The sequence below is a fragment of the Scardinius erythrophthalmus genome, assembly GCF_964197995.2.
Source record: "Scardinius erythrophthalmus genome assembly, chromosome: 9".
In the NCBI taxonomy this organism is placed as follows: Eukaryota; Metazoa; Chordata; class Actinopteri; order Cypriniformes; family Leuciscidae; genus Scardinius; species Scardinius erythrophthalmus.
In genome coordinates, this window is record NC_138229.1 from 32,477,163 (window position 1) to 32,621,341 (window position 144,179).

The following is a 144,179-nucleotide window of genomic DNA, read 5'->3' on the forward strand; positions in this document are numbered from 1 at the left end:
AAAGCTCTGTGCATCTCATATTGACGCTAAAGGGTGCCATGTGCGTTCGATGTAGACGAAATGTCAAAAGCGTCAGTATATGACGCCCTAGGATGAGAATGCATTGGAATATTAATCTAAGACCATGTCCTGTTCAATGATGTATAGTATTATGTTTATTCACAAGCTACAATTGTGGTATATTAGTGCAGGTTTCAAATAAATTAAATTTGATGAGTGTTGTCACAGACCAAAAGAGTTTACTTATTGAATGAATTGCTTGCCGGCCTGTTATTGTGGATGTATTGACTTTTCATTTTTGTTTTAAAATTTCATTTTAGATACACGTTATATTTATACACACCCAGAACAAGTATTATGAATGTTTAGAAAAAGTGACATGAAGGTTAGGATGATCACAGAGGGATGTGCATTAATACCTCACCATGAGACTTATGGCTGGGTATAAAAGTGAAAAGTGATTAATAATGCAGGGCTTTTCATAGTGTGTGGAGATCCCTTCCAGATGTTGACTAGAACTGTGATACTTACTCAGAGCCAGTTATCTGAGCTATGCTGATGAGGATGATTATGGCTCCCTGATTGAAGAAGACACTGGGAGAATAGCAGTATGTTCTATGTAACACTTGTTTGCTCTAACAGTGAAGCATGTTTTATCATCCTTCCCTCTCAGCACAGGAGAATTCATCATATGCCACATTACACAGTGCTGTGATGAGGTTAAATTAAAGAAACTCAGTGACTTTACAGAGGATGTCTATAAAATATACATGCAGTATATGTTTTGAGAATATGGAAAGTGAGTTATAGAGAGTGACATATTTAAATTATGAACTTTCTGCCAAACAGCCCATCAAAACAAGGCTGAGTAGCCAGTATCAGGTCAGCTTTAAACTTCGGACCAATAAGGTCATCTGCAAATAGCAACTAGAACTCTTTAAGAAACTTTCACCCTGTGAAGAGGAGCTCCCTAGATACTGTATGCCACAGTATAGGGAATATTTCCTTCTGGCCAGCAGGAACGTTGTGTGGAGCCTCATAGCCACTTTATGAGAAGCTTATACTGGGTCAGTTTATTTTATTTTGAGGGAAAAAGTACGGTTAGTGTTGACGATGCCCTGAAAGGGGAGTTTTGTTTATTTTAACATCCTGATCATATGTGCGTTGTGAGTATTTGCTGCACGTTTTTGTATTCGGTTGCACAGAACGTCTCGGTTACGGATGTAACCCTCGTTCCCTGAGTGGGAACGGAGACGTTACGTCGGATGACGACGATTGGGGTTTCGCTTAGAAGCCTATCACCTTCGAGTATATAAAACGAGCCAATGGCAATGAAATGCCATGGGTCTGCGGAATTTGCATAGCGTAACTCCGCCCGCCGCAGGGGGTATATAAGGAAGTACGCTGCACAATGCAGACATGCCTTCGCTGAGGAGCCGAGACTGGCCCCAGGCGTTTTTCAGCGGTACAGCGGAAGTGGCAGGAAGACGTAACGTCTCCGTTCCCACTCAGGGAACGAGGGTTACATCCGTAACCGAGACGTTCCCTTTCGTGGTCACTCCGAGTTACGTCGGATGACGACGATTGGGGTTCCAGTCTAATCACGCCACCTCGGCTGTCTTCCAGTGCCCTGCGTAAGTCTGAGCTCCCTGTTGTGAGACTAGCACGAACGAAGGAGTCCTACTTAACACAGGGATACCAAGGTACACTGGGAAGCATATCTCCAGAGAGAAATATGCAATCATGCCCAGCCATTGATGGGGGGGACTTAGAATACACATATGACCCAGAGGGATGCATATGGAGAATCACTGGGGAGTCCAGCCGCAGGTGGAATTTTAAACCCCAGGGTTGGCAAGGTGGCTTGCCAAGGGAAAGACACACGCTCACAAGGAGACTTACAGTGGAATACACATGTGGGGGTCGCCCAGAGGGGGGACCATGCACATGGAGGCACCTAGTCAAGCGCAAAAGCTGCGTTATGGCAGATTGGCATAACTCAGGCGTTGACGTCACCAGTGCTGGAGGAAACTCAGAGCTTATCAGACTCACCTGAGAAGAAAATCGCACGTATCCCGTCCGTGGAGAGGAATGGCGAGCAAGCGAAGACACCTGAGCAGAATCTAGCACCGGCTGGTTGAAGCGAGTACATGAGAAGAAACTGGCTCTACGCGGAGATTATAGAATCTCGCGAATGTGTTGGGTGTCGCCCAGCCTGCAGCTCTACAAATGTCTGTTAGCGAGGCGCCATGCGCTAGAGCCCAAGAGGAAGCGACACTACGTGTGGAGTGGGCTTTCACACCAAGGGGGCACAGACGACCTTGCTGCTGGTATGCCAAAGCAATGGTATCCACTATCCAGTGAGATAACCTTTGCTTTGAGAGAGCCTTTCCCTTCAGCTTCCCACCATGACAGACAAAGAGCTGGACTGAGGTCCTGAAACACCGCGTTCTGACTACGTAAGCACGGAGGGCGCGTACTGGACAGAGCAGTGCCAAGGCTGGGTCTGCCTCCTCCAAGGGCAGCGCTTGCAGGTTCACTACCTGGTCTCGAAAGGGTGTGGTAGGAACCTTGGGCACATATCCAAGCCGGGGTCTCAGGATCACGTGAGAGTCAGCCGGCCCGAATTCCAGGCACGCTTCGTCAACCGAAAATGCCTGCAGGTCCCCTACCCTCTTGATGGAGGCCAATGCAACCAGGAGCGCTGTCTTCATTGACAGGAACTTAAGCTCCACTGATTGCAAAGGCTCAAAGGGAGCACTCTGCAGGGCAGTTAGAACCACTGAGAGGTCCCAAGAGGGAACGAGGGGAGGACGAGGAGGATTTAGTCTCCTCGCTCCCCTCAGGAACCTGACGATCAGGTCGTGCTTTCCCAGAGACTTACCTTCAACTGCTTCGTGACGTGCGGCAATGGCGGCAACATACACTTTCAGGGTGGAGGGAGACAGCCTTCGCTCCAACCCTTCTTGCAGGAAGGAAAGCACGACACTGATCGGGCATTTCGTGGGTTCTTGATGTTTAGAAGAACACCAGTTGACGAAGAGGTTCCACTTCAACGCATAGGCATGTCTCGTGGACGATGCTCTAGCGGAAGTGATGGTAGCCACCACCGCAGGTGGTAGGGTACTCAAACCTGCCTCGTCCCGTCCAGGAGCCACACGTGGAGGTTCCAAAGATCGGGACGAGGGTGCCATAAGGTGCCCCGTCCCTGAGAAAGGAGGTCCTTCCTCAGAGGAATTGGCCAGGGAGGTGCTGTCGCGAGGAGTACTAGTTCGGAGAACCAGGTCCGGTTGGGCCAATACGGGGCAACCAAAATGACCTGCTCCTCGTCCTCCCTGATCTTGCGCAAGGTCTGCGCAAGAAGGCTCACTGGGGAAACGCATACTTGCGTAGGCCCCGCGGCCAGCTGTGCGCCAGTGCATCCGTGCCGAGCGTGCCCTCGGTCAGGGAATAAAACAGGTCGCAATGGGACGAGTCGTGGGAGGCAAACAGGTCTACCTGTGCGTCGCCGAACTGATCCCAAATCAGCTGAACCGTCCGGGGATGGAGTCGCCATTCTCCAGCGAGAGGCCGAACTCGAGACAGCTCGTCGGCCGCCTGGTTCAGGTGTCCCGGGATATAAATGGCTCGAAGCGACCTCAGATGCTTCTGACTCCATATGAGGAGGTGGCGAGCGAGTTGCGACATACGGCGGGAGCGTAGACCACCTTGATGGTTGATGTACGCTACTGTTGCGGTATTGTCTGATCGGACTAGTACGTGCTGACCCCTGAGCAGCGCATGGAAGCGGTGCAGGGCGAGACGTACAGCCAGCAACTCGAGGCAATTGACATGCCAAAGGCGCTGGGGTCCTGTCCAGGAGCCCGCGGCAGCATGACCATTGCACATGGCGCCCCAGCCCGTGTTGGAGGCATCTGTTGATACAACAACATGCCGGGAAACTCGTTCTAAGGGCACTCCGGCCCGTAGAAAACTGAGGTTCGCCCACGGGGTGAAGGTCTGACGGCAGGCTGGAGTCACTGGGACTTGGAGCGTGCCGTGTTGCCATGCCCACCTCGGGACTCGATCGCGAAGCCAAAGCTGAAGCGGTCTCATATGAAGCAATCCCAGCGGCGTTACTGCGGCTGCGGATGCCATATGCCCCAGGAGCCTCTGAAAAAGTTTCAGTGGAACCGCACTCTTGCCCTCGAACTGACGAAGACAAGTCAGCAGTGACTGCGCGCGCTCGCTCGTAAGCTGCGCGCACATGGCGACCGAGTCGATCTCCATACCGAGAAAAGAGATCCTCTGCACGGGGCAGAGTTTGCTCTTCTCCCAGTTGACCCGAAGGCCCAGACGGACTAGGTGCCGGAGCACTAGGTCCCTGTGTTCGCAAACCTGGTCTCGAGAGTGAGCTAGGATCAGCCAGTCGTCGAGATAGTTCAGGATGCGAACCCCGTGTTCCCGGAGGGGAACAAGGGCTGCCTCGACGACCTTCGTAAAGACGCGAGGAGACAGGGCTAGTCCGAAAGGGAGAACCGCGTACTGGTATGCCTGCCCCTCGAAAGCAAACCGTAGAAACGGTCTGTGTCGAGGTAAAATGGAGACATGGAAGTAGGCGTCCTTCAGGTCGATCGCTGCAAACCAATCCTGCGGCCGCACACACTGGAGGATGTGTTTGGCCGTTAGCATCTTGAACGGCAGCCTGTGAAGGGAGCGGTTCAAGACGCGCAGGTCGAGGATTGGCCGTAACCCACCGGACTTCTTGGGTACAATGAAGTAAGGGCTGTAGAAGCCGGACTTCATTTCGGCTGGAGGGACAATCTCGATCGCACCCTTCGCCAGTAGGGTGGCGACCTCCGCTCTCATGACAGGGGCATTGCCACCGACCATAGTGAAGCGGACTCCCCTGAAGCGGGGAGGAGATCTCGCGAACTGAATCGCGTAGCCGAGCCTGATGGTTCTCGCGACCCAGCGGGACAGTCTGGGAAGCTCTAGCCAGGCCTCCAGAAAGTGCACCAGCGGGGTCATACGAACCACAGACGTACCGTCGGTGGGGCAGCGAGGCGGAATGACCGGCACCGGCGAGGGTGGCATAGCGGCCCTGTGCGGGGGCACGGTCATTAACCGCGTCCTGCCAGAGGAGGCCAGGGGAGGGCGCGCGTCCCACGGGGGCGTGCTCTGGCAGGGGTCTGGCGACAGAGGGGGATGAGAGGAGCGTGGCCCGTGGGCGGCGCGTGCTGTCATCCCGCACCTCTGGGACAGAGGAGGGCGGCAGTGGCGGGACCCGAGGGTGGCGCGCACTGCGGCCCTCGGACTCTGTCGGCTCAGGGTTGGGGAATTCAATTCTGTCTTCAACCACATCAAAGTACTGCTCGTCGTTGGACGAGCAGCGGGGAGTGGAGAACAAAAGATTCTCCCCCGGCCCTCCACCGGGGGAAGGAGTGGCCCTGCTACCAGCTCCTGGGACAGAATTGAAGCCAACCCTGAGCAGCCCGTCTCAGGAGCGCCGCTTGGCCTGGCGTTTAGCGGGCGGCGGGGCTGGAGAGGGCTGTGGCGCCTGCCTGCGGCTCCCACCACAGCGCGGCCCGGGTGAAGGTTGCTGCTGGGGCCGTGCGGGAGGGGCGGCCGCGGGAGGGCGCCCTCGGCGGCGAGCAGGCTGAGGATTCTGTGCCGACGGCTGAGCAGCGGAGCGTCGGGGCAGAATATGCTTAATAGCCTCAGTCTGCTTCTGGGCGGTCGAGAACTGTCTGGCAAAATCCTCGACGGCACCGCCGAAAAGGCCGGCCTGGGATATGGGAGCGTCAAGCAGACGAGTCCGGTCGGGCTCACACATATCAGCCAGGTTCAGCCAGAGATGTCTCTCCTGGACCACAGCTGTGGACATCACCAAACCCAGGGAGCGCGCGGTCACCTTCGTCGCTCGGAGAGCGAGGTCGGCGGCGGCGCGCAGCTCATCAACGAGCCCTGGGTCTGTCCTGCCCTCGTGCATGTCACGAAGCATCTGGGCCTGGTAGACCTACAGGATGGCCATGGCATGCAAAGAGGCAGCTGCCTGTCCCGCCGCACTGTAAGACTTCGCCACGAGAGTGGACGAGAATCCACAGGCTTTGGACGGGTGCTTAGGATCACCACGTGATGAAGCGCCTGCCGGACACAGCTGCATCGCGACAGAACGTTCAACCGTGGGAATCCCAGTGTACCCACAAGCATCAGCTCTATCGAGGGGAGGAAAGGCGGAGAAAGCCGACGAACGATCGCGGGAAGACATGGGAGCCTTCCAGGACCGCGTGACTTCCTCATGCACTTCCGGGAAGAATGGTATTGGGGTTGGGCGGCGACGAATGTCAGCGGCCGCTCCCAAAAACCAATCATCCAGCCGCGAGCGCACTGGATCGGGCGGCGGGGACCACTCGAGCCCAATGGCCGCGGCTGCCCGGGAAAGCATGGCAGTCAGCTCGGGATCAGACTCGGGCAATGCTGGCACGCCCGAGGGCGGCAACACAGCCGAATCCTCACTTCCCGAGGACTCATACCCACCTTGTGATGCAGTGATCGACATTGCATCCTCCTGTGGAACGCGAAACGAAACGCGCGGGGCTTCCGTAGAGAGACCGGTGGTTTCGGTTTGCACGCTCGCGGGTACCAATGCTGAAGAGGGGCGTGTGGACCGTGGACGTATCGGCGGTTTGTCCCACACAGATACCCTCAGGTCACCCTGGCCACCAGCCGAAGTACAGCCTCTCGGGGAGACCGTAGATCGGGGTGTGGATGAGGGGACTCTCGCTCTGATGAGCTCATTGAGTCTCGACCGCAGCATGGAGATGGTCATGTTCCCGCAATGAGAACATGAGTCATCCACAAACGCTGCTTCAGCGTGATCAACGCCCAAACACGCTAAGCAGAGATTGTGCCCATCAGGAGAAAATACATCGCGACCACAACCAGAAGTGCACGGGCGAGACATCTTTAAAAAGACGTGCCACATGCAATGCTCTTTTTGTGAGAGGAAACTCCGCGGATGTTGAAGCGAACAGGGAGAAATCACACTGTCAGATCACTGACAAGATCAGCAGGGAAGTGTGCACTCGCTGAAATCGCCGTCACACCAACACCGGAGAGCTCGCTCGTCTCGAAGGTAAGAGAAGACTAACTCAGAATCTTTGGCTTGCAGGAGTGGAGAAGTTCTCGGCTCCGAAGCGAAAGCATGTCTGCATTGTGCAGCGTACTTCCTTATATACCCCCTGCGGCGGGCGGAGTTACGCTATGCAAATTCCGCAGACCCATGGCATTTCATTGCCATTGGCTCGTTTTATATACTCGAAGGTGATAGGCTTCTAAGCGAAACCCCAATCGTCGTCATCCGACGTAACTCGGAGTGACCACGAAAGGGAACTGTTATTTCCTACCATGGACGGAATTTTCCTTCTCACACAACGCTTCCCTACCATTAACAAGATTTTCCGGCAAGATGTAGGGCATGTTATGCATCTTCTGACAGAGTACAGAATCTCTGGATCCAAAAACAAGCGAAGCTGCAGAAACATGCGATAGAATCATTGCTTCTGCACATTTAATATAATGCGATCATCAAACATTCGATAATGTTTTATTAACAAAGTTCGGGAGGAGCACGTTCAAATAATCAAGCAATCAATCAATCAATCAATCAACTCATCAAACAATTACCATGTCTACCCTATCAGCATGAGAGGAAGCATATATATTCACTCTGTCAACTCACCTAACTTCCTTGACAGTTTCAGCATCCCTCTACCACCCCGACTCCTCACTCTTGGCTTGTTCTTTCACAGCCAGGAATACGGGGGGAGTACTCTGGGTTCGGGCTAAATACCGAGCCCGGAGCCCTCTCTTTCACAGCTTACTGTTCAAAATGTAGTTTTTTATTATTTTTATTAAAACACCCACATTCAAGTGTAGATTAAAAAAAGAAGTTTTTCTTCAAAAAAAAAAAAAAGAGTCTCAGATGCATTTATCCAGATCTCCAAAGCAAGTTAATATACATTCAAGGTTTTATCAATTTGAGTGTTCCCTGGGAATTGAACCCATGACTTCAGTGTTGCTTCTTGCACCAAGTTCAATCGTTTGAGCTTCAGGAATTTCACTTATGTAAAGCAGGCTAGTAATGATTACATTTTCGCTCTAGTTTTAGACCAAGTTATGCAAGACAGTAAATGGCTGGGAATTTAAATAATCACTTGTATTCATTAGAAAAAGCTGGAGCTGTCTCTGATAAGATATAATGTATTTTGTATATTGCTAATGCAACATCCTGTTGTGAACACAGCACATCAGCTTTCTGTATATTCTGACTTAATTCTTGCATAGCCAGAAGGTCTGGACTCCATTGCAGGGGCGTAATTTGTGGGGGGCTTGGGGGGGAGATACCCCCCCTCCCCCGGTTGAAAATAGACCCAAACTTCAACCCCCCCAATGTTCAAACCAAATCTACGCCCTTGCTCCATTGCAGCTTTCATTGGCCAAGGACCGCCCAAGAGTAAGTCAGACCGACATGTAAAGCAACCACAGTTAGTTTTGATCAACATCATGTTTAGAGAAATGAAAATGTAAAGTCAATACATCCACAAAAACAAGCTGGTGAGCAATTCATTCAAGAACATTTAATGTGATTATAAATATACTCCAGTTGGTTTAAAATGCTGCAGCAAGTGCTTTCTAGATCCAAGAAATATGTTCATATCAGCCCAATTTTATTTTGCCTCTCCCAGACTGTTGCCAAACCTATATCTGCCACACAGTAATTGATACTTACCATGATAATAATCCAATCTGTAAAGCTACTTTAAAAATGTGAGTTGTGAAAAGCACTATACTGTCACGGTTTATAGATTCGCTGTCTCTTTTCTTGTCTCGTGTTTATGTGTGTGTGTGTGTGTTCATGTGGGCGTGGCCACTGTTCGCGGCCGCTGATCCGCACGCCAGCTGCAACTGATCAGTGTACCCTATTTAGTCTCTCTGTTGTTGCCTTGTCTTTGTCAGATCGTTGTGGATGTTCCCGCTTGTGTTTCCCTGCCTGTCTCCTGTGTCCTTTGTGATCTCCGCATTCAGCACTCCCGGTTTGTCACGTCGCCGTCTTCCGGATCTCCGCTCCCGAACCATCATCATCATTATCATCATCATCATCATCATCATCATCATCATCATCATCATCATCATCATCATCATCTCTTCTCCGGAGAGATCGGGTTGTCCTCAGTGCCCCTGTGCTGCCAAGGGCTTAACTGGACTTTGCACACCACCACGATCCCAGCATCTGATCTACTCTCAATAAAGAGATTTTGTATTTGCTATTGAATCTTCTGGTTTTCATTACAGAACGATCTGACCAATATGTATTCAACAAATGCACCAGAACTGAATGAGTTCTTGTCCCGAAGCATTTCCAGAATGGATCAACAAGAGGAAAACCTGGCCGTCACGGAACGAGCGGTGCAAGCCTTGGTAGCACAGGTGTCCGACTCCTGAATTATATTCCGGTGAGCCAAACTATTGTGGGGCATTTTTGACGAAATGTTCAATGTTTTTCTCCCTTCAACCACAAGACTTTCTGCACGGAGGAATCTACGGTGGCCTTTGTGCTGACCTTACTTTCAGGACGGGCGGCTTTGTGGGGAACGGCGGTGTGGGAGAACCAACATCAATGCTGTTCCTCATTCCAGACACTTTACGACAAAATGAGACGGGTGTTCGACCAAGCAGTTGCAGGACGGGAGGCAGCACGTCAACTCGCTGACCTTCGTCAAGGTAATCGATCAGTATCGGATTACTCGATTGACTGCCGAGTGCCACTGGAACGAGGAAGTGCAGTGGGACATGTTCCTGCATGGGTTGGCTGACCGCATCCAGAAAGAGATCTTCACCCTGGACCTGCCTAAACGACTCGACAGACTCATTGATTTGGCACTGAGAGTGGATACTCCCTTACATCGATTGGAATAGCAGACCAAAACAACTCTGCTTCCTGGTAGCATTGAGAGCCCTCAGGCCAGCGGCTGTGATGCGGTCAGCCCTATTTTTGATCACGAGCCCATGCAGGTGGGTAGAGCTCGGCTTTCCCGGGAGGAGAGAGAGCGTCGTAGAACACCTGCCCAGTAAAAGAAAGAGCTCGTCAGTAAACGGGAGGCTACGTTCGGGCGGGATCTCCATGGGCAAGAACTCATCCTCTATTCTCCTTCCGGTAAGACTGCTTTGGACAACCCGGTCATACCACTGTCAAGCTCTTCTGGACTCGGGAGGTAACTTTATGGATATTACACTAGCTCAAAGACTCAGGATACCTATCACTTATCTCAAGGATCATATTTCAGTCAGCGCACTCAACGGACAAGTACTCCCTGACATTACACTCACCACTCACCCTCTGACACTCATCACATCCGTCAATCTTACGGAACAAATAACATTTCTCCTGGACTCACCCCTGGCTCCCATCGTCCTCGGTCATCCCTGGCTAGTACAACACAGTCCTAGGGTTGACTGGGGACACAATTCTGTTTCATCTTGGAGCACTCAATGTTATGCGTCTTGTCTTATGTCTGCCTGTTCATCTGTGTCTAGTTCTGTTTTTCAGAAGGAGGCGGTGAATCTATCTAACGTGCCCACTGAGTACCTTGACCTGGAGGAAGTGTTCAGTAAGTCCCGTGCTGCTTCTCTACCTCTGCATCGTCCCTATGACTGTGCTATAGATTTACTCTCCGGTAAGTCTCCGCCTAAGGGCAAGCTTTACTCACTTTCTGTTCCGGAAAGGGAGGCCATGGAGAAATATATTTCTGATACTCTAGCTTCCAGATTCATCCGTCCTTCCTCTTCTCCAGCGGGGCCGGGGTTCTTTTTTGTAGGTAAGAAGGATGGTTCTCTGCGACCTTGTATTGATTACCGAGAACTGAACAACATCACGGTAAAGAATAATTATCCTTTGTCGTTGATGTCTTTAGCTTTCGAGAGGTTGCAGGGAGCATATCATTTGGTTAGCATCAGGAAGGGAGATGAATGGAAAACCGCGTTCAACACCCCCAGGGGCCATTTTGAATATTTGGTTATTTGGTCCAACTCCCCAGCGGTTTTCCAGGCACTTGTCAATGACGTGTTGAGAGACATGGTTGACCAATTGATATATGTCTACCTGGATGACATACTGATTTTTTCTTCTTCTCTCCAGGAACACGTTCAACACGTCAGACGAGTGCTTCAGAGGTTGCTAGAGAATGGGCTTTTTGTCAAGGCGGAGAAATGCGCTTTTCATGCACAGTCTATTCCTTTCCTTGGTTACATCATCTCTTCTGAGGGAGTGCGTATGGATCCTGACAAGGTTAAGGCTGTGATAGATTGGCCAAGTCCGGATTCCCGTAAGGCCCTACAGCAGTTTCTGGGGTTCGCCAATTTCTATCGGCGTTTCATTCGCAACTTCAGAAGGGTCGGGGGTACCTTTTTATCGTTTGGACTGATCACAAGAACCTTGAATATATTAGATCTGCTAAAAGACTCAACTCCAGGCAGGCTTGATGGGCACTTTTTTTCGGATGTTTTGACTTTTCTCTCTCGTACCGCCCGGGTTCCAAGAACATCAAACCCGATTCTTTATCTCGCATTTTTGATCCATCCGAACACCCGGTTACTCCCGAGTGCATTTTACCCGAGAAAGTAGTTATCTCCACACTCACAAGGGCGGTCGAATCGAAGGTCAAGACGGCCTTAGAAGGGGTAACGCCTCCGCCCGGTTGCCACCGAGTTGATTGTTTGTACCGGAGGAGTTACGGTCCGAAGTTATACGATGGGGTCATTGCTCCAACGTGGCCTGTCATCCAGGAGTAAACCGCACCAGCTGTTTAGTAAAGCAACGATTCTGGTGGCCATTAATGGCTCGCGACATTCACAGTTTTGTTTTGGCTTGCTCGGTTTGCGCCATTGGTAAGACGTCTTACCGACCTCCTGATGGGTTACTCCAACCGCTGTCTGTCCCTTCGAGACCCTGGTCCCACATTGCGCTAGATTTTGTCACCGCCCTCCCGTCCTCTATTGGCAAACCGAGCGAGTCAGTCAGTCAGTCAAGACGATGTTTGGTGTCCAAGAACCCTTCATCCTGGAGCCAACAACTTTCTATGATATTTCTATGAGTACGCACATAACTCGTTACCAGTGTCATCCACGGGCCTTTCTCCGTTTGAGTGTAGTCTAGGGTACCAGCCACCAATTTTTCAGAGTCTGAAATCCAAAGTTGCGGTCCCCTCTGCTCACGCCTCCGTCCGGAGGTGCCATCGCACATGGACCAGAGCCCGCAAGACTCTGAGAGTCTTATCTTTGCCTTATCTTTGTCAGATCGTTGTGGATGTTCCCGCTTGTGTTTCCCTGCCTGTCTCCTGTGTCCTTTGTGATCTCCGCGTTCAGCACTCCCGGTTCGTCACGTCACCGTCTTCTGGATCTCCGCTCCCGAACCATCATCATCATCATCATCATCATCATCATCTCTCCTCCAGAGAGATCGGGTTGTCCTCAGCGTCCCTGTGCTGCCAAGGGCTTAACTGGACTTTGCACACCACCACGATCCCAGCATCTGATCTACTCTCAATACAGAGATTTTGTATTTGTAATTGAATCTTCTGGTTTTCATTACATATACAAATAAACCTGACTTGACCTGACTTGATTTGTGTATTCTGATATGATATGAGCAAAAGTTTAACGCAGCATGAAAATGTTGCAGTTATGATGCAGTAACTGATGCACTGGCCAAATGTTTAAAAAAATGACTAGTCAGTAGCTAGCAGAGAACAACTGAATAGGCATTTTTTATTATTATTATTATTATTATTGTGGCTTTGCAGACAACTGCTGTCTGAGGATGTGTTTGATACTACTCTACTACGACCACCGGTTTGTGGAAGCAATCTTTGTCTTCACAATACTGCAGTGTAATAATGGCTACAACTATATCTAGAAGACATCAGGGAGAAAAAATAGAGCTACGTATGATCTTTTTTGGTAAAAACAGATTGAGGGAGTAAGAGAGAAAGAGTGAAAAGGAGATATATAGCCTACGGAAGCAAAAAGACATTAGTAATGGCATTTCATGGTCGTTTTCTCAGTGGAGACTGAGAAACACTGTGCCTCTTCAAAATTGAGAAAACTCAACCATAGTATACAATATAAAATGAAATGGTGTAGAGCTAATTGTTATAAAGACACACTGTCCAAGAGCAACATCAGCTAAAGAATAAAGTTTCAGACGAAGGAATTATCTTTTGATTAATTTGTCATGAGCTCATTATGTTTGAATGTGAGGAAAGTCCATGCCTTCAACCCAGTCGTATGCCGATTTATAACTGTTTTTACGTTTTAGCCAAATGGTGGCTAATTCGTTTGAAGTGTACAATCTCATTCTTATGTTTTCATAAGATCTGCTTATGCCCCAGTTTACGATTCACATTGTACAAATTCATAAGAAATCACCACTTCATAAAATACAGTAGTTGGTGCTTACATTGCACTATGATCGGTTCATTAACAATATCTTCCCCAAATGCTTGCAATCAGTTCACAAATTGTTTTGAATGGATCAGTTTGATGGGGCATGCACAAACACATACTGTACATCACAGCTTTCAGTCACAGCTGAATAAAAATGAACTTGAAATTATTTGCACATATTTTTTAAAATGTGTGGTGAAGGCAAAAGTTGAAAGAACAGCTTTCATTGAACTGCATACAGATTGAACAAAATGAGTTTATTAGCTTTATTATAGTTTAACAACTTATACTGGACATCTGGTACATGTACAATTAATGCATATCTGTCTGATATTGATCTTTCTTCTGTTGGTTCTTGGTCCATTCTGGGAATGTAGCCAAGTGTCTCTGCAAAACAGCCCGTTCCTCCTTAGCTGAGATACACTGTACCATTGTCTACATGTTCTGTATCAGTTCTGTGTTTCTTGCGCTCTTATTTGTTCTTTGTTCTATCAGGTCAACGTGTTCCGAGGTGCCATAGGTCTCAATTCTCAGGGAAAGGCAATTACTAATGAGAGTTTTTGGCATTCTGTAAAGATTCAGCGTTAGAATGCTTTCTGTGATTCGAAAATCTGAAAGATGCAACTTCTTATTAAACTTACTTTCTCTCTATAAAAAGAAGATAAAAAGGAAAAGAAAAGAAAAAAAGACATTACATTGAGCTGTTTGATGTTAAAATTACTCTTTTACCTTGTCTCGATTAAGGATTCTACACCACAGACAGTAATTACACCTTTCAGATGAGCGTGTCATCATCAGTAGGACAAATTATTATTCTGCTATACGACAGAATCAAAATAACATGTGTCACATAAATACATGAGTATGGCTGAATTCTCCCTTTAGTGGTTCTGGCATGCATAATATCAGTCATATATGAAGGAGCATATTACATGTCTATCACCTTCACTTATTTCTGAATCTGCTTAGCTGAGACCACATGCTATTAAGTTTAAAAATGAGAACAAAACAGAAAAGGACTTTAATTTGCACTTCAGCTCCTTTACCTGCAGACACTAGGTTTTTTTTTTTTTTTTTTTTTTTTTTTTGAGCTGGAGGCTTTTATTTTTAGCCTGACAGAAAATATCAGTCTGTATCTACAAGGTGATTATGTAAAACTATGTAAAGCAGAATTGTATGTCTCTATCATGATAATTTTGTGCTTGAATTGGTCTATAGTTTTTTTACAATCACTAGGAGGACGCATTTCTCAAGGTAATTTTTCAAAACTCTTCACACAGTTCTCCCAACCAACTTTCTAATTGGCACAGCAGTTCATTTCACATTCAAAATGCAATAAAATGACTGTAAGCAATTCAGTTATTAAGGAATTCAGTCTTACTACCTTCATGTTTTTGTGAGTCCACAGTCAGCACAGCCCCATCTGCTATTCAGGCAACATGCCTCTCCAAAACCTCACTGAGGGCAGTAAGAACTGAGAGCAGACAGCACATAATAACAAGCCATTCAAACATGACACATTCATGCTTTCATAAAACAGAAAGGTGCAGCACAAAAGAATGGAACTGAATGCAGGAGTCGGATTTTAATCACTCAAAATGGTTGTCTGATATTTGTACATAGACCAATAGTTAAGAAATAGTGCAGATGGAATGCAAGAACACATCAATTGTGAACGGCCTCCAGCTCCACCACGAGTGTACAGTATTGACAAAATGGATTGTAAAATGGATTCCTGTAGACTGTTGACCATTAGTATGATTAATAATCTAGATATAAAACATATATATATATATATATATATATATATATATATATATATATATATATATATATATATATATATATATATATATATATATATGTATATGTGTGTGTGATAATTGGGATTAATTTGATAAATAACATGACATACAGTATATGTGGATGCAGGTTATTATGAAAACTTATGTTCCAATGTCATTTTAAAAATCTAAAGATCTCTGGTACAAATTAAAAAAGAAGGAATATTGGTGACACTTAAATTTGGTGGTCCACTTTAGACATTCTAATTATATGTAACTTTGCAACTACATGTCAACTGGCAGTCATTATTCCAGTCAGTATTAGAATATTCTCTGCTTATAGTTTTTTTTCTTTTCTGTTTTTTTTTTTTTTTATTTTTCCTTTACAATCTCTAGGACACATTTCTTGATACTTGGTTCACTTTTTCAAAACTCTTGAGCACAAACTTTTGTGCTTTAGCAAAACATGCATTCAATAATGACATATTTCAATTTACATGAATTATTTTCTTAGACACAAATACGACCAAAACTCTATGTACCAACAGGCCAATTTGCATGTTTACATAGCTACTTTTTACAAAAATGTTTTCAAAGCCAAAATGTTCAAAACACAACACAAAAATGAATAAGACAGCAATTTGCTACATTTCTGAAATATATTCTGAATATTTATATATATATATATATATATATATATATATATATATATATATATATATATATATATATATATATATATATATATATATATCTATCAAAACAATTCTTGAAACAATTAGATGTTGCTGTGTTGAGTCTTTTTTCATGTCACTCATTACCTATACAAAAGAGGAAATAAAGTAGGAATAATTTTGTACACTAATGTAAACAGGCACCTTGTAACATACTGCAGTGAATTATAAACAATAGAGAATTGTCATTTTTGTTTTGTACAGAAATTTTACAAAAGAAAACATTGCAAAATTCTAACTGTTGTTAGTGTTTTTAGGTTGTTGTTTTATGAGTGACAAAGTGTATTTGTTGGGTGCAAACCAACAATCATCGAAATAGAGTATAGCCAAATATTAAATCGAAATAAGCATACATTCCGTCCAACTGAGGTATTATCTAAATATCCAAATTTTAATAACGGGTGCTTATTTAACAAAAGGCAAGTAAAACGGTCAGGGTTACATTTTAGACACACACACACACACACCTCTGAATGGATAGAAAAATCCTCGGGACTTGTTACCACATCACTCGCAAGTCGCAACCTGCATTGGTGAACAAGGCCGAAGTCCACCATTCTCCAGTTCTCCAAAAATGCTTGCTACACACACAAAGTTTAGATGTGTCCATGGTTGATGGCCAACCAACTGCCTGCAGCCAGAGTCTAGCCCTGGCAGCATCGCAGGGAAAGATGCACTGGAACTTTTGCACCATGAAAACAAACACTTGCGTCCCATGATTGCCTCTCTCATCTACTACGCGATATCACAGTTTGACATGTCTGTCATTGGAAAGATCCACGTGGTGTCATGAATAATCAAGAGACAGTCTTCTCATTGGATAAGAAAATTCAGCCTCATGAATAATTATGAGACACCGATGAGTCAAAGTACTACAGTCTGTGATATGGACACGATGAAGATTTTAAACCCGGAAGACGAAAATAGCGGAAAAAAAACCTAAACATTTCCCCCTACTACCATTTTCCCCCTACTATTCAATCTAACAGATGCTAACATCGTCTTCAATGGTGTTCGACACACATACATATGTTAAAATCTCAGAAAATGTGGTTTAGGATTTCATGACCCTTTAAGAGCAAATTTACATTACATATGATCTTAACCTTCAAAACTGAACAACAGTTAAGAATTGTAAACGATTTTCAACACTCAAAAGTTTTGTTGTAAACTGTTTTATTGGTTTACCTTTCTCAGTTTTAATACTCTGTTTATTAGGACTCTGTGACATTCCCAGAAGGGATTTAGGAAGAAAAGAAAAGGGGAGGAAAAAACAATGCGTTTCATTGAGGATTTTTATCACAGAGTCCATTTATCACTAAGACAGACTGTACTAAATCTTTGCCAGCGGTGAATACAACCAATATAAAACATGCTTATGTCTTGTTTCAGGCACCTCCTTCCTCTTATCATTTTACTGAATGTTAGCTTATCCCTATTATAAGGAATGGACAATGAATGCCTGCAATTGACAGGAAACATATTCAGTGAACAGGATAAGTGAATCCAGTTAAAAATTGTATTCAACACACAGCGTGGAGCAGGTGAGTAATAATAACTGAAATAGTTTGTGGGTGTTTATATGATGATAATGAAAAATAAAGTCCTTTTTCTTACTGAAGGCTGATGGAGAGCTGGCAGATGAAGCACACACCTCAGTCGACTGGCATTGGAGCAATGAACAGGTAAGTATAGCAGGTGAATACAAGAGGCCCTATTTTAATGATCTAAGCGCATGGTCTAAAGTGCATGGCGCAAGTGAACTTTTGCTAGTTTAACGACGGGAAAAATGGTTGGCGCACACGGCGCATGTCTAAAAGGGTCTCTATTCTCTTAATGAGTAATGGTTGTGTTTTGTGCGTAACGTGCAATAAACCAATCAGAGTGTCATATCCCATTCCCTTTAGAAGCCAGTTGTGCTCGCGCAGTGGCGGATTCGTTATTTACATGGCGGAATTTGCAAGCGGAAAGGCTGATCGCAATCAGCGATCCAGAGAGGAAATGGATCTGGATCGAGGTTAAAGTGCAAGCAGACCATCTACGGGACAAAGTCTATGCGCGTTGTGCACCCGCCTATAAGCACACATTACAAACGTGCTCTTTAAATAACAAAAAAAAATATTGCGCCATTGACTTTAGACCAGGTTTTTGTTGGTCAATGGTGCAATCTATTTCAGTTGCCTTAAAAATAGCAACGCTCCAACAATGCGCCTGAACACAGCTTGTTTTCATACCAGAACGCCCATGGACGCACAAATGGGCGCAAATGCATTTGCTATTTAAACAACGTGGCGCAGGACGGGAAAATGATAACTGCGTCAGGCTGGAACTAGCAAAAAACACTTGCGTCACGCCTGCCGCTGCATTGCACCGGTTGTGTGATGGGGCCCAAAGGAATTAAACACAAGGATATACTTGGAGTTGTTGCAGGGAACTTGGAATCTGGTGGAGATCACATAGAGTTGGATCCTTGTCCTTATTCAAAGCCAGACAAAGACTGAATTGAGGTGTTTGCTTATAAGTGGTGACTGATGAGGTGAGTAACAATTGACAGGTTCTGTTGATTAGTACTCCAGCGACAGGGATCGTTGTGTGGTGGTAAGAGAGCCTGGTGATCCAATTATAGTAATGAATTTGGGAATTGATTAGTTCAGACTTGTAAGTGCTCCTATATGGGAAAGGGAAATCCTAGAGATAGTGGCTGCGTGTGAAATTGCATACCCAGCAAACACAGAACGTTGGCACAACGTAGCCAACCTTCTAACAACGTTTTATCAACATGGCCAAAAGGTTGCTATAAATACGTTGTGTGGTGAAGGTTGTTACAGCGTTGTCACAATGTTGACATTAAACCACCATTCAGGGCCATTGCTTAAGGTTGTGCCAACGATGTCTGGACAACCACTGGACTACATAATGTACTCGTCACTGCCCTGAAGCGTGAAAATCAGCCTTTTAAATTCCAACCACCTGTTGGGCTCATTGTGTTCTCATTCATCATCAAGCAAGGATACGTGAGTAGGCTATTGCGTTTAGCCTACCTCAGCTATCAAACACAACCTACAACTTTAATTTCTAATGTGATTAATGTAGCATATCGCTCGCACTGTTTAGTTTTTCGTTCGATTTTTCCGCTATTTGTTTTTGTGTTGTTTGGTCTGTTGTGAGCACATGGCTGTCATGTTATTTCCTTGTGCCATGTGCTCTCCTGTCTATTGTCTAGCCCCTCCCATCTTGTTATCCGATTATTGGCTAATTTGTCCCACCTGCCCTTCTCGTTACCCTCCTTTGTTTGTTCCCCTATTTAGCCTCCCTGTGTTTGTAGTCCTGTGCTGGTTTGTCCTAGTTGCTTGTTCCTGGTGTTTCCTTCCCGTTTTGCAATCTGAGTTTTTGAGTTTGTACCTTGTCTGCCGGTTAATAAATTTCCTCTGCATTTGAATCCTCGTCTCACATTCATCCATTCCGTGACACAGCGACGTTGCCATAGCAGAAATACAACGTGCCAGAGACGTTGCCACAACGTAAATGTGTTTGCTGGGTACTTCCCTACCATATACAGTAGTAGATAAATGACAGTATGTGAAAAAAGAAGTATGTCCGAATTCACAGTACTCATAAAAGAGTAGGCAAAAAGTACCCAGATGATCTACTTCATCCAGTGAGATTCTGAAGTGTGCATACGGTGGACACTTAACTGTCCCATGAGGCCACAGGACAAGATTTATGAATGACAGTGAAGCAATAAATGATGCTGGAACTATACATGATATGTAGTACGTTCGTGTTACATTCATACTACACAGAACATACTGTTTTAGTGGTCGTGAAGTAATTACTTATTCAAAATAAGTACCTACTCGAGAGTATGCGATTTGGGACGCAGCCAGTGTGTTTGTGACTTCGCCATTGCTCGTCTGGGCACATAGACTCCAAACAGCTCTGATGGTATTTGTCTTTTGTGAAACCAATTTTATGCTTCAAGATGCTGCGACTGATGCTAGCAATCACTGCAACTGATTCTGTCTAATAGTGTCTTGTCCTTCATAAAAAAGACATTTGATGAAGACATGCTTTGAAGTGTTTAGACCTAAACCGGAACCGTCATGCAAATCAGGAGAAAAACAAGGCTTCTAGAGAGATGACATCATTTGGTAAACCATAAATTCCTCATTTGCCTGCTGACTGTTTATTTACTTCGTTTGAGGATTTATTAGTATTATTATTATTTTATGAAATGGCAAATTTACTAAAGTTGAATCATCTTCTGGTTTGGAGCAGTTTGAAGTTAACTTCAAAGCATAAGTTCATTTCTTAGGTCCATAAAAACAGAAAGTCTGCAAGAAACTTTTGCTTGACAAACAGTTTACACACTGCCGTCATCTTCACATTTAAGGGATGACTGAAGCTCACTATATTTTTGCCTGTTGACAGAAGCCAGAGGTTCTGGAAGACCAAAAAAAAAAAAAAAAAAAAAAAAAAAGAATGTGCCACGCTGCTTTCAAAAGACCTTTATTGATCAAACTGTGTTTGCAATCTAACTGAAAAATGTAAAATGTAACAACTTTGGATTGAGATTTTCACACTTTACAAAGATAAATATTGTACATTTCGAATCGTATAAAACTAAACAATCAAATGATTCACTTCACAAAGGTCATAGAAGTCTGTTTTCAACCTCTATATGCCATTGTGGACAAGTGATGTTTGGAATTTTATAAATTAATAATGTGAATTTTTTTTTTTTACATATTCCTTTCATATTATTATTAATTGACAAGGTAGAATTAAAAAAAAAAAAATAACAGTCTAAAGCAAAAGTAGATGATTCACAGAATTTGCACTTGATTTGCAGGTCCTTCACATCTCTTTACCTGCCTGTAGTCCTTTATATGTTTATTGAGATACTACTGTTGTGGGGAAAAAAAAATACTACTGTAACTGTGCAGTTATCTGCATTATTCTGATATTTGTTATCACTGCATTATTGTATCAAACATAAAGCAAATGCAACTCCAGCATCTCTGGGTGCATGAACAGAAACTCAGGTCATGCACAACTAATTAAGTTCATTTATATAAACCATACACTGAGCACAAATAAGCAAAGCTGATTAAAATGCTTAAAGGAGCTTTTAAAAACATCTTTGTCATAAAATATTACAGAGCCTTGAAATTATGTTCTGCTCATCTAGAACATCTTACATTTCAGATGCGAGTTTCTAAATGGAATGTGTTTGGAGAGCGTGACTAATTTAATGTTAATTGAATGATAAAGCTGGAATTCTGCACACGCACACACGCATGCACGCACACACACACACACACACACACACACACACACACCCACACACACACACACACACACACACACACACACACACACACACACACACACACACACACACACACACACACACACACAAAGAGTCAATTATAATAACTTCTAGTCAAAAATACAGAAGACGCTTCCAACGTGGAGAACTAATATATTGTAGGCTATAATAAATTGCTAGAGACCAGATTTGGATTTAGACCATTTCTTGTAGATGTTTACATCAATATTTTAATGTAAAAAAAAATCATAAAAATAACATACGGAAAAGTGAAGTATACTTAAAAATAATGTATGGGTTTGCAACAGTAAAGTTAAATGTCCTAACACAATAGTGTCAATTTTCTTTTCCTTTTTCCTCTCTGTTTGGTCTAAAGAGCATCTAGCTTATGTCATGTAAATCATATAATGTAATTTGTACAATGTAAAAAAATAATAAAATAAATACATAAACATACATTAGCAAATATTTATAGGCTTTCCAGCTGTCCCAATATCTTTAGACTTATTCATAAATATAATATAATTATAATTAGCCTTGAACATTGACCATAAAAAAAAAAAACATGATTACATTCATTGTATATAGGCCACACAGGTTTAAAAGCCATTGGGGGGAAATCAACAAACCCAACTTCCCTCTTTTTTGTTTTAAAAAACAATACATGTAGAAAAACCATTTTGTTTCAATACCATTCAAAAAATGTACAAGTTGTACATTGTTACAAATATCAGTTTTTTTTTCTTCTTCTTTTTTTCAGGCCATTACAAAAAACAAAACAAAACAAAAAATCTTTTCGAAGAGACGTTTAAGAGCTGTTGTTTACTGTACTCAGAATAGTCTCTTTTTTTTTTCTCAGCAGATCTTTTGGACAGGTCTACAAAAATAGTAATATCAACATCTGCAGAATCTGAAAGAAAATTTGAAACTGCTAGCTACATATTACTACTTGAATTAGGGGTGTCGCAATATACCGGTATTGACGATAATCGTGATATTCAAAGCATGAAATATCGACATCGTGTTAATTTAGAGCAATACAATATACCGGTATTGGCGATATTGGCGTTTTCTAGACGCAGCGCTCATCCGCGCCCGCGCAGCTAGAGTGAAACACTCTGTCCACACCCGAAAAAAGAAAGCTCGCCAGTAGAACAGAGTTCTTCGGCTTCAAAGAAAACAGCACCTTAAAGGTGGTCGCACACCGGATGAGAAGCGCAGCGCCACGTCTTTTTAAAATACGAACACATTCTGTATGAGTGTACACACACCGGACGAGAAGCAAAGCGCGGTTCTATTCGGCGTCTGTCCGCGGCGCCCAGCAACGGCTCAGGACCTTGTTCAAAATCCTGCCGCGACACAGAGCGCAGAAAAAAAGTGTTGAGATGACAGACTCAGCAACTATTGTATTTAATTGTACAGTATAATCGTAACATAGTACAGACATTCTCTCAATTCCATAATGTCCTTAAACATAATGATATTGCTGGCCATAAACTGAGAAAGTGCGTGTCCGGTGTGCGATGAACCTCGAGTTGTCATAGACGCGACGCGGCTATTATTTTACTAGTCATCATGGAATGGGAAACGTGACATTAACTGTTAACAGGGGGTTTCTGTGTTCATATATTTAATAAGGGGTGATTATTAAAATTAAGAACCCCGTTTTCTTTACTCATATTATTTTTGTAGCCTATTTGTATTTGCACTTGATTTTTTTATTCAAATCTGCTATCTGCATGACTTTACTGGTGCCAGTGCAACAACAGGTTTAAGAGCTTTTCAGTTCTTCAGGAAACCTTCAGACAGTGTTTGGCTTCAGTTTGAAACTAGATAAACTTCACATGCTTGTCTTCCTTCACAAAAATTTGCCATAGATTGAGAACGCAAGAAGTAAAAATGCATGTGCCTTGTGTTTATCAGTATCCTGATGTTTGTTGGGTAAAAAAGAAAAACTATATAAACAAAGTAAAAATTAATTTGACTGATAACTACCCATCCCCCCCTCCCCCTCCTATAGATTCTATAGATATCGCGATATATCGATATCGTGAATTCTTTTGGCCACAATAACCGTGGTGTGAAAAATCTAACATCGTGACAGCCCTAACTTGAATATAACACCCTGTTGTTTGAATAGCAGACACGTATTAAACACAAATATAAACTCCACAAAATCAGCTTCCCTCAGGATTCTTTCCTTTTCTCGTTTTTCATAGTATTTATACGGCATATGCCTGAAAAATCCTGCAAATCTCACACTGCATTTCCCTCATTTTGTGTGAAAGGTTTATTCAAGTGTTGCCATTTTTGAAACAGAATAACTCTCAACCATTATAATGGGCCACAAGGGAGACCGCTGCAGGCCTGGCATTATCTGTTGATAGAGGCCCGTCCTCCACTGGGTTTGTCTTATTGGGGACTGCTGTGGGTTCCACTGAAGCCACCACAAAAGTAAAGTTGTCTGTGCGCCGTCCAGGCCGAAAAGGTTTAGTTGCCTTTGAAGAACTTTTCATACTGGAACCTCGCTGGGGTTTGTCACAGTTGAGAAGTGCTCTGAAACACCTGTAGAACTAACATAGATACACCCAAACAAACAAGTAAAGGGCATTAGAGAACAACAATGCTGAAATTCATTCATGCACTTATCAGTTTGCAGGAAACATACTGTACACATGAATCTTATGCTTTCATTTACATGTTCCCATGCACGTCAAATGTGCTTCACAAGTCGTAATTACTATGTTGTTGGAAAGAACATTCACAAAAAGTCCAAATAAATGCACGATAAAGTGGTCTATGGATCTTGACATAAATGGTAATAATACATTTCACACTTGCGGACGATTCTGGAATTTCGGTCCACTACATGTTAACTTCAGTCTGTATAAAACATTAGGGGTGTCACAATATATCGCAATGCAAAAATGCATCAATATGTATCGTGGATAGTGACAATATACTGCATATTAGTTGACCTAAAATAATAATTACTGTGTGAAAAATAAAAAAATAAATCAATAGCAAGTTTGAAAACGAGTTTTAATGTCAGTACTACATTAAACTACTATATATAATGATGAATATAATGTATAATAATGCAATGGGGGAATATTTGTGGGTCCAGATTCCAGTAAAAAGTGGCCTACATTATTGTAAATATATCTAGTCAATGACGGAGTGCAAGCATATTCGTTTAAAATAATTCTGTATTTTCAGCTTCAGAATCATCAATATTGTTATTCTGGTGTCACCATTGTCCTGTGAATTGGGTTACCAGCACCAAGTACAAGCCTCATTTACACCCACAATATAATATCAAATTTAGTACTTTAATTAACAGTACATTTTTTATTAATCTTTAATCATATGTCTTGGAGTATCGCAATAATATCGTATTGTGAGTTGAGTATCGTGATATGTATCGAATCGTGACATGAGGGTATCGTTTCACACCTAAAAAACATACAATATGTTTATTAATTTGTGTAAATATGCACTAACAACAAGGCGATGTAGCTGTTGTGGAAAAAACTAATAAAGAATAGCAGTCGAAGCAGAAATCGTGAAATCGCTCTCCCCTCCGTCATGTTTAAGGCGCGCCCAACTCGGAAATCGAAAGTTTCCCAGTAATATTTACGATAATCCTGATAGCACACAAAGGCAGCATAAGCTCTTAAAACTTTAAGCCTCTATAGTATTGTTGGTGTTATTATTTAAATGCAATACTAATCTTTTTCATTTGTGCTTTGTAATAAAGCAATACTTCCGAGAGCATCGTTTTCATAACTTTTAAACATTGTATCAAACACTACAGTAAGTTTGTGGTTTATGAATTTTTCTGATTCTCTCAATGGTTTGATTTTATATGACCTTGCAAATGAAAACATCCGCATTAATTTCAGTACCTGCACTTCATAAGAGTCACATACCACTAATGAGTCGGTCCCCCTGCTAGCAACGAAGAATAAGCCCATCAGCCATGGCTGGGCTTAGACTACAATTACAGCTCATTTAGGAATTCTGATTAGAAAAGGGCTCTTCTTTTATCCAAATATCCCCATTATCACAGCTGCCTTTCGCAAAGAGACTGATATCCTTTTCACATTCATCATCAGTACCATTTCTAAATGATATTGAAGTCTCCCCTAATCACATTTAACTTTTACCTCTAAACAGAACAATTATGCAATTTGCAACTGAATAATTGCTGATAATGTACACTGGCTCTATCATTTCCATGGCCGTAATTAAATGTCTGCGAGTAATATGAAATAATTGTGTCCGTTCCATTTAGAGTGGAGAAGAAAAGGAAAGAAGGAAAAAAGGGGTCATTGGGAAAGCAACAAAGGTAAATTACATTAATAGGCAGTGAAATCATAATAATAACTGGTCAGGCATAAAAAAGCACAAAGCCAGACGACATTTAATGGTGCTATATCAATGAATGATTCTGTTTTTATGTAACATAAATAATATATATACAATTATATATTACAACAAGAAGCCTGGAGAACATACTTATGAAATTTGAATTTTTCAACATTTACTAATATATTATGAAAATCCAAAGTTGTATTTGTTAACATTAGTAAATGCACTGTGAACTAACATGAGCAAACAATGAATGACTGTATTTTTATGAACTAAAAACTTTAGAACTTTAATAAATACTGTAACTTCCTCATTGTTAATTTGTGTTAGTTAATCCATTAACTAATGTTAACAAACTAAACTTTCTTGTAAAGTGCTACCGTAAAAACAAACATTTAAATGAAACCTTGAAAAGACACTGCCAGGTTTGTGATGTCACTTTCCTTAAGAAAACGTAGTGTACTTAGTATACGCTCTCTGTTAAGTATACTTATAGTCAACTACATTTCCTCAAGAAATAGAAAGGTGCGATGTTTACACATGATGACACAGTTCACTGTATACGTGTGTCATGGGTAGTCCAAGAAGAAGACGAAGAGAGTAGCAGTAGATCAAAATAGATAAGTCTTTTAATAAAACAACAGATGAGTCAAAGTAACAGTGGGATCTAATTAATGAGAAACCAATGAGACAAACTAGTGGTGGGAAACCAAAACTAAGCATAACTGTGACAACGTGATTAAGGACAATCCTGCTCTACCAGACAAGGGTATGAAAAGATTTAAACATCTAGTATTGCACTTCATTAGTAAGAAGGGCATGCACTTCGTTTTATGTACAAAGATAAAGCAATTTAAAATGTTTGGGGGGGAAAAGCCCCTGAAAAAAAAAAAAAAAAAAAAAAAAAAAAACTAAGAGAGCTTCTATCACCTTTCTGTGCTTGTAATCATTTAATGATCAACCTCTGTTGTTTTCTCTTTGTTGGGAAGAAGACTGACAGGTTGCTTGTTGTGCTAAAACATAGCAAGTCCAGTCCATTTATTTTTAAAGAGGAATGAGACATCACTGGTTCATAACATTTCTGATTGGGTCAGAGACTCTCACATGTATTTGGCTCTGGTCAGAAAAGCCAGAGGGTTGTTTCACACCACATGCGTGAGCAACAGCAGGCTTGTGATGTCCTTTCACACTGAGAGTGTTTCTGCTGCTCTGTATATGGAAATATGGAAGCCTGTTTCTACCAGAGAGTAAACTAAAAAAAAAAAAAAAGGGGAAGTGACTTTTATTCCTCACAATTTCAACTGTTTCTCGCAATATACATGTATTTCTTACTTAATACTTCATCTCACAATTTATTTATTTTTTACTCTGAGGCAAATGGGCTTTCATACAGAAAGTCAATCAACACGAAACGAAAATTGCAATCATCTTTCCTACTGTTACGTATATCAGAGTGAAACCAGGACTTGATTTTGTCCATCGAGACCTGATTGATTTTGTTGGATTGTTGTCATCTGCTAATTGCTGCAATTTCGTGTTAGTGACAGGTTGCAGGTGGACATATCGTCCGAGAAGAGAAGACGTTGAAAAGGGGGAGGGGAAGTTAATTATTTAAATTTAAAGTCCCCTTGTGGTGAAAATCAAGTTTTAATGTCTTTTATATGCCTATGTGGTGTTTTCAATGTGCTTTAAGACAAACCATGTGCAAATTCATAAGTCAACACCATTGCTGAGTATTTTCTCCTTAAAACTGTCTCAAAAATGCAGTGTTTCTGACATCACAAACTACCTTGTAACCAATCAGGTCAAAGTGTGATCGTCAATGAGTGGAAAGGTGTATTGGACATCGGCTGCGGGTGGATGTAACCGAGCAGCGAGAGTTGCTGGGGAGCAGCTGAAAACGGAGACGTGAAGTCGGACACTTTTTTCAATACTTTATATACTGCTTAATACAGCATCTTTTTGTTAGAATAAACACGAAACACACGTGATCGTTGTCATGCAGAGAATCTGGCCAATCGTGTAACAGCTGTGTCGTCATCAGAGCTCGTGAGCCGCTCTTGAGAGTCCTCCGACTGCTCTCTAATCGCTCTCGCGGTACTTTGATGCCATACGTCACAGTCATGTGGCATCGGCGCTGTCTCAAGTCGGACAGAATTTCTAACCGGCATGCAATGCTTCAATTCCGCCGATTGGTCTGCGCAGCGCTGTATCGAGTCGAACAAGCCTAATCTCTGAACTGGTGTGAGTGAGTGAGTTGAGGTGGGGTAATTTGCATATTCATAGAACCTACTAAATGTATACTAAATAAGGCAAGGGTGGAGTTACATTCAAGCTTTTTTAAGGCATGAAGTTTTTTTTTTCAAGGAAATAACGTTTAAATATGTCATTTTGGTGATCAAAAATGAGTTTAAAGGGATAAAATGAATGACTACAGGGGGACTTTAAGGATTATTTGGGCATATGCATATGATTATTGATATGATTATTATTTTATTCATAATTTCAGTGTGTTATTGACAAACAGGTTTTGTGGAGCATTTTTCCTAAGCTCAATGCTGAAACTACTGCTAGCATCACTCTGCTTACGCAAGCAGTATAAATGATGTAGCTTATAATTATGGTCAGTGAAATACACATTAGCTGCTTACATATGCGGTGTGGAAGAGACATGGCATTTTACTTTTTATATTTAAATTTCATATTTAGTATCCAGATAAAGAGTAGTTTCCATGGTCTTAAAGAAAAGACTATTGTAGACATAACATTACTAATTTATTTTTTCACCAGAATAATATGGCAAGAAAACAATCAAGCAAAAAAAAAAAAAAAAAAAAGATTTAATTTACACATGCAATTTTCTCTGCATGCTTAGATGAGTTATGAAATCTTCAATTTGCAATTTAATATAGCTTACAATACTTAATAAAATAAGTAAAGAGGACATAATATAGCTTTCCTCTCCAGCAACATAGCTGTTATCCACCATTTCATATGACAGCAATACTACTTAATTGGGTCTAATAAAATCTCAGATGTTGAGAACTATTCCACAACTGTGCAAAAGTGATAATGAATATTGATGGCTCACCACTTCCGCGAATATCATAAATGGAAGGCAAATGTAATGTCAGGAGCACAGTTTTGCAACATCAGACATTAACATTCATAATATGCATACTGTATATATCCCAGTATTCAAATAAATTCTGCTCTTCTTTGGTTTTATACTGAAGATTACAGTAATTTAACAGTTAGTGAAAACTATGTGAAAATCCATTGCTCAAGTTTCATATCTAACAGATGTTCGAGTCACAATCATCAAATATTATGGGAGAAAACACAGGGCCAGACTCACCGAAGATGTTCTGTTCCCGCATTCTCTGATGGACGTTGCTGGCCAAAAAATGTTACTTGTATCTGTACAGCATTTTTAGTCTTCAACTCGCCTCAACTCACAGTTTCCATAGTAACGGGCTGGGAGGAATTGAAGACTGAAAATGACATACAGGAGAATCTTTCCTCACCAACTGGAGTGTGATGTATATCCGGAAACATCACTCAATCCTTCATATTGATTTGTACCAAACAGAATTTGTATGACATGTAACACTGTGCAAGACTAACCCTTCATGCAAAAGAAAAAGAAAAAGTTTATATCCATCTTTGTGGTTTATTTTGAATGCAGATTATTTCTAAATGGATTTCTGCATCTTCAGTGACCCTCAAAACAATTCTACTGTAGAAGCTTGTTTCTCAAAAAAATTATATATATTTCTGAATAATTATCTGCAATTGATTGAATTTTAAGCAACAGTTGGTTTCGGCCTAGAACTTCCACCAGACTTAGCCACTGAATTAAAGTTCATGCATTACACTCTTACTTCCTCCCATATGTGGACTGCCCGCTGTGAACTCGCAAAATCCTTGACAGGCAGAAAGCTTCACAATAGCCTTCTGACTGGTTAAACCCAGTTTCCCACACTGAGGTTTAAGAGGAAACTACAGGGGGTTTGTGAGTTGATTTTAAAGCTAAAAATGTATTAACAATAAAGGACATTTATCAAAATATTTGATTTCTTTACCTGCATGTGACCATTAAACGATATAATATATCCATGAACATACGAATGTGCTGTTAAATTATTGAAATATTAAATTCATAAATAGTTTAGGTCAAATGGGTTAGACATAAAAGCTTGGGAATCCCTGGGCTGACAAAGAATCTGGCCATGGCCTGCAGACATGTTTCATTTGATTTATTTTGAATTATTAGGAGACAGCACACACAAGCTCTCTCGTTTTACTCCCTGTTCTCTGCTCATTTTCTGTTGGACAAGAACACATCAGTCAGTTGAGAATTGAGACTCGCTCTGACCATATCATTAAATTATATGAGTTAACGGTTGCTATCAGATGTCAAATTCACAACATTGAAACATTCAATATGATTTGAAAAAAAAAAAAAAACAGCTCAAAAGGATTCTATCAGACCGCTATGGGAGATATTTTTTTTTTTTTTAAAGAGGAATGGCATGTTTTTCTGAAATGTAATGTAAGATATAATGATTTGGAATGTAGTGAATTACACTACATTTGGAATTTGGAAGTTTTCCAAAATAAATACTTTAAAGTGTAGGGTCAGGGTTAGGGTTAATGGAGTAAAATATTAGTTACTGTCCACCATTTCACAGTATTAAGTCGTTTACAGAACAGTGGATATACAGTGTTGATGGATATTCGACATTAGAGTTGTCAAAAAGTACCGACTTCGGTACTGAAGTTTTAAAAATGTGACGATACCAGCATTTCCCTCTAGCATTTTGAGCGCTGTTGAATGGATTCTTAAACACTTTTGATTGGCCATTGTGTTGATGCGCTCAACATATATATGTCTGATTGGCCATTGTGATGACGCGCTCAACATATATGTCTACGATTGGCCATTGTATTGACATGCTCAACAAATATGTCTCTGATTGGCCATTGTGTTGACACACTCAACATATATGTCTGTGACTGGCCATTGTGTTGACGCGCTCAACATATATGTCTGTGACTGGCCATTGTGTTGACGCGCTCAACATATATGTCTCTGATTGGCCATTGTGATGACGTGCTAAACATATATGTCTACAATTGGTCATTGTGTTGACACACTCAACATATATGTCTGTGATTGGCTACAAAGATCAACAATGACATCTTTGACGCTCTTCGCCGAGCACTTACACAGGAGCGTTTAAAAGCAGGCATATATCAGCGGATTCCTAATGTCTGCTGATAGACTGATCTGCTTATAGACACCTGCTTTCAAACGCTCCCGTGTGTATCTGTTGAGCGCTCTGTGAAGAGCGTCAAAGACAACATGTTTTTGAAGCGTTGATCATTGTAGTCAATCACAGATATATATATTGAGCGTGTCAACACAATGGTCAATCAGAGACATATATGTTGAGTGTGTCAACACAATGGCCAATCACAGACGTATGTTGAGCATGTCAACACAATGGCCAATCACAAACATATATATTGGGCGCGTGAACACAATGGCCAATCAGAGACATATGTCGAGTGTGTCAACACAATGGCCAATCACAGACATATGTTGAGTGTGTCAACACAATGGCCAATCACAGACACATATGTTGAGCACGTCAACACAATGGCCAATCACAAACATATATGTTGGGCACGTGAAGACAATGGCCAATCACAAACATATATGTTGAGCGCGTGAACACAATGGCCAATCACAGACATATATGTTGAGCGTGTGAACACAATGGCCAATCACAGACATATATGTTGAGCGTGTGAACACAATGGCCAATCACAGACATGTCTGTTGAGCACATCAACACAATGGCCAATCCAAGAACTAGAGTTGTTCCGATTCCGATACCAGTATCGGAAATGCCGCCGATACCAATCAAAATGCTGGCATCGGTATCGGCGAGTACTTGTACCCATGTACTGATCCGATACCATTTTCTATAAACAATAACATTACCTAGTTAAGCACGCTAGCTTTGCTTAACGCGGCAAATCGGAGATCAATTCTTCTTCGCTGCTCTAAACAGTGGTTGCGTGTGGCAACGCAGGAAGTTGTGCTGTTGCCACAAGCAACCACTGTTTAGAGCAGCGAAGAAGAAATGAAAACGCGCACTGGCAGTATGTCCGCTGTTTGGCAGTATTTCAGACTGGACCAACCAGCCATTAAAACGGCGACATGTCTCATATGCCATACTGTAATAATTGCGAGGGGTGGCACAAGAAGAAGCAACTTCAACACGAGTAACTTAATAAAGTATTTGAAGACGTGTCACCCCGCAGAACACGACGGTTACATAAACGCAAGGGCAGAGAAGGATGAGCCGCGCCAGAATCAACAATCTCTGGAAGCTTCATTCAAACCAAGAGAAAAGTTTTCAAAATACATTTATCCAACAAAATTATCGAGTTTATTATTCTGGATGACCAGCCGCTGTCAGTCATCGAAAACAATGGATTTCGCCGCTTAATTTAACATTTGGAGCCCCGGTACAGTTTGACTGGACGCAAATACATATCTGAAACAGCGTTCCCTATTCTAGATAGTGCGTAAACACATTTCATGTAAACTAAAAGATGTGAAAACAATCAGCTTTACTACTGACATCTTTAGTTGAGGTTTATTTATACTCAAGTCTCTTATTTCACTACATTGTGGCTGCACTTATTTAAAGGACTAACATTAGATTGAGTACAAGATACTGTTGTACTTTTTTTTCTTTTCTTTTTTTTAACCTATGTATTTGAAATGCCGTTTATTTAACAAAATTGTTTCTGGACTTCAAGTTATAAAGAGATTATTTTTCTTATATTATTCATAGAGTTATATAACTAAATAAAACTAAAATACCCTTTTCAGTTTATAGGATTAGATGTGTGGCTACATTTGAAGTTCTTTTTCAAATAAATAATATATTGCTGTGAAATGTATGTCAGTCAGATAATAAAAATACTCTAGTTCACTGTATGTATTTGTTCATGTTTTATTAAGGGATTAGTCTGAAGCACACCATAAAATAATTATATCAATTCATACAGGGCTAATTGCAGCTGTATAGATACACACCCAGGTATCGGATCAGTACTCGGTATCGGCCGATACCCTGAGTCCGGGTATCGGAATCGGTGTCGGGGAGGGAAAAAGGGTATCGGAACATCTCTACCAAGAACCCATCCAACAGCGCTCAAAATGCTAGAGGGAAATGCTGGTATCATCACATTTTTTAAATTGTAAAAAATGTCAGTACAACTCTACTCGACATAAACATAAAGTGTCTATGGCCGAATCACAGCTGTTGTGATATTCAGCAAATATTCAGATTTTCTTACTCGTGTGAAATTGCTTAAATGCACATTGGCTTAGACAGTTTTAAACCCACTACAAGCACACTGCTCATTGAGGCTAATCTATCAGAATATGCAATTCTTCAGTCGGCAGACAAAAGCTGTGCAACAAAGCAGGACAGCAGTTTTGATATGATATCGCATCTGACAAGGGTGACTGAACAGTCTTGAGAGATCTGTCTCAATGACAGACATGACTTTAAATGTTTCTCTGCAGTTTCTTTGTTGTCTGTGCTTTTGGTCCATCTGTATGCAACTGGCTCGAAATCTTTTCTGAACTATTCTGAAGTTTGCTCAACTTGGATTAAAGGGGTCATATAATGGTACATGCACTTTTACAAGTTGATTGTTCTGAAATGTGTGTTGGCAGTGCCTGTACACAACCATCATAAAATGATAAAAATCCATCCAGTGTTTTTTTTTTATCTTCTTATATGTTTCCCCCTCTCCTGAATCAAGCTGTTCGATTTTGTGACGTCACAAAATCGACGCCCCTCCCACAATGATTGATTGACAGCAGCGTTTCAACACAGACCTGGGTGTAATAACGAACACAGCAGTCATTTTGATGTTCCTAAATCCGAACCGCTGAAGACGCAGTGGCTGAGTTTGTTTTCGAAGGGAATTCCCCGCGATCAACGTCAATGCTTTCATGTTTGCGCGAATCATTTCACACACCAGACTGCTTTACAAACGAGGGTCAGTATAAAGCTGGTTTTGCTAAGAAGCTGCTCCTGAAAAAAGGATCGGTACCAACTATTCGTGTTCCTGCTGCACCTCCAGAAGAAGTGAGTGAGTGTAACGTTTTATTAACCTTTATATTAATCTTTATATTAATCTTTGCAAATCGCTTGCTGCACGCTTCACGATGAATGCGGCTATTTTTACACTCAGGTACATTACGGCATGTTTTCTATGTATGACGTTCTCAATATAATTCATAATCCCATGTTTATTATAAACAAGGCGTTATGGTTATTGTGTTATTGTGTTACAAACGGTGTACGCACAGAACAGAGGGGCGAGGTGAGCAAAGCTCATTATCATTTAAAGACACATGCACTCAAAAGGCGTGCTGAAAACAGAGCTGTTTTTGACCAGGTAAAATTAGTGTTTTCTTACAATACTAATGAGAATTTTTAATTAAAGTATATAACAAACTTTTAATTTAGACCCTAAAGAATAATATTAGCTTGTACAAAAATGACATTATATGACCCCTTTCAAGCAACTTGCAGTAGATCTATTCCTTCTACATTGATACACACATGCAATTCACAAACATATATGTTGAGCGTGTGAACACAATGGCCAATCACAGACATGTCTGTTGAGCACATCAACACCATGGCTAATCCAAGAATCCATCCAATAGCGCACTGAGCCTGAGCACTGTGCCTGAGCACTGTGTCCACACCGGAGGAACCGTGCTGACAGTGTTGCATTATCATTTATTTCAATAATGTTAAAACAGCACAATCAGTTGTTGGATGAAGCACATCAAAACAATGAGGTAATTAATCAAGCAGGATGAATGCTCTGTTCCTCTTTCCCTTAGTCATTGAAAAACTGTAAAGAAGTAAGAGCAGGATGCTTAGAGCTGGACACAAAACTAATTAACCTCAGCTGAACAAAATGCACTGATATAGTGTCTAAACATAAGTCGAGACAGCAATATCTGCATTTCTGCTGGATCAAGCATAAAGGACCGTTTTGGGATCTCGCTGATTCAGAATCACAATAACACTGGGCAAAAGAGACTGGATCATACAACAATTTACAGTCAGCATATTCTAACTGTTACATCCAGGAGAGCGATAACAGTATGTTTTGAAGGGTGTTATAGGGTGTTTTGGATGGTTGCTAAGTCATTTCTAGGAGGTTGCTAGAGTGTTCTAGGAAATAGGTTGGTCACTTCAAGTCAAAAGTGCCAAGGACATCAGCATAGCTAGAAACTTTTTTAGGGAAAATGTAGCACCCCTGTCGTTTATCTCAGCTCGATTAAAAATCTGCCTCAGACTCCTTTAACCCCTTAAAAAATCTGTGAAAACTATAACAGGCCATTTGACTCTAAATCCTTCCCTTAGCAGCAGTTGAAAATTTAATTACACGTTTGTTACATTTTTTTCCTTCCCTCTGTGGGTCATTGGTTAAAAAAGCACATTTTTAATTTCCATCTTTCATCTGAACACTCTCCATCCTAGGTTAAATCAGCTAGGTTAAACTATTCTAGGTTAAATCAGTTATAGTCTCACAATAAAAGTGCCTAAAAATTTAAATCTGAACTAAATATAGTAGGGTAATAGCCTACAGGGTGTGCTTACACTTGGCTGGTTTGATTTAATTGCTCTGTTAGTGCAGATAATTTGAATAAGTGTGAACGCTGCCATCTGAACCCTAGTGCGTAACAAAGCAGAACAAGTGGGTTTTGGTCTGTTACCAAATTAACTTTGGTGCAGTCCGACCAAAGTATGAAGTATGAACGCAAAACAGACCGGATATATCTAAACAAACCAAAAACAGGATGAGATGTCACAAGATGCAACTCTAAAAAGGACAGAATGCTCAAGCAAACCATTTTTTCCTCGTCATAGTTGCGATATTGCCCTTTACAGTTCAGTACAGGCATCAGAACCACATCTTGCCCAGCACACAGCTTTGTGTATGAATGTTCGGTAAGGTCTGTAGCAAAATATACATCATAAAAGCCTTTTTTTTTTTGTTTTTTCTTCTTATTTTGTCCAAACCAAAAAAAAACAAGAGAACCAAACTACAAGTAACACACCAGTGTTCATTTTGACAGCCATTTTTTATTTAATCTTAGTCTTCATCTACAGACGAAAATGCTTATTAGTCTTAGTCACATTTTTGTCATTTTTGTCTTTTATAAATTTAGTCTAGTTTTAATCTACGAAAAGTCATTGCATTTTTGTCAACTTTTAGTCATTTCTTTTAGTCAAACTGCAGTTACCAACATTCATTTTGGTAGCTATTTTATATGTAGTCTTTAGACAAAAATGGTAATTATAATTTCTCTCTTAGACCAATTCAGTTAAAGTCCACATGAAATCAAAATTGACCATATTTGTTTGCCTAAATTGATCGTTTTGTGGTGAACAATTCATCCATGCAAGTCAATCCACACAAAAAAAATGTTTGGCTTCGTAATCTTTAATCAAAATCTGAAAATGCCCCTCCCCTCTGCATTGGAGGACCTTCTCTGATGACATAGGTTTGAGGAATTGGTTTGGGCAACGCTTAACCACTCCCCTCAAACCGTTAGTCTGCTATGAGCAGAGATGGAGAGGAGGAGCGCTAGAGTAAAACCCTGCCCTCTGCTCAATATTCCGTTTCACTGGGAAATGCGTCACAACACTGGAGAAAAGTCGTTTGCAACTTCCGGTTCACGCGGATTTTAAGCGTATGAGAAATTTGAATTAAGGTAACAGGCTGTATTGACATTGCAATCTTAGCAGTAGCACTTGTGCAATTCTACATATTCCTAGTTGGATATCAGCCTGCGCTTTGATCGCAGATTTAGTCGCAGCAAACAGCGCAAACGGTTTGTGACAGAACAAAGACCGACTGAAAGACACTTTAATTTAAGCAGAATATATCAGTGATATTGAGAGAGCGCGTGCGCATGGTTGCTAGATTGCAAAGATCAAGTAAATAACCGGGTAGAAAAGCTCTGCTTGGGGGATTTTAATTCTTAAAATATGACCACTGTAGGCATGAAAGCTTATAAAAACAGTCTGTAATGTTTTTTCTCATCCTTTATGCGATAAAAACAAAGAGTGATTTTGGTCAAGTTTTTTTTTTTTTTACCATATTTATTAGTCTTGTCTTTTTTTAATCAACAATATTGCATGTTGATATAGACACAGTTATTGATTGATTAATCAATAACTGTGTTGTCTCGTCATCGTCTCGTCTTAGTCATGGAAAAAAATGGTTGTCGAATGGTTGTTGAAACATTTTTCATCATAATTTCCCTGCAGTTGGTTAATTAAATTACCTGCTGTTGGTTAATTAAATAGATCATGTGCTTCGGAACAATAATAAAGGTAACATGTTCATTCTATATCCTTAATTCCATTTTAATATACAGTATATTTTAATCTATATATTTTATAGCAGATGTTACATGCAAAAGTACAGTGCATGTAAAAGTACAAAAAAAAAAGTAAAATACCGTAGCCAGCACCACCAATGATAATAATGTACAAGCCAGGTTAGTTTTCATGGCTACACAAAAGAGTGGATTCCAAAAAAAAAGTTTATATTTAGGGTGTACTAGCATTCCATTCTTTAGCAACATGGAATGTGTAAATGCATGTTGTGCTCTTTGATTCATATACAACACTAGAACACTAGACAGGGCAAATGACAAGCTCCATCAATCAAACCAGAGTTTTGGTACCTAGAGTGAAACATATCTGGGATTTAGTGGAAGTTAAGCATCTCTCTGATGTGGTTTTTCAGACTCCAGAGCTGACAGACCATTTATGACCTTTGGATGGCATTCCATCTTACTCCAGTGAGACCTACTTTCCTGCATTGAGACAACTCAGTGCTACACTCCACATACTTGCCCTAAAAAACATCTCTCAGAGCCAAACAGAGTTAACTTTATTGAGTTAGGGGAGTGTTAACGTATAATACCTTCTCCTCAGTTGGCAAAAGCTTGAATTGACTACATAAATAAGAGGTCCCTAACCACAAGTGGAAGTGGAAGGCTGCTATTTACTCTCTTCAACAGCTGACACTTTGACGGATGGTGCAAAAGAGCACAATGAATTGGATTGTTTCACATGAGAGTAGGCCAGTAAACCAGTCGCATCACTTTTATCAAGCTGACAGTGTAGATAGATTGGACCACAACATCCCTGGCACCCAGTTTCTGGAGACTCAGTGAATGGCTCAGCACACTCAGCTTTGATGGAGATACTTTCTGTTCATGCTGGTATGCAAAAGTCTGGAGAATCAGTCAGTTTAGAGCAAGCCCACACAGAATGTGTACACAAAAAGTTTGACCAAAAAAAAAAAAAAAAAAAAAAAAAAACGTGGAACCCAGATTCCACAAGGATTTTAATCGTCAGTGTGGTACACATGGTTGTACAGCAATCATATTTGAAATGAGAATGCCCTTTTCCTGAATTGAGCTAGAAAATAAGATTCAATAAGATTCAAATAAGGAAAAGGTTTAGATAAGTTACAGTTTTTTACAATCACGTTGCCACTAATTTTAGAATATTGATATTATTTTTCAAAAATCTAGAAAAAAATTTAAATGGTCATCATTTGTAGCTAAGGCTGTGCAATGTTCAAAACAATTCATTGTGCATTCATATCTTTAAAGAAACCTTGCACTTGCAGAATCATTTATTTTAATAACTATTTTAACGAACTACCATTGGAAAATTAATTTAGATCGCCTGCCCTGCACACAAGATACCAATACATAATTACAAAAAGACTAGTAAAGAGAATACTACAGACACAGTTGAATTAATGAAATTGAAGTAAAGTAAATCAAATTAAATTAAAAAAATAATTACACTATTGATGAAAAGCATCAATGCTTCTTAAGTGGTAACTAGCATGAGAAGGGGAACGAGACGCTGCGTCTGATGATGCTATGGGGGAACATCCTTAAAGGCACACTATGCAAGATTTATACCTTAACCCTCTGAGGTCGACAAACGCGCGGGCACGTTTTGCTGGATTTTCTCCACATTGTAGCACTATAAACTTAAATTACTCCATCATTTATGGTCATACAGAAAAAAGAAATATAAAAAAAGAATCTGTGATATTTCTACTTTTGTATGTGTCCACTTACAATCAAATCAAAACATTGTGCTTTTGTAAAATAAAGAAAATAAACAGGGTGTGCGTTCTGCCTCTCCGTCGCAGTGAACTTTTTTTTCTTGAGCACGTCTATAAACTGAAACAAAACTCAGCGAATACTTGTCACACATTTATGAGCCATACACCTTTATAAACATTTAATGTGTACTTTTAAATGATCGGGTTCAAAACGAAAACAAATATTCTCTGTTTAAGTATTTTGTATAAAACCAACAAGATGTCCAGCTTCTCAAACGCTTGCTCATTACAGTTAATTTGGCCACGCCCACTCACGCAAAAGATATTCACATGCAAATCTCCACATGGAACGCGAACGCGCTCGTTACCTCAACAACAAAACACCAAAACACTTCACTTCACTTTTCGTCGAGTTTGAAAGACGCGACGTGAGCTTACATTGGATTTAGGCTACCTCAGAAGAAGAAGAACGCGATTTGAAGACAAGAAAGATTTAAGGTAAGAAATTCTTACATGTTTGTTATTGTTGCATAAATGTCACATTGCAGTTGAACTGTTGCTAGATATATGGGGAATATTATAATATTTAGACCCGTGTTTACTTTTACTGTGTTTGTGGATATCTGGTCAAACGTAGATATGTATATGGTAACCATAATGTTTTATATTTGAGCGCGATCGCGTTTGAATGTATCAGATTTTGCAGCGCGATCGCGTTTGAATGTATCAGATTTTGCAGCGCGATCACGTTTGAATGTATCATTTGAAAATTTGAAAAGCAAAACACACCAAACGGCTTCATGTTTTTACCATTATCTCATTTCATATCATCATAACGAATGGAAACATTTGAAGTAACATGATAATCAATATATTTTTCTCTAGCTTGGTTGTTACTGAAATATTTTGGAAGATTTATACTGCAATCTATTGTTATTATTATTATTTTACCCAGCAAGGCACAACAAACCTGGTGTTCATTATATTATATATTGTTGGAAACATTTGTGTGTGTGTGTGTGTGTGTGTGTGTGTGTGTGTATTTTGTGAATTTTAAAAAGCAATTTTAACCAGAAAAATCTAATATTTATTTCCAAAATCGTGCAGGCCTTTCTCTTGATATCAGTATGTTCACTTTTTTTTCAGGGCCCAGATGCCACTGAGTCCTGCCGACTTCAACATTCACACTGGAACATGAACATGGTAAAGTGAAAATCAAACACCTTGGAAATGAAAGGTATGTACAATGTTTTTAGGAATGGCACAAAGGTCTCTGTCTTTCAATAAGTGCTTTTTTGCCATTTGTTGTGTCTATTTGGATTATGTTGTGTAAATAAATCCAAACAATCTAAAAGCCATTCTTTTTTAAATCTCCTCATTTACAGTATTGTGCAAGGTTGCTCATAATGAAAGGGGCCTGATAGCTCCTAATAGGGCCGTTAGGGGAGTGTCTTTGTCTTTCTCAGGTGAGAAAATCCATACATATTAATGAGCTCTCGCATAAGGCTTATTCACACAAAACACGTCGTAAAATGTTTAAATCAATATATTGTCTTCTCTGAATGAGCAGTCAGGGTGATTTTCACATAGTTTTGCAGCAAATATTCTAGGCTACGTCATACAATTTTCAAAAGTCTTGTGAAGAAATAATCAGTAGGGGTTTCATGACCTTATTTCAGTGAGAATTTTTTTTTTTGTATTTTCACAAACCACGCATAAATGTCATTATCTCAAAACTACAAACTTTTACATACATGCTGTTGATATATTATTGTAGCAGAGTTTGTGCTGAATACAGTGTAATTAGACTTTAGCCATGAAAATGTCACAAGTAACAGAAATAACCAGAAATGTCAGAGCATGTCAGAACACCTCCAGGGCCCAGAAAACAGCTCAGACCTCAGAGGGTTAATGTAACAGCTTCGAAATATGTCGCTGGCAAAACCAGCAATGCAGATTTGGAGAGGTGGCGCCCCGACAAATCTCATGAGAATCACGACTTTTCTTTACGGCACAACGTCACATAAATCAACAATATATGAAGCAGCCTCTATGGAAGACACAAGCACACATTTCCGACGTGAATCATGGTAGAGTCGACGAAGAAAATGAAGAAAGCGCGGTCAGGAGAGTGCAGAGACGGCTCTATGTGAGTGGTATTTACAACAGTAACGTTAAATACAAGTACTCCACAGCGACTCTAGGGGTCGCTGTTTGAGAAAAACGGAAACTGCATAGTGTGCCTTTAACATGGAGTCAGAGCATCGGAGCTCAACCACTGGAGTCTGAGCGTCATCTATCCCCATGGCGCAAATTGTGACTCATAGACTGCTAGTGGGGCTACTCCCTAAGCCCAATGTTTTTCTCTATAGCAAGAGAAGGTATCCTAGCTTCTATTTTATATTGCAAGGGAAGTCCTGGGCTTTACAACCTTCCTCCCTTGCAGGTCAGGCAAAAAGCCTTATAGTCCCCAAGAGCAAAAGCTCTAATAAGGTGCTAACTGTGTCAACACTTTGACAAAGCCCTTTAGGGAGTAGCTTATCAAAGGGAGAAATTCAATTATGACCTTTAATCTTACACTAATTTAGTGGGAAAATATAACCTTTACTTCATCACAAGGGATGCAAATACAAGAGTGGCACAGAATAAAAGCTAAAAACTCATGCCATTGCAACTCAACCCCTAAGGGAAACCGCAGCGGAGCTCAAACTTTACTCAATTACCCTAGAGCAGTGATCTCAAACCCAATTCCTGGATGGTCACAGCTCTGCACAGTTTTGCTCCAACCCTAATCAAACACACCTGATCCAGATAATCAAGGTCTTCAGGATTACTAGAAACTTCCTTGCAGGTGTGAGTTGGAGCTGGTTGGAGCTACACTGTGCAGAGCTGTGGCCCTCCAGGAATTGAGTTTGAGATCACTGCCTTAGAGTCATAGGGGAGAGCGATCAACACTACTTGAGAAAAGTTATTTTACAAGAACAACAAAGAGACTTCATGCACTCATCTGACTATAGAGTGCAACCATAACACTGTAATCTGCCTCTACTTGGCAGATTTTTCAAGGATGGATCAACTAGAGACTTCGCATGATACCCAGCCATAGGGGAGCATAAGTTTCTAGTTCAAGACCAAACCATAGTAGGGACAAACAAAACTGAGGAAATTTTGTGAGTACCTAACACAATTCGGTTCATCCTGCTATAAGGAGTATCTTAACCCTTGTGCATTGTTAGAATTTACATCCTTTCGTTATGTTTGTGGCTGAAAACAGCCACTACTTTAAACTGCTGTAAAAATGTATCAGATAAATATTTTTTTCAAATTTTTTTGCATTAATCTATTAATCAACCTCAGTCCTGCTCAAAAATATTAAATGTTTAAAAAAAATTCAGGATTTTAACTCTTTAATTGCCAAATTCGTAAATGATGTCACTGATTTGGGGGGAAAAAAAACACAAAATTACTCATTTTCAATATAAAATGTGATTGTGGACTGGATTTTTTTTTACCTTTTATCACAGTCTTGGACATGTCAAAGATTAGAAACAACATTGGTTTTGATGCATTGTTAGTTTTTGTGCAGCATCAAATTTTAACTTTTTCTCCCTCATTTACTGTTCGTGGCTGTTTTTGCCCCATTGACTTCCATTATAACCACATTTTTTGATTGCAAAGCCATGACACCATATAATCATGCATTTTTGATTGTTGGTGGTTTTCCCTGTTGGGAAGAGGTAAAATTTGTAATTTTTACTGTTGATAACCGGGTGGCACCATTAACCCTTTAGATAGGCCTGTACCAAAAAAAGCTTAGTTTCTGGCTTTTACATGGAGTTATATGGAGTATAACAGCATAATAAAGTGTGTGTGTGTGTGTGTGTGTGTGTGTGTGTGTGTGTGTGTGTGTGTGTGTGTGTGTGTGTGTGTGTGTGTGTGTGTGAACTCACCTTGATGCGTCTGAGAAAATCAAAATATGCACCTCAGCTCTCAGAACTGCATGGAGTAAACAAAAACAAAGTAAGTGTATTTATGCACCTGCTGCCTTTTGATGGTGAGAAATGCAGACTAAACAAAAACAAAGCAAGTGGATTTAAACGCGTGCATGCAAGCCTGCTGGTCATTTGATGGTGAGAAGAGCAGCAAGCAACATGAGAAAGGGCTTGACTTGTAGTGAAGTTTTAGAGATGATTATGCAGCCTGACCCTTCCAGCGAGCTGCAGGATGTTTCGTCTTCTCCCTCTGACACCACAGACTCAGGAGAGTCAGATCCTGATTTGGATGTGGCACCCTCATCATCCACTCTAGCTTCCACTGAAGGCGAGGAGGATTCGGAGGATCCTGGATCTGGGTGGATTGGGAGAAACGGCGAAGTGTTGTTTTCCACTAACGCGGAGACAACTCTCTTTCTTCAGCCTGCCAGTGGCGTGACTCCAGGGCCGACGCGCTATGCCATCACAAGGCATAGTCATACATGTTTGTATGACTGTACAAACATGTATGTGTTGACGCAAGTCATGCTGACAATGAGGTCAATCATCTCCTCCGTAAAAAACAGATTGAACACGGAATCCATGTTCTGGACCCTTGCGAAGGCATAGCGCGTCGGCCCTGGAGTCACGCCTCTGGCAGGCTGAAGAAAGGGAGTTGTCTCCGCGTTGGTGGAAAACCACACTTCGCCGTTTCTCCCAATCCACCCAGATCCAGGATCCTCCGAATCCTCCTCGCCTTCAGTGGAAGCTAGAGAGGATGATGAGGGTGCCACATCCAAATCAGGATCTGACTCTCCTGAGTCTGTGGTGTCAGAGGGAGAAGACGATACATCCTGCAGCTCGCTGGAAGGGTCAGGCTGCATAATCATCTCTAAAACTTCACTACAAGTCAAGCCCTTTCTCATGTTGCTTGCTGCTCTTCTCACCATCAAATGACCAGCAGGCTTGCATGCACGCGTTTAAATCCACTTGCTTTGTTTTTGTTTAGTCTGCATTTCTCACCATCAAAAGGCAGCAGGTGCATAAATACACTTTGTTTTTGTTTACTCCATGCAGTTCTGAGAGCTGAGGTGCATATTTTGATTTTCTCAGACGCATCAAGGTGAGTTCACACACACACACACACACACACACACACACACACACACACACACACACACACACACACACACACACACACACACACACACACACTTTATTATGCTGTTATACTCCATATAACTCCATGTAAAAGCCAGAAACTAAGCTTTTTTTGGCACAGGCCTATCTAAAGGGTTAATGGTGCCACCCGGTTATCAACAGTAAAAATTACAAATTTTACCTCTTCCCAACAGGGAAAACCACCAACAATCAAAAATGCATGATTATATGGTGTCATGGCTTTGCAATCAAAAAATGTGGTTATAATGGAAGTCAATGGGGCAAAAACAGCCACGAACAGTAAATGAGGGAGAAAAAGTTAAAATCTGATGCTGCACAAAAACTAACAATGCATCAAAACCAATGTTGTTTCTAATCTTTGACATGTCCAAGACTGTGATAAAAGGTAAAAAAAAATCCAGTCCACAATCACATTTTATATTGAAAATGAGTCATTTTGTGTGTGTTTTTTTCCCAAATCAGTGACATCATTTACAAATTTGGCAATTAAAGAGTTAAAATCCTGAATTTTTTTTAAACATTTAGTATTTTTGAGCAGGACTGAGGTTGATTAATAGATTTATGCAAAAAAATTTGAAAAAAATATTTATCTGATAAATTTTTACAGCAGTTTAAAGTAGTGGCTGTTTTCAGCCACAAACATAACGAAAGGGTAGTAAATTTGCCCACAGTGTACTGTTGAGTTTTTGAAAAATTTCAAAGCATTTTCCCAAAATATGTGTCAAAATAAGATTTGTCACCAAAAATCATTCCATTTGCTGAAACACAGAAAAAGTTATGGCCAAATTTAGACTCAAAAATACCCCATAGTGGATGAAAACATCCCCAACAGCACATAAGGGTTAAGAGCAGTTTAAGAAAGGGAGCATGCAAAGTGCTAAAAACCTTAGTAATTAGTCCTTCAGGCTACAACATTCATTATTGCTGCCCCTCCAATGAGAGCAGGGCATAATGCAGTGTGCCCACCACTCTTATGACCCAGACTTTGAACCCACAGGAAACGACAGGGGAGCTTAGGTTCTACTTCTAGACCCCAATATAGAACAGCTGAACCATGCTTTGAATAAAAGCACTTAACCTAAGACCCATTAAAGCTATTGCTTTTTACAGAATTACATGAAAGATAACACGGAGGCATGCTCACAGACAAAAAAGGTGTCAGCAGTTTACTGCTAACACCTCCAGAGTATGGAGAGAGAGCAACCAGAAGTGAGGGGGTCGTATCATCTCACTGCGACCAGCCCTTCTAAAAACATATGTCTCAAAGTAGTTTCATCAGCTGAGCTGGAAGAATCACAGACTAAAAGTGAAGGGATCATCTCAATGCGACCACTCCTTCAATAATCTGCTGCCTCAGCAGATCACAGTTAACATCTCCAGTCATACTGGAGGGAGGGTAACTAAAGCTGAAGGGGTTGCATCACCTCACCGCAATCACTCCTCCAGTAAGCAGCTGCCTCAGCAGTTCACTGCTAACACCTCCAGTCAAACCGCATAATTTCACAGCGACTTCTCCTAAAAAAAGTTGTCCCTCAGTAATTACCAGCCAGGGATTTCTAATGCTAAACACTTCTGCTAAAAAGTGGTCAGCAGAAAGTGAAGGGGTTGCATCAACTCAAAGCTACCAATCCTTCAACTACGCTAGAAGCCAAAAAAAATCCAGTTCAAGTTCCATCTTTATTTTATCTCACACAACAATAAGAAGGGTTCTCCTCAAGAAGCAAACAGACTCACTAGTCCGCTTTAATGCCGAACGCACTCACTCTCACAGGAGCCTTCCAAGAGGATGCAGCACCAAGGGAGAGATAGCTCCCAAACAACTCATCAACCGGGACATCCTCCCATATTACTCTTCACACAGCCCCTCCACATGCAAATAATTTGCTACATGGGATGTCATCTTAATATTCTCTCAGCCAGGTCAGAAGCCACAGAGCGGCTTCCTGAACTGACATGAGACCAATGGTTTTTAATAAATCTCCATTCGGATTGGAATACATTTTTTTTTTTACTATTTTTGGAGCAAGCTTCCAAATCCACAAAATGGTATTCGAGAGCAATGGAGCAATCAAAGGACGCCAAAAAGGGACTTCTTCCCAAACTCCACCTACAATGCTCACAATCAATTCTGATTTGCTGCCTTGGAAGCCACGGGACCTGAACTACTAGGTGCAGACGCACGACTCTCAAAGAGAGTACACACAGTACACACATCACAGTGAATGCATTCAGCTTTCTCAAAAGCATGTGCTCCGTGCAAAAGCTTGATTCTCATCACCCTAAGAGAATCAAGCAAGAACAGAACTTCTTACTGCAAATGTCGAACACGAGCCGAACGTGCTCCGTGCAAATCCTGGATTCTATCCCTTGATAGAGAATCAAGCCAGAATAAAAGCTTTTACCGCGCATGCATCACAATGAGCACATACAGCTCTCACAGATTCTAGTTTATGCATGCGCATACAAAGAAAGCAGCTCCTGAAGACAAAAAAAGCTGATGATGTGTCTTCCAGGCACCCTGTTATACTGATGGGTGCTTCGTTGCACATATTCAGATACTGGTCACGATGAGGGCGTTCCCCCATAGCGTCATTATCAGATGCAGCGTTAAAGTTCCACTTCAAAAAGAAAATTCTTGAAAAAGTATTTCTTGCCTGGTTTACCATAAAATGCAAAACTAAGGATTGATCACTGATTGTACTTATATGTCCATTAATCCTATCTTTTGGATACAGGTTCTCAAGACAAGAGCCTGAAAAAAAAAGATCATCAGATAACTATTGGAATGGTAATATTTTTAAGTTTGTCATTTTGAACAGGTGATTTTAGTTTAATGAACAAATGGTCTTGTTTATATATTTTGTACCCATTAACCATTTTGATAGTAGTGCCAAAGTGATTGTAAAAAATGGGTTATTAGTACATGATTGTTCGCTCATGTAAATTAATACAACTTTGAAATGTTAAAATGTATGTTGAAATTAACATCTAATTAACATCTGAGTTGAAATAAATTAGATCACATTTTAAATGAAGAAACATCTGATGAATAATCAGTTTAGTGTACTTCCATTTTATGGACCATTGTGGAAGGAAAAATATTTACAGTACCACAGAATAATTTACCTCAGTCTCAACATGGAGCACAACATAATATAGGCTTAAAAAAACATTATACAGAACGTCTGATTCTACTGTGTGACTGTTGAATTTCTTTGTCCAGAAATTATTCCACCAGTCATTTAAATTCAAATTCACTCACAAATCCAATCCTCAATTTTTGCCCAACTTTGGGGCTCCTGCTTTCTTTATGCTCACCTGTTTATTCATGAAGATGTATATGACGGGATTTATGACAGTGCTGGACTTCGCTAAAATGGAGGGCACTATGCTTGCCTCCGCAGTCACCAGTCCAGGGGCTCCAAAAGTGGCCAGCAGAGCCACTATCCCATAGGGTAGCCAGCAGAGTAGATAGAAGATCACCATGGTGATCACCATGAGAAGAACCCGGTGCTCTCGTTTGCGGCTCATAGTCGTGTTCACACTGCTGACCTTCATGGAGATAAAGAGATTGATAATCAGTAACATTGTTAATTAATAATAATATCTGTAAAATAGATCTAAAAATTATCCACAGTATGTTTAGCTGTTTATTATAGGTTGATAATATAACAATGAATATCAAAATAGTATATACTATTTACATTTTTTAAATCATCAAAATCTGGTATAAACACCAAATTTGGCTGAAAAATAAACTGTTAAGCTAATTAGTCATGGTCAAGTGGTTAGGTGATGGATATTAAGTCCATTAGTGTTTCTCTGTAATGGCTAGAACACTGCTGACTAAGAAATCTTCCTTTCTACTGAATTGACCCAGGAGGATCAATAAAGTATTAATCAAGAGCTAATCAGTATCCTCCCCTGAAACTGCTCAACAACTGTAGATGGAATGCTCAAGGTTTAGGGACTTCATATGCCAAGGGAACCACAAGTTATTTTACTTTTCAACAAGGTAATTAAATATTTTAAACGTTCTCTCATTGGTACAGTTGTCAGCTTCACCATTTATAATAGATTGCTGCAGGGATGACGTATTTTTGTAGGCCAAAAGCTAGAAACCAGTTATGGGTGTTTTTGGATGGGATCTTGGTTAAAAGCCTGAAGAAAGGTCTGTGGTTAACATAAGCTCAAGATATTATCACATTTTATTCTACAACATAAAATATATCATTAATACCCCTTGTGATTTTTTTAAAGCTGTTACTTGTCTTGAAAAAGGCTATTGTTATATATGGGGGCTGACCGCTTTTTTTTTTTTTTTTCTTCCCCTAAAGGCACATGGACTGGTAATTAGTGAAGAGAATCAGGTGCGCTCGTAGTAAGTGGAGCAGTTTGTTCATGTTTGGCTTCGGACAGGTGGCTCATAATTTATTTGTTATGCTCCCTGGGTAGGTTTTTATTTTGCTGCATTCCTGGGTTGAGTGCACGGCCATGGTTGCAGGTCTGGACCGATAGTTCAGCTCTGCACCAGCTGTATTAGATGCTTAAAGAGGCTCGACCGAAAGGAAGACCAGGAAGAATTAGGGTTGAGTTAGTTAGTTAGTTAGTTAGTTGGGGATGTTGGATAGTTTGGGGGAGATTTGATTGTGAGCCGAGTTGTAAATGACATATTTTATTTGTCAGTCACTGTGTAAGTTTGAAAATTATTTGATTGGTTATGTATGGCGTTGTTAGAAGAATTAATTTATTCCCCGAGAGAAAAGGGAATGTTGGAAATTATAGGGGATTGTAGAGAGCAAGTAAATCAATCGATAAACTTTAATGAAAAGATGAGTTGAGAGCGTTGATTAAAAATAAATTGATTGATTGTGGTGCAATGACTGGTGTGTCAGAGACGGCAATAGCAAGTTCTGATGTAGGATCACAGAAACCTGATATTTCAGTGAGTAATTTATCATTTGAACAGCGAAAGGAAATATTGGCATTACAGCAGGCTCATGATAAAAAAAATTAAGCCAGCTACAGAGCGCGAGAAAGAACTAAAAGAAAGGGTAATTGAATTAGCAAAACTTAAGGCTGATGATTTGGTAAAGCAGCGTGAAATTGAGAATGAAAAACTTAAATATGAACAAAGATTAGTATCAGATCGACAAGCTCAATGTGATCAGTTACAAACAGAATGATTTAAACTCATGGCTGATGAAAGACTATCAGCAGATGGTGTTATAAAAAAGTAATTTGAAGTTGCTACCAAAATTTAATGAAAAAGACCTCGACGGAGTGTGGTCAATGAACGAGATTGGCCTTGTACTGATCGAACAATTATGTTTAAGTCAGAATTAGTTGGTAGAGCTCAAGAATATACTGCGCTTTCAGTGGAGGATCGTAAATATTACATGAAGGTAAAAACCCAAGTTCGTAAAGCCTTTGAATTAGTCCCGGATGCATATCGATTGCGTTTTCGCACTAGAAAAAAACAAGTTATAAAAACTCAGTGAGTGTTTTAGCGCAATTTTCTCATGTCATGGGATCACAACACTAAGAGATAGTACTGTAAATCTTTTCCTGGATTTTTTTTTGTGCGTTCCCGAGATTAGACCTTCCTTAACATAATGCCGAAAACCCGAAGTCTCTAGGTGGTCTGGTTGAGGAGTAGATAGAAGTGCAAGATTGGTGCGCACAGACAGAACAGAAATCATGAGTTAACAATCGCAATTTTGTCCGGTGGAAAATTGCGCTAAAAATAGCAACAAACCCATGTTGAAGTGCGCTACTTTTAAGCTGCTCAGTGAGAATCAATTCTAGCAGGCACTAAAATGTATGCACATTAAATGTATTATTCCTGAGAGCCTCTACCTATATTAATGAGAACAAGTCTAAGACTGCTGGGGAGGCTGCAGTGTTCACCGATGATTTTGTGTCAGTGCATAAAAATAGTGAATGGGGTAGGAATTACAGTGAAAATTATTTCAAATAAACCTGATTTTACATAAAATACAGATAAAGTGCCTAATGGTCCTCCAAAAGCTATTCCTGACTCCATGTGCTGCTACTGCTTTGAAGAATGGCATTGGAAAAAGTAATGTCCTGTCCTAAAAAGTAAACAAATTCATGGTAAGGGATCTATAACCTTGCAAAATGTTTTCTCCCCAGTATTACTGACTGATTGTGTTCACCCTGAGAAGGGGTGTCCTGCTGAGAAGCTGTTTCAGGTTGTCCCACAGGATGAATGTACCTTTTAAGATTCTGCGTGATACAGGTGCCTCGGAATCATTTATTTTAGAATCTACCTTACCGTTTTCATCAGCCTCGAGTTTGGTAAAAACTGTACTGGTTCAGGGAATTACTATGTATGTCCATTCCATTGCACAAAGTTGTTTTGCAATCTGAATTGGTAAAGGTGAGGTGATTATGGGTGTTCGACAATCACTGCCAGTGAGAGAAGTGGATGTGATTTTGGGTAATAATCTGGCTGGAGAGGGTGTGTGGCCAGATGTATCTCCGACACCCATTGTCGCTCCACTACCTACTGTCAATTCGTTTTATGTTGCTGAGGAATTTCCAGATGTGTTTTCATCATGTGCTGTGACTCGTTCTAAAACAAAAGCGGCTAAGAATTATATTTAGGGAGAGTTTGATCAAGCTCCTGTGCAAAAGTCCTGTAATTATGCTTTTCCTGGCCTTTCTTCTCTTTCAGCTTCTTTTTCTCATGCAGAGTTAGTAGCTGCACAGCGGGAGGACTCAATGCTGTCGAGTTTATTTGATGCTACAGTATGTAGTCCCCGGATGAGGTGCAGAGTGCAGCAAGCTGGTATTTTGTGCAAGATGGGACACTGTTACGGAAATGGATGTCCCAGAGCAAAAACAGCTGAGGTAAGTCGCTGGTGTAGATTGTAGTGCCCAATAAATTGCAGGATGAAGTACTCAACGTAGCGCATGGTCCCCTTACATGGCATTAGAACCTACGCCAAAGAACTTCATAACACAATACTTGCTTGCTGGGCTGTTAATAACTGAATGCTTTGCTACGTCATTTTGCCTCCCGAGTCTTTCTGGTAGAACTGCAAGAGTATTCTCAGGGAGATCAGGTTCTGGTATTGTTGCCTTTGTCTGCTTCACCATTTCGCACAAAATTCTCAGGATCATATACTGTCACTCGGCGAGTATTGGAGTTGAATTATCGTATTTCTACACCTGATCCAAAGAAATCTGTTCAGCTCTGTTATGGTAATCTGTTAAAACCATATTTTTCTTGTGATAGTGCCGAATCTAAAATTACTGCTGTACTAACAGTTTCAGAGGGGGGTGGTATTGCGCCTATGGGCGTAACTGAGGAGAAAGTTGAAGCCCCTGCAGATTGTGTGTTGCAACCTAGGTTGACAAATACTGCAACTTTACTCAGTTTGGATCATTTAAAGACCCAATCTAGTTTTATATACATATATATATATATATATATATATATATATATATATATATATATATATATATATATATATATATATATATATATATATATATATATATATATATATATATATATATATATATATAATATATTATTATTATTTTATAAAGGTAATAAATGAATTTTCAGCTTTGTTTGGAGATACCCAATCAATTGAACATGATGTGGATGTTGGTGATGAATTGACAATGATGCAATGCAATTACCAAAAGGTAAATGTGGTTACAAAGCCTGATGCGTTTCCCCTTCACCAGATTGAGGACTGCGTAGATCAAGTAGGAACAGCTAAATTCGTCAGTAAGTTCGACCTGTTAAAAGGATATTGGCAGGTGCATTTAACATCTCAGGTGCAAGGAATCACTGCCTTCAATACATCCTCTGGGTTATATGCTTACTCAGTTATGAGTTTCGGATTAAGAAAAGCACCAGCAACGTTTCAGAGACTGATGAACCGTGTTGTGTCAGGACTTGCGGGCTGCGCCGTTTATTTAGATGATGTAATTGTTTACAGCGATAACTAGGAATAGCATTCTGTTTGGCTGAAGCTCAGCTTACTGTCAATCTGGCCAAATGTGAATTTCCTAAAGCAAATGTGGTCTACTTGGTAAAGGAGGTGGGACAAGGTAGCGTTGCAAGAAAAAGTGCATGCGATTGAACGATTCCCTGTTCCTTCGGTGAAAAAATAATGAATGCGTTTTTTGGGTATGGCTGGATATTATTGGGGGTTTTGCCTAAACTTTTTGTCTGTTGTTTGCCCATTAACTAATCTGTTGTTTGCCCATTAACTAGTTCTGTTAAGTTTGTTTGGTCTCCAGGTTGTCGAAAAGCTTTTGAAAATGTAAAGTGTTTGCTGTCCTCTTCTCCAGTCTTAGCTGCGCCACAGTTTGACAAAACATTTAAGACTCAGGTGGATGCGAGCCAGAACGGGGCAGGTGCAGCTCTTCTGCAGGCTGGGATGGATGGGATTGATCTTCCAGTTAGCTATTTTTCACATAAATGTAATTATTATCAAGCAAACTACTCTGTCATTGAAAAAGAAGCACTTGCATTGATATGGGCCCTTCAACATTTCGGTGTGTATGTAGGGGGAGGCGCTCAAATTGTCACTTATTCAGATCACAATCCACTGACCTTTCTACATTCGTTGCAAAGCCCGTCACCGGTTGATGAGGTGGGTTTTGTTTTTGCAACCTTATAATTTGCAAATTAAGCATATTCGAGGCGCAGAGAACGTGTTTGCTGACACTTTGTCTCATGCTCATTGCTCATTGCTGAATGATACAGGGGAGTAGGGTGTGAGTGAGAGTCTCCTTTGTGGTATTGTTCTTGTGCCGTTTTCTTCCTTCTCCTTAAAAGTGTACTTCTTATCCGAATTGCTGGAGCGTGGGAGAAGAGGGACACACTTTCAATAATGACTTCCACTAATACTGATTACTGATTGTTTGAACACCTTCAGTTAATTTTGGATTACTTCTTTGAACAAATATATTCTTTCACTCCTTGCCCCTCCGTGATGCCTCTCGTTTATGCTCGTTAAGTGCCTAAATAAGACTCCAGAGGTTTCATCATCAGCCAAAGAGGTAAACTCATCTCACTACTAGTCCACTTCTACAGCCTCATCGTGTTATAAACAGGCAACTATTCTAAACTATTCTTTTCTTTTTTTTGTTTCTTTTTTTTAAACAAGCTTGTTGGAAGTTTAACTGTGATGATGTTGAAAGTGATGTTGTGGTTAAAAGTGTTACTGTAACTGTTATGCCTTTTACTAAAAACTCTGTGTTGTTAATTAATTGTCTCACAATTAATGTTAAATTTAACGTTTAGTGATGTTGTGCAACAATATATTAGTTCATTGTGATTTTATATGACCATAGGAAATATAAATCATTTTCCTAAAATAGGAAATACTTCAGCAATAATCTGTTGGGGGTTTGTCGAGGGAACCAGGGCGATGCTAACTTCTGGCTTGACCTACAAAAATATCATCACTGCAGCACTCTATTGACTTTTAATTAAAATCTTTTTATTAAGAGTTCTCACATTAATAAACCTTTTTTTGTGATTGAGAACAAAAGGAAGGAAGGAGGGAGGGTGGAAGGACGGATGTGTGAATGGATGGAAGAAAGGTTAATTAGCCAACTGAAAACCATTTTTCTGTGGTTCAGCACTGCACAAAAGTAATTATGTGCACCATAGATTAGGTCATGTGTTGATAATTGAGAATTATCAACCCACATATGCTAATGGAGAGACAGTAAAGGAGATTTCAAATGTGCATGTCACCATGCCAGCTGATCTTCCCTCATCGTGTCACCCCCATTGTCAGTTTACACAAAGAAGAGCCACTTATAATTAAGGATTGTGATGGTGTGATCCACCTCCTCTTGTTTTGACCCACCTATTGCTGTTCCAGATCCAGAAGTACAATGGGAATGGGTGATTAAATGAAGGGATGTGCCTTCACAGTTTCCCTGGCAGCATATGATAAGATGCACCTACAGTAACTTTTCATCGCTGCCTTGAAGTCAATAAAAGCCAAATGCAGACCAACTCCACTTTTCCAGCAAAAAGAAACCATAGCCCTTTTTGTTTAGTTCCCCCATTGACAATGGATTCCAATTTGATGTGTTTTTTCATACAAAAACTAGATGTAACATTTTCTAAAAAATGTATTTGTCCAAAACTTGCCACTACGTTGTTAAAATGAAATTAAAATTCTGTCATTTATTCTCTCCAAACTTCTCTCCAATCGTGCTCTGGTTTCGTGCAAACTTTTGAGCTCAGAGCCATCCTCTCGGACAGCACGCCAAATGCACATATTTTATACTATAGCTGATTATATGTAAGTGTGAACTTTTGAATTTACTTTTATGATCTAATTTCTTCCATTGCCTTGGTGGTGCTTACAAACAGACTATTTTGCTAAGTGACAGTGAAGAGATATCTCTCTATTAGTGTTACTCGATCTTAGAGCTGCATTTGATATTATCGACCACAACATTCTTTTAAATAGACTCGAATATAATGTTGGCATTAGTGGAATTGCACTAGCATGGTTTAAATCATACTTATCTGACCATTATCAGTTTGTAGCAGTAAATGAAGAGATGTCTTATTGATCAAAAGTTCAGTATGGCGTACCACAAGGCTCAGTACTAGGACCGCTGCTGTTCACTCTGTACATGCTATCCTTGGGAGATATCATTAGGAAGCATGGCATTAGTTTTCACTGTTATGCTGATGATACGCAGCTCTATATTTCTTCACACCCTGACGAAACTTACCAGTTCACAAAATTAACGGAATGCATAGCTGATATAAAAAATTGGATGACTAGCAATATCCTATCACTTAACAAGTAGTGGACAAGTAGACAAGTAGTTTGTTGAGGGTTGATTTGTAAAGAAGGACGATGTTTGTTTTTGGTACAATTCACCAAACCCACACTGCAAAAGAATCAAAAAATCGTGTAAAACCCAGTAAACCTTGAGATTATTACTTGTAGCATTAGATTAGAACTATATGGATATGAGAACTGTGTATAAAACTAAATGAAACAACATTGTCTTTATTTTTGAAAATTTTCTTTTAATTTCATGAACATTTTTATTAATTAAACATGGACCTTTATTTTCATTAAAAAGGCTTATTTCTTTTATGGTAGTCAGGTGCCAGTACAGATGTACATGCATGCTTGCCCAGAGTTGCCTTGCAGTCGTGCATCTTCGGAAGTGGAGCCGCGTGCAAAGTTATAAAAAAATGCCGTGCACACCACCATGCGAAATGGGGTCTCGCGCACTCAGTGCACACAACCGCTCACACCGCGATGACAATTTTTGCCATGGACGTGACGAGTATAAACCAGGCTTCACAGTACCTGTCACAAAGAGAATCATTGTACAAATGTACAGACCAACAGACCGGGGGAAGCAGGAAGATCATAGGTCAGAATAGGTCACATATGAATTCTTTTTATTTTCAAAATTTTGTATTTTTTTTATTTTTTTATATTCCCAGTGATTTATTCTCTATTGGAGTGAGAACCTGATCTGGACACAGTCATCATGATCTATTCACTATTGAAGAATAATATGTATGTGTCATCTAAAACAATGGTGTTGAACCACATAAAAACTACAAAAAAATAAATAAAAATACCAGTAGAAGAAAAAAAATTGGTAGAGAGTATTGATATTTTTACAAAGGTAACTTCTGATCCCAGCTTGTAGGATTTATACACCACTATACTCTTTTGTATAAAAAGCATATACCGTTTCCTTCGCACTTAAATAGCCTCTGCATTTAAAGAAATCCTGTAATGCTAGCTAGCTACATAGCTAAAACAAATCACAATAATATTGATTAAATTATGATTGAGAACTGGTCTGTCTCAGCTCTTGAATATAACACAAATCCCATTTGTAAGAATCAATTTAGGCTAGCGGTTGACAAATTCATAGTTTCATTAGTTTGTGTGCTATTGGGGATCAGTGCAATGACTGATGATGAAGAACATAAACTTGTCCAACATTTTATCCTGCCGTAGCCGTCAGTGGTCAGAAGAAAAAGAGATGCAATAAAAGGTAATGAGGAGATATTAAGCATGCACCGGGTGTGCTGGACAGTAGTTGATTTAGGTGCAAAACACAAAAGTGGCTTGTTTGAGGTTATTTGGAGCAAGCTGGAAAATCAAACATTAACCCCTGTGTTCAAAGCTCTCCAGTGAAGTGGCATAATGCAAGGTCTCCCAAAAACATACTCTGAGGGTTTTTTTTCCCCACCTGCCCTTAATCAAATTAATTATATATTCTCTTGATGTATGAAGGATAAATATACAGTATTATTATATTATATTATAATAAACAAAATAATAGATTTTGTTAATATATTACAATATAGGCTATTAAATAAAACAGTACATAGGGAATTGCAGTTTTTCATATATTCAGTTTTATCACAAAATATGTAACAGTATATTTACTTACATTGTATATCAATATTCAATAATACTGTCACGTTGTGGGTTTTGTTTCTTGTTCCTGTTTCTTGTCTGTCATGTGATCCTGCCATGTGTTCCCTTGTCTGTTGTGTCATGTTGTCATTGGTTCATTGTTTAATTGTTCACAGGTGACCCTTGTCTTGTCGTTAGTCTTGTGTATTTAAGCCCTCATGTTTGCCCTGTGTCTTTGTCTAGTATTGTTTTGTGTAACCGCTATATGTAAGCCTCATGTCTAGTCTATGTTCTTGTTTCTAGTTTCATGCCATGCTTTTGTTTTATGTTTAATCATGTTTTTGGATTGTTTTGTTAATAAACTGCACGTGGGTTCTCAACAAGCTTGCCTCCAGTGGACTAAATAAATTTGTTTAAACATATATGCACTGACACTGTTTATATACATTTATATAGGAACATGTAATTGCAATATATGTACACAATTATGAGGAAAATATATATATTGTGATATATATTTGTGGAAAGCAGGGCGGATATTTTTTTTTTATCCATGGGTGCACTTTTTGGACTTCAAAATCAGGAGCGCCATTCACTACCATTATAAAGATCCTTGGAAGATCAAGGATATTTTTTAATATAGATTGTGTTTGTCTGAAAGAAGAAAGTTATATACACACTGGATGGCTTGAGGGTAAATAAATCATGGGATAATTTTCATTTTTGGGTGAACTATCCCTTTAAAGGGTTAGTTCACCCAAAAATGAAAATCTTTCATCATTTACTCACCCTCATGTTGTTCCAAACCTCTAAGACAGGGATCAGCAACTCCGGTCCTGGAGGGCCACTGTCCTGCAGAGTTTAGCTTCAGCCCTGATAAAAACTCACCTGCCTGTATCTATCTAGTAATCCTGAAAACACTGATTGCCTTGTTCAGGTGTGTTTAATTAGGGTTGGAGCTAAACTCTGCAGGACAGTGGCCCTCCAGGACCGGAGTTGCTGATCCCTGCTCTAAGACTTTCGTTCATCTTTGAAACACAAATGAAGATATTTTTAATGAAATCTGAGTGATTTCTGTCCTTTCATAGACAGCCACCCAACTACCACTTTGACGCTTCAAAAAGTTCATAAAGAGATTAACTCTTAAACTAATCCATATGAATTGAACGGTTTAGTCCAAATTATCTGAAGAGACCCGATCGTTTCATATGATGAACAGATTGAATTTAGGCTTTTATTCACATTTATACGTCAATGCACATCTCAGATTTGGTAAACAGAAGCTCAAGTATGCTTGCTTGACATGCGAGAGTGATGTCTGGTTCATTCTTGCCAGCAGCCATATCACCCTGTAGCCCAAGACTGGTTGCCCACTGAAGCTAAGCAGGGCTGAGCCTGGTTAGTACCTGGATGGGAGACCTCCTGAGAAAAACCAGGTTGCTGCTGGAAGAGGTGTTAGTGAGGCCAGCAGGGGGTGCTCACCCTGTGGTCTGTGTGGGTCCTAACGCCCCAGTGTAGTGACGGGGACACTATACTGTCAAAGAGCACCGTCCTTCGGATGAGACGTAAAACCGAGGTCCTGACTCTCTGTGGTCATTAAAAATCCCATGGCATTTCTCGTAAAGAGTAGGGGTGTAACCCCGGTGTCCTGGCCACATTCCACACATTGGCCCTTACCAATCATGGCCTCCTAATAATCCCCTTACATTGAATTGGCTCCATCACTCTCTCTCCTCTCTCCACCTATAGCTGGTGTGTGGTGAGCGCACTGGCGCCGTTGTTCTGTGGCTGCCGTCGCATCATCCAAGTGGATGCTACACACTGGTGGTGGTTGAGGAGAGACCCCTGATATGATTGTAAAGCGCTTTGGGTGTACAGTAGTACATATGAAAGCGCTATATAAATGCCTCATTCTATTCTATTCTATTCTATTCTTGTGTTAGGCTTCTGCAAAAACCAATGAGGTTTGTTCTCATGCATCAAGAAAGTACAGTTGAGCTCTGTTTGTGTTCGCTGAAAAATGTTACTGTAAATAAAAACCTAAATTCAATCTGTGCATCTTATAGAGGGACCGTTTTTCTTCAGAAAATTTGGACTAAACCGTCCGATTCATATGGATTCATTTTACAATCTTTTTTTTACTTTTTGAAGTGTCAAAGTTGTATTTGAGTAGCTGTCAATGGAGGGACAGAAATCTCTCAGATTTCATTACAAATATCTTAATTTGCACTCCGAAGATGAATGAAAGTCTTAAAGGAGCACTCATTTATTTTGTAAATTTGGAGTGCTGTCAGTACAGAGAACAACGACAGAAATCGGTGTTGCCTATACCGTGTTATCCTCTTTTTAAAATTTGCGCCCTGTTGACTTCAATGGGGCAAGTTTTAAACCTGCTTTTAGGCTCTTAACATCCTTCATGTGTCATTACAAGTGCACAGCCATTGTGAGTGATTCCTTCAGAGTGAACACGGGTGAATCTGACTGCAGTAGATGTGAAAGATATGAATAAAAGTGATGTTAATTCAGCCAGCGCACATACCTGTATTTACATCTTGGTTTCGGTCGAAGTCCGAAAAAAATGAGCTCAATGTTAAAATTGACCGGAGTTCTCCTTTAAGGGTTTGGATTGACATGAGGGTGAGTAAATGATGACAGAATTTTTAGTCTTACTTATGGGTACAATGGGGATTGATCAGAAATGGGAAAAATAAGATGAATAATGCAGAATTTAGTTTAATTTGAATTCTTAATTGCAAGCAAAGTCGGATATTTTTGCCATGGCAAAATCCTAGAGGACCTGAAAACTAAGTGCATATTGTGCATTTTATGCACAATGGTAATTTTCCTATTTAGGCGAGGCATGCTGTGACATCTTTAGCTAGCCTGGCTGTGAGCTTAATTTTAATTGAATGTTTGATTGTTTTTCCAAATTGACGCTGCTAATATTAAAGCCAGTTTGGAACAGTGCATATGGACCCCCTGCCAACCACTTCCAGTTAAAGTTCTCATGGGATCATTTTCTTGCCCATCCACATAATCTCCATAAAACAAACTGCAATAAAAGCAATAGTAAAAGTAAAGCTGATCCCATTCTCAAACTGAGCCAGATTGTTTCAAAAGAATCTAGTAAGTCTGTCTCTCACTGTAGTGAAGTTTACAGTCAATATGAACACAGATGGTGTCTGAGAGAACAAAAGTAAGTCTTCAGCGAAGGACAGGCACACAGTCATCCTCAATCTACACATCTTTCATGAGTTTGGCAGCAGGCATCTGTACAGTTTTCTGTCGTTGGCCCTAGAATTCCTCAAAACCAACCTTACCAACAAATAATCTGATCTCTCACTCTCAGTCAGACAGTTGAGTTTGAGTTTCACATTCTGGTTATTAGTATTGTGGCTTTGTTGGACTCGCAAAAACAAACTGAGCAAATTGAATACGACAAATTGCTGCTTGCTCAAGGAAAGACAAACAGATTGCTACCATCATATGGGACCTGCCCATTTGAATTGCATCGGCAACACAGACTACGTTCACACTGGAAGCCTTGGTGCTCAATTCCGATGTATTGCTCAGATCTGATTTTTTGTATATCCGTTCACATGGTTTTAAATGTGGCCAATATCAGATTCCAGTGCAAGCAGATCATGGTCCTGAACTTAGCAAAAGAACGTCCATCCTATACATAAATGATATGCAAGCAGTTTGTGACTGTAATTTGTTATTATATGCCGATGACTGTGCTTTACTGGTTTCAGACAAAGATGTCGGGAAAATACAAGTGATATTAAGCGAGGAGTTAAAAGACTGGCTCTCTGAAAATAAACTCTTATTGCTTTAAGGGAAAACAGAATATTATTATTTGGGTCTAAAAGTAATCTGATCAAGGTTCCTAACATATCTATCAAGGTAAGGGATAGCGTAATATCAAACAGAAATAGTGTTAATTATCTTGGCTGTGTCCTTGACAATGATTTGAGTGGTACAAGCATGGCTATGAAAACCTTAAGTAAGGTTAATGGCTAGTTAATTTTATGGATAAACAAAATTTACTACTCAACTACTTGAATCATGTTTAGTGCTATGTCATTTTGAGTATGCATGCATTTCTTGGATGTCTGATCTGTCTCGTGTATGGTTGGATAAGTTACAGAAATTGCGAAATAAACTGATAAGGTTGGTTTTAAGTTTTAATATTTGTGCACATGTTGATGTATCTCATTTTAGACATCTGGATTGGTTACCGATAGAAAGCAATGGTAACACATTTTAAACTAAAACTGGTACACAAGTTAATTATGAGCGTAGCTAGCGAAAGCGGTCATATAGGGATTGTCAAAGTTTTTTTTTTTTTTTTTCGTCACCTACTGAATTTTCCGTCAACGATACCAGGGACACCGAAGCACCGGGGAACATGACATTTGGTGGGCATGTAGCCCCACTAGACTTTTACGGAAAAATTTCGTTTGGTCCCCGGGGGCCACTCCCCCCCCGAGCTGGGGCCCCCCAAACCCCAAAAATGCAGTTTTTCCTACATAACTACCTGAACCGTGGCACCGAGGATGACGAATTTTTTATGGTATGTTGGTCTTAAGGGCCCACATCAATCTAGCCCATAATCGATTGTCAAAGTTTTTTTTTTTTTTTTTTTTGTCATCTACTGAATTTTTCGTCAACGATACCAGGGACACCGAAACACCGGGGAACATGAAATTTTGTGGGCATGTAGCCCCACTAGACTTTTACGGAAAAATTTCATTTGGTCCCCGGGGGCCACTCCCCCCCTCGAGCTGGGCCCCCCAAACCCCAAAAATGCAGTTTTTCCTACATAACTACCTGAACCGTGGCACCGAGGATGAAGAAATTTTTATGGTATGTTGGTCTTAAGGGCCCACATCAACCTAGCCCATAATCACTCATTTGTGATTTACGCCACTCCCATAAAAAATTAAAATGCAATATTATTCTGCTTTAATCGCCCCTATCTTCAGTTGAGATGTTCAGAACTGCACCATATTTCCTGTGTATGATTAACTTAACATCCTCTGGGGGTATGCTAAGTTTCGTAGAATTTCATCCATGGGGGGGTATAAAATAAATTCATTTATGTGCACATTTAGTGACTGTACACTCATCGGCCTGTAGATGGTGGTGTTGAGCGAAGGGTTGCTGGTTTAGGATGATACTGTCACACACACACATGCAGGAATACAAACAAACTCAAGCATGCACACACACTGACATCCACACGCACAGACACACACCCATACACACACATACAAATCCACATGCACAGACACACAAACACACACGCGCACACACATGTACGCAGGCACACATACACGCACAGACACACACACACACAGAAACACACATACACAAACACACACACATACACACAGACATGCACATACTACTACTTTTTTTAGGTATATACATAAACACGCAATACAGCCAAATTGCTCCACGTCATTTATTTTTGTGGAAAGCCAGTGCAGGCCTGAGCGGCGGTCATATTTTGTACCGCCCTGCGGTACATCTAGTTAATAAAAGAGCTCCTACTTTAACATATTTCTCTAGGGTAAGTGAGAGACGTCTTTATAATACTAGGCAAAGTCTTACCTCTGGATATCAAAAGTATTTCTAATATGGTTGGTTTTAGTGCAAATGTTAAAAGTTAGATGGGTTGTTTTAGTGTTGAATTTGTATTAGTGTATTTTGTCGATGTTTAATTGTGATTTTAAACTTTGCAAATGTGGAAACCTATTGTCGCTTTGTATTTATAATAGTATGCAATGCCAAAGTAACCTGTCAGTGAAGTTTGTGCTTTACATTAAAGACCGCAATGGAAACAAGTTTTTAACTTCATAGTGTTATCCTTGACAAATGAGTGTATTTCACTATTTTTTGTCTAATAAATCAAATCAAATCGAACGATAAAAAACATGCAGTACGCTTTCATATGGAAGTAAACACGGAGAAAATTAAAGTAAGTGATTATGCGTTTATAGTGTGTGATCTGCCATGGAAGACAGCAAATTTATAAGCAGGCAATATATATAAAAAAAAAAAAAAGACATTATGGAAGTGCCACAAATCGGAACTGAAAAGATCAGATTCCATGTGGTTTGTGCTGTTCACACTGTCATGAGAAAAACAAATGAGCAAAAAAAAATTTGATTTGGACCACATTTGCTTGCAGTCTGAACGTAACCATAGTCAAACAAAAGGTGAATTCCAAATGGTGTTTTTGCTCCCTTGAAGGGCACTTCAAGAAGAGAATGCCATATGAAGGGTAATTACAGTTTTTTTTCAGTCGCTAACAAGCGTTTGTCCAACCAGTTGTCACATTTTCAAAACTCTAAACACAATTAGCACAGCATCTGTCTTTTGTGGCCATACCATTCACACATTTCATGTTGATTTCACACAATACTGTATGCAGTCAGTGAACACATTTCCACAATGCTTACATTTTCTTAACAGACAAGCTATACCTCCCAACAAAATTATGAATTGTTTTTGTAGTATTTATGAATGTTAACACACAACATATATACTAACTCTTCATTTCAAAATAGAACACATCTTTCTCTGCACACACTAACTTTACCAAAACACCTGGAAATCTGACTCAAAATGAAATTATTCTGTCTAAGAATAACACTTGTTTTCACTTCACAAGGTACATGCAGTCAATCAAAGTACACCAGGTTTCAAAATACTGGCTATAGTTGACATTACAGAAACTGCATAGACTTTTATGTTTCAGTTTTACAGGTATTTGCATGCAAAACATGCAATCCACCGTTTTGTGTTTTTGAGAAGAAAATTATCCATTTGGCCAATTGTGTTTTGTAGGTGTGAGTCTGTGTTAAGAGTTTAGAAAAAGTATCTGAAGTATGGGTAAGCGCTTGTTAGCGATTGAAAAAAACTGTAATTCCAGATAAAAAGAAAATTATGTTGTTTTTTATTGCTCGCATTTCATTGCCACATTATGAGACACTATTGCCTATAGCCCCCACCAGAGTTCCCACTTCAAGGGTTTCCACCCTTCAAAGTGAGCAGGGCACAGGGAAAGAAATTTCACATTTACACATTAGGCAGATTATTTTATCCAAATAAGGATACACATGATGATATTTTAAAAGTTATTGCTTTCCCTGGGAATGAAACCCATGACTTTGACATTGCCAGCACCATGCTTTTTGATCTACAGGAAGACTTTGCCCAAAGACTCACCACACTCCCCAAAATAGTACAGGCTGAATCAATCCATAAGACCGTCTGACAAACAAATAGAGAAATGGTGCCGCTTCTAAACAGAGAAAAAGAAAGAAACACAAAGAAATGGTCAACAACCATATCAAACCAGCCTTACTAATTATCTGCGAACTCTCTTACTACGAGTGATTTTGTAGTAAGTTTCCGATTTTTAGAAACTCGTTGTCCTTTTAACCAATATTCACTGCATTTCTAACTTAAATCTCTTTTTCGTAGAGCACAGTATTTGCGTTCCAGAAATAAATATCCCATTCATTTTCTCCATAGAGAATTTTTTTTTTTTGACAACTCATAAACCTTTAAAGATAGACCTATGAGGGCAGGGGTTGTTCATTGATAATACATATGCTTTTGTTGAAGCCATCACTCTGCATGATTTCAACTTCATTAAAAATACCATTGAAAGTTTAACAGTGAAAAGGTTGAATAAATAAATTAAACATGATCATGAGAAAATATAAGAAATACACACCAATTAGAGGATTATTGTCAAGTGAAATTGGTTCTATCAAAGCAAGCCCACTGATGTAAACAGCTATTCTGTTGTTGTTGCTTTTTTGTTGAGTTATAAAAAACTTGAGGTGAATGGGGTTTAAAGTCCACCTCTATTTAAAATTTGATTAAAAAGAGCTAGATTTGCTAGTAGGAGATAGCAATATGACTTTTTCTGGATGGTGTGACAGCTGACTGACTCCCAATGTCATGCACATCATTTACAGCATTCCAAGGAAGCTCTTCTCCTCAGTCATTATGACAGCTCTAGGTAAATATCAATTGCTTCTGGCGCAGCACTAGGTGCAAATGCACCCTCTGAGAAACAACAGTGAAGAACCAATAAAAGAAAAAGAAAAAAAGTAAAATACTGTAAATGAAAGAGCCAAAATGGTTCTGCAGAGACACACTACTACCATTAAGTACAGTGAATGACAAATCAGAGTTGGTCTTCTTACCCTCTCAAACTATTTATATCTGAATATTTTCCAAACTGTTTGTCTTACAACATCTCTGGCTGAAGACAGGGAAACACAAAGGATGGATGGCCAGTCCATTGTAAGGATAACACACACAGACACTGACAATTGTCAATTGTCTCCAGAAAAATGGAGCGCAACTGGAAGAAATCAAAACTAGAGGTATTTCGCATTTCATGGAAAGAGAGCTCGATTGCTTACAGAGAGGCCTTAAAAGCTGCTAGATCTGCTTATTTTTCAAACCTATTAGAAGAAAATAAACATAATCCTAGGTATTTATTTGAAACGGTGGCTAAACTAACGAAAAAGAAAGCTTCAAGCACCGAAGTTTCCAAGCAACACAGCAGTAATGACTTTATGAACTTCTTCACTTATAAGATTGATAATATCAGGGAGAAAATTATAACTATGCAACCGTCTACTACAGTATCGCATCAGACAGTGCATTGTAGTCTCCTGGAGGAAAAATTTGATTCGTTCGTTGCTATAGAGGAGGAAGAATTTACTAAATTCATTAAATCATCTAAATCTACAACATGTATGTTAGACCCTATACCGACTAAGCTACTGAAAGAGATGCTCCCAGAGGTCATAGATCCTCTTCTTAATATCATTAATTCATCTTTGTCTCTAGGATATGTACCAAAAACCTTTAAGCTGGCTATGATTAAACCGCTTGTTAAAAAAACGCAACTTGATCCTACAGAATTAGTCAATTACAGGCCGATCTCGAATCTACCTTTTCTGTCAAAGATATTAGAAAAAGCAGTATCCTCACAACTGTGTTCCTTTCTTGAAAGAAATGATATCTGCGAGGATTTCCAGTCCGGGTTTAGACCGTACCATAGTACTGAGACAGCTCTCGTTAGAGTCACAAATGATTTGCTCTTATCATCCGATCGTGGTTGTGTCTCTCTATTAGTGTTACTCGATCTTAGTGCTGCATTTGATACTATCGACCACAACATTCTTTTAAATAGACTCGAAAATTATGTTGGCATTAGTGGAATTGCACTAGCATGGTTTAAATCATACTTATCTGACCGTTATCAGTTTGTAGCAGTAAATGAAGAGATGTCTCATCGATCACAAGTTCAGTATGGCATACCACAAGGCTCAGTACTAGGACCGCTGCTATTCACTCTGTACATGCTATCCTTGGGAGATATCATTAGCATTAGTTTTCACTGTTATGCTGATGATACTCAGCTCTATATTTCTTCAAAACCTAACGAAACTTACCAATTCACAAAATTAACGGAATGCATAGCTGATATAAAAAATTGGATGACTAGCAAAACAAAAAACTTCCTCACGTAATAACCTAGAATACTGTCTAACACTTGATGGCTGCTCTGTTAAGTCTTCGTCGTCGGTTAGGAACCTGGGTGTGCTCTTTGATACCAATCTTTCATTTGAAAGTCACGTGTCTAGTATCTGTAAAACTGCATTTTTCCATCTTAAAAATATATCTAAATTACGTCATATGCTCTCATTGACAAATGCGGAACAATTAGTTCATGCGTTCATGACCTCAAGGCTAGATTATTGTAATGCTCTACTGGGTGGTTGCCCTGCACGCTTAATAAACAAACTACAGCTAGTTCAAAACGCAGCAGCTCGAGTTCTTACCAGAACCAGGAAGTATGACCATATTAGCCCGGTTCTGTCAACACTGCACTGGCTCCCTAATTAAACATCGCATCAAATTTAAAATATTGCTGATCACTTACAAAGCACTAAATGTATGGAGCGAAATATGTGCCATAATTTAACAAACAAATCCAGCATTTTGCAAACAAACTCAATCTACTTTGCAAAGGAAAACTCGACTCGCAAACAAACTCAATCTACTTCGCAAAGGAAAACTCGACTCGCAAACAAACTCGATCCACTTTGCAAAGGAAATCTCGACTCGCAAACAAACAGAAAGCAATGTGCAAGCACAAAGGTCACAAATGCGTGCAGGCAGATTTTCTCACAAATGCGTCCAGGCAGATTTTCTCACAAATGCGTGCAGGCAGATTTTCTCACAAATGCGTCCAGGCAGATTTTCTCACAAATGCGTGCAGGCAGATTTTCTCACAAATGCGTCCAGGCAGATTTTCTCACAAATGCGTCCAGGCAGATTTTCTCACAAATGCGTGCAGGCAGATTTTCTCACAAATGCAGTTGAGCAACTTCCTCCTCTAAAACAGTAGATGGCGCTAAACTATAGGCTAATTTAGCGCTAGTCTCCCAGGAGAAGCTCTGATTTGAAACTTGCATTTGCCTACAGCTGAGGAAAATGACCGGTGAACGGGTGTGTTTCTGTCTTATTTGATCTATAATTAACCTTTTTGAGGTTTTCTCTTGCCAAACGTTTATTGCATATCTAGACAGAAATCCACATTAGCACCATAAATTAGTGATTATGTCTACACTTGAACGAATCTATTTCTTTCGTTCTCCATAAATGAATGAGAACATTTCATTTAATTGAGCAGCGGGTTTCATTTGTGTGTCCAAAATAATAATTTGGGCACTGCATAGGCTACGTCACAGGCAAGATAAGAAACAATTGTATATTGTTTTTTTTTTTTTTTTTTTTTTTTTGCATTAATTATTTTTTTACATTAATTGTTAAGCTGACTGAATTCCAACTAGGCTAAATAAATAAATAAGTGGGAGCCTCCTTTCAATTAAATTAAATGTTCTCATTACTTTATAGAGAACGAAAGAAATAGATTCATTCAAGTGTAGGCATAATCACTAATTTAGTAATTTCGCATGAGTCCGATGCAGAAAAAAATGACAAAAAGCAACAAGATGGCAGAGCTTTCAGCTTATAGATTCCCCGATCCTAGAGAGTGAAGTGCTACTAAGTGCTAATGTGGATTTCTGTCTAGATATGCAATAAACGTTTGGCAAGAGAAAACCTCAAAAAGGTTAATTATAGATCAAATAAGACAGAAACACCCCCTTTCCCCGGTCATTTTCCTCAGCTGTAGGCAAAGGCAATTTTCAAATCAGTGCTTCTCCTGGGAGACTAGCGCTAAATTAGCCTATAGTTTAGCGCCATCTACTGTTTTAGAAGAGGAAGTTGCTCAACTGCATTTGTGAGAAAATCTGCCTGCACGCATTTGTGAGAAAATCTGCCTGGACACATTTGTGAGAAAATCTGCCTGCACGCATTTGTGAGAAAATCTGCCTGGACGTATTTGTGAGAAAATCTGCCTGGACGCATTTGTGAGAAAATCTGCCTGGACGTATTTGTGAGAAAATCTGCCTGGACGTATTTGTGAGAAAATCTGCCTGGACGCATTTGTGACCTTTGTGCTTACACATTGGTTTCTTTTTGTTTGCGAGTTGAGATTTCCTTTGCAAAGTGGATCGAGTTTGTTTGCGAGTCGAGTTTTCCTTTGCGAAGTAGATTGAGTTTGTTTGCGAGTCGAGTTTTCCTTTGCAAAGTAGATTGAGTTTGTTTGCAAAATGCTGGATTTGTTTGTTAAATTATGGCACATATTTCGCTCCATATAAATGGTTTAGCTCTGCAGTACTTGAGCGAGCTCTTAACGCATTATAGTCCTTCACGTCTCTATTGCGATCTCAAAATTCCGGCCAGTTGATAATACCTAGAATATCAAAATCGACTGCTGGCGGTAGATCCTTCTCCTATTTAGCACCAAAACTTTGGAACAGTCTTCCTAACATTGTCCGGGAAGCAGACACACTTTGTCAGTTCAAAGCTAGACTAAAAACACATCTCTTTGACCTAGCTTTCACATAATACATTATAGACTTCTATAATTCAATGTTAGGCTGCATAGATTAGGTCAGCTGGAACCGGGAACACTTCCCATAAATCCTGATGTACTCGTTACATCATAAGAAGAATGGCATCTATGCTAATTTTAGTGTCTTTGTTTATCCCGAGGTTTTCCCGCAGCCTGCCGGATCCAGGCCGTATCCAGATCTGATGAAGGACCTTCGCCTGGACCCGATGACAACGCAGTGCTGAAGTGCCAACTAGTCTCTCCCTATGGAGGATCCCTTTACCACTCTACAGATAAAGCGTTGTCGGAAAAACTCAATTCGCGTATCTACCCCGAATTGATAAAATAAAATAAAATTCTGTATCAAAAATTATAAGGAAACACCAGTACTTTGTTTAGGCTTGGTTTGTAGGGAATTACAAACCTGCGTACATATATTCAAACGCACATAACTATAGAACCAATTCTTAATGCGCATGTGAACGCCATCAGCGTTTCTCACAGGTTCGCGTTTAAAGTCTATGTAGAGAGAATTGTGTCGTCTTAGCGGCCCCTAATTTAATAACAAATGATTGTTGCGACGGAAGCGAATCAATCATAACTAACCTTAGCTGGAAAATAACTTTACTAAAGGACCACTATAAAGCCAAAACAATCTCTGTTACCATAAATGATACGTTTATCTCTGTAAAGCTGCTTTGAAACAATCTACAATGTTAAAAGCGTTATATAAATGAAGATGACTTGACTTGACTTGACAATTGATTTTTTATCCACCAGCATATTATAATAAAAAAATTATACAATAAAAATATATATTTATTTAGTTGCCATCCATCGCCAGCAGTTTTGATCATTTTGAATCAAAACTTTCATGGCCTCCAGAATATTTTGTTGAATGAACATCCAATATTTCAAAAGAAAGAACAAAAAAAAAAAAAAAACTTTCATTCTTTTTTTTTATCAACTCTTGAATGTGGTCAAGTTAAAAAAAAAAAGCTACATTTTGAACAAAAAGCTGAATTTCTTTGGTCAAAGACTAGAATGTGCATAAAGCAATGCTTTCATCGCTTGTTTCTTCTTCTTTTTTGATGTGTTTCTCTTTGATTTTAGGATACGGAAACTCTGTACTCTTTCAGAAGATGTAAAATAGCACCCCCCTACATAACAGTGAAAACATAGATTGCCGGAATATTCCGTCAATAGCAGGGAAGTGACATGAAAAATTCCGTCAATGGCAGGGAAAGAGTTAATCATCTCCAATTCATCCATCCTGCATGTCTTTGGATTATGGGGGAACCCATGCCAACACGGGGTGAACATGCAAACCCCACATACAGTCCTTTGTCCTTTTGGCCAATTTTCAAATAGTTTTTTGCTTCAAATAATTTCTTTTGATCGTTTGATTCACGATAGAATTGGTTGGTTTGGTTCATGTTTTAGAACACTTTAATGATGACTTATTATTATTATTATTATTATTATTAAAAATCCCCATGGACAAAATAGTTCTGGAACCATGTGGTGGGAAGTGTTGTGCTCTATTGTAAAAATACAGGTGCATGAATACAGAAATAAAATATATATATATATATATATATACATTTGCTTTATGCGCACTGTCAAAGCCAGATTCACTCAGCGAGCAAGAACAAGAGAAACAGAATAAAGAGAAATTCGTCTCAGCTTTAACTATGTGTCCACACTCCACATGGAGTATCTGTCAATCTTGTCTCTTTTGGTCTTAATCTGACGGACTGAATGCCCAGGTCTTGTGTGTTTGCTGACATGAGGCTTCTTCACCCTGTCAGAACTTCATGTCTCCAGCAAAGACAGCTTCAGGCTTCTCTTCATAAAGAAGCCCTTGCTCTGTGTGGACATGCTCGATACTCCATCCCCCTATCTCTGTTATGCCTCTTAAAATCTCAGTATGTAGCGGCGTTGCCCTATCGTCGGATGGGAAACATTATAAAGTCAATCAAAATGAAGCTTTTAAGGCGTTCTGTTGAAAAATACTGCAATCTACGATGCCTTGAAGAGGCTGAAAGTGGTAGCGAAACAGTTATTGCGACTCCTTTTCTATGTTTCAAAGGCTTGTGGTATATAACCAAGGCATGCGCCAAATGCATCTAACACTTATTTCAATCCTGTAATTGTGATGTCAAATTACGAAGAAGTCCAAAAGCTGAGCAAATGCACCGTTATTTTTTCAAGGAAAATTGCAGTACTGACAGGAGTAAATGCTTAGACTGATGCATTGTTTGTTTGCAGCTCCCAAACTAAAGAAATCAGCAAAGAGGTTTTGAGCCTTTGAATGCAACTATGATGCAGGAAAAAAAATTGCTGCCTTCCTATGAAAACAGATAGATTGCATATTAGGTACTTTCTGATTCACTCACACACTCAGTTCTTAACTCTCTTGTTAATCAGTGAATTCAGGTATCTGTAAAAAGCCTTGTGATGTCATGAATATTTAACAGATACTGCATCCTACTAAATATAATAAAGTTTTAGCTGGTGTGACAGCAAATCTCATTCCTATGCACTTATGCTTTATGTCATTAAACTGGCTATAATTATATTCAAACAGCTGATTATTATGCACTCCATCATAAAACCTTGTTAGAACACTAAAATTTAGAAGAGAACTCATTAAAATGATGAATAATGTTATGCAAATAATGGGACGAGTGATTAATAAAGCTGAACAAACATAAATGTATTACATTCCAAAAACTCAAAAAGAGACCGGACTGAAAAGACAAACAGTACAAAAAGCATTTCAGTGATTCTGTATATATATATATATATATATATATATATATATATATATATATATATATATATATATATATATATATATATATCTTCTTTTTTTTTTTTTCCTTAGGTGTGGCTTTTAAATCTTAGGTGTGGCTTTTAAATCCATCCGTGTGGCCAACTTAGGTGTGGCTTTTAAAATGTAAACCTGACAGCCAGTAACAATAATGGTAGTGATATTGTATTGACCAATAATTGCAATTGCCAATAATATAGCCCATATAGATAAAGTAAAGCTAGTAAAGCTCTGATGCAGATACATTTATTGATTTTAACATCAATAACATCTGAAGAGTTAATTGGCCTATCATTTATATAAAGCAAATAAGTACAAGTTTTCTTACAGTGGGGCTGAGTTGGGACACCTTAATCTTAATGTCCAAAGTATCAGTCATCTCCTGGATAGAGTTAAAATATATATATATATATATATATATATATATATATATATATGGTATTTGTTATGACAGTATAGTAAATATATTTAGAAACTATAAAAAACAACTACCATAGCTGAAATAAAAATGAATTGCTTTGGATTAAAACATCTGCCAAATGCATAAAATGCAAAACACCTATTAAAATGTAAAAAAAAAAAAAATAGTGTTACGTTGTTGGCACTGTTTTCCTCCTCAATGCTGTTTAGAATGTCTGTTTAATGTGTTTTTTAACTAGAGTAAACACCTGCAATTGTGGCTTCTCATAGAGAGTTTGCAAAGTGCTTGCAGAAAAATATTCAAAATACAATCAGAATTAGGTCATATTCTGTTTACGTACGTGTGGCAAACAGAGCGAGGCCGAGAGCCGTGGGAGCGGAGCGAGGCCGGTGGAGCGAATGTTAATGAACGACACCTGCGCGACACACAAGTCTCGAGTCCCATGGAGCTCTGGAAGGATATAAGGGGGAATGACAACAGTGGCAGACGAGAGAAGACCAGGTCTGGGACATTTGAGTGGTTGTTTTGTTTACATTTTATTCATCAGTCAGGCCGTGATGCAGCTGTCGCTTACTTTTGTTTTATTGTGTTTATTTTGCTTATTTTGATAATAAAATTTACTTTTAACATTTGCTGGTTCCCACCTCTTTCTTCCCTGAGCCTTGAACTTTGTTTTAGTAAGCATCATGTTAGCACATTAACCTGATCATACCAATTTTTGGTTTTAAGCCAATAATCTGGTTTCTAGAAATCTGAATAAGACAGCTGACATACAGGTATGCCTAATAAAGAATGAAAGGGTATCTGCACTATTTCCAGATAAGAATAACACCTGTCTTAGTTTATTCAGATCACGTATTTACTGTATAGGAATATTCCAATAGGTTGTTTTAGTAGAACCACTTTAATTGGAAAATAATGTGCATGTAAATATGGTCGGTGAGTCCATAAAAAGATCAACAAGAACTCTACAGTATAGACCCTGGAATTAATACCTACCTATTTATACAAGCATTACATACAGTATGTTTCACATATGTGAAAGTAGGTCGAATGGAACATTTGATAATCAGCTTGAGTCCCTGCCCTGATTCCTTCGTGCAACTCCCAAATTAATTTGGATTGATACTCCCTGCAGGAGAAATGAATAGTGACAGAGCACTGAATCCCAGTCTCACTCATTTACGAGGACCACATGTCATTAGCTGTGTCCTCTTACAAATGCCAAGGAGTGAGGACACAGGCTGTTCGGCACCTTCTCTACTCATTTGATTTTGGACTGTGGCTGTGAGAGAAAGGCCTGTAGTACTTCTTTAATCATCAAAACCACAGTGGGGCTTACAACCTAAATGAATTAGCAAGGCCTCAATGACTAATTTCACAAATTTTTGGCAGAAGGCAAGGGACCCATGATCAGATGCGAGACTAACATCAAATTACAATCAGATGCTCAATTCAATTCCTTTGCACAAAGGATCTTGCGATGAGCCATTTCTTTTGATTACTGCAAATTAAGGGAATTATAAGACCTGGAAGCTGACTGGACTTTATGTAATGTGCAGAGAGTTTTGAGAATTGCCTCAAATACTCATTCCACACAAAAGACTTTCAGTCATGACTTAAGATACAGTTTTAAAAATGGTTCTAAATGTAAAATAGCAGAGTGTCAGAACCAAGGTTAGAACAAAGCTGTGAGGGCTGAATGTAGGAGAAGGTAGAGAAGCCAGTTGCAGAAATGAGAGCTCAGTCAGGGAATACACGTAACGTTTCATTTAAGTAGTCCTGAAAGTAACTCCAAATTTTCCCAAGGAGTCAATCCCAAAAAAATCCAAAAGAGGGTCTAGAAACATCAAAGGGTAAATGATGTTTCCCAAAAAGGTAAAACAAAAAAAAACTAAAACTTCCATGGGAAAAAATAAGGACAACAAATGTCATATAATCAAACAGAAGTAATAAATCCAAAGAAATTTACCAAAAGACTGGAGAGGTTGGCATCAACATAACACGCAAAAAAAACAGGTATGGAGCAACTTAAATACACTCACAGGAAATGAGGCACAGGTAAGAACAATAGCACACGATAAAATGGCGGGAAACTGAAATGAAACACAATGAGGGCCTCTAGTGGCCAAAACTTGTCCAAAAACCTAACACAAAGTCCAAAATGTATAGTTTAATGTGAATGATTATCACAGAGTATTTTCATGTTTGGTATCGTTTTAAATGTCACGGTGCGACTGGTACCAATGTCTCATTTCAGAATAAGTAAAACACAAGGTAATAAGGTTTTAAGAGTTTATGGATAGTTGACTTACAAAGGAAGGTGGTCTCTCAAGACAAATGGTCACTCACCCCCAAGAGGTGCTACCTCTGAATGCAAATTTCTTTTGTTAGCACATGTTTCTATGTGAAAGAGGTCTGGCTATTTAATGAAATGCAGCAGGGAGATCGGGGCCTTTTCTGCACTTCAGATCGGCCCGTGAGGCTGAGAGAGACATCTCTTAGCCTCACGTATTTCTTAAAGTTGGGTTTACATCTTCTCTCTATTCCAGAGCATTTGATGTTTTGTATCGATTATCTTTGAATTGATTATGAAATTGGCATGATACATTTACCTGACATAATAAATTGTTACATATGATTATTCTAACTGACTTTGACATTATTTTCATTGAAGAGTTAAACGGAATAGTCAAACATTAGCTCACTTTTAGTGAGGCACAGATATTATTAAAACCTTTCATTCATGGAGTCAGATGAAATAAACGAGTAAATATATGATTAATATATTACAAATTTAACCAACCATTACTTTGCATGAGTGAAGACAGAACACGTGAGACCTTCCCTGTGTACTGGCGAACCGGCAGATTGGACCAATATAGCGGGGCTTACAGTGTGAATGGTCCTTTAGTCTTGAGACAGACTAAAGGGATGGACAGATGTACTGCAGATTAAAGGTCCCATGACATGAAATTTCCACTTTCTGAGGTTTTTTAACATTAATATGAGTTCCCCTAGCCTGTATATGGTCCCAAAGTTGCTAGAAATTTTAATCGGTGTAAAACTTTTGCTATTTTTCTCTGCCTTTGAGAAAATGGAAGCTCAACCGGGCTAATCTTGAATCTCCTCCTTATGATGTTATAAGGATAAATGTTACCTCCCCTTTCTCTGCTTTGCCCATGGCTTTGCCCGCCCAGAGATATTTCTCGCCCATGAGAAAATGAGCTAGGAAGTAGAATGCGCACACGCACGATTTTAGTTTGTCCACGAGAGATATCATGGCTTTTGAGCGAGCGAAGCATAATAATTGCTCAATAATTGGATGTACAAATGAACACCGAAGGGTACACACATCTACACACCTCGGACAAGTAAGTGTGTTGCTTTACTGTTTATGTTTACCTAGCTTCTTACACGTAGAATGTGGCTGTCACATTAGCTATGCAGCTATGCAGTTACTTGCGCTAATGTAAAGGTAGACAGCATCAAGTTACACATAATGTAACGCGAGTGTTGTACATTTCTTTGTTATTTGGATAGCTGCTAACCGTTTTCCTGTTGGTTATATGGCGCGCGCGATATCCGCATTTCAATATCGCAGAGCTTAATGTAATTGTAATAGGGCTTGGGCGTCATGACGTCATACTTGGCGTGGTGGCCATGTTGATGGCCTCGCGAATGTAAACATACAGCAAGTCGAACGAGGAGAAGCAGAGTTGGGAGAAGAAAAGAAAGAAAAAAGATGTTAAAATCCCGAAAAGGATGTGGAGTTTACCGGGATACGTTAAATAGGGAAACCAGGGACCAGTATATGGACAAATTTTCCTGTAAAATATCCTGTATTTTAATACCTTACTCTCATAACATTACTGTTAGCCCTTCGATCGGACCTGTCATTCTCTGTACTGTTGTCCTGTTGCTACCCCCTTGCCCTTCCAGCGAAACAGATGTTTTCAAAGCATCGTTTTGCTTACTTGAAGGCAACCTTAGCGTGATATTGGCCTTTTTAAGATAACAGCGTGGTTGTTGTGAGAGCACGATTTCATGCCAATCTGTAAGCAAAGTCACGTTAGACCTAGCTTCACAACTCGCTTAGTTAATGCTGTAGTTTTGTAGTACGAATTTTTGCTGTCAGCAGAGGGATAGCAACAGAAAGATGAATGTTGAAATTTTCATTTTTCAGGATATTTTATAGGAAAATACTAAAACGGGAAGACAGCGGGAAAAGAGCTCAAATGCGTGAGAAACCCGGAAAAAACGGGAGGGTTGACAGCTACTAACTACACTATTTTTGCCGATTTTGTCCACATAACGTTACTGGTCCCTGGCTTCCCTATTTAACGTATCCCTGTAAATTCCACATCATTTTCGGGACTTTAATATCTCTTTTCTTTCTCCCAACTCTGCTTCTCCTCGTTCGACTTGTTTGTATGTTTACATTCGCAAGGCCATCAACATGGACGCCACGCCAAGTATGACGTCACGACGCCCAAGCCCTATAAGATAAATTACAGACGTTACAGATCTCTCATGAAGAGGCAACAGTAGGTTCGCGTTAGCTACATGATAATAACTGTAAACAATCCGAATAAAGTACCGTATCCAGACATAATATTTTAAACTAACCATTCGGAAACGTCCTGCTGGAGCCGCTGAGTTGCAACTTCTTCATCCATTGCTTCTCCATCTGGATCAGATTCTGGGTCAAACTGAAATGCTTGAACGACTGCGTGTCTTTGTGCCATTGCAATAGGCTATATCCAACATAAACAAACATGCATGGTACCGTTGCGCAAGATGGTCAAGGCCACACCCACCCTCCACCTTGCGCCGCCTTTCTCCTCCTCATTAGTATTTAAAGCTACAGACACCGAAACGGCCCGTCTGAAGGAAGCTCATTCTGGGACTGGCTTGTAGTGGCTATAATTCTGCACCGAGGCTGAATTTTTGGAAAGAGATTTCAGATACAGTACTAAGGACCACTAAGGCCTATATTAAAGCCTACAAAAAGTAGCATGTCATGGGACCTTTAAACCCTCGAGACCAATTACTTCAGAATTCAATCCCCATCATTCACAAGAAATAAACCGACTGCATTGATTGATTTAGTTTGTCACTAAAGCAGTCATGTCCAAAACCATTGGTGGTTTGTCACTGTGTTGGAACTTCCAAATGTGTCACATCTTCATTTGGGGGTTGGATGGAAGATAGAAACGCAGATGGTGTACGCTGCTTGACATAATCATTTGGTTCTCTGTTCGCATGTGAAAAAGTGTTTACAGATCACAACACAGCATCATAATTTCGCTCTTGGCCACTACTGCAGTCCTCTCCAGATGAAGGTTTTTATTAGATAACTGACTTAACCGATTAACTCTCATATAAGCTGCTTTTGATGAATGTAGAGATAGATTAATTGACTTATCTCGCATCTGAGAACATTAACGTTTTCATCATTAATTTTACTAAATCATACAGGGAATGGGTTTTTTGAATGCATGTCCATCTAATGCCAGGCTTCTGAATTTGAAATGGAACATTTTTAAGATATTTATATCCTTTGTATTAGAGCGCCAATAGGAAATATACAATTTATATTTCCAAACATTTCTTTTGCAAGCATTGCGATAATCCAATTTTGTTTAATAAACAAAGTGTCCTACAACAGATGGTTAGGCCCACACAAAGATCTGATCTGAAATCAGGCTGAAATTATATGAAGAGACAGACGGCCTAAATCCATAATAGAACTGTGGCAACTTCTGCCAACTTCTGCATGGAAAAACCTGTTAACCAAATCCACCACACTGTTTTCAGTCAACTCTATACATTACAATTACATTACACTTTTATGAATTTATGTAACACTTTATTTTACAGTGTCCTTGTTACACATTGCATGTGCTTACTATAGGAATTACTATAAACTGTGCATAATTACATGCAACTAACCTCAAATAACACACTAATTCTAACCCTATGGTAAGTACATGTAGTTAATAGTTATTACTCACTACGCGTCTCGAGTCTTTTGCAGCATCTCAGGCATGACATTGTGTTCTAAAAACACAGCGCTCAAGTTAAAATCATTTCAACAGTTCAACGCATCTCGAGCCCTTGCGATTTTTCCCCGTTCCACTGCCCGCACTCTTTGCTTTGAAAAACATGTTCTGTGTGGATGGCCCTTTAGTCTGTATATATACTCCGTTTTGTTCAGTTCTTTGTCCGTTTTCATTCGTGGTAGATTGGTTGTATTTCTCCATGTTCTCCTGAGTGTTTGTAATTCAAGACTGTTCTCTTTCGCTGTGCGATTTATATGCGCAGTCACATGCACTCTGTTCTCATTGTTTCTGTGATCCCTTCTTTGCATTAGCTCCATGGTTTGCTCCCCTGGTAACCCTTGCTTATTACCATAGTTACCCTGTTCAGTTCACACCTGTTGTTCATTTTGTCAGTCATTTTAGTTGTAAATTTGTGTGAAGCTGTTGTGGTCCCAGTATTTGTATGTTGTTCCTGTTTCTGGTCTGGAATTTCAGTGTGGTTTATCTTTGTTTGTGTTTGCAAAAATAAAAAAAACTGATCCTGCTCCTCGTCCCTTTGAACATACACAACCATCCCTTGACATTGATGTCTTGATGGCTGGTAATGTTTTGACAATAATAAACAATTTACAGAGATGTTTAATCAATTTATAAAAAGGTTGCCTTCTTATCATGGAATAAATAGGGCATAAATAGTCAAACTTCATAACATAATTGTTAATTCATGTTTTGTAGCTAATAGTTTTGTGGTAATAAAATATAAGTACAAAACTAATAATTAAACTAATAAAATCTGTGTGTTTAATTTATCACTTTTTTTTTATTCAAATTCCAAATATTGAAATGAAAGGAAGCTATTTCTTAAATTCAGAATTTTGTCCAATCCTAATAATAATGCTAAATGTACAGTATATACTGTACATGGGAGCTATAAGAAATTATGGTCTGTTCCCAACAACTTTCGCTCCATATATATATATATATATATATATATATATATATATATATATATATATATATATATATATACAGTGCAATGCATAAGTTAATACACCCATGCTAAAGTTGACTAAAAAGAGGAATAAAAAATCATATTTTGGAAATTGAACTAAATGCCTTAATTTAAAAAATTAGGAAAAATCCAACCTTTTAGGACACCAATTTTCTTTGTGAATGAATAATGTACCGTAAATAAATAAATGTTCTTCCTTAAAATACATGGTGCATAAGTCTGGACACCCCTATGTTAAATTCCCATAGAGGCAGGCATATTTTTATTTTTAAGTATTTTTTTTTTATTAATTTTTAGGATACTATGCATCCTGATAAAGTTCCCTTGGCCTTTGGAATTAAAATAGCCCCACATCATCACGTAGCATTCACCATACCTAGAGATTGGCATGGGGTACTTTCCATAAGACCATCTCTCAATGCAAATCAAACTAGCTTTTAGGCTAACTGAAATAAAACCATGCCAATCTCTAGGTATGGTGAATGCTATGGTGAACATTGTTCAGATTATGTATTTCATGACGTTTGTAAAGTTGTTGTCATTAAAACGGTCTTGTATGTAGGACTAATTTCTTACGCATCTAATCCAATGCCTCCTTTGCTAATTCCAAAACGTAATTTTAGAGTTAGTAACGGAGGTTTGAGCCACTGATAGCAGACTAATGCTGGGGACACACCATAGATATATAGGGACACACGACTAGCTGACACATTCTCTGACTGTTTTCATCGCAGCATATTTTAAACATCGACTTTGAACACAGACTGAACGCGCTGAACACGCGTTTGGGCATGATCAGTCATCAAATTACACTCATAACATAACCGGCCTTAAAGTCTGTCCTCGGCTCGGCTTTATGCAGTTATTAGAGAGAGATGTTGCAATAATGAGACAGAAAAGCATGTGCGTCAATATTATTATTTATTAATTCAATTCGTTTGAATTAATTCGTTCATTCTTTTTTTTCCTTTATTAACAGATGACAGTAGACTAGCCAAAAAAAAAAAAAAAAGAATGAAGAATGAAAAGAGTGAAGCTAGACATTGAAAATTGCAGATCAAGCGCATGGGGCTAAATGTTTTTTCTTGTTATGAATTGTATCCTATTTTCCGTTATTACAGTTAACTACGCGAAGTGATATGGAACTGTAATGCGGTCAAGACCTGCCTGGAACTACTTTAGCCGTGCGTTTCCCTGAAAATAATGCACACCTTAGAACGTTCGTCAACCAATCAGATTCAAGCATTCAACGGCCCTGTAGTATATATATATATATATATATATATATATATATATATATATATATGTATATATATATATATATATATATATATCAAAATGTTCCTTCACTTAAAAGAGCTTAATTATCATATAGAGACAATTACATCCAATCTCAGTAATATGTAAATAGTATCACAGAGGGCAACCAACAACCATCTTGATTACAGGGACTTCAAATAGCTTGTCACCTTAAACATTTGACCGTTCTGTTTTAACAGAAGATCAAAGATGTGATCACTTCAGATAGATTGTATCACCTAAACCTTTTGCTGTTCTGATTTCATTTACATTAAGAGTTGACCATTTGGGTTGATCACATCCTGAACAAATGGTAATCAATTGTAGAATGGGAATGGGTGTGGGACACAGAGAAACTTCTCAGACAATGGGGTGTCTCAACTTCATTAACATACAGACCACAGCTGTTACAATAAGAGCAACTTCATTTACATTAAGAGTTGTAAACTGTAACAGGATAAAAGGTTTGAGATTTGGATGTTCTGGGTTCATTCTGACGCCGGTGAACCCAAGGTGCTTTGTGTACCTTGCCACTGCTATGCTGTAATAAACTTCATTTTTGAGATCTTGGACGTCCACATCATTTTTTCTTACAGAGCTTTATATGGGTGTCAAATCTTAGGGCATACCATCATCATCATCATCTTCCTCCGCTTATCCGGGGCCGGGTCGCGGGGGCAGCAGTCTAAGCAGAGATGCCCAGACTTCCCTCTCCCCGGACACTTCCTCCAGCTCTTCCGGGGGGACACCGAGGCGTTCCCAGGCCAGCCGGGAGACATAGTCTCTCCAGCGTGACCTAGGTCTTCCCCGGGGTCTCCTCCTAGTGGGACGCGCCCGGAACACCTTCCCGGGAAGGCGTCCAGGAGGCATCCGAAACAGATGCCCGAGCCGCCTCAGCTGACCCCTCTCGATGTGGAGGAGCAGCGGCTCTACTCTGAGCTCCTCCCGAGTGACCGAGCTTCTCACCCTATCTCTAAGGGATCGCCCAGCCACCCTGCGGAGAAAGCTCATTTCGGCCGCCTGTATCCGGGATCTTGTCCTTTCGGTCATGACCCAAAGCTCATGACCATAGGTGAGAGTAGGAACGTAGATTGACCGGTAAATCGAGAGCCTTGCCTTGCGGCTCAGCTCTTTCTTCACCACGACAGACCGGTACATCGACCGCATTACTGCAGAAGCTGCACCGATCCGTCTGTCAATCTCCCGTACCATCCTTCCCTCACTCGTGAACAAAATCCCAAGATACTTAAACTCCTCCACTTGAGGTAGGAACTCTCCAACATGAAGTGAGCAAGCCACCCTTTTCCGACTGAGGACCATGGCCTCGGATTTGGAGGTGCTGATTCTCATCCCAGCCGCTTCACACTCAGCTGCAAACCGTCCCAGTGCATGCTGAAGGTCCTGATTTGATGAGGCCAACACGACAACATCATCCGCAAAGAGAAGAGATGAAATCGTGTTGTCACCAAACCTGACACCCTCCGGCCCCTGGCTGCGCCTAGAAATTCTGTCCATAAAAATTATGAACAGAACCGGCGACAAAGGGCAGCCCTGCCGGAGTCCAACATGCACCGGGAAGAAGTCTGACTTACTGCCGGCAATGCGAACCAAGCTCCTGCTTCGGTCGTACAGGGACCGGACAGCCCTTAACAAAGGACCCCGGACCCCATACTCCCGGAGCACCCTCCACAGGCGGCCGCGAGGGACACAGTCGAATGCCTTCTCCAAATCCACAAAGCACATGTGGACTGGTTGGGCAAACTCCCATGAACCCTCCAGCACCCTGTAGAGGTGGGCATACCACCACCAGCTCAATTCCATTTTTACTTGTGTAATTAAAGGAGGGAAACTTGTGCTTGAACCTCTCTAAAAACATCACATGTATCACTCTCAAATAGGGAACCAATAAACCAATCAATTATTTCATAAAACCTGAAAAGGGCATTGTGAAGGTTAATTAGAAAAAGCACTCACTAAACTTATGTTTGTGACAACTTGTTTTCAGCCTGGTCGAAGGACTGTATAATACTACATCTGACTTCTGCTGACTATGGAATAAGGGCATGAATAGATAGTGAATTCATAGTGAAACTCAGCTGTACATGCACCTATACAAGATCATTAAAAATATTTCATGGATGGATTCCATGAACCATTGTATACCAGCCCATCACAAACCTCAGCAGTTAATTGTTTTTACAATAATGTAAAAAATGTAGATTCTTGAATGGTAAAAATCTCCCAATTAAATCATTACCATGCTCATTCAAATCTCATTTTATTTTACAATAAACTAAGTGCAGTTTTGTTGTGTTTGCTTAATTATTTTACTAACATTAACTTGATCTGTACTGTAACATCCATCACCCAGCATGCTCAGCCCCTCACATGTGAGGAGAGACTCATGTGCATACAGAAGTGAGATGGGGCACTCTGACACAAATCACTTTCAATGAGAGCGGTAGGTGGAATTTAGAGCAGGCACAATCCCATAAAACTGCTGTGAATGTGTGATAGATAAGTGGAGTGTGTGTCTGAGAGCTGCAATGCTGGTAACACACACACACACGCACTCACGGCCCACTTTATTAGGTACCTTGCTAGTACCAGGTTGTAGGTCTGTCAAATTAAATTAAATTAGATAGATGGATGGATGGATGGATGGATGGATAGATATTTTATAAAAATGTACTTTTTCACAGGAAATTATCAGCGAAATGAAGCTGGTGACCCTTATTCCAGCAGTTTCTGCAGAATAAACTGAGATGTAAGAGGCAATATTATTGAAAGTAAATTACAGGCATGGGACACTAGCTTTAATGATGAGATATGGATGAAAGGCCATATACCCTGTCAGCAACTGAAAACGTTCAAAACTCAAGTTCCTGTCACAACCACTGTTATTGACACTCAAAAGAAGCCATGTACAAAAGTGATTTCTCACAGGTTAATAATTTATCTTTACCTCAGTGTGTCAGTCAAAGTTCACACCATGGGAACACATGATATTTTAATTCAATAAAATGACAGTGAATTAATAGGAAACCTGCTTTCAAGGATTTTTTTTTTCCTAAGTGCTCAAAGATTGCATGATGTTATTCCCCATGAACTTGATTAGTCCATTGCATATAATGAAATGCAAATTGCTGATACTGCCTGTAAGTAGCAATAATGGGCTTTGGGTGTTGTTACCATTACATGTATCACTGCTCACACACCTAGGTTAGAGAGGCTTGTATTCAACATGAGCAAATCTATAAATGAAACTTTTAACACTTTACGCATGATGTTATGCACAATATGTCAACTTTTTTTATCTATGAGTTAGATTTGTCTACGAAATACTTTTGTAAAATAGCCTATTTTTAGTGTCTTTCACGTTTCTCGCACACTCTTTGGGGACAGATTTTAGTTGATAAGCATGAATAAGCAAAAAAAACATATTTTTTATCTGAAACTGAAAGTTTATTCAAGTAAAATGCATACATTTTGTTTAAAAACATTCCAGTAGTTTTTTGTTATAAATTTCATTTGTAGGTTCCAAAAATGTGGACTGTTTTAGAGCAATCATGAGTTATAAGTTTTTTTTTTTGTTGTTGTTTTTTTTTTAGTTAACGCTAGTAATTCTCAGATTCTTAAAAAAAAATCATATAATGATATATTCAAATACAATTTTATGAATAATTAATATTCTTTCTTGCATCAGTGTTGTTTTCTGCTGTTCATGTAAAATTTCAAAATTCACAGAAAATTGAATTGATAACAATGAAATAAAATGGTCACATTCCTTTTTTTTTTTTTTTTTTTTGCTCTTTGCTCATTCACCCATTAATGAGAAGTTAATGATTAATACGACATGGTTTTAGTTGAAAAACATTACGTTTATACATATCGGTTACACTTTTGAAGATGGCGTAGTTACATTGTAATATTAATTAACTACATGTAGGCTACTTAATTTATTTTAAGTTGTCATTGTTACAGTGTAATTATGCATTTAAGTTCTGAGTAATAATAGTTAACTACATGTACAGTACTTACTATAGGGTTAGGGTAGGATTAGAATTTGGTTGAGGGTTAGTTGCATGTAATAATGCATAATTTACTGTTTTTACTATGGTAAGTACATATACCAATGTGTAACTACATCACCTTAAAATAAAGTGATACCTACAAATCTAACAAAAAGACTATTTAACAAACTATGACATAATATACCTTAGAACCCCTATGACAATATGATTATATATGCTACTCACAGCCAGGAAGGGGGGGGGGGGGGATAAGTTGGATACTCATGCATACTCATGGCTTGCTAATGACACCTGGTGCAGACAATCTGCCAGGTACAATTTATACTAATACAAGGATAATATGTTCCCCAGGCATGAATAATATGCACGCACACATACTGCACTTCACTGCAAATCATAGTAGGTTTAATCTCAGAATACAATCCACAAGGTGCTAAGTAATCTGTGTTCCAGAGGAGGCTAATTACAAGCTGCTTTTGCCAATCAGAGTGAACGTAACCTTATGTAAGGGAAGCCCAAGAGAGCCACTTACTGAGCTTACAAACATCTATTACATGGTCATACTTAGAACTCCAGTAACATTTGCTGTAGCTCATAGCTGATTAAATCCAATCAAAAATCACATCATGAAAATCCTTGTAGAGTTTTTCAGTAGAGAATTACCAGCAGAAGTGCTTGGTTCCTTTTCTCTTTGCACACTACACTTTTTTTCTCTCTTTTTCTCCCCTGTAGGTTGGAGTGTTAGTCCTCAGGCTGTAAAAACACGTGTGGATTTGTATCTGTCTGCGTGGAGCCTGCGCCCAAGGCAATGAGCTGGCCAGAATGTAACCTCCACACAGCTGCAGCAGGACTGATAATGTCCAAACCGGTCCGTCCAATGTCTCTGTAGGCCGACAAACGCATCCAGCACCCGAGGCCAAACTTTTAGTTCTGTCACGTCCTACACTGTGCTGTCTCAAAGTACTGCTGAATCACACCAATGCAGGCCCTGTTGGTGATGCAACCCAGACTAGTGAGGAACCATGCACCAGTACAATCGCCTTTTAAAGCTACAATATGTACGATTTTTGTAATAAAATACCCAAAAATCACTTGCACAGTGCGATATATTTCCTGCAGTTGTGTACTTACAATATCCCAAAAGTTCCCAAAGATTTTTAATTTCAGAGAAATTCCAATTTTAAATAATGGCTCGTCCCTGGCACCTTGTCCCACTTGTCGCCTGTCAATGACGTAATATCCGCATTATTCCTGGTTGTTATCCCTGGTTATCCACGCTGTTGTTGTTTCGTTCAAACATTATGGACCATGGCAAGCAGACTTTGGGACAAAAGGAGAACTAAAACGAGGATCAATATCAGCGTGGCGTTTTCGAGATGCCGAGAGCTCCACGTCTGTGACAAACTTCAACTTGACAGAGATGCGCAAATGTAGAGGTGAGCAAATGTACATAAAACTAATCAATCTAGCTCAACATGATGAAATGTTAGAATATGATCAGTATGTTTTTCTAATGTTGACCTAGCTAACTGCTAGTCTCATACAGATAAACTAACACATAGAATAACATTATAACTTTCAACACACTCAAATGCAGTTTAGTGTGATAGTGTAGACCAAGTGAAACCTCACAAGTTTCATTCGTCTAATAAACTGACCTGTGTGAGTAGTAATTCAGCTCTTGTGGGTAGTTCGGTGGAATAAAATCTCCTTATTCCTTTATATCTGAGGGACTCGCATGTGGCGCTGATATCTGTCTCTCATTAGCAATCACGACCTGCTTCATACAACAGTCATGTTAAAAACATCAATGTATTCACTCATCCATAAGCATTATTAGATCCTTCCGCATGACGGCAAGTTCCATAATTCCGCTTATGCGTCAACACACGCCTCTGTTATTGTAAGAGGTTAGCGAACCCTAGCGGTGAATAAAATTACATATTGTAGCTTTAATTAGAAATTATATCTACACATCCCCAGCTTCTTCTGACAAGCAGCACGGGTCTCCAGACCCCCGTGTTCAGACCCAAGTGATATTGGTAGCGGCCTGTGTCTTCTGAACATTGTCACATTATGGTGAGCAGCATGATGGATATAGGACATTCTTTCATTCTCTTGTTATACAAACTTACAGCTTGTACAACAAGTGACCCTTATGAATCAAACAATGATCGTCAAATTCACTTTGACAGCTGTCACACCATGACACAGTTGACTGACCTTTTTATGTTGGCATGAGATCAATCATCTATCAAGAGTTTCTGCTCATATTAAAAGTGTTTGAGGTGATTTCAGCCATTTTGTTGATTTCAACCATACACCTTTTCTTCGCTGTCCAAAGATTACAAACAGCAAATCCAAACACATCCTGACTCTTTACAGGGCAATGAGCTGTCACAGAGCAGAGATATGTGGGATTTTTCCAGGACACCAATCAAATTATTGTAAGTTATATAGTCAAATTCAAAACTAAATAGTTTGAAGACATTTGTTGATGTTGTATATGGATCAGAACATTAGCCACTAGTACACAAACATACAGCATTGGAGATTACTTTAAATGCTGTCAAAAATGTCAAGTTGATGGTTTAGAAAGCATGCTTAAACAGCTGCTAGATCATAACTCTATGGTTATGATCTGTGTAAAATATGCACGAAAACAGTGATTGAGATGTCAAAGCAAGAGTCAACACAGAGAATGTATGACAGAACTGAATAAAGTAAATATTAATAAAGCATGCAAAATTGTCATCCAAATTCTCCAGAAAAGTTACGAATGAAAAGATTTGGTAACACTTTATTTTACAGTGTCCTTGTTACATATGCTACATGTACTTACCATAGTAATAACAGTAAATTTGCATAATTACATGCAACTAACCCTCAACCAAATCCTAATCCTACCCTAACCCTATAGTAAGTACATGTAGTTGCTTTAAATTACTCAGCACTTAAATATATAATTACACTGTAACAATGACACCTTAAAATAAAGTGTACCCAAAGATTTTTCCTGAGTTTGTATGCCATTAAAAAAAAAAAAAAAAAAAAAAAAGATTCGATGCTAAAAATGACATTTAGGCCAAATTTAGCATATACTGATGAGCCAAAACATTATGAGCAGCCACAGGTGAAGTGAATACCATTGATCATATCCTAACAAGGCCACATATTATGGTCTGAGAAGATTAGATGCAAAAAATCGGTTGTCGTAATCAATATGTTGGATACAGGAGAAAAGGCAGCAATAAAGATGTTAGTGACTTTCACAAGGGCCAATTTGTTATGGTAAGGCGATTGGGTCAGAGTATCTCTGAAATGGCAAGGCTTGTGGGTTGCTCCCAGTCAGCAGTGGTGAGGATTTACCAACAGTGGTCCGAGGAGGAACAAATCACAAACCGGCAACAGGGTGTTGGGCACTTAATGCTCATTGATGCATGAGGGAAACGAAGGCTATCCTGTCCGGTCCGAGCCAACATAAGGTCACTGTGGCACAAGTCATACAAAATTGTGATAATGGTTATGGGAAGAATTTGTCACAACACACAGTGCATCGTATTCTGCTGCATGTTGGCTGCGTAGCTGTAAACCATCAGAGTGCCTATGATGAACCCTGTCCACCGTCAAAAGCACCAACAATGCAAGCGTTGGAACTGAACCTTGGAGCAGAGGAAGACGGTCACCTGGTCTGATGAGTCCCATTTCTTTTACATCACGCAGACGGACATGTGGGTGTGGGGTGTTTACCTGTGGATGCACTATGGGACGACGACAAGCAAGTGGAGGGAGTGTGATGCTCTGGGCAATGTTCTGCTGTGAAACCCAGGGTCCGGCCATTCATGTGGAAATAAATTTAGCCAAACAATGTTGTAAACCAGGTACACCCCTTCATGACAATGGTTATCCCTGGTGGAAATGGCCTCTTTCTGCAGGCTAATGCACACTGCCACACTGCACACATTGTTCAGGAATGGTTTGAGGAACATGAGGTTTTAAATGAGTTCAAGGTGTTGCCCTGGCCTCCAAATTCCCCAGAGATCAATCCAAATGAGCATCTGTGGGATGTGCTGGACCAACAAGTTCGATCCACAGCGGCTCCACCTCGCAACCTACAGGACTTGATGGATCTGCTACTAATGTCTAGGTGCCAGACACAACAAGACACCTTCAGTGTCTTGTAGAGTCTATGCCAAATCAAACTTTTATCTTAAAGGACTTTTTTAATACTCATAATAAAATATGTATAATATATATATAATAAATATATATATATATCAATAATAATATGGACATATTTTTTTTTTATTGAGAACAAGGTAAAAACGAGTGATTTAATTTCGTTTTCAGAGTTGCTTCCATTTCAGTGGGGTTTTTTGAATTTCCCCCGGGCCTTTGGTTGTCTGGCAACTTTTTTTAATAGATTGTTTTTGAACTGTCGTAAACTGCATACTAGACTTTTAACCAGTTTTGAACTACAGATGTTTCAGTTCAGTCAGACAAAATCAATAGCCTGTGCAGTTAGTATATCATACTCCAAAATTTAATAAGGATTTTACTTTTTAGGCAATATTTGCCTAAAATATAATGAACTTTTAATAGTGGGGGACTTCAATGTGCATGTTTGTTGTTCATCTAATTAGCTGGCTAAAGATTTTCTGGATTTGACTGACTCTTTCAACTTTGTTCATCATGTGCATGGTCCTACTCAGGGCCGTGCACAGGGGGGTGGCCCGGTGGCTAGAGCCACTGCCCCTCTGCCCTCATCGACTGAGGTGCCCTTCTTCCCCACCCCCACCGCTCCGCTCCGCTCAAAGCATTCCACTGATTCCACTATTCCGCTCCAGGTTTACCCGCTCGCTCCGCAGCATCACTCACAGTATAGGAAGGTATGCTATACCTTTTACGCATTACAAGGTAGGCTATGCAAGACAGTGGTTGAATCTGCGAAATTAGTCATTTGGTATTTTTTTTTTTTTTTTTTTGTATTTATGTCGGTAATGTTTTGTTCTTGGTCTTCTACTAGTGCTAACAACTTGTACAACATATCCACGTTCTTAGAATTAGCTGCTTGTCTAATCAAATTATTGTACTCTCGATCAGATCTAATAAAAATAACTAAATTTTCTGTTGTTGGCACACTTTGTAGACAAGGTAAATTGGGTAAACCAAGCCCTGGGTATTTTTGAGAAAATGAAAGCTCAGACGGGCTAATCTAGAAATCTTCCCCTTATGTCGTCATAAGGGGAAAGGTCACCTCCCCTTTCTCTTCTATGCCTTGGCCGCCCATGAGAAAATGAGCTGCGCGAGCATTGACAAGCTAAGCCATATCGCATTAATATCGCGGACGTATCGCCTGCGATAATTAATGCGATATGGCTCAGCTTGTCAGTTAACTACGGCTCTTTGTAGTAAATGCCGCTCCATCTGAAAGCAGGTGATGGCGATTTACTACTAATCAAGGAACCGGCTTTACTGACAAGATGTGCCTAAAAATGTCATGTGATATATCGCCCAGCCCTACGCGAGCGTGATATTGGTTTTTCCTCGAGAGACATCATGGCTTACAAACGAGCGAAGCATGGCAGTTGCTCAGTGTTTGGATGTACAAATGAACACAAAAGTATTTTTTTAGTTCCTTCTTCCGAGCCTCTGAAGAACCAGTGGGTCATGTGAATTTCTGATGTGTAATTGTTCAAGTTCAGACAGATAATCTTTCTCTCAAAGTTGTTCAATACTGTTTATGCATCAGTAAATCAAGTCAGTGACTAAACGATCAACTTCACGTCGTTTCTCTTAGGATGAAAATAATCTTACTTAAACTGTGATTAATATATATACAGAAAGCAATCAAAGAACAATCCCTTACCAATCGCCCAAGCTGTCAATCACACAGCGTGAGTTTATCTGGACACTTGCCAAAACCCGTTATGAAATCAATGATGCTGTTACACTGCACAACGAAGCTCTTACTGTACTTACCTCATGTTTGCATTGGTGAAAGCATTAGTGACAGTGCAAAAACTGTTGCAATGATAAGATCTTCATTCACGCGATCAACAGGCTGTCATCTGCTCAATGCTCATCACTGCAACCTTTTATGTGATGGGAATAGATCTAAATACCTAAAAACTTCTCACGATTCGTTAATCTCGATAGCTGTAATAGTAAAAACATATAATAGATGTAATAGTAAAAGTATTCGAGAGAGTTCCACATGTAATGCTAGCTATTTCATATGCAAGCATGTCAGCCAATCACAGCAGTGGGCGTTTACACTGAAGTCTCACAGCCAATCACAGCAGTGAGCGTTTACACTGAAGTCTCACAGCAGCCAATCACAGCAGTGGGCGTTTACACTGAAGTCTCACAGCCAATCACAGCAGTGGGCATTTATACTGAAGTCTCACAGCCAATCACAGCAGTGGGTGTTTACACTGAAGTCTCACAGCCAATCAAAGCAGTGGGCTTTTACACTGAAGTCTCACAGCCAATCACAGCAGTGGGAGTTTACACTGAAGTCTCACACATACACGCCCCTTCAGAGCGTTCAAATCAGAGGCTAAAATCAAGCTAGGAAATATGCCTTTTATTTCTAAATTATAACAACTTTTGATCTAAAAAACATACTAACATTATAAGGGCACCCCAGGAAACATTCTAAAATAATAAAATAATCCATGCAATGGGACCTTTAAGATCTTTTAGGAAATGGTACCAAATAGAAAGGTTTTGCTGTAAAAGGAAAAGGTAAATACCAAAATGTAAACCGGTAAATAGTTTCTGTTATTATCACCAATGTGTAATTGTGAATCATAAACAATTAGGTTGTCAAGATCTTTCAGGACATGGTACCAAATAAAAAAGTGTTGCTGTAAATGGAACTGGTAAATATAAAAATGTAAAACAGCAAATAGTTTATGTTATTATCAGCAATGTGTAATTGTGATGTTCTATCAAAACATCTACAATAAAGTCTAAAATGTATTTGAGCGTGTGCTGTCTTCTCTTTTAATTGTATATTTTGTAATAACTGGATAATTTGTGTTAACAAGCAACCACCCCCTTAGTGCCCCTTTTTTTGGTTTAGGCCACTGCCCCTCAAAATGTCTGTGCACGGCCCTGGTCCTACTCATGAACATGAACACACCACCTGGACTTATACTAATGTTGGGCCTTTCTGTTGGGGACATTGAAATTCAAAACTCAGTTTTCTCAGATCACATGTTTATTATCAGTTCTGTTACTACTCCGTGTGTCATCAGGAGTGTTAGTCCTCCAGTTTCTCAGGTTCGAAATGTAAACACGGATACTTTTGAGAAGTTTAAGACCGTATTTTCTGAATCTAACATTACTGGTACACTTGAGGGCTCCTATGCTGATTTAGATGTGAATGTTTCTTATAATATCTTAAAATCTGCATGCTCATCTATCCTAAACTCAATAGCCCCATTAAGGGTTAAGAGTTGTAAAACCAAATAAGAACCTTGGTTAAACAAGGACACATGAGACATGAGACAAGCATGTAGGAGAGCTGAGCAAATGTGGAAGAAGAATAAGTTACAGATAGAATCTCTGGATACTAGCTAAAATTAACTATTTCATTTCATTTCAAGGTATAGTGAGAATTCAAAAATCATGTTTAATATGATCAATTCTTTCTGTCACTTATCCTGCACTTCCTGCTATGGCTTGTAATGATTTGTTAATTTTTTTGGTTCAGAAAACTAAGGATATCAGGGTGCAGATTGTGATCGATTCATATGACCCTTCGGTTGCTCGTTTTACGTCTGTGGTCATCAATCAGTTCACTCTTTCACTTCAGTCTTTAGCTGAGATAATTGGTCAGCTGAAATCTACAAATTGCTGTTGTGATATTGCTCCATCATTAAAGAGTTTGCTGACGTTAGTTAATAAAAGTCTCACATCAGGAGTAGCTCCAACAAATTTTTAAATATGCTATTGTACAGCCCCCCTTGAAAAGATTTGGATCTGAGAGTTTTATCAAATTATCATCCTATCTCAAAAATCCCATTTTTATCTAAAGTCTTGGAAAAGGTTGCATTAAACGAAGTGCTTAGGCTTTTCTAGATTAAAATTACATTTTTGAAAAATTTTAATCTGGGTTCAAAGCAAATCACAGCACAGACACGGCCCTGGTTAAAGTTTTAAATTATATTTTTATTTTGATTAATTCTGGTGATTCTAGTCTTGCTAGACCTCAGTGCAGTGTTCAATACTATTGATCATGGCTGCGTTTCCCGATAACGTTGTCTCTTAGCGTGCTACGAAGACTTTTAAGGTATAACTTAAAGGTATACCATTGCTAGGCATGTTCCCCGAACCATACCTTAGGAAGCTGCTTAAGATATACCTTATTACGTGCGACATTACCCGGAGCTGTCCGTGGCGATGGTGCTGAATTGTTTGATATCGATGGCTCGAGAATCAATTATTCTCTTGTGCAGGGGCTGTTTCACTGCATTATGTGAGAAAGCGGTGCTCTTTATAAAAGAAGCACTTTAGAAATAGTTGAAATTGCATTTATTAGGACTCATGGGATATTATACAAAAATAATCCAAACTATAATAGCCTATAATAGCCTAGCCTACATATTTTAAAATTGTATCATACATTGCTGCCATGATAACCATTTAAAAATTTTACATGCTTTCTTCTCTTTCCCATTTGTGTTCGCTGAGGTGGAGCTGTGATGAAATGCTGTTCTTGTAAATACTTTCCAGCATTTCAGTAATAAAAGTGTACATCTTACGTACGGTGCTCGGCAGTGATCAAAAAGGATTTAAACAGTGAATTTTGAATCTCTTCTTGTAAACTCAGAGATGTGGATTCAGACGGCAATTAAATCACCACACGACCTGTTTGTCAAAAAAAATAGTAGGTAGGCCTACTAATTCGGCCAGGGATTTTTACGCGGGTTGGGTGAGAAAAAACACTGATATCATGGATTCGGACGGCACTAAAATCACCGAATTACCCCTGTAGGCTAAATGTTTAAAATACGAGCCCATGAGAAACAATTAGCGTCCGAATAGGACTTAACTGACAGTAGCCTATGCTTTCACTGGCCTTTAAAAGTGCTCTTTACTTAAATTAATAATATAATATATTTAAATCTAACAACAATCAGTGTAATGACAATTTTATTCTGTGCATGAAAACACTTGAATTAGCCTAACTGAACACTGTCTGGGTGTATTAAAACTTCAGAATTATATTCGTATAGACCTGCAACAGTGATAAGGTAAATCTAATAGTGGTCCAGGCCAACCTTCCGAACGTATGACTTACAGAAGGTATACTTAACTAAGAACGTTTTGGGAAACACGCATTATCGATAAGGTACAGCTTAAGGTGTAACTTAAGAATGACGTAGCGTTAAGAAGGTTTCGGGAAACGCAGCCCATGACATTATATTCCTCGCCTAAAAAAGACTGTGGGTATTTGGGGTATGGCTCTTGAATGGTTTAAATATTTTCTCTTTAATAGGACTTTCTCAGTTAACACAGGTCAACTTTACTCCAAATCTGCTTCACTGATTTGTGGTGTTCTGCAAGGCTCTATTATTGGTCCAATTCTGTTTTCACTTTATATGTTACCTTTAGGTTCTATTTATCAAAGGCATGAAGTATCTTTTCACTGTTATGCTGATGACACTCATGTGTAACTGTTCGAAAACAGGACAGGAGGTCAAATGAGTCATTACTAAACTGTTTACATGAAGTTAAATTAAGGATGTCAATGATTTATTTATTTATTAGTATTTTTTTTTTTTAATGAAAGCAAAACTCAGATCATCTGGTTCGGGACCTCTGTTTCCCAAAATCTTTCTGATATAGGAAATGTAGCTCCCCTCTGCAAATCAGTGGTTAAGAATCTTGGGGTACAGTTTGTTGATCTGCCTATCGTGGGTCTGAAGAACTCTCCTCGTGTGTTTGCAATTTACATAAGGATGCATTTAAAATTTAATGACCAAACTTATCATTTCAAAAGTTCACAATGCTGTTGCAGATTAAATATAATGTGGATAACATTGAATAAATATATTTAGTCAGGTTAGATACTGATAATTATTCACTTAAACCCCTTTATCTAAACGTCGGACTTCCACTCCCGCCATATTTGTAGTTTTTTAACACTTTTTATTTGATTTTGCAGTTCTAATAAAATCCTCATCCAATGTGCACTGGCTTGTGGGCAATATTAGCCATTCGAGTGTGCACAGATCTGCACTTCAGATTCTAACCAGAAAAAGTAGCCCATTCGGGTCTCTTTGGAATCCTCATTTCAACATACTACGATTTGACAAACACTAATTTTAATTTCGAATACTATTTAGGACGGGTAGTATGCGAATTGGGACACAGCTCTAGGTCTAATTAAACACATCTGAACCAGTTAATCAAAGTCTTCTGGATTACTAGAAACTTCCAAGCAATTCTGCTAAAGTTTGCAGGAACATGGCGCTTGAGGAGCAGGATTGGATATCCCTGGAGCATGCCCTTGTCAACAGGTATTCAATAGGTATAAGGTGTAAAAGTTAAGATTGTAAAAGACCACAGAGTAGGTCAAATATTTCACTTTGTAAACTATTTAAAATTAGAAAGCCAACTGTAGGAGTGAACTTATCTGGTCATTGGACAAACTTGCCCACACTTGTATACACATCATAGAAAGAAATGTCATTGTGAGGCCGGGGGATGAGACGTTAATGTTTTTGATTAAAGATTACAAGGGCACATGTAAAATAAATAATACAAATAATAATAATTTATAATAAATAAATACTGCAATATTCCATAAAAAGGATGATGAATTTTGATTTCATGGGGATTTTAAGAAGTGTATACGCCACTCGTTCCAGTTGTTTTTTCCAGGGTTTTTTTAAACATACACTGTGAATGTTTCAAGCATGGTGAACATAAGTAAGCTTGTCACATAATCATGACAACCAATGGGTACATACAAGCAAAAGCAACTGCAGTCAAAACAGAAATAAAAATCAGAACTGGACAGATATAGTTTGTAGTTTAAATAGTCTAAAAATCTTATTTGAACATGATAGCCACCAGAGGGCACTCCTCCCTGGACTTTTGCCATTCCATCATGAACTACATTTCCCATAAACCTTTGCCTGGACTCATTATCATGTGATTACATCCACCTGTGTGTCATTAGCTGTTGATCTGAGTGCGCTCTCTTGTTTCTTTTGTTATGGTTTATGGTCTTGAACCCATTTCCCTGTTTCCTGGACTCAGTCATGATTTGCCTTGATATTAAGCCTGTTACATGAATCATGATTTTGGATTTCCCCAATAAAACTGCATTTGGATCTTCAGAGCAGTTTGTGACAATCACTGATTTAGAGCTTGTATTTAATTTGCCTGTTAGAAGCAGAAATACATAGCTGAGAGTTCTTCCATCTGCTTAAACATACATTCATTCTGTTAAGATATAAAAAGCTATAAGATATATAAAACAGAAATGAATCCACATTTGCCCCTCAAGAAGAAGGAAAGAGAGAAACCACACAGTTTGTCTACTTGGGTTTCTGAGAAAACACATCAACAGCAGCCAGCTGACCTCTCTAATCAATGTACGTAATGTATTTTCACATATCTCTCACACATCTAACATAGCGTGCATTCAAATTCCTGTGAACTTAACATCAACAGCTAACACATACAAGCAAAACAAGTTGCATGCAAACTTATATATAATAGTCAACCAACTCCAAAGAACTAATGACAAGATTTTCCCTGGGTTTGGCAAATAGTCTCATTTTGTGACTATGAAATATGTCATTCAGAGCATATATTCCCAAAGGTAACAGCAGTCCTGAGCTCATAACATATCTTCAGGATTTCCACTTCCAACTTTTTCCATAATTAATTATTCATCTGTGAAAAGCCAAAGAAAGGACTAGTCATCTAATTTAAAGCAGATTAATTGATTTTACTCTCACTGCATCATACAGTCGAAAGAAGATCGCTTTATTAAATCGGGAATTCAACACCATTAGCCTGTTTGATTTATTAGTGTGCTCTCTGCAACAAGGGAGGACACTGCAGTATTTGTCTAGAGAGTCCAGATGTATGTAAATTAGCAAAATAAATAGATAAAATACACAAGGAGTGCTATATTTGCCTATAGCGGCAGGAATCTTGAGCTATTATTCATGCATGCGCTTTGCGAAGTCAGACTGTCTTCATCTGTGAAACAACACTAGTGATTATGATGCAATGGTAAAGTGAATGCTAATACAGTAGCAACAGAAGCTTTCACTAAACTGGACAGGCCACTTAAAAGATTCTACAAAGTGACAACTATTGAGTGCAGAAAAAGAACCAGAGAAAAACAGAGAGACTGAACAAAAGATATTGTGAGTTTTCCTTCGACTTTTCCAGTTGGATAAGTAAACTTGTGGGATGGCTTGAAAACAAATTTATATCCAAAGTAAATACACCAGAACATAAAAGATAATAAAAAAATTCTGTCACAGTCAGGCTAACCCAATGTTCTTAGAAACACACAACTTATTTCACAAGTTCACATTCATAAGTTATCTTGCTCTAAATTCCACCCAACCGTCTCATTGAAAATGATTTGTTTCCTTGGAGGCAACTTATTCCAAATATCTCCTCATACTTCCCTCCCATACAACTGTGTCTGTCTACACATGAGTCTCCTTATCTTCAAGATGTCGAAATTGTTGGGTGATGGTTGTAATGTTGTTAAAAAACAGTACAGGCTAAGTAAAAATGTCTGTAAAATAATAAGACAAGCACAATCAAATCTTTCTGCACTTCTTGGTTTATTGCAGTGGTTCTCAACTCCGGTCCCGGTGACCCATCACTCTATTCAGTTCTAACAAGCTGTTGATCCAAATCAGGTGTGTTAAATAAAGACATACAAAATGCCAAAGCTCAGTTCCCTTAAAGGGATGGTTCGGAGTAAAATCAACCTAGGTCATGGTGCAAAGGACCCTAGGTTGATTTTACTCCGAACCAACCCTTTAATGCACTCTAAATCCACGCTTCATGTTTGCTGAAAAAGGTGACTGCATTAATTTATAATAAGTTGTTTCACTACTTTTACCAGCAGTTAAAATCCATCTGTCACATTATTACCCTTATATAATATATGTGGTAGAAAGTAGTTTTAGTATATGTATATATATATATAATATATATATACATATACTAAAACTACTTTCTACCATATATAGATATAGATATAGATATAGATATAGATATAGATATAGATATAGATATAGATATAGATATAGATATGGTAGAAAGTAGTTTTAGTGGGTATCCACTATAAATTTAGGTTGGGCAACAATTTTCTAAGTAAACTGAAACCATGAAAAAACTTTATATGAAGAACAGAAAGATATTTAATCTTCCCATCTGCTGCATCTCTCAAAATGTTTTCATTTGGAATTTCAAACTGGCCCACCTTTACGAAATTGGTTACGAGGCATGCAACAACTAAAGCCATTTGCACCATTTATTTTTTTTTTTTTTATCTATTTTGGAGACATTGTGGAGTACTGATGCAAAAAAGAATCCAAAGCTATTCAACCACTGAGATATGTCATATGGACCACTTTTAAGGTGCTTTTGTGGTGTTATTGTTATGATGTTGTGTTTTTCATAGCTTCATTGATGCAAAAAAAGATGTTGAAAAAGAAGATTTTGGGGTGAACTTTTCCTTTAGTGTTCTTGGCTGGCATACAGAACTAGAAAGTTGTTGAGATCCCCTACCAGAATTGTGCCCTTGCACAAGGAACATAGCCCCAGGTGGACTGTAAGCAGCTGCTAAATGACAAACAACCTAACCTTAATCAAATACTGAAATGCTAAGGACAAATGCAAAAAGGTTAAGCAGAAAAAATGATTTCAGAAAACCAATGACAGTGGATAATGTTTCACTCACCTGTTTAATGGCATGCAGCAGCTTACCATAGCAGAAAATAATGACCAGGAAGGGGATAATCAGGCAAAAAATAAAGAGGCAGATGATATAAGAAATGTTATTAGCTGTCTTGGTTGTCCAGTCTACAGAGCAGGTGGTTCCAGGGCCTTCTGGGCCATAGCGGCTCCAACCAAACAGAGGGGGCAGAGTCCAGATTAAAGAGTAAACCCAGGACATCACCACCCCACAGGCCACCTTCCTGTAGTTGGTGGCATCAGCTTCTGTGGAGCCCATCATTGTGCAGTAGCGTTCATATGATAGCACGGCCAGGGAGATAAGCGAAACAATGCCTGCAGAAAAAAATATAAAGATATTTCAATAATGTTATAATTTGATTTAGGTTTAAATAGTCGAATGTGACATTCCATTACTGACAGACTGCTGCACATTAAGTTAAATTTTGAGTATTTTTCAGCGGGCATATAAGACATTCAGAAGAGCAGAACTCATGTCTTACTATTAATTCAAGACTGTACAATTTTAGGTGAAAGCAATCCACAAGCAAGTTCTTAAAGCTGCCCTCTCCATGTTTTCTGTCTTCCACTGGTGTTTTGAGAGCACCACAGAGCACAAGCATTAACTTGTCAAGGAAATCAAAGATTCAACTTTACCTCTTACTGATTTTCTATTAACAGAGAAGTGGACTGAAATAGTGTTGTAATTTTAACCATGTAACTGGCCTGACAAAATTCTTGGGATTAACTGGACCACTTTGATCATTTTCCCCCATTAACCAGATTAATGAATATGAAAGTGCACATAACTAATGCGTTTTGTAAAGCTTCAAGCTATTGTTCATGAGATGTTTGAGCTTCTGTTTACCTTATTTGTCGAGCTCTATGTATGTTGATCAGTTTTTATTTGTGAATAAAAGTCTACATTAACCCTGTTTATAATATAAAACAATCATGTATCTTCAGAAGACTCAGATTAAAATACTTGATTCATATGGATTACTTTACAGTGTCTTTATGTACTTTTTGATAGTGATGGGACGGTTGATACCGGGGCTCCGATGCTCTGACGCAGTTTTCAAAGCACTTTTGTATCACACACTGTACTGATGCTCGTATCGAAATGACAATGCCATGTGATTGATGACGTTTGAAGCTTCGAACGTCATGCAGTATCGGAAGGTCGGCACAGCTGGTTTGAAAAAAAATGGAGCTTCGGGAGAATCGCGACCTCATCTGATGCATAAAAAGGGAAATGATTATTGAGGAGGCATTATTTAAATTATTTAACACTACACTTCCCTATAACATAATTTATATTTTCTTAAAACAGAACACCCAAAATATTTTGTCAATTACAATTAGCCTACTATAATTATGATCACATAGCCTACTTGTATATTTTATATTATTGATCAATATGTGAATCCATTGACCAGGCTACACGACACAAGTTGTGGTCTCATTGGCACAAATTAATTTAGATGAGATGAGATTAGATAGAACTGTATTGATCCCACACTTGTATGTCACGGACTTCCGAAGCTTTGGTCACACTTTTTCTGCTCTACAGTGATATGGTTTCAGTTAGATATGGTGGAGAAAACAAGTGTGACCACCAGATATCACTAATGCACAATGTGTTAAAAGCTTTGAGTAATGAACCTTTTTTGGTTTTTGATGAAAGCCTCAAATGCTTCAGAAAACCACAGTTTCCCATCACTACTTTTTGAAGCTTGAAAATGTTGTTTGAGTGGACTTTCAATGGATGTGTTAGCCAGGTGCAAACAGACAGATGGTGATCAGGAATAAAGTTCAAATGCAGTTTAATAACAGTCCAACAGGTAATACATACACAAACGCTGATCCAAACAAGACCAGACAAACACTGAGTGTAGGTGAGTAACCCAAATACACATGGTATTAACCTAAATGACGAACAGCTGTGATGATGATTAGTGTCCATGGGAACTGATGAGTGACGGGAAACTCAAACGAAGGAACACGTGACTAATGGAAACAAACTAAAAGTCCATGAAAACAAAACTACAAACGCATCTGAATAAGTGTAACAGGATGGAACAAAATGATTAGAAAGTAAAATAATCTTTAATATTACTAGAAAATATAAGAAAATATATTAGAAATCATTTTTGTTTGTGGTCTAAGAGGAATATGCAGGGACGGATTATGGCGATGATGTGCCCTGGGCACGGATGTCTCAAAGGCCCCCTTTACCAAATTTTTCGACAGCAGTATTGCACCTGTATGCCCCATCATACAGGATTAACAATTGCAGAAATGCACGGGGAGAGAATGCACACAATATTCTGTACTTTCACACCACAAATTGGTTTATTTATATCTCAACAATATCTATCAACATACTGTACAACATACTCTATCAAAAAGCTTCTGACCTCTTCGAATCATATCACAGGAGAAAATACCATGAATAATTTACATTTACATTTCTACATTTAGCAGAAATGCGCTTAGCAGTTCATGTGTATAACTGTTCTTCACCACAGGTATTTAGCTTAGAACCAAAAAGTTGGTTTAACTTTACCTTAGCTGAGGGGTATCTTTCTCGATTTCCTCAGAGAAAACGCTTCCACAACATCATCAAAATCCAGTTCCCTCACAAGATTGCATTCAATGGCCATTAAAGACAGTGAATTGAGATGTCTTTGACACATTTTGCTTCTTAGTTCGTTTTTTTACTCTTGCCATGAGAGAAAATGAACGTTCTCCTTCACAGTTGCTGACTGGCAGGGTGAGGAAAAGCTTTAGGGCAACATTCACATTGGGGAAAACCGAAGGCAGTCCATAATCAATATGATGGCTCCATTGAAATCAAAGATCTGAACTGAATCAGCTCATCAGCAAGACAGCTGTTCAAAGTCATCAGGGTAAGCAGCAGAAAGGTTATGGGCTCCTGTAATAATGTTGTTGTCAGATTCTAAGTCTGGCACGAATAGAACACCAAAGAGACTATTCATGTGTTTATAAGCATCCATTCTGTGATCAAGGCAGTTGACAAGATTGTCAATGGTAGCATTAAATGTGTCCACTTGATAATTAGTCCCGATGCTTCGTTGCGTGTTTCCCTTTTTTCATTCTCATCTGCAGCTATATTGTTCAAGGCCTCTCTTATATTACTATAATTTTGCCAGAGAGCTTTGGCCGAATCAGCCCTACAGCTCCACCGAGTATTAGACAAATCAACGCAGTTTGTCTTTCCGAACACTTTTGCCCATCGGCGAGTAGATGCAGAATAAAATGAATACAACGACTGTGGCAGACTAAAGTACTGTTCGACATCTGGACTGCTGTGTATACTGTTTACACCTACTAAATTCAATGAGTGAGCAGCACAAGGTATGTAATGGATCAATGGATTTCTCCGTTTTAAGTGAGCCTGCAGTCGATTGTATCTGCCTGACATATTACTCGCATTATCGTACGATTGCACTGTAAATGCAAACATTGTATTTAATTAAAAATAGTAAATTGACCTTAATCATTTTTTTTCAACCTGCTATTAACACTCACTTTTAGTAAGTTACTTGTACTTTGAGGTTGAAAAATCGTACCAGCTCAGTCTACTTGAGCTGGATTCATTTAGAAAAAGTAAGTTTATGACCTGTGGGCATGTGCAGATCAGTCCTCTCTACGCTAGACGGCAATATATGGCCACGCCAAGACTCGCCCTTCAATAGCCACTATTGGCTGAAGGTGAAAACCGTAATTTTAAGCCACCATTGTGGCGATTAGTGTTTGTTTTAGTTGGGCACTTGACCCTTATATCATTAATTTAACCTTTTGTTTGCCTGCTGTACCTGAGTTATAACAGCCAGATAAACAAACAGAAAAGGTGATCTGATGGTGATGGTTGTGTTTTAACATAATCGTTAATTCACAATCATTTGACCTGATTCACTGAACTCATATAGTTCAGAGTTAATTTCTGAGTTAGATTTACTTTATTAATTATAACAGCACTGTCCTGGTACAGGATAATATTTTTAGCCATTTCAATGAAATCCAAATAATCAAATAAATAATAAAAAAACGTCAATTTTTTTTTTTTTAATGTAGGCACACACAGACATCAAGAATTAGCGTATGAATCTCAACAATGGTGACAAACAGATCACCCCCTGATCATAAGCTCATTATTTATTCATGCAGCAATGCATGATGGGAGCCATGAATGAGTTTTGATTGGTTGCACCCAGAATGCACTGCAACATGCTTTATAATTGTCACCATTGTTGAGATTCACAGGCTGATTCTTGATATCAATGTGTCTAAGAACTAAATTAAACAAAAAAAATATATATATATTTTTTTTTTTATAATGGAAACTTTTAAGAAATTCTAAATATTATGCTGTACAAGAACAGTGCTATAATTAATAAAGTAAACCTAACTCAGAAATTGGTTTCTTTAATTTAAGTGAACTTGAAAAATGAGTGAGCAGAACTAAAAGTGTTAAGTTTATATCAAGCAATCCACACAAAATGAAAAAACTAAGTTAACACTAATCATGACTATTAAGTTACATGAACATAAAAAAAACGTCCTAGTGGTACTACTTGATTTAGTACTGCACACTTAAAATAAACAAGCTTTTCTAACTCACTAATCTTAAGCTTACTTTGCTTAATTTTTTTGAGGCAACGAGTTTGCATACTTTTTTTAAGTAAGGTCAACTAATTACATTTTACAGTGTGGCCTCTACAGTTTAATATGTCCAAGCCAAGGTTGTTTACCATTTTAATGACGTAATCACACAAACTCTCACCTGTGTGACATGAAATGGGCGCAAAAGCTATGAATCGTTCTATGAGTACATTCCCTTTCTCATTGACGAATCTGAAGATGAATGTCATCTGGTCTGTGTGGGACAAATCTGGTGTTGAATCAACGATGACTGAAAAATATTTGGCATCCTTTAATACATTCGCGATTAGTTTGTTCTCCCAATACATCAATAAACTCCTCACATATACTTGATGACAAATAAGATACAGTTCCCCTTCCTTTTTGGCCACGTGTTTTAATATGCTCCGATAGAAACGGGTCAAATTGAGATATCAGCTAAATTCCTAGATAGTTTCCATTGTGAGGCGAACCTAGGAGTTCATCCTCCCCCCTGAAAGCCAGTCCTCTTTCGGCTAAAAATTGTATTACTGCCACCACACATTTTAGTACCTCTTTCCAGTACTCCCTCTCTCCAGCAATTTGTTTGACCAGAGCTGAGTCCATCGCCTGAGTGTTTTTAGATCTATGCAATAAGGCTAGCATACAGGACATATGACCTGGGCTCCTCTCATGTTCAAAAATCTGTTCTGGGTGCTTCCAGTCACTGAATCCCATCTGTAAAGATGTGTCTTATGGATGAGAAAAGTTCGCAAGAATAGCAGAACACCAGTTCCGTTGATGGAGAGTATAAAAGTCACTCTTGTGACACAATCTGGCCCTTTGGTAAGTGAGTGTGTAATAAATCATTGGTAAGGGAGCGAGTCTTGCCACCCAGACCGCAATCCCTTACGGAAGAGGTATATTTTAAGCTTCGGTTATGAAAAGCAGCAGCCCCTCTGTTAATAAGAATACTTCTCACCGAATCCCTTTTTAAATCTCCCCACAATGCTGGGTCGTTGTTTGTCTCCCAGAGCAGGTTTTCATCATCTGTCTTACTCTTAGTGTGATCAACCTGACATTGTGATGGTGGCTGTGGCAGCTTCTCTTGCTTCTTTGTCCTTTTTTTGCTTTCTTTTCATTGATCCACTTGGTTGTGGTTTTAAACTCATTTTTGTTTAGTTTTTCAAGTTACCACCCTGGGCAAGTTCCCAGTAAGCACGTGCGTTAATCCGTGCCTGGTATTACAGGTTTGGAGCGACATGAGGTTTATTAAATGATGACAGAAATTTCATTCAAATTTAAAAAAAAATTATTGGGTGAACTAACCTGATTATGTTGATCAGGTAAAGGTAGTTAGAGTTAGTAGAATCTAATTTGAAGCAACGGACAGTCACGTATGTATTTAATTGTGTAAAGACGCTACAATTAATAAATTAATCAAGGTAAATACCCTAGTGTATCTGTTAAAGTGGAACACTTTGATTTCCAGGTCAATAAATGCAGACTAGACATTATGTAAAACAATTAAATCTCAAGGTTTGTTTATTATTATTCTTTTAATTATTTAATTATTTAATTATTATTATTATTATTATTCTATTTTTTTATTTAAGTCCCTCACAATACCACTATCACTTAATGTGTGTGTTTGGGAGGGCGAAAACCTGCTGTAGATATTGAGCTCACCTCACCGTGTGATGGTGTGATAGGGAGGGCATAATACATAAACTCAAGGTCATGAATGCAGTGGAGCTCACCCGAAATCGAATCCTTCAACAGCCTGATTGCTGATCCATTAACTAAACCACTAGACCATGCCATAAGAACCATATAGTCCAAATCTGAGAATCTATAGGGAAAACAGCTTGGTCTTTATGTGTCAAGATGCATTGGTCTAACTACTTTGGTTATTCAGCTTGGTCTTTATGTCTCAAGATGCATTGGTCTGACTACTTTGGTTATTCAGCTTGGTCTTTATGTCTCAAGATGCATTGGACTGACTACTTTGGTTTAGGGCTGTCACTTTTGTGAAAAAATCCTGTTCGATTTTTGAGACATAAGTGTTCATTGAATCGATTGTAAAATCGATTTTCCATGTCTAAAGACGTTTCCATTTTAAACGCAAAATATGGGCAAATCCACGGACAACGAACAGGGCAGGCATTAGGACGAACGTAAAGAGGGCGCTTGAGATACGCACAAGTCTGCAATATTTCTGATGATTTATTGGCGTGAAGTTTCGTACAGGATGACAAACAGGAGTGCAACATTCTCGAAATCAATAAGCAGAGTGGACTGCCATAGCATAAATGAAAAACATTACCTCAGTCTTCAACATGGCTGTGTTTACGATTAGAAATGTCAAACAAATTTCTCCTACGTAAGCGATTGTAGATGAGTAGCCCGAATTTGTATCTGAATGCATCGGACTGTGCATTTTTGAGTGGAAATAAGGTGTGGCCCCTTTAAGAGCTGCGCGCGCCCTGTTGAACTGTCGGCAGTCTGTATTGTATGTGCATCTCGAACACCCCATGTATGCGGGTTATGTCAGTTTGATGCTCATTCTTATCCTACTTTTGTTTATCAAGTAAAGATGTGGTCGGTACAGTAGAACGGGTGACAGACAGTTACACAAGTTCGATTGGGGAATAAAGACTACCTCCGTGAGTCTGTCAGGCCTCTGTAATAACTTCATCTGTGAGCTATCCCTATTTCTCCTCCTGACACAACGCGTTACAAAGCGTCGGACATCGAACAGGCACAGATAACCTCTGAAGATGTCTACTAGTCCATCAACAAGAACGATATTTACTCGAGTCTGACTCCTTGCTCGGTCAGTCTGCTGTTTCCTCTTTCTTTCGTCCTCCGACAAAGCTTTCCTAGCTTTGTGTGCAGTCCCGTAAAGCAATTCGTTACATCGCGAGACCTGATATCACGCGATACTTCCTGACGCTGAGGCTGGCGGCCCGCCGGCTCAAAGTTGCAAGGGTGGTTTATCCGCTCACAGGCGCTTAGGGGGGTGCGAGACGACCACCATTCAACCCGAAAAAAGTCATATAACTATTCCAATGACTCCGAAGCTGTTCGGTTAAGGTAAAAAAAGTTACTTAGTTCACCTTTAAAGGGCCCCTATTATGGATTTTTGAAAATGACCTTTACTGTAGTGTGTAACATAGCTCTAAGTCCACGGTTGTCAAACTGGGGTACGCGTACCCCCAGGGGTACGTGGACTGATTTCAGGGGGTACGCGATATGTTGACTTTTGATGAGATTTATCATATGTTTATGATTCTATTCACTGTTCTCGACAAAATTGATAAAAATAAATATAATAATAATAATAATAAAAAAACTTGTTGTTAACAATTGGTGGTGTTGGGGGTACTCCGGAAGATCTATAATGTCTCAGGGGGTACATGCCTGTTAAAAGTTTGGGAACCACTGCTCTAAGTGAATGAAAACAAAGTTTTAAATCTGAAAGTGCACCATATATAAAGTTATTGTCTTTCAAAAGTAAGAGTCGACTCTGAGTCAATTAAATGAATCGTTTTTCAAATGAGTCATAAGCCGTTTCATTGTGACTAAAGACGAAACATTAGTATATTGCCCGCCCACTTTTTGTGCTCGCAGACACCAGGGAAAACTTGAACCTCAAACCTGCAGCTGATTCCTGTAGACACTGGATAACATCATGTCGAGAACACGCTCTGCTCTATAATGTGAAGGTAAAATTTCACTGCCCAAGGACGAGCATGTGAAGAATCAGTGGTTAAAATTCATCTTTACCACGATATCACAGCAGTATAATCCTAAACTTTTGCTGTTTTCTCTTTATTAAACTGACGACTGCTTCTCAAATCTCGGAGTTCATTGCAGGATTCGCAAACCACTTGCTCTTTGAACAAGATGGTGTTCAAAAAATTTAGTTTTGAGTTCTATATTGTGTAGGTCTCCTGCTAACTGGTTAACTCACGTTATCATTGTCTTACTGAAATACTTATGCTGATCAGTTGTGAACCACTATTACCTATAACTGTGTCTATTAATACAGATTGTCTGTCGTTCTCACTACTTTGAGGAAATATTTGTATTGCCAACTTTTATGTTACGTCAGATCCTTCACTCTAGAGCTCGGCTAATGTATACATGCACTGTTATTGATACAGTTTCCACATATTCACTGCAATATATTAGAAAAATACTCTGGAAATAAATTAGTACAAGTAAAATAATCGGTTTGTTGATGGACATGCACTTGTTAATGCTGATGGTGAGGAATTACAGTTGGAACATCTCATATAATGTACCTCAAACTGTTTCACTGAGAAACGTCCTGCTCAAGCCGTCCTTGCGATGGAGGTTCGTGTTGAATAACTTCCAATGTTTCATCATCGGACTCGCGCTCGCATTGATATGGTCAAATCGACGTCATTGTTCGTTACTGTGTTTAGTTTACAGTGTAGGAAGCCTCGGGACAAGCAGAGCTGACGTTGTTATGGCAATGGGCGTTTTTGTTTTTGACACGCTGTACACGGTAGGCCAATCACTACAGACTAAGCTCTCTGGCCAATCAGAGCAGAGTAGCTCGCGGAAAGGAGGCATTTAGAGAGATATTGATTCATCTGACGAGTCGTTTGAGAATCATTGAAAATGTGATGATGTGCAATTATAGCATTATGAGGAAATTAAACACTTTTTTTACCTTTGATGCATGTAAACATGTTGTAGGAGACTCCACAACAACATTAGGAAACGTTAAAATAGAATAATAGGGGCCCTTTAAAATAAGAGTTCACCCAACAAAAAAAAAGTTCCATAATGTGCTTAGCCTTTCCAAACTTGTATGACTTTCTTGTTAAGGATGAACTTTTGATTAAAAGCAATGAAAAGGCTTTTCTTTTTTTTTTAAATGTCACCCGAGAGAAAAAAATTGAAAAACCATATAACAAACGTTACTACTTATAAGTAGCACATCCTTAGCACTTTCTAAAACTGTTTAGAACTTTCTAGACTTTTCTAGAACTGTTTTTCAAGAACAATCCAAATCTTTGTATACTGTAAATATATATTGGAGAGAGGGACAGAGAGAGAGGGAGCTTTATGAGCAAACAACTCAACTTGATACTATTTGATATGTTTCAGTAGCAATATATCATGTCACACAAGACAAGTGATACTACCTTATAGAAAAACAAAGCTATCTGGACCAATAATATAGTGAGATTTCAGCAATCACAAAGAGAAAGTGTGCCTTTAGAAGAATCGTCACTCCATGAATGCCACTCCAAATGCAAATTATTGGATGCTGCCAGTTTCTTGGAGCACAAATCAAAGGAAGAAAGGAGTGAATAGTGAAAATTGTCAAGTCACAAAATTATGGAAGAATAAATTGACCTGGAAAATTGTATTCATTCTTCCATAATTTTATATAAACTCAACTTAACATTTATGTCACAGAAATTGACGGATATGAAATTCTAGTTTTAAATGTTTAGTGGTTTAATTAGAAAATACTGTTCATTAATGTTGTCAAATAACCCTTATTTCCAATCATAACAGATTTAGACCAACAAAAAATCTTGTTATTATTATATTATTCATCATGAGCAGTAACCACAGTGCTAATAACTGTGTAAAAAACACATGTAATACACATGTTTGATTTCTCAACAGTTACCTTGAACAGTTAAGTTTTTAATTTGTTCCTCTGGGACTAGTGCTTAAGAACACAGCCCTGCAGTATGAAATTACTTTTTGATTACTTTCTTCAAAATCAAGTGTAGCGTTAGTTCTGGCGGGTCACATCAGTCAAGTTTGGATCAGCTGACTCTACCTATTACAGCATCCCTATATAAGGTCCATTCAGTATTATCAGCAGCTTTATCGTGTTGCTCAGGAGCCAATAACCCTCCTCCATCCCCAGCTCCTCCTCTCGTCCAGTCAGGACTTGGCCTTCTGATATTAATCTTCAAATCAGACTGCCATTTATCTTTATTTATGTTATTATACATTCAATTATTGCCATTTAGAGCATTAATGATATCTGCAATACATTTATGTTGGTTCTGTTCTTGTTTAAAGGGGGTTATCGCTGCACTCCCTGCTCTTGTCCATGCTAGGCTGCACGGATGGGCAGGGAGTTCTTGCCCAGAAAAATACCACACCGACAATTCAAACTGTATGCTACTTATCAAACATCTTTGACAATAGTGTTCCTGACAGAATTGAATCCAAATAAAACCAACAGTCATAAACATTTTATGAGACATGAGGCCTGTTTTTTTGCTTATTTTAATGATAAATTGTCCACATAGCATCTCAGAGGAGATGAATCTGATGAAGTAAGCATCTGAAAAATTGCATAAGATCTCAAGCAATAGAGAAGTGGATTCAAAATCTAATATTCCGGCTACGTTAAGATGCCAAGAGATGATTTTCCCACAAACAAAGCAATCAGATGTGATTTGTCTTGCTCTGTTGCATTCACTGGCAGCTTTCTGATACAAAAAAAATATTCTCTGTTCAAAAGAGACTTATTGGAAAATATAACAATGGTGATTCTCCTTTAGACTTTTTCATTTTTTACCTAATTCTGCCATGGCGTATCTCGATCCTCAAGCAGAAGAAGATTTTTTTTATAATTTCAGTGCACATAGTTTGATGCAGAATCACACTGTGTTCTTTCATTTGGCCAGAGGAGAACTGAACCTAATGTCTCCCAAGGTTTTTTTTTTTTTTTTCTCTTTCCACTATGGAGTTTTGTTTCCATGACTTTAGCTTGCTCAGTTGGGCTTTAAAAGACATTTAATATTCAGTAATACTGTAAATGTTACTGCACTGACACTATTGGATGAGAACAAAACTTGATGTGAAAATAGCTGGATGGCAATTTTAAATTTGTTTCATAATTGATTTACTCAGCAATATCGACACTGTTATTGAACTGAATTTAATCAACACTGAACTGACTTGTGCTGAATAATGACACTATTAAACTTCTGTAGAGCTGATTATAACTGAATTACTTTACGCTTGTTTCCTAATTTGATGCACTATTATTGAACTAAACTGAATTAGCACTGACTGACTTGAGCTGAATAATCATGCTATTATCTGCTTTATAGTTGAACAGAGTTTGCTTCCTAACTACTTTACATTCATACTGTTATTAAACTAAACTGAATCAACACTGAATTGAATTGAGCTGAATAAAGACATAGATGTATTCATTTCATAACCAAAGAACATTAATACTGTTATTTTCTTGTTTATTTCTGTGAAGATGCTTATAAACTATCTGTATTGCATAAAGCACTATATAAATAAATGTGATTTGAGTTGACTAGACATCAGATACTGCAAAACAAGGTAAAGTGTAGTCCTGAGGTTCTAACATGGTAAAAAAAAAAAAGAATAACAAATATGATTTATACATCCCCGAGGATGTGAAGCAAAGTATGTCCCTCCGACATATTGCTTTACTTACTGTAGTGTAACTGGTGTTTAGCAATAATATCTATCATAAGCTATTTCCTATATAACCTCCCTGCACAATTGCAGTGACTGCATGATGACACTACTATTATTGCTGCAGTCTCACTGAGTTTAGTGTTCCTGACTGAACGACAGATGACAATATCTGTATCGATATCAACATCAATGTTATTATCCTCATAGCCATCTGAGTCCTGAGAACACACTGCCGGGATTAGAAAAGGTAATAATTTCCAAGACATTCTGCAGTTTTTAAAATTAACAAAGAAATGTATTTCTCTATTACAACCCCACTTTCTGACCACCAGAAAATATAATTTTGCATTCCAAAGCACACAGAGGTGCTGATAGTGATTAAACCCAAAGATGCTGTGGTGTGTGCTCATGCTGTCCTTTCTCTGGTCTCTGCTCTTGGACTCTAGCCTTTTTCTTTACCTGCTGAGCTCTGTCTTTCAATGGCATCTCTCTTTTTCTCTTCTGAGACTCTTTATTCCATGGATCCTTCTCTCACTTTATCACATTTCCCTTCTCTCTTCTCCTAGTTTTCAGACAATATAACTAATGTAAGGTAGCAAGCTAATCAAATGACATAAGTTAAACATGGTAAAAGCAATAACATGCAATTTTCAAACTGAAAAACATCAAACACTTCATGCCTGTTCATTTGTGATAAAGGTGGACACAACAATTCTTGAAAAATGTTTAATCGGTCATTTTTCTGAGATGCTGCATTTACTCTGACATAGAGTTTACTGCCTTCAGAAAGAACCAATGTCATCACCTTCAGATGCATTTGCAGCTATAAACTACACTTCTGTGTGCGTGTGTGTGTCCTTGTGGAGGAATTTTTTGGTCCCCATAAATAATACTAAGTGATTTTTTTTTATTTTTTTTTGACGCAGAAAGTTTTTTTGTGATGGGTCGGGTTAGTGTAAAGGGATAGAATATACAGTTTGTACAGAAAAAAAAATCATTATGTCTATTGAATGTCCCCATAAAACATTGGAAAATTTCCCAACTTGGAAAATTGAATGTTTATATGAGCTGGCATACTCTTTAATTATTTGTTTTTTAAAAATAACAATAATAATAATAAGCTGTTACACAGTTTTGATTTAAAATATTCAAATATATCCACTAATTATGAGTCAGCGTGAAAGTACCAAGTATTTTATTTATTTATTTTTATTTATGCTTACACCATTTGCATTTTAAAGTCATTAAGATATTTGTAGAAAATGGTAGACTATCTATGTTTTTGAATAATAAAAAATGTAGTGCGAAAATTTACAAAACATGAATACAAAGATAACATTTCTAAGAACTTAGATCTCAGCAACACGAAGATGTCATATAAGTTTCGTGATCCCTATTCATAAAACGAAACGTCCAAACGGAGACAAAGCTGGACACTTTGTTTTTTTTTATCATTTTAATGATTTATGCAAGATGAAATCAAATCCCGATAAATCAAACTTTCATGCATGCAAAGCCATAACAGAATGTTATGATAGGCTACAATACGATCAGATGTCACAAAAACACTCACCTAACAACGAGTTGGCAAAGCCGTACCACACACATCCACTGTCGCCGATGAGCCATCGCCCTTGAGTGCTCGCCGCGAAGCTGAACGGCGTGCCCAACACGCACACCAGGAGATCACTCAAGCAAATATTAACCAGCAGAAAGTTTATGGGGGACCGCAGCACCTTGTAGCGGCAGAAGAGCACGAGAACCAGGAGGTTGTTGAGAAATCCGAAAGTGCCGATGAAGCCCAAGCTCATCGCCACGAGCAGGTGGCCGGTGGGACTGAGAGTGCTATAGGGGGAGGACGCCTCCAAATGTCCCTCCACTGCACTGAGGCACAGCGCGTTGTTCGCCCCCCTGCAGCTGATCACACTCAAGTTGGACACAATCATCGCAATCCGTTCTGGGTGCACATTGAACAAAAAGTCACTGCCTTGTTTTCTGGGGGAAAGCGCAACATTTATGGTGCTCTTGCGTTTTGACAACAGAATACAATCCATAGAGAGAGGATAATTGTTTGCTGAAGAGTTTAAGAGTTAGAAGAGATGCTTTTTTTGCAATTGCTGAACTTTGTTGCTCGGTTCATCGGCTCAGAAGTGGGAATAAAGTTTGGCGTCCCTTTGCTCCACCGTGTGGTGATGATTACACTCCTCATATGCGGTTGGAACCGTACTGTGTTGATGTTAGTACCTCCTTCTCAGCTGACGTCTGAGCCTGCTCTACTGAGGTTTACTGGACGCCACATCCAGGTCACAAGGACAAAAACATCTGCTGCTCAGCTGTTCTGTATCTGCTGTCACGTGACATATTGGCGAAACTTGTATCTCTTGAGGAATGCTCAGAGTAACATTGGGGGAAGTTTGAAATCCCTTTCTTTATTCGAGTTACCATTGTTCATACGTTTGAGCGCTGTCCGTGGTGCTAAATGTTTATTCTATGCAATGTGAGAATTATTGGCTCCGCGATCGATCATAGCGTAGATTTGTATTAAAGAAAAAATAAAAACAAAGAAATGTGTAATGTGTAAATTTAATAAATTGATAATGATCATGATAACCGATCGTGTAACGGACATTGAACTGTTGCCATAGTCAGTCAAACGCAAATTGTTGTTCGCCAGCGTATTTTTAGAGGAAAACTACATTTTGCAGTTAAAGGAGAACTCCGGTCAATTTTAACATTGAGCTCATTTTATTGTACATTTAGAGTGCTGTCAATACAGAGAACAACTACAAAAATCGGTGTTGCCTACGCCGAGTTATTCTATTTTTACATCCTGTTTTTCGGTTGAAGTCCAAAGTAATCGATTGCCGAGTTCACGCGCGTGATCATAGGTAACTAAACCTATGCGCGTGAACTCGGCAATTGACTACTTTGGACTTCAACCGAAAAACAGGATGTAAACAGGTATTTGCGCTGGCTTAAATAACAACATTTTTATACATTTCTTTCACATCTACTGCAGTCAGATTCACCGTGATCACTCTGAAGGAATCACTCACATTTTCTGTGCACTTGTAATGACACATCAAGGATGTTAAGAGCCTAAATGCAGGTTTAGTACTTGCCCCATTGAAGTCAACAGGGTGCAAATTTTAAAAATAGAATAACTCGGTGTAGGCAACAACGATTTTTGTAGTTGTTCTCTGTATTGACAGCACTCTAAATGTACAATAAAATAAGCTCAATGTTAAAATTGACCGGAGTTCTCCTTTAATGTTGGTGAAAGCCCTGTTGAAACATATATATAACTCCAAAATAATTCATTTTTTACTTCCTTTGGTCAATCAGACCTTAAACCACACATAATTCCTAATATGATGCCCTGATTCTTGGGCCTTAAAACCGCTGAATCAACATTGGATCTTTTCCAATCCCTTATTGTCCAGGACAATATTAAATAATTATGTAAATGTATGAAATAATAAAGAAGTTTGCAGCCAAAACAATTCAATTGAGCTTGTCAACTTGATTAGCTCATACAAAGAGCTTATTGGTGTTGAATATTCATTATACGTGAATTATTTATTTATTTATTTATTTATTTATTTAATTTTTGCTTGTAATTCTGTTTGTTCCTCAATTTGGATCTCAGAGAAATTCATAAATGGCTGTAAATCCACCCTGACTAAAACAGATGCATGTCCACAGCACAGACTCCTAAGGGGGGAAAACATCCAACCCTCTATTGATCTTGGGAGAAGAGACCGTTTAAATACATCCTAGTAGGCTGCTGAGGGCTTTGATTTTTTCAGACGGATGCAAGAGAAAGCAAAGAAAGCTTATAAAAAAGCTTGAGGACACTGTCATTTCTGATTTTAAATGTTGAGTGTTTTACAAAGGAACATTATTAACATTAGATTAACATTCGTAAGTAAACGTGGGCTGTAAATGTGATTTGTTATTTGTGGTGGTGAAAGTAGGCCTATAGGAACAAGGAGAATGAGGTATTTATTGAGTCAAACAATATGTTTTTTTGTTTTGTTTTTTCATTAATTTAATTAATGATCCTCAGATACTTAAGACAACACTTACTGGGCTAGTTAAAGTTTTTCAAAGAATGGGATTCTGAATGTAAATCACACTGATCACTGCATAAACCTTTCAGTAAGGTCTAGAAGTGCCTCGTTCTTCTTTGGCAGTGAATATGGTTTGTCTTTTTTTGTGAGATCCAATTAGTTCTTCTGCACTGTCTGCTACCCAAGGCAAAGAGCAAAACACCAACACCTTGTTATAGTCCCTTAGAGAATAATCATGTCTCACCACATAAAATAAGTTAGTGCTATAAAGAGATTTCCAGTCAATACGCAAGGCAATTGAAAATGCTGTAGTACTATTAAAGATTTTTTGCAGCCTTGCACATCATGAGGTAAAGTGGTTTATTGTACAGCTTGTTAAAACCTTTTCATACTGTAATTTTCTTCTGGTTCAATTGGATGGAAAATAAGAGAAGCACATGACAGAAAACAACAGCACAATGTTCTATACTATAGCTTAATTGGACCAATGTTCTGTTTTACTCAGGGTGAAGTTCAGTTTCTACTCTGAAATTGTGGATATGGTCACTGAATGAATAATGCTGTGGCCAAAAATGAACAAGGAAGTTTTTATGGATTATGTCTCAAGCAATTGCAGGAGCTGCATCTGAGAGCATTAACTTGCAGAGCATGCAAAATGCAAATTGCTAAGTACATTACATACAAGTAAAGTGTGGCAAATACACTTTTTCAGACCAGTAAAAAGATAAATGACCAAATTTTTACAAAGTGATAAATCAAAGCCAGATAGTGTGATAGTGGAGGAATTAAAGTCCCCAAAGGGGGGACCATTGGAGTGACACCAACAACTTTGAAATTACATAATTTTCAATATTGTAATTAATATTGTAAATAAAATGTGTTTGTCATTATAAGGCTGACACCCTTCATGAGTCAATGAATTAATCCATCTATTGAACATACAGAATAAATGCACTGATCTTAAAATATATCTAGAATTTCAAAGGCTTTTGCATACAGCGCTGCTCAACATTTTGAGTTGATCTGAGATCAAATCCGTGTGCTTTTTCGCTCATCAGAAGCAGCATGAGGGTCCTCACTAATCATCCTTAGAGGGAATATTGCTTTCTAGTCTCTACTTAAGGCAATTTGTTTACCTTGAAGTAAGCAATATATCTCTCCACTTACAAGAATCATGATGTCTGTAGAATGAGACGGATATAGAGTGAATCACTTTGAGTGGGCTGCATGGAAAGTGGACAGTCATACAAAGAACTTGCTGTGGGGAGCAATGTGTCAAGCTGTCACGGTCACCTGTTAGTCACCGTCTTCACTACATGTCCCATCATCCTCTCCGGCTCACACCTGCACTCACTTCACCATTACCCGCACCTGTCAGCGATCATCATTACTCACCATGTTCAGCTGTTGTCACCTTGTCTTCCCATTTTCATCTGTGTATTTAAGTTCCTCTTTGTTCTCTGTTCACGGTCGGTTCTCGTCAACACTGTGTTTTAGTTTTGGTACGTTTCTGTTTATATTAAATTCCTGTCGTCACTTCATCCTGTCTTCTGAGTCTGCTTCGACGTGCCTCACACAGCCAAAAGCTTGACACAAGCAATACATTTAAAATATATTTTACTTGATGTTAGCAAATGAACAATACAAGAGTTACACATACAGTATAAGCAAAAGGCCTAACAGTTGAAGCACCCTGTTGCAAGAAGACTAGAAGTCATGAATTTAATTCATCAACTTGAGACCTTAAACTGCTTAATAATGTAATTCTGAGAACATACAGGATTTCTGGTAAGGCAGTCTGAAAAATCATATTGCATCAAACAATTTCTTTGCTATATTGCCAAGTGTTGGAAACTGAAATACATTTTAAATTCTAAAGACTTTTTTTTAACTATAAGCAATTTTGCAACTACATGTCAACTAACTCTCAATAGAGTATTAGTAGACTGTGTGCTTAATATATGCTAAGACTTTATTTTGATGCTCCCAAAAGACATTCTACAGACTATAAGTAACTTTTCAAGTACATACCTACCCGAACGCTAACACCTAACTCTAGCCTAACAGTCTACTACAGCCGTTTAATACTTGGTTATACTTTGTTTTAATAAATAGTACATTAAAAACATTAATAACATTCGACCCCTCTTGCTATCTCTCACTCTTTGAAAGGTTTGGAAGAACCTATGAAACTTAAATGCAATGTATTCTCTAAGTTAGGTTTGTGAAACGCCTACAATTTGAAACGCATTAGAAAGGGCAATAAGTGAATAACCATGTTCATTACTCCCACCGGCCACTATGAATACTGGGTTATGCTATATGGGCTGGCCAACTCACCATCAGAGTTCAAAGTCTTCCATGACTACATCCAGTGCTTCGTGATCAAACTACTCACAAACTGGCCTTGGTTCCTGGCTACAACACACTCAAAACAGCCTTCACATCCATGCCTGTCCTCCAACATACAGACCCTGAATGGCGTTTCGTCGTGGGAGCAGTACTCTGCAGCACCATGGCACTCCTCTTAAACTCTTCTCTAGTGCCTTCTACTCCTGTAAGATCTCGCCCACGGAGGTCAACTATGATATTGGTAACCAGGAGATGTTATCCATCAAGCTAGCGCTGGGGAAGTGGTGCCATTGGTTTGAGGTTTCTCATTTCTCATTTCTCCTTTCAAGTAATAACCGCCCATGGCCACTTAAATATCTTTGGAGCACGAAACGGCATTTTCACATACTGTATCCTCCAGGGTCTACAAAAAAGAAGGCCTTGCAGTCTTATGGTGTGTCTGCAATAAGAGTCGTTCAATGTGGATAAATAGCTTCTATAATTAACCAGGCAGGGGATATTTTGGCTTCATTTTTCTGCAGTGGATGGAAGTGGAGACACGTCATACATCTTTCTTTACAGTCTACGGTTCAATTGTGTGTTGTTGTTTTTTTTTCATGATTTATGTTAGTCAATTTCCATCAAAGTGTGTGTGATAGGTGTGTCCATAAGTATACCTCTTGTACTACATTCTGTTTTTTGTATTGAGTTTGTATACTCTATTTGTATACTATGGCCCTGTCACAAATGGTACACTTCATATGCACTTACGGTCTTTGGACTTACTATGGATGCCACGTGCGCGTGTCCATTAAGTCCTTGAGAACGTAAGGTGTCCTTTGTGGTGAGATGTGCCCTCGATGTGCACTTTTGCCGAGTCCTGACTGAAGCGAGCTCTGCAGCAGACTTCTTCCCGACAGTCTAAATGGTGTTCCAAAGACATGAATTGGATGGCATGGGGGTGAGTAAATTGTCAGGAAATTTTAATTCTGAAGTGAACTACACCTTTAAGGCAACGGGTTTCCTCACTTTTTTAAGTTAAGTCAACTGGTCACTTTTCACAGTGTAGTCAAAACCAAAATACTTTTTTGTATTACTACTAATTTTGTATTTTTACTAAAATACTACTATACTTAGCCTGGGTTTCCCCATGCTGCCTTGAGCGCAGCGCGGTTTTATTCACGCTGCTAGGTAGTCTGGACACCATGGACCCAGGCGGGAAGGAAGTCGACCGGAAGTTGAAGCCGGCCGCGTGCCACCATCTTGTAGCAGAACTTCACCTGCAGTTAGCATCCCATTGACTCCCATTCATTTTGGCGTCACTTTGACAGCGAATAACTTTACATCTGAGGCGTTTGAAGACTCCATTTGTCCATTATTTATTTCTAAAGAAACACGACAATGTATAAAATGCTCCATTACCTTGTAGCTTATGTTATGGCCCCGTAGAAGCAGTTTTTGTAAAAGTAGGCTAACGATTGCGTCATAACCACGCGACTCTCTGTCGCACAGTAGAGAGATTACCGTATGGAAGGGAGGAGAAGCTCGCGGGCAATCGGGGGGACGTGGAGGCAAAATGACAATATAAATAATCAGAATACCTAGCAAAAGTTGCTCCTGCTCCTAGCTCATGGACAGCTCCTACTCACACTCCCCGTCTCTGCAAGATTCGGAAGGGAATGATTCAGATTTCTCTTGGCACAGCTACTAGAAGACAGACGGGTTGCTCACGTGGTCCGTGTAACGCTTTGCTCGGTTTGAGTCTGCGCGTCAGGAAAGGAAGTGCTAAGAAATCGCTAAAAATGGGCTTCACTTGTCTCAATTGAGTTCCAATGGGGTCGCTGTATCCAGGGGCGCAGATAGAATTTTTTAACTGGGGGGGACCAAGCTGTCAGCAAATGATTTAAACTCAATTCGTTATTTTCGTAATTTGGGCTTTAACTAGTGCTCAAGTAGTAACTTTGCATAATTTGGGCTAATGATTTGCATTAAAAAGCCATTGGGGGATTGTTATTTGAAATCATGGATAAACAACAATGACCAAAGGTAAACAAAAGCCTACCTGATCACCACTAGCAATGCATGATCAGACTGTTATTTGACTAGTATGCCAATCACCCACCAAAACTTCATGTCTTTAGCAAAGTATGTTTTTTTTAAACATTTGCTTATCTCAGCATACAAAGTCTATCATTATGAACAAAAAAGCAAAGAACCTATGTGCAAATAATAATAATACTAATTGTTTGGTTTTTGAAAAAACAAGGTGATTGTTTTTTGTCTCTTCATCGCCTTTATATGACATTTATACAGTCAGTTTTTTTCAGTTCAGAAAATCACCGGCTCAGCTCAGAAATAGGGGCTGTTTACACCTGGCCACTTCATGCGTTTTCTGTGATGGGATAGTTATCCGATCATGAAAAGACCAGGTGTAAATGCCCTCCGAAACGCATTCGAGACAGATTTGAATCCGATCGCTCAAACCACTTCAGGAGGAGGTCTGGTCCGCATCCCAGACGAAACTGAACAAGTGTAAATGCATCTGGTTGTTGAAACCATATATGTAAATTTTACTCCTTCCAAAAATGCTAAAAAATAAACGTGTGAGAGCGTGTTATAGGCTATATGTAATGTTATAGCCAGATATGGCGACGCTACTGGAACAGCATCGCCGCAGACGAGAAGCTGAACATATTCATCAAGCAAACTATCGCAAATAAAAGTGAAACTAAGTCACAGACGCGGGACCAAGCGTGGGAATTGAAGATCGGATTTAAATCCGTTTTGCAAAAACAAGTTTATGTAGGCTATAGTGTATACACATAATGTATAGCGAAAACAGTGATTAATCCCCTGTTTTACCGATTTTTGTCGCGTTTCGTAGGGATAGTGAGGGCGGGGGACGGATCGGGTCACTATGAATCTGGGGGGGTCATGTCCCCCTCGTCCCCAGTGCCATCTGCGCGCCTGGCTGTGTCCATTTCTTTTACTGTCTATGCATGGACCAGATTTTCCCCTCAAAAAGGGAACCAATCACAGAACGGGCAGGGGGCAGCTAGACGATGACGACGTCTATGCGACACACCGAAGCAGTTTGTTTATCTATGGATCCAACCAGAGCCATAGAGAGAGAGAGTTGCGACAACGGAAGTTCAAAATGCTTAGTTGTCACGTGATTCGTGTAGACCTCAGATAGTTCCAGGAAGTGCTTCGGAATCAACTAGCATCCTTTAAAACACAAGTTTATTTGATTCAGATGTACTGATAATATACAATCTTATTCTTTAAACGTCTTACCTTTTAAAAGTGCATCACAAACGGTCTGTTCTACCGCTCTGTTGTTACTTCCGGGAACTATTGAGAGGCTCTACGAGCCGCCATTGCTGTAAAAAAAGTGTTCCATTGTTGTCAATGGAGTTGTCGCATCTCTCTCTACATGGCTCTGGATCCAACAAGACAGACGTAAAAATATATGCATATTTTTAGGAACACATCTACAAAAATATGCCTGTATTTCAAGTTGATAAAATAATTTAAAATCCACATCATTTTATTTGTGCCGACGCGCCACGCCCTCCCAGGATCTATAACGTTACCTAGGCTACTTTCACTTTTAAAAATTCCTCATAACCGCGCGCGCGATCTGCTTGCAGTCGTCGAGATGGATGCTGAGGAGTTGAAGAAAAGTCCAGTGTGTGGGAGAAATTTGGAGTTATCTGAAGAAAATATTGTGAAAGGCTTTGCTGCATGTTCGTGTTGGATAGCGGCAAATGTGGAACTTCATCGCCGAGGAAGCACGCAGGAACTGATTATGTATAGAGAGGCAGTCGTTATAGCGAATAACAACCCCGACAGGCTGAACAGGACCCCGACGCGAAAGCGGAGGCTATAACGACCGCCTCTCTATACATTATCCCGCTTATTACATGGCTACCTACAAAATAAATAAATAATTTGACACGAATTATTGATTTAAAAGGGAGTTTATTGATTTAAAAACGAATGTATTGCTTCCGCCAAAGAAAATATTCCGTTCCGCTTCCATAGCAACTCGCTGTTTTTCATGGCAACGGAAATATCAAGAAATAACAGACCGCATTCTACATTAGAATTCAACCAAGCCATGTAATAAGCAGTCCTATCGAACGGTATTTTTCAAATTTAACACTAAGTATGTGTGGTGTGCAGGGCTTGTTTGAGCCCAAAATTGTTAGATGTAGGCTAGACGAAATTGCGTGGCAGATATAGTTATGTAGCCGCGTCTGTTCGACTGGTAAAATGTGATAAGGCTACTCAGTTATGTGGTAACGTTAGCCATGTTCTTCATGTACCGGCCTTTTGACAGCTTCGGTTGAAGTTGTCCTTGTGTTAATTGTAGTGTAATAACTTCTGTATGACCTGGCAATAAACGTATTTGTAAGTGTGTCTATAATGTGATAGTCTAAACTGATTTTATTTCGGGGCGGGTCGGGTGTCGGTTCTATTTTAAGCGGGTCGGGTGCAGATTTTTAATTAGTGCTGCTGTCGGGAAACGGGTCGGATGCGGTTTTAAGCACTGCGGGTACGGGCGGGTGCAGATTTACAAAATCGGACCCGTGCAGGACTCTGGTGTACACATAAATCTCTGACCCATCGTCGTCTTCTTCGTTGAATATCTGTTGCTCTACATACGTCATCTGGTATAATTGAAACGATTGGCTATGAGCTACGTACAGGCGCATTTGATAGACATTTGTAAGTGCCCAATAAACGGCTCTGGGCATTCGTAAACCACGCCTCAAATACGAGAAATTGAACGTGGTTCCCAGACCACGTCTCAAAGAGAAAGAGGTCTGACCATAGACTGTAAAAAAATATGGACGTTGTGTCCGTGACGTCACCCGTAGGTTTCTGAAGAGCATTTTTGAAGCCTAAAGTAGGCGGAGCCGGCCGTCACCATCTTGGTCTTGCGTCACTCCCGGATAACAGAAAATAGGCAAACAGGCGGGGCGTGACTAGAGCTGAGCCTGGCTATCTGAAATCACCTAGCTCGACGTGATCGAGTTAGCTGATGATTTAAAGCCAATTAAAAGTTCCTATTTTTGCCCTTTGAAATATTATAATAGTTAAAAGACATGGCTACAAGTGAGACAGTGTATTGTGATTCTGTACTATTCTGCTAGTTGAAAATGTATTATGCAGTAGCTTAATATTACTCTGAGAGTGTGTGTGACAGTGATTTATGTGCATACATGTCAGTCACTCTTTCTTATGGTCCGTCAGCGCGGCATCGCTCGTCAAGTTCGTAGAGAGCTTATTCAGTTTATTTTAAATTCTGATTTTGGCCGCCTCTCAAATGGGTTAAACTATAACGTTAGATATATTGCCTATGAAGTTCAAGTAAATGCGCTAGAAAATCCGCGCTCATTCATGTGCATTTATAGCACGGACGGAGAAAGCACCGACGCCTGCATGATTTCATCTGATGGTACATAAGCATATCATAATCTATATCTGTTCCGTGAGAGCAGAACGAATGAGCCTTTATTGACGTTTTTACATTTGAAAACTCCAAAAAGCAACGAAATTGTCAGACATCCATTAGTGCATGTTCACAGAGGAAAACAACTGAAATACAGCGCTGGTTGTTCTCTCGAACTATACTCGACGACAACGACGGAATCCAAAGCCGCGGGCTTTGTACCCAAGTAATGGGTGTATTAAATTGTATGAAATAATCCCGAAAAAAAGCACAAACACTGCAGAGAAAGCAAGTTCAGCAGCTAACATTTGCTGAGGTGAAGTGACGGCTAGTAACAGCGGACAAACGGCTAGCATTGACAGCGGCAATCCATCTGTCACTCAAGTGGCCACTGGCCACACCCTTAAATTTAAATATTAATCAACTAAACGGATGAGTTATAAAAAAATTCACCCCCCTCACAGTTGTTATGAAGGGCGAAATTAGCTGTATAGACCAAAGCCACATAGAGATCCAGGCTGTAAACATGTTTTTTTCTGCAGGAAAGTTGGTCATTTTAACATGGGGGAGATACAGATTTGACTCACTTCTGCAGCCAGCCCAAGCGGCCAGTCAATGAATTGCAGTTTAACTCACTTCCGTGTTGGTTTCAAGAGAGAGACGGGGAAGTTGCTGCTTGGGTCTGACGTTAGCCAGGCTATACTATACTACTAATTTGAGACAAATTTTTCACTTTTATAAATGGCTCCAGGTAGCCTATAAGATCTGATCCTGGACCTGCTGTTGCAGGACGGAACCTTGGAACCTTGTCAAGACAAAACTGGCAGTATATACTTCATAAACGGACGTGGAGCACACAACATTAACACTCTCATGCTGTGTCTCACTAACCTCTCTCCCCACAGGGAACCATCATTTGCCTTACTTCAGACAACGACCTTGAGTTGTTCACCCTGCTGACTGTAATATGCTACTAGTAGAGTACACAAACCAACTGCCTCACGCTGCTTATATTTTGAGTGTCTCTACCAATGGACAACCCAACTGTACATTAAATTTAACTCAGATGTGTCCGTTTTTTATTTAGTTTATGTTTGTCTACTAAACAGATGGCCAGAACTGTATGGTGTATGGGAAGTCAATACACAGTGGTGTTGAGCCAACCTCTTATTTTGAAGCCAAGGTCTCATTTCATAAATATGACGGACAGGCAACTATCATGCAGATGTTTCTATTGTTTATCATGCATTTGAAAACAATGCGCTTGTGTTGCATGTTTATGGACACACTAGGAAGAGGGAAATTGATCATGGCTGGTGTATTGAAGTGGTCTTCTGTAGTGAGTTCACTATAATTTGTATATAACCACCTCACAGATATAGACGACAGATTTTATCGGTTGGCAAACAAATCAGTGACAGCCAGTGCCTCATATAAATAATGCCAGATAAGTGTGCTTAGCATGTAGGGGATGTACTAGTTGGCACACTGATTGCTTCAGTGAATATTTCCCACCATGTGTTTATTATTAAAAGATTCTACAAAATAACATACCTTAAAGACATGGCTTTCCAATGTCATTGCCCAGGAAAAAAAGATGCAGCTCATTAAACACACCATCAAGTGAGAACAATGTAGCAACACAATATGAGGAAAGTTGTCTCAAGGGAACCTGCTATTAAACAGCCTATTAGAGGTTATTTAATGGCTTTACAAAAAGTATTTTACAAAGTAAAACAAAAACAAAGGACAAAATGATAAAGTACAGTTCCTGTCTGTTTAACTGTGTATTCACTCACCTGTATGCTCTTCTACTCAGCCTTTTTGTGCCTACATTTGAGTTCTGCTGCACCTGTGACACAGACAAGGGCAGCATCCAAAACATGCAGCTTTGTGGAGGCTCCAGGACACCTGGTGAGAATCATTGATCTATCCACCTTTTTTTAGTAAGCTTCTAGTGAATGTGGGATAACGTCTGATTCTTAGCATCAAAACTATTTGAGCTGCAAACCGGTGTGTTTATGGGTATGAAAATGTTAAAATGTTGTGGTAACAAGTCCAAATTTACACTATCAAGCATATAATCAATCATCAATATCATCATTCTATGTCTCCCTGTGTGTGTCTGTTTGACAGTACATGCAACAAACACATGACAGTATACTCGCCAGCTTCGGTCACTAAACAGGGGTAATTGGCTATATACCTGAGATGGTCATATTCATGCTTACACAACCAAAGATACTTTGGTATAGCCCCCTTGGTTTTGCATACACTTGAATTTAAAGTAACGTTTACTTGAGGCAGAGGTATGGCTACCACTACAGATATAAGCAGACCAACATTACTTACTCTTATAATAGCTTTGGATTGGCCATGCCGTGGTTTCCCACGTACACTTATCTAAAGTAACATTAAATTAAAACAGAGGTAAGGCACACCCAAATTTAGATTGGTCAAGCAGTGTTTTTGCTGTTCTAAATGGAAAATCACTTCTTGTCTATACGAACCAAGTACACTTGACTTAGTGACAAATGTTAGTCATCACTAATCTGATGCAGACTTGCAGTAAAATACAAATCCATTTAATCTACTTGAGAAAACAATTTCAGTCAGAATAAAATCAAATGTTTACAATTTATTATGTCAGGTAAATGTTTCATGCCAATGTCATAATCAGTTCAAAGATAATAAATACAAAACATCAAATGCTCTGGAATAAAGAGAAAAGATGCAAACCTGACATTAGAAAATACTTGATGCTGAGTGCCTGAATACACTCCGCATCTGTCACATGCCTGTCCTGTCTTGTGTAGCACATGTGGTGTTTGTGTTCCTGTCTCTGTTTTGACCCCACCCTTCTTGTTATCTCATTATTGGTTTCATTTGTCCCACCTGTTGTTCCCTCATTACCTGCCTGATTTGTCCCTTTTATAAGTTCCTTTGTGTTTGCAGTCTGTGTCGGATCGTTGTCTTGTCATGTGTTCCTGTTCTCCTGTAACCCGCTTGGTATGTTTTTTTGAAGTTCTTGTTTTGTGCTTTGTCTTTTCTTTTATAAATAAATATTATTTCTCCTTGCATTTGAGTTCTCCATTAGTTTCTTTATTGTAACGTGACAGAACGATCCGACCATGTTGAGAACTCAGCAAGGACTTTCCCACCATCCACCAACCCCCTTTGTGTCGTGCCCCCTATACGAACACATTAGCCGTGTTCGGGTCCTAAATTCTCTCCGCCAACAAGGCGCGGACTTAAGGAAGTTTGCGGCCAAATTCCTTGGAGTGGCAGAGGGATTACGATTCAATGATGAATCTCTAAAGGACCTTTTTTTTTGCGCCCTCGACGAACCCATGGACTGGATACTTCGGAGGGCGTATGATCACGGTACTTTTGGGGAGATGGTGGAGGGTCTCGCTCGCTTGCAGGAGCGAGAGGCCAGGAAGAGCGTCACAGTTCCGGTGGTCCCGTGTCCAGTGGTCACAGTTCCGGTGGTCCCAGTTTCGGTGGTCTCGACTCCGGTGGTCCGGAGACGGAGGAGGAAGAAAGTGTCTGTTCCTGAGCCGGAGCCAGTGTCTGTTCCTGAGCCGGAGCCAGTGTCTGTTCCTGAGCCGGAGCCAGTGTCTGTTCCTGAGCCGGAGCCAGTGTCTGTTCCTGAGCCGGAGCCAGTGTCTGTTCCTGAGCCGGAGCCAGTGTCTGTTCCTGAGCCGGAGCCAGTGTCTGTTCCTGAGCCGGAGCCAGTGTCTGTTCCTGAGCCGGAGCCAGTGTCTGTTCCTGAGCCGGAGCCAGTGTCTGTTCCTGAGCCGGAGCCAGTGTCTGTTCCTGAGCCGGAGCCAGTGTCTGTTCCTGAGCCGGAGCCAGTGTCTGTTCCTGAGCCGGAGCCAGTGTCTGTTCCTGAGCCGGAGCCAGTGTCTGTTCCTGAGCCGGAGCCAGTGTCTGTGTCTGTGTCTGTTCCTGAGCCGGAGCCAGTGTCTGTGTCTGTGTCTGTTCCTGAGCCGGAGCCAGTGTCTGTGTCTGTGTCTGTTCCTGAGCCGGAGCCAGTGTCTGTGTCTGTTCCAGTTCCTGAGCCGGAGCCAGTGTCTGTGTCTGTTCCAGTTCCTGAGCCGGAGCCAGTGTCTGTGTCTGTTCCAGTTCCTGAGCCGGAGCCAGTGTCTGTGTCTGTTCCTGAGCCGGAGCCAGTGTCTGTGTCTGTTTCAGTTCCTGAGCCTGTGTCTGTTTCTGTGTCTGTTTCTGAGCCGGTGGTGTCTGTTCCTGAGCCGGAGACGTCTGTTCCTGAGCCCTCAGTGACCGCGACACTGGCCATTATGACCACAGCCATGTGGTGTGTGTGGGCTACGCACACACTTGAACCGGTGGTGTCTGTTCCTGGGCCGGTGGTGTCTGTTCCCGAGCCGGTGGTGCCAGTTCCAGTGCCCGAGCCGGTGGTGCCAGTTCCAGTGCCCGAGCCAGTTCCAGTGCCCGAGTCGGTGGTGGGAGTTCCAGTGCCCGAGCCGGTGGTGGGAGTTCCAGTGCCCGAGCCGGTGGTGCCAGTTCCAGTGCCCGAGCCGGTGGTGCCAGTTCCAGTGTCCGAGCCAGTTCCAGTGCCCGAGCCGGTGGTGCCAGTTCCAGTGCCCGAGCCGGTGGTGCCAGTTCCAGTGCCCGAGCCGGTGGTGCCAGTTCCAGTGCCCGAGCCGGTGGTGTCTGTTCCAGTGCCTGAGCCGGTGGTGCCAGTTCCAGTGCCCGAGCCAGTTCCAGTGCCCGAGCCGGTGGTGCCAGTTCCAGTGCCCGAGCCGGTGGTGCCAGGTCCAGTGCCCGAGCCGGTGGTGCCAGTTCCAGTGCCCGAGCCGGTGGTGCCAGTTCCAGTGCCCGAGCCGGTGGTGCCAGTTCCAGTGCCCGAGCCGGTGGTGCCAGTTCCAGTGTCCGAGCCAGTTCCAGTGCCCAAACCGGTGGTGCCAGTTCCAGTGCCCGAGCCGGTGGTGCCAGTTCCAGTGCCCGAGCCGGTGGTGTCTGTTCCAGTGCCTGAGCCGGTGGAGCCAGTTCCAGTGCCCGAGCCAGTTCCAGTGCCCGAGCCGGTGGTTCCAGTGCCCGAGCCGGTGGTGCCAGTTCCAGTGCCCGAGCCGGTGGTGCCAGTTCCAGTGCCCGAGCCGGTGGTGCCAGTTCCAGTGCCCGAGCCGGTGGTGCCAGTTCCAGTGCCCGAGCCGGTGGTGCCAGTTCCAGTGCCCGAGCCGGTGGTGCCAGTTCCAGTGCCCGAGCCGGTGGTGTCTGTTCCAGTGCCTGAGCCGGTGGAGCCAGTTCCAGTGCCCGAGCCAGTTCCAGTGCCCGAGCCGGTGGTTCCAGTGCCTGAGCCGGTGGTGCCAGTTCCAGTGCCTGAGCCGGTGGTGCCAGTTCCAGTGCCCGAGCCGGTGGTGCCAGTTCCAGTGCCCGAGCCGGTGGTGCCAGTTCCAGTGCCCGAGCCGGTGGTGCCAGTTCCAGTGCCCGAGCCGGTGGTGCCAGTTCCTGTGCCCGAGCCGGTGATGTCTGTTCCTGAGCCGGTGCCTGTTCCCTGGCCGCCCGAGGGAGAGTCTCCGCCCTGGCCGCCCGAGGGAGAGTCTCCGCCCTGGCCGCCCGAGGGAAGGTCTCCGCCCTGGCCGCCCGAGGGAAAGTCTCCGCCCTGGCCGCCCGAGGGAAAGTCTCCGCCCTGGCCGCCCAAGGGAGAGTCTCCGCCCTGGCCGCCCGAGGGAAGGTCTCCGCCCTGGCCGCCCGAAGGAAGGTCTCCGCCCTGGCCGCCCGAAGGAAGGTCTCCGCCCTGGCCGCCCGAGGGAAGGTCTCCGCCCTGGCCGCCCGAGGGAGAGTCTCCGCCCTGGCCGCCCGAACTCTGTGGCCCGCCCTGGCCTCCCGAACTGTCCATGTCCCCTGCCCTACTCTGGTCTGTCCCTCCCGTCCCACCCTGGTCTGTCCCTCCCGTCCCGCCCTGGTCTGTCCCTCCTGTCCCTAGTGGAGCGTCTGGTAGCCGCTCCTTAAGGAGGGGGTAATGTCACATGCCTGTCCTGTCTTGTGTAGCACATGTGGTGTTTGTGTTCCTGTCTCTGTTTTGACCCCACCCTTCTTGTTATCTCATTATTGGTTTCATTTGTCCCACCTGTTGTTCCCTCATTACCTGCCTGATTTGTCCCTTTTATAAGTTCCTTTGTGTTTGCAGTCTGTGTCGGATCGTTGTCTTGTCATGTGTTCCTGTTCTCCTGTAACCCGCTTGGTATGTTTTTTTGAAGTTCTTGTTTTGTGCTTTGTCTTTTCTTTTATAAATAAATATTATTTCTCCTTGCATTTGAGTTCTCCATTAGTTTCTTTATTGTAACGTGACAGCATCACGGGCTAATTTGAGTTACAAATCGCGCTGTGCCTCTCGTTGCATTTCTTTATATAGACTTCTGTCACATGGAAACATTTGCTAACAATGGGAATTTGCATTCAGAGTTTACACCTTTTGGGCAGGATGTAATTCGCCTGGAAGACCCACCCCTCCTCTGTGTGCAAGTTATCTCTAAACTTGAACTTTATTACCTTTCGGTTTACTTCTTTGGAATGAGACATTTTTACCAGTTGCACTGAGACATTTCAGATGATACCAAACATGTATAAAACTGTATGATAATTATTCACATTAAACCATATAGATTTCTGGGTGAATTTTGGTGATCTCAGCATGAGAGAGAAGGAATGGGGGAAGAGAGAAAGAGATGTAAATTAGAATGATTCTGTGGTGAGACTTGCGTCTCAAATGGAACGTTACATTTACCTCAGGAAAGCCATTTAATGACCATATCTAGCAAGTTAGTTGGCTAGAAAAATTACCTATAGAGAGTATTTTGCTAAATATGTGTACTGTATTACATATTTATTATATTTTTACGCAGGAGCATCCAGCTGTTTCCACTACTCCGTTATTTTGTAACATAACCCACGCAATGTGATTGGGTTTATTTATAGTCTGACTCGGCTCTATGTACACTTTTGAAAATGTGAACTGCTGATGATTATGGCAAAGAATTTGTCCAATTTTACTACTGTGCAAGTAAATGTATGCTTCCGTGCTTTTATAATTTCTAACTCCTCACCATTGACACCCTCAGACAAAACAAGATAATTGAATGTCAACATATGTGACTGCTGACCAATGTTTCATATCATCAATCCAGGAGGTGGCGCTTGTCAACTTCGTAGGATGATGGACGTTGTTTATGGTCTTTGTTAAATAGTCTTGCCCGTGCTGCCACCGCAAACTAATGTTGTCATTGCTTGTTGCCATTATGGACATTAAAATGAAGTAAAACAGATTACAATCTTCGTTTCAGAGCTGTCCAATAACGCCTACCTAATGCGTCAAGCTGCGAACCGGAAGTTTTGAGCATCCTGCCTACACACACGGCCAAAGCATAACTGGTAGTTTCACTTCTCGTGAAAAAGGTGAATAGGCGGGTTCACAACGCGCGTACACTTTGTCCCATTGATGGTGTTACACCCTATGTCCACTTGCGCCATGCGCTTTAGACCGATACGCTTAGATTGTTAAAATAGGGCCCCAAAAACGTATAGCTTATGTGGTAATAGTCAGGGGGCCAATTCTGAAAAGGGCTTCCGTTAAGACTTTTGCGGATATGTTTTGGTACAAGCTGTCACCCTATTTTTTTAGTTAGAAGACACCCATGGGTAAGATATTAGGGTGGTTGTCAAGCCACAAATTTTTGTGACTTGTACAAGCAACTTCAGGCCAATTTTTTGGTTTCCTGCTCAACACGACATGCCAACAGTAAATGTTGAATATCTCCACAACCACAAGGACCATATTCATAAAATTGGTATCAAATGAAAGCCAACACTCATGGGATGTCTGCTGAAGTGTCAGAATGAACATTTATTGTACAGTGTAAGAGACAACAGAACTAGAACATGAAAAAAACCATCTCCGCCTAAAGAGAACCAGTTTTCAAAGTGAATATCAGCTTGGAAACATAACCTAGTATCCCAAAACCTCTATCAATCAGTACCCATATCTATGGGAATGAGTCAAGCCAAGTTTAAAGCTTGTAGGGAGAGACAGTGCAATGCTGCACAAGTTATAATACTTTAATGTCAAGGCGGAAATTTTGAACTGTAGATGATGGTCTATGGTGCTATTTGACTTAATTAGTGTACCAGGTTGTAACACAAATTATATTTAATTCACATATCACTATAGTTATTAATTCCATCCTAACAAAACTGCTCTCTCACTTCTTTAGGGTTAGGGGTTAGTAACTAGTTAGTACAGTAATGACTATGTAATAGTCGTATGGCAAAGGTATGTTTTCCCCCATCAAAGCAGTGGCTCTCAGGTTGATAGAGGTTTGCTCTCAGGTTGTCAGTCTCATCCCTTTGATACTGAATAGATTGAATAAGCAAGGTCAAGCTAAGCGCAATGCAAATAATGGTGTGTGTCTATTATATTGCAAAAATATTGCACAATATTATACTACAATAATCTCCAGAAAGAGCACAAAGACACCACTTCCTGAAAAATCACTTCAATCAAAGGGCTTTATCTTGGCTGTATTTTCCATATTTGTCTTGACAAATGAAACATTTTTCCCAATCAATATCTCTTCCTATTTGTTTTTCTTTGGACGCTAGGCTTACAGCTCCCTCTGGATCCATGTTATCTCAACTGAAGGCAAAGAAATTTTTCACTACACTAGTCTGATTGGTTTCTGAGTGGATCACTACAATGTCCTCTGACATAAGCTGAGGGCTTTGCTATCTAACAAACTTATTAACACTTTTAGCTATAGCAGACTGTAAAATAGGCTGCTGTGCAGCAAATAAATTAAAAACATAATATTTCCATTACACATCTGCACAAAACTTAATTTACCTATTAGTAAGTAAGCTAGTAATTATGAAAGTAAATTAGCCTAGCTATACACTCACCTAAAGGATTATTAGGAACACCTGTTCAATTTCTCATTAATGCAATTATCTAATCAACCAATCACATGGCAGTTGCTTCAATGCATTTAGGGGTGTGGTCCTGGTCAAGACAATCTCCTGAACTCCAAACTGAATGTCAGAATGGGAAAGAAAGGTGATTTAAGCAATTTTGAGCGTGGCATGGTTGTTGGTGCCAGACGGGCCGGTCTGAGTATTTCACAATCTGCTCAGTTACTGGGTTTTTCACGCACAACCATTTCTAGGGTTTACAAAGAATGGTGTGAAAAGGGAAAAACATCCAGTATGCGGCAGTCCTGTGGGCGAAAATGCCTTGTTGATGCTAGAGGTCAGAGGAGAATGGGCCGACTGATTCAAGCTGATAGAAGAGCAACTTTGACTGAAATAACCACTCGTTACAACCGAGGTATGCAGCAAAGCATTTGTGAAGCCACAACATGCACAACCTTGAGGCGGATGGGCTACAACAGCAGAAGACCCTACCGGGTACCACTCATCTCCACTACAAATAGAAAAAAGTGGCTACAATTTGCACGAGCTCACCAAAATTGGACAGTTGAAGACTGGAAAAATGTTGCCTGGTCTGATGAGTCTCGATTTCTGTTGAGACAGTCAGATGGTAGAGTCAGAATTTGGCGTAAACAGAATGAGAACATGGGTCCATCATGCCTTGTTACCACTGTGCAGGCTGTTGGTGGTGGTGTAATGGTGTGGGGGATGTTTTCTTGGCACACTTTAGGCCCCTTAGTGCCAATTGGGCATCGTTTAAATGCCACGGCCTAGCTGAGCATTGTTTCTGACCATGTCCATCCCTTTATGACCACCATGTACCCATCCTCTGATGGCTACTTCCAGCAGGATAATGCACCATGTCACAAAGCTCGAATCATTTCAAATTGGTTTCTTGAACATGACAATGAGTTCACTGTACTAAAATGGCCCCCACAGTCACCAGATCTCAACCCAATAGAGCATCTTTGGGATGTGGTGGAACGGGAGCTTTGTGCCCTGGATGTGCATCCCACAAATCTCCATCAACTGCAAGATGCTATCCTATCAATATGGGCCAACATTTCTAAAGAATGCTTTCAGCACCTTGTTGAATCAATGCCACGTAGAATTAAGGCAGTTCTGAAGGCGAAAGGGGGTCAAACACAGTATTAGTATGGTGTTCCTAATAATACTTGAGTGTATGTCTGGTAAGTATATAGCTAGTTGGAAAACAGTTTAGCTTACCTGTTTCTGGCAACATTTGATGGTAGAATCTTGAGGTAATTGTTTGTGTAGACAAATAGATCAAGTTAATCTGTTGTGTGATTGTGTGATTCACTCCTTTATAAAGTTTTGTTCAGACTGTACTGTTGACACCTGCTGTGATCATCTTCTCTGGATCTGCTGCCTCAATCTGCTGCCAAATCACAGCTGTGCTGACACAACAGTGCCCCTTGTGGTGTGATACTCTTGTGGTATTTATTGATTATTATTTTTTAATGATCATGCTTGCACATAAGTTGGATTATATTGCACATTTGCCCAAAATTACAATAGGTAACATGGAAGAAAATGTAAGCACTTTGGGAAAAAAATTCGCTTTTACCACTTTTAAGAATATAGTGTTAAAATGGACAAAAAAACATTTTCTAAGCTGACAACCTGGCTAGAACACATGTTGAGGGGTTAAATATTAATACTGGATAGGTTGTATACTTGTACCAAAAAGTGTCCAACAAAGTTTTAATATCAGTTTTGGCCCCCTGACTATAACATCAATAAGCAGTATGATCAACCTAGAGAAAAGAACAGACAATCAGCACTTCATCTATGGGGTTTTGGCACAAGAATGGTAGATCCATCAGTAACAAGTACTACTACTACAACTACTACTAAGGGTACGTTTACACAACAAAGATATGCTTAAAACTGAGAAATTTTACGCATACAGAAGACACCATTGTTAAAACGGTCTCCATTCACACGGATCTGCGAAAATTACTAAAAATGCTGTATTCTGCTGCCTGGCCATTAGATGGCAATGAAACACTATAGACTGAATACGTAATACGCATGTGCATGATGTCATCATCTTCAGAAATTCGGCCATTAACAAAATGCACTGACAAAGGGGCCGTTTACACAATCCGTTTTCAACTAAAAACAGAAAAATGTTTATTTGTTTTGCCGTTCATTTTAGTGGCTTTTGATCACAAACTTTTGATAGCGGGTGTCATAGTGCTAGTCTTTGAAAACAATACTTTTATCATCTCCATGTTATGTCTAATTGCAAGATGCCACAAAAGAGTTTTAACATGGAACTGAATCAACACCTCTGTGTTTTCAACTCAACAAAAAACTGCATTATGAGAGTCATAATCCTGGAATTTACAGCAGGGATGCCATTCGGAAACTGCTCGTATCCAAGGCCATCACACAAAAACACATGACTATAATTTGTGTAAGGAGCACAAAACCTGGGCCCAGAGGGGTTTTTTTTTTTGTTTTTGTTTTTTACAAATGTTTTGTTGAGTCATACTGAACCCTGTTTGCCATATAAGAATGCTGTTACTGATAAAAAAAATGACCAAAAAATGCCAGCAAAACAAAAATAACTGCTGCTGACTATAAAACTTTAGGGGACTCCTTGATGCGAGAATCTAGTGAGAGTTACTAGACCTGATTATTTCTTTTTTGTTAAAATCTTAACTTAGCTCTCAAGAGGTAAAAACAGTTTCTGAGGTTTACCCAGCCAGCAGATCTAACATCATTGAAACATTATGGAAGGTCTGGGTGTTTCAAAGTACAAAGTAGGGGCAAAAAATCTGCTTTTTTGCTGATTAATGTGCCATGGCATATTGCCATATCCCCTGTCATTTCAGTTTAGCACAGAACTACATCCTCACTCCTACAACTACATGTCATGTTCATCTAATAATGGTCATGGAAATGACACACGTGTACATGGCAGTGCTCAGACGTTACTTTGGTTGCTAAGACTAGTGTTGACAGCACATATGTGAAGGAACTCAAACAACTGTTTCAGCAGAAGTACATAAGCATATGTGACTGAGCTGTATCAAAAGGTCACACTTAACTCCCGACCAAGCCACCGGAGACCTATGCCCAAGGAAATAATTGTGTCAGCAACACAGGTTCAACAGCCAGTAGCAAAAGAGAACAGATAGGTCACCTTCAAAGTAGGCTACTTTTATTAACAAAACAACCATCAATAATAGATTGGGATTAATAGCCAATTTAACTTAAAATCCCATTTTGGAGATCTGGACCGTATATCAAAATATTAAAATCACAGCCCACCACTTAAAATAGTACAGGTTATACCAGGCCTGTGGGAAGAGAAAGAAGCAAAGTGTCACTGGAGCACAACCCACAGTCTTAAGGGCACACACACCACACATGCACTGATATCTAAATCACTAAAAAATAACTTGAAATAATTGCAGTGAACAATACAGGTCACTCTACACCCTCATTTCGATGTACATTCTGTGAAAGAAAACCTCAAGCCACCATGCAGTGAAGAAAGGGGAAGACCCAGATTAAAAAAAAATCCCCTTTAAACAATAACACAAAATAAACCTCAGCAGTTGGCTCAACCTTATCTCAGGTTTTAAAATCACACACTTAAGCCAAATACAAGAGTACAACTTGCAATCGATTGAATGCGATTGAATTACGTGTATAAAATACAAAACGTAAACATACATAAAATAAAACAGGATCGCATCGCTATGCATGTTTACATGAATTCAATGCATAAGCATTTAAAATACACAATCCTTTAAATAAATTAAATTCACATTTATTTGTATAGCGATTTTCACAATACATATTGTTTAAAAAAATTCATGTCTACATTACAATTTAGAGTGATCTGTCATCAGAGGTGTCTGTGTTAAGTTGTATTTCAGAAATATACATATACAAATCAGGCATTTAGCTAATAATGTATAAATTTAAACAGAAAATGTAGAAATGGTGCATGTAGATTCATAGTTTACATCATCTGAAGTCTTTGCAGGAGTTGACGCCCTCTCTTCACAGGTATTGAGGCACCTGAAGTCTTCATAATAGGCTGGATCCAAACTGGAGATGACGAACTCTCTAGTTTCCTCAGGATGGGCATCCCAAGATAAAACAGAAAAGCAAATGGAAAATAATTAGCGTACTGTAGCTGCTGTTCAAAACATTAAGTAAAGGTAATCACATGCATTTGATCTGATATAAGTGGAGTACTTGGTTTTGAGATGCATTATGTGAATGCTTGGCTAAAGAGATGCGACTTTAATCTAGATTTAAATTGGGATAGTGAGTCTGACCCCCGAACATTAATCAGCGGTTAACCACATTACTTTAATCACCTTTAAAACATAACAATCCAACACACACACATACCTGTGTCGTACTCCAAAAGTGGAACAAAAAATAAATTCAGCATGATAAATGATCCTCACTGCTATTTGGATAAACACAGTATAGCGTATGGATGAAATCACGATGACTTACTCATTCTCAGATTCAGAAAGCTTTTAACCTATTGACTAATTTCATGTAAATCACAGCTTAGTGCCAATGAGTCTGGATTGAATTGCTCCCTTTGACACGTTTGTGGCATGATAGAGATTAAACAGAAACACCTCCGAACCCCTTTGTGAGCTTCAAATAGATCGTAATCCACCCAACTTCCCTCTCACGACAAGCAAGCAGTCCAGGTGGCAGGAGAGACCTCTCCGAGACGCCAAATATACATACACAAACATTCTTTGCATTTAACTCAGAATATAAGTCATTCCAAAATGTATGATATATTCCTGTATGCATGTATGTCTTTGTCACGTTCACCTTCTATCTCTGCACTACATTCCCCAGAATCCTCTTTGGCGCACCTGCAATTACTCTCCCCTGAGTATAATCACCTGCACCTGTTCACAATCAGCAGCCTCATCAGCAAGCTCTATAAAATACTCACCACAGCCTCAGTTCAACGTCAAGCCTCCTACAGGAAGAGACCATGATCCATTGTCTCCTGAACCGCTGATGCTTCCAAGACGTAATGTATACTCACCTGTGAAACGCTAACCTCTGTGTCATTGTTCTGCTGTCTCCAGGAATCCTGTTTGATTTCCTATTGCCTGTGATCCGTTGTTCTCCAGAGCTTCCAGTGTTTCCTCCGAGCTTGCTTACTATTGACTGTATCTGAAAGAGAAAAGACAAGTATATGAACTGTGACTGTTTGGTATCTACAAACCTGAAGTGAACATGCTTACCTCCTATCTGCCCTGCACCGAGTGATCTTCACTGAATCTGCATTTGAACTCGCTGAATACTCACCTTGCACTATTGTCAACTTGAATAAAGCTGTGTTTGGATTCACTTACCTCTGTCTCCGTGCCTGTATCCTGACAGTCTTCCACCTCATATTAGCCTAGTTATGACTTTGTAGTTGTGTTGAACTCTAAGTGATTATTTCCAAGAAAAAGAATGTATCTTTATCTTTGTATCTTCCAGACATATCTATCTTGGTACCGAATTAAACCTCTCGGTTTGCCTAAGCTAAATATGTATAGTAGGTTACCTTAAAATGTATTATACTATGTTTACCATTCTTTGGAGTAGAAATGACGAATTCTAACCCCATCATAAACCATGCAAATTAGGCTGTCAAGAGGAGACAAAGAGACTCACTCCCGCTCAAAGTTTTCTGGTTTTTATTGGTCTGTCCACCAAAAACCGGTGTGGACTACAATTCCCTTAAAGGATGATGATGGTGCTCATCATCATCAGTTCTCTCTCTCCAAGTTTGTCCTCTCTAAGTTTGTTTTGTGTTTTACTTTTATTTTCTTAGCTTTTTGTCTTAGTCTTATCTCCGGCTTCTTGCCTTGTCTTAGGCTTGAGCTCGTTTATTTCGTCAACTTTGCTTACGAGTAAACCATTTGAACTTCCCGCGAATGGCACGCGCTCCAGAAGAACCGAAAGAACGCTTCAAACTAACGGACACACCGAGGACGTACACAGGTGGACAAACGGATTAGGCTATTCGATGTGAAATTAATTCTGTTGGTTATTCTTGATCTATAGTCTATCAGTATATTCAAAATTGATTATAATTCGTTGTGGTTAATTATATATAGAGATACAGATTTTTGGGCTATGTATACCCTTTTTGGGCGATTTAAAATGTGTAGGTAATAACTGATTACCTACACACTTACTCACACACTTACATTCTTGGACCAAGGAGTTCCATATGGCGGAAAATCAATGACAACATTAACGGAGCCTACAACTGATGCTGGCCCGTACAGTAAATGACATTCGCGAGAGGATAACAGATCTACACGTGGGGAAACGGGAACTCGCAAGCTCATTCAAACCCTGCGCACGCGCATGATCATTCCCCACACTCTCGCGCTTGATCTCCACTCGCCTGCTGCTTTTGCTTGCTGGAACACTTTTATTTTTGGCAGTCGAGGGGCGGGACTTACTGTTTTAATAACCTCAAATGTCGTTGGTTACTTCCCCTTTTCCGGAAGTCAGTTGACTGTTCGTCGTTGCCATTGAGACGGTAATGAACAGAGAGGCGTGGCACAGACGGCCGCCTTTGGGAAATTCATTCCTCGCCGGGTGCAAGCTCTTCCTAGGCTCTCTGAGCCCTCGCCAGGGACAAGGAGAGAAGAGCAGAAGGCAAGTGTGGCTTGAGGCTTGAGAATGTAGGATAATAAAAAAAAGGGTCTGGGAGGGTGGCTGGCATCAGGTCGAGCTGGCACTGGGTTTTTGGCTCCCTGGTAATATATTCAGAAGTAGAGCTGACAGATGTTTGAGATATATGTCAATGATAATGATATTCTCTTCTCTTTCACCTTCCCCAGATATCTGGGAATTAAGTGAGGTTATGCTCTTTCCCCAACGTTGTGCAGGCCGTTTACACTCGTTGGCTGACTGAAACTTAAGTTGCTGATTACGTGTTTCCAGGTGCCCTTTTTATACGCTTGGGAGCACCTTTCGACATCATCACTGCATTGGCCATGATTGGCTAGTTGGTACACGTGACTCAGACACTGGGTCCACGGTAACCACGGTTATATGCATAACTTGAGACGTTCTCTTACTCTCCAAAAACTCAACAAAAAGCTTCAACTCAAATGCTGTATACACTCATAATACCTATATATGATGCTTCAGGGTCACAACACTGGAAGTCAATGGAAAAAGGTCAGAAAATTATAAATCCTACCCAACCTCAGGCTATTTATAGGTCAAAACAAATAGGTACGCCCTGCAATTGTTATTTATTCCCATCTTCACAATCCACACAGACCCCCCTTCTCTTCCAGGTTCGAACATCTTGACAAACAAGCTAAATCCAGGGCATTAAAACAACAGTCACCCCCTCGCTATGACAAGGGAAAGAAGTCACAGCCCCCCTCACACAAATCCCCACAGCCCTAGGCACGAGATGAGGATTGAAATGTCTCCCCACAAAGAGAAATCGCTCCAGTGCCCGGTGCCCCCATGCCAACAGAAGGTAACCAATCGGCCATCTGACCTAAGACCTCTTGCAAGCCATCAGGGCACAATGGACCAAATACTTACTCCGTGTAGCCAGGAGGGGGGACAGCTGGGACTGGCACTATAGTGGATGGATTCTCCTCTAACAGTGGACACAAATCCAACACTGTCCATCCACTGTTTATTTTTCAATTCTAGTGTTATCAAATCGCACAGACTCAAGGCCAGTACATGGAAGATGGGTTAAAGGTGAAACATCAGGGACAGGCTTCAAAATAGTACGATGCACCCGTTTTACCTATGTAAGCTTATCTAAAGGGGTGATAGAATAGACATCTCCCCCCTCAGTTGGCACTCGAACCACTTTATACTTTATCGAACTCCACACATCTTGTATTTTGTTTCTGCGGCCTACTGGTCATCCCTCTCTTTCCTCAGCCTAGCTGCCACTTGAATTCTTTCCTGAGTGCCATCAAAGGCCACATGTATCCAGATCAGATGGTGGACCTGCGCCTATTAATGACCACAACGCATGATGTAGTCAGCCGGATCCGAGCCTTATCTAGATCAGATGGTGGACCTGCACCTAGACACAACCACTACGCTGCACTGAAGTGTCAGCAGAGATTGTGTCAACTAGACTCTCCCCTGTGAAGGCCTCATCGACACGACAGCCATCGGCACTGATCAACAAACCCATCTCCATACCGGTGTGATGACTCCGAACTTCAACCAGATGGAGCTGGATAACTATTCTGAATGTTCCGATCCAATCTGACTTCTGACCTGTAATGTTGCCTGAATCATAATCATACACTGTTCATTTGTTGGCCAGAGGAGAACTTTTGATTCCTTGCCACTGTCGCCTTTGTCGTCTTTGGCTTTTGGCTTGCTTAGTTGGGGAAACTTAATATTCAACAATATTAATGATCTGCCTGCCTTGACACCATTATATGAGAACTGAACTGAGCTGGATGATGACATAGGGCCCTATAATTTCCACGATCACGGAATCGCGGACGGAATCGCAGAATTGGCAAATTAACGCGGAATCTAGTGTCAACGCGGAATTTCGCGGAATTTTACATATTTGGAATAAAATTCTGTTCTTGTGTGGGAGGAAAGCGTATGTCTGAGGAAAATCGCATATTACTGAAAGAACGAGCAGAGAGAGAGGCCCGGTCGTGCGCGCGTCTTCAAACTGTCTTGCTCTCTCTCACTCCTTCGCGCTTTTTAATCTAAATCAATTGAGAATTGACACAATGGTAAAAGATCGGAAGAACGAAGTTTCACGTGGAGCATTCGGATATTTTTTTCCTGAATTACCGCTGGGTGTGAATAGTGCAAAAAAAAAATTTTTACCTTACCTTCTTCTCTGAAAAGCGTTCCGCCCATTCAGCTGACATAAAAAACACTTTCAATAAACTAAACAAAACCTATCCAATGATGAAATGTTTTCTGTGTTGACAAATCTTGTGCGATGTCCTAACTGCCGGGATAATCACACAACGCGTACAAGTCTGCTAATGATAGATCCGATTCGTGAACTAATGACTCATTTGAACCGATTCTCTTTAATGAATGGTTAAAACAACTGATCTGTCCAACACTGAATCGGTTCGGTGTATAACAAAATCGGTAACACTTTACAATAAGGTTCCATTTATTAAACTCTAGTTAAATAGATCAGTTAACATTAACTATTAATAAACTTCACTTCTAAACCATTTCACCATTTAGTAGCCTACATTATTTAAATGAAAAGTTGTATTTGTTAACATTAGTTAGCTTAATGCACTGTGTGAAGTAACATAATAAAAATACTGGGTTAGGGTTAACTAAGATTAACATAGATTAATAAATACAGTAACAAATGTATTGCTCGTGGTTCATGTTAGTTAGCCTAATAGCCTACATTCACTAATGTAAACAAACCAAACCACATTTAACACCTCTTAAAATGAGAATTTTGTTTGTTACCTCAATAAATGTTACCCTATTTTATTTGTGTACATTTTAATCATTAACATTAAAAGCACTCTTTTTATGACTAAAATAACAGTAAAGGGTAAAAAAAAAACTGAATTCCCAAAAATTAAAATGGAAAAAACGGAATTTGGGGAAAAAATAAAACAGAATTTGGGAAAAAATAAAACGGATTTTATAGGACCCTAATGACATCACTGTTTTCTCCAGAGCGGCCATATATTAACTTTTTTACAGCAAAAATTAACCATCACTGAACTTACTTAAGAGCTGCTTTACAGCAAAAAACAAACTTTGTTGCATTATTGTCCTATTATCACTGTGAAGCTGCTTTGAAACAATCTGTATTGTAAAAAGCGGTATATAAATAAAGATGACTTGACTTGACTAGCAAGTGCTCCCAATGCTCCTCCATCCAATCCATTACTCATTGTTAAACTTCACATGCTTATGACAGATACAAAACAAAACAGACAGTGGTCTTTCTCACACAATTATCCCTACAAAAGAACCCATGTTTTGCAAAGGACAGATTAAAAAGACAAGCTAATTGCCATCAACCAGTAAACTGTCTGGTCCTCCTAAATGATTAATTACTTCATCTTTAAGCATATAACCAGTCTAACATGCTCCACATATCTGACTTTAATGTCAAATTGTACATTGTTTCACTCATGGGTAGCCGGTGTGTCAATTTTCTTTTCTTATTTTCACTGAATGGAGATGCAGCCATGCATTGTTTTTTCCTTCTAATGGGCCAGAATTCCAGGCACGGAGCTCAAGCTATAAATGTTTAACAGGTGGTTCCTCTCATATGATAAAAAAAGGAATCTGTCGGATGAAATCTCCCAGTCCGACAGGAATGATCACAGGCCTACTAGAGCCACTGCATGAATTTTCATGGGAATATGCAGCCCTAGACAAGTATTGTGAGTGTGTGCCCACAAGTGTGTGGAACATGAATAAGAATGTGTTGAAGCTCAGGGTTGGGGGCAGGTGTGGAGGAGATAGGAAGGATATGGTTAGCTTGTCTTTTGCTTGTCAGGCAGGCTTAGGGTGCTTTTACTGTATGGCTCCAGCATGTTAAGTACAGTTTCTGTCAGCTAACCTTTTTTTTTCACTATAACCTTCATGATCTGGAGGTAATGCCACAAGTCGAACACAAGCTGAGTGCCAGAGATACACACACCATGTGCCACTATATGCAAATGCATACAGCTTGATTAAAAATGAGAAAGATGATTCTTAGAAATGGAACAAGAATCCAGCCACTTATCCAGATAACCTGAATAGGACAACATAATGAAGAGGGGGAACTTAAAAAGAAATTAAAAAAAGGAACAACTTTTGAGAAAAGAAAATAGGGCACTTTCTAAATGATCTCATTGGTTAAGTTCTGACTTTCAGTCATTTCCCAGCACTGTGGGTGCCTCATCTCCCGGGAATGTAAAGCTAGACATGTAGCGCTCTCCTTTAAATATAATAGGGCTGCGTATTCGACTGGGTCATCGGGTCACTGCACAGTCATTTATCAAACCGCTGCTTATGTAAATGCAACAGCGCAGCAAGGAACAGCATGGTATCTGTATTCTGAGTGCCAATTGTTCATGCTGAAAAAGTCTGATGCTTTACAAAATCATTGAGAAGAAATTATCTGCCCATTGTCATCCCTGAATACATCCTCATGATAAATTGAAGGTAAACTCTGATAGTGTTTCGGGGGCAAGCAAAGTATACATCATAGTCCATTAGCCTCTAGGCACACAGAGCTAATCGTTGTGTCTGACACTTTTTAGCAAATCATTTCGCAAAGTTATGTTTTCATAATGCAATTCCGCAATCAATTGCCATTGGACGTTGATGGAAGTTGTTATGCTGCGTGCAAAAGCAATCATCCAGGGAGTGTGGCATGATTACCCCTCTGGTTCTTATATATCTTGTTCACCTGGACCTGGTTGTTTTTGTCTCGAGGGGATTTAAAAGAATTCTCTTAAATCAAGCCACTGCAGAGCCATAAAATCATTCCATGAATCTAGAACCGTAAATTATAGTTTTCTATTTCATGGACAGGTAAATTGGATTCCCACATCAATACCACCTACAATAACCTAAATGACAAGGCAAAGACACCAAAATGCAGTACTGATTATTGCAATTCAGAAATTCATTTTTTCAGAAATGAAATATGTCAAATGTTCTGCATTACGATATCAAATTAAATGTGTTTGTGTTTCAGTAAAACAATTGTTTTTATTCAAATTACACAGATGGATGATAATAAGCCTAAAAATCTGGTTACAACTTTCCCTTTTGAATTTTTGTTAAATGTACTTGCCTGGAAAGGTGAATTAGTAATACAGATATATAATCCAAAAAGTGTTGTCAATATTGAAACAAAATGTGTTATACAGAAGTTGTATTACTATTATACTGTATATGCCATTTTTAGTTTCTCCAGAAAATCTAAACAAGAAGAATCTTGAATCACTACTTTTCAGTGTACAATTAAATTTAAATTGCATTACCTATGAATCAGCTGGGTTAGGAATAAGAACAAGAGGGAGATTTGAACAAAGACTGTAGAAAGAGTGATGGTTGAGAGACAATACAAAAAAAGAAAAGGTCAGAGGAATATCACTGGAAAAAGAAGAGTTCAGGCAAGTGCTTTAGGACCTGTGTTGATATTAGAAAAGCTTTCCAGAGCTGGTGGAGACTTAAGCGAGAAGGCCTGAAAATGGACGCATGTGTGTAACATTAAGTTTACTGTTTCACAGAACCAATATATGCTATTGTTGAAATGTTAGCTATAGTAATAGTAACAACCAACTCTTGCTTGAATATACTTGTGTACTGTATGTTCATTTTTTGTTCTTCCTTGCTCGTCATCTTCGCTTTATTTTACATGAAGCATTATTTTGCTATAATAAAGAGACATCCACTCTTGCACTGCGTGTTTGTGCATTTTGAGGGTGGAGCAATGAAGGAAGGGGCGAGTTTGTTTGAGGTTGATTTCAAATATCAACAGTTTTTCTCCGAAATCGCCTATTGCACCATTAATGCAGCCTAAAAAAATATGAAACAATAAAAATAAAAAATCAAGACTCAGCGATGTTATTTGTTATTTTCTAAAATGCTTCCAAGAGCAACTACTGCCAGCAGGTTAGCTGCAAACACTCCACACATTTTCAAATCCACTTCACTGATGACTGGGTGGAAATATATTGATCAGCTAAACATCACATGTGCCTCTGCCCTCAGTGCAAGAGACAGCAACTTATCAAAGTCACTGTGTGATAATAATTCAGACTGGCATCGGGGCTGGGCTTGAAAAGCGAGATGGAGTGTATGAGGACAGATGGATGGCTTTTTTGCAGACACAACCAAGGCTGTTAATCACAAGACAAGAGGTCCCTAGGGAACGGCAGACATTAAAGACCTCCTCCCTGAGTTCAGTCAGTCAAAGACAAAGCAGCTGATGGTTAAACTGAGAAATCCAGATTGTCAAACTGTCAGAGTACCAGAATGTCAGGTTTAAGTACTGTGGATTTGATTTAAATGTTAAATTGCCCTGAATATAGAGACAACAATCATGTTCACATTATGCTGTCAAAAAAACTCATTTAT

General features: G+C 39.8%; 1 protein-coding gene across 1 annotated transcript; it reads right to left on the minus strand.

The window, feature by feature from the left end:
- Positions 1–22,092: 22,092 nt before the first annotated feature.
- tmtopsa (teleost multiple tissue opsin a) lies at positions 22,093–112,589 on the minus strand. The gene is made up of 4 exons (XM_081373353.1): positions 111,817–112,589; positions 98,131–98,459; positions 47,411–47,644; positions 22,093–23,908 (listed from the first exon to the last, which is right to left on the minus strand). Exons 1-4 carry the CDS (start codon positions 112,295–112,297, stop codon positions 23,663–23,665), a joined length of 1,290 nt encoding a protein of 429 aa, XP_081229479.1. The 5' UTR covers positions 112,298–112,589; the 3' UTR covers positions 22,093–23,662.
- Between the last annotated feature and the right edge of the window lie 31,590 nt (positions 112,590–144,179).

What these genes read in the sequence shown, in the direction of transcription:
- tmtopsa (XM_081373353.1), bottom strand. Translation starts at nt 112,297, where the DNA reads ATGGATTGTATTCTGTTGTCAAAACGCAAGAGCACCATAAATGTTGCG. An exon ending in CTTTGCCAACTCGTTGTTAG is followed by an intron (nt 98,460 to 111,816) that starts GTGAGTGTTTTT and finishes TTTTTTCTGCAG; the next exon opens with GCATTGTTTCGCTTATCTCC. An exon ending in ACATCTTCATGAATAAACAG is followed by an intron (nt 23,909 to 47,410) that starts GTGAGCATAAAG and finishes TATCTATGTTAG; the next exon opens with TTCTACAGGTGTTTCAGAGC.